We start from the raw sequence: 144,179 nt of genomic DNA on the forward strand, positions 1-144,179 counted from the left end.
CCCGGGGACGGGAGCGCGGGGACACACCCCCCCCAGGACCCACTAGGTGGGCACCTCCGAGAGGCGCACCCACCCCTTTGCTCTTCCAGAAACTGTGAGACCGTGCACTCCGTTCGGTCGTGTCTCCCTCCGTCCGGCCCTCCCTCCCGGGTCCCCCGCTACCTGTCATGTCTGGCCGAATTAAAATACAAATGCTCAGCTCCTCCTGTCATTTATAAATGTGGAAGCCAGTAAACCCTGCCAACCGAAGCCAGGTGAAATGCGTCTTTATTTGTTTAACTCAATAGGCCCAAAATGTGTTTTAAAATCAGTTTTTCAACATGTAATTAGCATAAAGATGTAAATGGAGAACTCTTTCTCCTGTTTTTCATGTTAGTTGAAATCCAGTGTGTTTTCATATCTACATTTGGGATTGGGCACATTTGCGAGTGCTCCAGAGAATGTCTCTGGCTAATGACTTACCAAACAGTGAAACAAGGTCTTCGTGGTTAGGTGCAAATTAGTGGTTTTTGTCAGGCCTGGTGGTACTAAAGCAAATGAAAGAGGAGTGTAAATAATGGAAAAGAGAGAAATAGACTTCTTCTCCCTTAGATGGAACCATCTCCACAAATTCTGATTTTAGTGCGGGGCTTTGTTTTTCTCTTTTTGTCAGAGTCTTTTCAAAAACTTGTTAACCCTTCATTCTTTTTACTGATTAAACCCTAATGTCTTCGGCTAAATCAGTGAGAAAAAAGAAATGTCTTCAGTAAGAACAATCGTGAATGAATCGTGTTGTTAATGTTGGGCAAGATTAAAACAAAATTAAGGTGAGGTGTTGCTTTAACATTTTAACGTCTTTTATTATATAAGGTTGGACAGTTGTGTGTGTGCATGCATGCACATTGGTGCACACCAGTACTAGGACTTGAACTCAAGGTCAGGGTGCTTTCTCTTAGCTTTGTCACTCAAGGTTGTCATTGAGTCTTTCAGACTTTCCTGTTCAGTCTTTGAACTACAAGTCCTCAGATTTCAGCTTTCTGAGTAGCTAGGATTACCAGTATGAGCTATCGAACACTTGAAGACTTTTTGTCTGGACTTCACTATCTAGAAAGACCCCATAAACTATCCTCAAAAATAGTGTGATATCATGAATACCCCACTAAAGTAGCTGTTCCAGTTCTCTCCCAAGTCTTTATTGGTTTCTACTACGCTTTTGTTTTCCCTTAAAAGATTCGTGTGTTTTTCTGGTGAAGGGGATTTCACCCAGGGCCTTAAGCATGTTAAGCACTGTGCTCTACTACTGAGTTCCTCCTCTTAAAACTTTCATGATATATAGCACCTTTTCTAACACTTGGGACTTTCCTTTGTGAAGGTAAAATGATACTGCATTCATTGTTGATGTGTAGGCATCTTTACAGCCTCCTTTTGTTAATCAGGTATCTTTAACCTTCTCCCTTATTTGCTGTCATGTGACTGACTCCCCCCCTGCCATATTTTTTGGACAGAGTCTTCCTGTATAGCTGGGCAATCCTGAAACTTGCCATCATTTTACCTCATCTCAACTTTCTGAGTGCTGAGGTTATAGGTTTATATCACCCTATCTTCCCTGCTTTAGCCCCCTTCTTTTGTATAAAAGGAGGATTTAGGAATAATATGAAAGGATTTAGCATCATGAAAATAATGTTTATGCTTTATTTTTTGCTTGCCACTGTCTCAAGAACTTTGTTTGCCTTTATCTAATATCTACAAAAGGCACCAAAATACAAGAATTCAGATCCATCTGGGAACTGCAGTAGTGCTAACTTGCAGGGGCTGGTATTGCAAAATGGCAAAAAGCCGCTCACACAAACAAAACTGGGCAACATATGGGATTCCTGGGAAAAATTATCGGAAAAGCCCCATCTCCACATTTCCACCTTATTATATGGTGAAAGAAGTGTAAGTGTAAGAGGGGAATGAAATTTAGAGAATTTGGAGAACATGTTGTAATATAAGAAAGGACCTGCTGTGAATTATGGCAAAGATATTGTCTTAAACTAGACCTGAAAAATATTCTCCAGGAAGACTTCTTCAAACTGCCTAATTTTAAATGTTTTCCCTTGTGATGGCTGAATCTTGAAGAACTCTGTCTTGGTATATAACATGTTAGTATTTGGTTGGTTTGCTTGCTTGCTTTTTTTTTTTTTTTTTGTCAGTCATGGGGCTTGAACTCTTGGCCTGGGTGCTGTCCCTCAGCTCTTCAGCTCAAGGCTGGTGCTGTACTACTTGAGCCACAGCGCCACTTTTCTGTGTATGTGGTGCTGAGGAATCAAACCCATGACCTCATGCATGAGGCAAGCACTCTACCACTTTGAGCCACATTCCCAGGCTGCTTGCTTGTTTTTAACTCAGTACTAAGGTTTGAACTTAGGACCTAGCACTTGCTGAGTGAGCAGTTGCTCTATAGCTGAACTAGCTGAGCTATGCTTCCTGTTCTTTGTGTGTGTGTGTGTGTGTGTGTATGTGGTAGTTGTGGTTGTAGTGATCTCACTTCCTGCCCAGGTTTACTTCTGGACTGCAATCTACCTGTTTTAGGGTTTCCATCATAACTGAGATGATGACAGGTGTGCACCACTACACCCAGCTTCTTGGGTTGAAATGGAGTCTCCTGGACTTACTTGCTAAGGCTGGCTTAAAATCTCATTCTTTCAGATCTCAGCCTCCCATATAGTTATTATTGCAGACATGAACTATGAGTGCCTAGCTAGTATTCAGTTTTTATAATGGCTCTTCCACTATTCTGGCTTGAAGGAAGAGAATGTGGGTATAGAGAATGTCTATACCCTGCAATCCGTCCTAATACTACTTTAACAGTAACAGGACTTTGCTTGGTTTGGCAGCCAGACTAGCTTTCAGAAGTTGCTGACTTTAAGTTCATTTTTGGACATTATGGGAATAGACAGTTCAGCCTTTGTAATGCAGCTAATGAGATTTTTTTCATAAATATAGAGGACATGTTTGTAAATCATATCAAACAAAAGTAGGTATCTAGAAGGCTTAAAGAGCTCTTGAGCTGGTGTTGGTCGCTCATGCCTGTAATTCTAGCTACTTAGAAGGCTGAGATCTGAGAATTGCGGTTCAAAGCCAGCCTGGGCAGGAAAGTCTATGAGACTCCCATCTCCCATCTCCATCACCAGAAAACCAGACTTGGCGCTATGGCTCAAGAGAGCGCTCGCTTTGAGCTGAAAAGCTCAGGGACAGCATCCAGGTCCAGAGTTCAAACACCACAACTGACCAAAAAAAAAAAAAAAAGCTCTTAAGACAACTGCAAAAGAACAAGCCAGTTAGATAATGGGGCTGCTACATGAATGGGGTTAAAAAAAAATCAGGTCGAGAATACAGAGTATTTAAACCTAAGAAAAACTTACCCTAAAATAATTAGCCATTAGCCAGGTGCCTGTGGCTCACGCCTGTAATCCTAGCTACTCTGGAGGCTGAGATCTGAGGATCATGGTTCAAGACCAGCCCAGGCAGGAAAGTCCGTGAGATTTTTATCTCCAACAAACCACTAGAAAACTGGAATTGGCACTGTGGCTCAAGTGGTAAAGCATGAGCCTTGAGCTGAAGAGAGCAGTTCAAACCCCACAACCGACAAAAAAAATAATTAAAAATAGCCATTAAATGAAAATTAAAACCCTATTACATTTCACTATCCACTTACCAGGATGGTTTAAAATATTTAACCCAAACAAATATAGGATGTATCAAGGATATATATATATATAAAAAACTAGAAACTGAGTCACTCACACTTTATTGGTAAAAAGGCACAAGGGTAGTCTGGAAAAATGTTTTGATAGTTTGTTCAATACACACATACACACACATATCACAACCACACACACACAACCCAGCAAGTGCATTCCTGGGCATTTCTCCCAGAGAAAGATTTATGTCCACATAAAACCTGAATCTAAATGTTTATAGTGACATTGTTAATAATAGCCTCAAACTGGAAATAATCCAGATGTCCTTCAATGAATGAATGAATGATGGTATATTTATTTATACCACAGACTACAGCTCTGTGAGCAAAAACAACTGATAGAACATTGATATATCTCCAATTATGATGAGCGATAAAAGGGTCAATCTCAAATGATTATTGTGATTCCATTTTTATAGCCTTGAAATAAAAGAGAAAAAAGCTTAGTGGTGGCAGCTCATGTCTGTCATCCTAACTACTCTGGAGGCTGAAGTTTGAATATTAAGGTTCAAAGCCAGCCCAAGCAGGAATGTCTGTGAGACTCATCTCTACTTTAAGAAAAAAAAAAGAAAGGCTGGGAAGGTGGCTCAGTGGTAGAGCGCTTGCCTTGCATGCAGGAGGCCCTGGGTTCGATTCCTCAGCACCACATAAGCAAAAAGAAAAAAGCCAGAAGTGGTGCTGTGGCTCAAGTGGTAGAGCGCTAGCCTTGAGCTGAAGAGCTGAGGGACAGCGCCCAGGCCCAGAGTTCAGGCCCCATGACCTGACCCCCCAAAAAAACAACAACAAAAAATGGACCTGTGACTTATCTGGTAGAAGCTCAGAGTCAGAACCCAAGCTCTGAGTCCAAGCCCCAGACCAAGCCCAGAGTTCGGGCCCCACAACTGGACCCAAAAAAAATAAATAAAAGGATAGGTACTGGGCTGAGAAGGTGGCTCAGTGGTAGAGTGCTTGCCTCACATGTATGAGGCCCTGGGTTTGATTCCTCAGTATCACAAAAGCAGAAAAAGCCGGAAGTGGCACTGTGGCTCAAGTGAGCAGTAGCCTTGAGCTGAAGAGCTCAGGGACAGTGCCCAGGCCCAGAGTTCAGGCCCCAGGACCAACAAAATAAAAGGCTAGGTGCTGCTGGGTGCCAGTGGCTCATGCATGTAATCCTAGCTACTCAGCAAGCTGAGATCTGAGGATCATGGTTCAAAGACACCTAGGCAGGAAAGTCCATGAGACTCTTATCTCCAGTTAACTACCAGAAAACTGGAAGTGGTGGTATGGTTCAAGTGGTAGAGCACTAGCCTTGAGCTGAAGAGGTGAGGGACAGTGTGCAGGCCCAGAGTTCAAGCCCCATGACCATCAGAAAAAAAAAAAAGGCTAGGTACTGTGAACTGTCCTTGTGATAGAACTATTCTATTATGGAATATGGTGCAAGGCACACAGATCTGCACATGTGAAAACATAACATCTCAAATGTGCCCAGAAGTGCGTATACAACAAAGGTATCATTGTGTTACCATTAGGCAAGGTGTTACCACTGGGGGAAGCTGGATAAAGAGCAAAGAAGATTTCTCTATTATTCTTTACAACTTCAAGTATACCTATACCTGTAAGTAGAGGTGGTTATAAATTTATATAAATAAATGTGATTTGAGTATGAAATGTCTCCTACGGGCTCATTTGTGGAAAGCTTGGTCTCTAGCAGATGGTGCTATTTTGGGAGGTTCTGGAAACTTTAAGAAGTGAGGCCTTGCTGAGAGGGTATGTCCTTGGGTGCAACATCTTTTCTGGGCCTCTCCTGTTTTCCCCTCACTGGTTTCTGGCTGCCCTAAAGTGAAGGGCTTCCATCCACCGTGCCCTTCATCCATGCCATGGGCCTAAAACCAGTAGAACCAGCTGATCATAGACCAAAACCTCTATGAGCCAAAGTAAATCTTTCCTCCTCTAAACTATTTCTTTTCTGGCATGTGTCATAGTGATGGAAGGACTAACACAATAAACCTTGTTCTATCTTATTGTATCATTCTCAGTACTTTCTTAGCTAACTCAATTCACTCTTCACCACTCAAATCATCATGGCAACTTAAATGCTATTATGAATGAGTACAGGCATCACTAAGAAAAGAAGAATAATTAGCTGATGTGTTTGTTCTCATGGGTTTCATCTGTCTAAATTATCTTCCTTTCCTGGTCTCTTGGGTCCACTATGAAATGTAAACCCAACCAGTTAGCATTGGAAACTCACATCTGGATCAGGTCCAATCCATCAGTGTCTCAGGTAGCCCAGGATGCTGGCTAACACCACTCCAATATCTAGTGATAGGTATTTAATGCTGAACTCTTAGGTTATTATAACTCCATGAGAATAGGAGCTCATTCATTCACTTGTTTGCTTTTGCAGTAAGTATGACTATGTTATGTGAAATAGTGTTGCAGATTATGAGTATTGAAAATATGCATATGAGTTAATGAGACTGTAAGCCTGGAGACTAGAAGCCTGTTTTGTAGCTATTGGAGAAACTCTGGGGGGAAATATTGTAGTTACTGAGGTCATTGTGGTAGAAGTAGAAAAAAGGACCAAATTCAATCATTGTGGAAGAAGTTGGCAAATTATGTGAGGCATTCATGAGAAGCCAGAGATGAAGAGGACTTTGAGGATGCTGCCTTGGTAAGTAAGCTAAAGTGGGAATACCAAAAGGAAGAAGGTTCAAGGATAGAGGCACGCTATTTCCATTTTGGACATCTAATTTGACAGGTAGCATCAAAATAGAATTGTTCATTGGGCAGTTAAATTTAGGTGATAGAACTCAGAGAGGTGTTTTATGAGTTAAGAGATTGGATGGCTAGACAAAGGAAGAAATGAGATTATTTATTTAAAGCATACAGAGACAGAAAAGAGAAGCATCAAATTTAATGGTTGAGATGATGGAGAAAAATCTATTTTCTCTGTTTACATGGAAAACAGGAGTCTAATGAAAACATATGAGAGTGTCAAAAAGGATTCTCTAGAGTGCATGAAAGTGCACCCTTTCCTGAGGCTGAGCTTTCAGTCCCTATTATTGGATGCTCCTTGCTTGAGGCCATCAACAAATAACTACCCCTGGTAAGCTAGTGCACATTCACTAAGCAATCTTCTCATTGTAATTTTCTTATTTGCTTAAATTTGTATATTAAGAGGAATGATAACAATTTAACAGCTAATATTAAGTAGTTAAGCACTTTATGAAGATTTAATCTTCAAAGCAACTTTATAAGGCAGATACCATTATCCCTCCTTATATACAAATAATACACGAATGCTAAAGTTCAGAGATTTTAATTAACTTGCTTAAGATCACAGTTTTTTAGTTGCAAGTACCAAATCCACAACAGTTTGCCTTCAGAAGAAATGGATCATATTGATGCGAACATTCTATTGCCACTGAGTTACATTCTCACTCTAAAGTAATAATTAGGCATTCCATCAATACTAATATTTGAATAACAGAGATTTTGTGAATAATTTGGTTGCAAACAATTGCCAAAATAGAAAATATAGCTTGTCTACAATGTAGACTGAAGTCAATGGGAGTTATAAATATGGTGCAGATATTGCAGCAGAGGGACAATGCTTTCTGTGCTCAGTTAAAAAGAGCAAATTTCAGGGCTGGGAAGTTGGCTCAGTGGTAAAGCGCTTGCCTTGCATGCCTGAGGCCCTGGGTTCGATTCCTCAGCACCACATAAGCAAAAAGAAAAAAGCCAGAAGTGGTGCTGTGGCTCAAGTGGTAGAGCTCTAGCCTTGAGTTGAAGAGCTGAGGGACAGTGCCCAGGCCCAGAGTTCAGGCCCCGCGACCGGACCCAAAAAAAAAAAAAGAGCAAATTTCTTTGCCAAATGTAGATGGGGGAGTAAAAAGAAGGAACTTTGAGGAACATAGTGAGATGTAAGAGCTGCTCTGGGTGAGGAAGCTGTTATGTAGGAGAAGAGGTCATAGGAGACTGGCTGGTTGGTCCAGAGGCCTAAGGTTGAACACAAACTTTTAGGGACAATCATTTTGGCATACCTTGATGTGGGAACTGAGAAGCCTCTTACTGGGAATATAGTTTCCTCATGAACTTGAGGAAGGGTAAAGACAGGCCCGAGCAACTACTTGGAATGGAACAGGATGCATGGGGGAAGGCAGGTAATAGAGGAGAAGGAAAAAGGAGACTAAGAGGCAGAAATAAGGGAGCTGAAAACAAAATGGAGAAAGACTGAGATATAGGAACAAAAATTTTTGGAGAAAATTCTGGGTGAAGAATCACAACATGCATTATTCTACTAATTACATAATTAAACTAATTGAACTAAGTATTTGCTGTCCAGCAGCCAGGTAGTGTAATAGCTGGATATACTCACTAATCAGATGATGGATAGAATCCAAGACTGGCACTGAAGAGAAAGGAGTGCCATTACTTAATATATAAATATCAAGCAAGAAGTCTTTGCCTCTGGCATGTTCTGTTTCCTTCTTTGGCTTAGTCTCTTCACTGATCTTTTTGCTGGTCTGTGGTCAAATGCCAGGAACTTCCTTCCATTTTACTTTACAGAGTACTGTTCTTTTTTTTTTTTTTTTTTCAGGAAGTTAGACACAAGTAGTGGTGCCAAAATCAGTAGTGTCTTACACAGGCTTAAGCAAGTGCTGTACCACTGAGCCCATATCCCCAGCTCTAATGACCTTTCTCATAAAAGCTGCCAAGTGTGCGTATTGTTAGATATTACTGACTCTTATGAATCTTATCTCATTGCAGCTGTTCGGTTAGCTAATAATAGATTGTACTTTTAAAAAGGAAGTTTGAAATAATAAACTGGACAACTGTTTAATGTGTTATGATGAGAAGACATTAAATTTACCTATTCTCTGACCTGGATTTAACTGGATGCCAGATTTTGGTAATAAATCATCCTTGGAGTGTTTAGTCTACTTTTTTATTTTTTTGCCTTTTAGGCTTTAACATAGATTAAAAAATTTAAATTTACAATAATGAAACTTGCTATCCTTTTTGCTTCTGATATGTTAAGACTCTAAATATTAAATGCTATTTTTAAATGCTATTTATTTTTATTGTTAAAATGCAGAAGGCTTAAATTTTGATATGTATCTTAATTTTGAAATTTGTTTAAAATGAAAACATCCAATAGTAGGACAGTATACAAGAAGAGATTGCATATATGAGAAATGCTATTCTAAAATAAACATTTTGGGGCTGGGAAGAGTGCTTGCCTTGCATGCATGAGGCCCTGGGTTTGATTCCTCAGCACCACATACGCAGAAAAAGCCAGAAGTGGCGCTGTGGCTCAAGTGGTAGAGCACTAGCCTTGAGCTGGAGAGCTCAGGGACAGCGCCCAGTCCCAGAGTTCAAACCCCACAACTGACAAAAAATAAGCACTTGGGGGCCTTAGTCATAGAAGAGCAAAACAGGTAAGGTTCTCACCAATTAATGGAGCATATAAAGTCTTTGCAATGATTTTTATCTAAGAAGGGACTCAAGACTCAGGAACAATTTATGAGCTACTTTTGTTTTTGTTTGTGGGGCTTGAACTCTGGGCCTGGGCACTGTTCCTCAGCTCTTCAGTTCAAAGGAAGTGCTCTACCACTTGCTCCACAGCACCACTTCAGGTTATCTGGTGATTAATTGGAGATAAGAGTCTCACGGACATTTCTGGCCAGCCTGGCTTTGAACCACGATCCTCAGATCTCAGCTTCCTGAGTAGCTAGTATTACAGGTATGAACCACTGGTGCCTAGCCTATATTTTTTTTTAAAAAAGAAATCTTAAGAGCACAGGGACAGCGCCCAAGCCCAGAGTTCAAGCCCCATGACAGACAAAAAAAAAGAAAAAGAAATCTTCATTCAAATCTGGTGCCAATGGCTCATGCTTGTAATCCTAGCTACTCAGGAGCCTGAGATCTTAAGGATCACGGTTCAAAGCCAGCCCTGGGCAGGAATGTCCGTGAGACTCTTATCTCCAATAAACGACCAGAAAACCAGATGTGGCACTGTGGAGCAAGTGGTAGAAGAACACTTGCTTTGAGCTGAAAATCTGAGAGACAGTGCCCAGGCCCAGAGTTCAAGCCCCATAACCACCACCACCAACAACAACAAAAGAGAAATCTTCATTCATTTTTTTTTGAGATTCCTTGTGTGAATAGCATACATAATTAAATGTAGGGGCTTATGATAGGTTACATGTAACAAATGTTTTATTGGAAGCAATGGTAATCAAATTATGGTTGTACAAATGAACAATGAAATCAATTTTCACATGTTTATTATTAAAGTGACAGTATGGCTTACTATTCTTTTTCAGAAGTGAGAAGCAGTTATCTTTAAATTTGCCTTCAGGTGATACAGTCAAGTCAAATTCAATAACACACTGAGCATTAATTTAAGCCAGGGTTTCTCAGCCTTGCCATTTCAGTTTGGATCAATATTGTTGTGAGTGTCTGCCCTATAAAATATGGTATATTTAGGCATTAGAAGCCTGTCCTTTGTAGTTATAGCAATCAAAATGTCACCAAATATTACTTTATTCCTTGGAGTACAAATTTCCCTAGCTCTGTGTGTGTGTGTGTGTGTGTGTGTGTGTGTGTGTGTGTGTGTGTGTGTGTGTTTAGTGGGCTAGGGGACAGTCCTAGGGGCTTGGGCTCTGTACCTATACTTTTATGCTCAAGTCTAGCGCATTACCACTTGAGCCACATCTCCACTTCCAACTTTTTTTTGTTTTTTGTTTTTGGTCAGTCATGGGGCTTGAACTCTGGACCTGGGCACTGTCCCTGCGCTCTTCAGCTCAAGGCAAGCGCTCTTGGAGCCACAGCACCACTTCCGGCTTTTGATTGATTTATTGGAGATAAGAGTCTGGCTCAGTGGTAGAGCGCTTGCCTTGCATGCCTGAGGCCCTGGGTTCGATTCCTCAGCACCACATAAGCAAAAAGAAAAAAGCCGGAAGTGGCGCTGTGGCTCAAGTGGTAGCTCAAGCGCTAGCCTTGAGCTGAAGAGCTGAGGGATCAGAGTTCAGGCCCACGACCAGACCCCCCCACCCCCCCAAAAAAAAAAGTCTCACGGACTTTCCTTCCCTGGCTGGCCTTGTACTACAATCCTCAGATCTCAGCCTCCTGAGTAGCTGGGATTACAGATGTGAGCTACCCGCGCCTGGCCACTTGCAACTTTTTGATAGTTAATGGGACATAAAATCTCCTGGACTTTCTTCCTGAGGCTGGCTTTGAACCATGATCCTCAAAGTTCAGCCCACAGAGATAGTAGAATTACAGGCCTTAGCTGCTGGCACCTAGGGAGCCATTCATTTTTAAGCCCAGAAGAAGAAGCAACCCTAACCCTCTACAAATGTGTTGATTTTATAAAAAGCTTATTGTTATTATTATTATTTTGCAATGTTAAGGAACAATCAAGGGCATGCTCTACTAATATCCACAGCATAATTTACTCCCTTGTCTTTATTTATCTGCCTCACTGTACCTACCCTTTCACTGACCTGTCTCTAAAGCTGCACTTATTCACTATTATTTTAATTTTTTATGGGTCCTAGGCCTTGAACTCGGGGACTGGGCGCTGTCCCTAAGCTCTTTTTGCTCAAGGCTAGAACTCTGTCACTGAGCTACATTACCACTTCAAGCTTTTTCTGTGATTAGCTGGAGAATTTTTTTTTAATGTACTGTGTGTTATTTCTTTTTCCTTTCATTTTTTTCTTTTGTTTTACCCTTGGTTGCCACTTTTTTTTTTGATACCCTGTGTCTTATAATCTATGTTTATCTGATTTGGGGAAGGGAAGGGGAATAACAAAATGATGAGACAAAGGACAAAGGGTGAACCAATGCAACAGCGATACTCACAAGATGCTATGTTGGAAATGAACTTTACCACGGGAGGGGGGGAATAAAGTGAGGGGGGGAAGGAAAGTGGGAGAAAAATGAGGGAGGGGTAACAATGCTCCATAAGAAAGGTACTCATTACCTTACTTATGTAACTAACCTCCCACCTTTACAATAAAATAAAATAAAAATTAAAAAAAAAACCACAGACTTTCCTCCCCTGGCTTCGAATCAAGATCTTCAGATCTCAGCCTCCTGAGTAAGTAGAATTACAGGCTGAGCCACCAGAGCCCAGCTTCACTACTAAAACAGGACACTGAGCTCTTTCCTTTCTGCAAACTCTTCCAGGCCACAGACTTGTTTTACGTTATCCTACTGTGGAGTCCATTTGCTGAATGTTCTTTCATGCTGATTAAACACATAACACGTTTCTCAGAGTAAGGGTTTCTCTGGGGGCCCGTTTCTTGTTTTCCCCCGAGTTATGCAAGGCCGGCTTTGCCTTCTGCCCATTGACTGTTTCAACTAAAGTGGAAAGCAGTAACACTAGCACTTCATGACGTGTCCCTTTGGGTGAGTGAGTGAGCACTGTCTTCTCCATGTGTGGTTCCCTTACTCTCAGCGGGAATACACCTGCAGAATGAGTAACTGAACTGTGCGAAGGAACTAGCAGGTCACCACGGTTTTGCTGAAAACAGCTTGGAGCGGGTCAGGAAAAGTTCACAAGGTCAAGGTCCAGACGCTGGGTGCAGAAGAGGAGCTTCCTCCGGGCTGGCGCGGGTGCAGAAGACACAGACGGGCAGATGTGTGTTCGTTTTCGGGCCTTGCCACCGTTTCTGAGCAATTTAACTCCACCTCCCCAAGCCAGACTGGAAAACAACGCCCCCATTCCCGCCCCTCGCCTCCTCCTCCTCCTCCTCCTCCTCCTCCTCGCCTCCTCCTCCTCCTCCATTCCTCCTCCTCCACTCCTCCTCCTCCGCCTCCCCTGCCTTTGGTCCTCTCCCGTTACCGAAGTTGAGGGTTATTTTCCTAGAGAGCGGGAGGACAGGCCGGCCCCACGGGCGAGCGGGGCTCCACTTCCCGCCCGTCTGCTCCGGTGGGACAGCAGGGCGGGTCTGTAAGTGGCTCACCGGGGCGGGGAGGGGGAGGCCGAAGGAATTGCTGAGAGTCCCTGCGCGCTGCGGGCTCGGGCGCCGGGTTTGATTGACAAGGACGAGGGGAGGCGGCGGGGACGCGCGGGGGCGGGGCCGGGGTCCCGCGGGCCGGGGCTCAGACAAAGACGGGCGGGCTGCCAGCCGGCGGGACCCCCTGTGGCGGCCGGCCTTGGCCGGCACCCAGGGTGGGCGTTCCGTCCGGTCGCCTTCCTCTCCCGAACGGACCCTGGCGGGGGCGCGGAGGGGCCCCGGCCGGAGGGAGGCCTGGGCTGGAGAAGGGGCTGAGGGAAGGGGGGCGCGGGGCCGGGCGGCGCCGCAGCCATCAAGTGGGCGTCGCCGGAGCCACCGGCCTGGGGCTGTTCTTCCGGGTTGGAGGCGCTGGCCGCGGGGAGCCGGGTCTGCCCGCGCGGCGTGGCGCGGCGTGGCGGTGCCCGCGTAGCCCGGGCGCGCAGCCCTCCGCCCAGGTGAGCGTGTGGCGGCGCTGGCGCTGCGGGGCGCGCGGAGGGCGCAGCCGGGCCGAGGGCGCGCGGCCTCGGCTGTCCACGCAGGCTCCTCGGGGCGCAGAGACCTGGCTGAGAGCAGAAGGGGTGTGGGGCCCGCGGGGCCCTGGAAACGGGGTGCACCCGAGCGGGGTCGTTTGTCTCCCCTTTCTTGTGTGCTGCTGGGTCTGTGTGGAAGGCAGTTGGGGGGTGAGAGTGGGGTTGGACTGGGGTCCCTAGCAGAAGGCACAAAATAAGACCGCAGCCGTGCCAGGTGCAGATCTGGGAGCTGGGGTGAGGGGGGCGAAAGTCCTCTGGGATCACTTTGGCCTCCAAGAGGGGAGGGGGTGGAGAAGATCATTAAAGACATTCGGTGGGCAGTGTCCCCAGAGAAATGGCAGCTGGACGCCCTCAAACTGTGTTTGCTCGCAGAGGAAGTTGGAGGAGAGTGCGTTGCGGGTTGGTTGGCGACACAGGGAGACAACTAGCAGAAGTTTTAGATGTACTTCATGGCAGACTGGTGGTGGTGGTGGGTGCCAGCCTCTGAGGCCGGGGGTGGAGTGGGGTTGGGGAGGAGGGCGCAGATCAGTGGGGCCAAGCTGAGGGAGGCCCAGGGCCCTGGCTTGGGCCCAGAGCTGGTCCAAACTTGTCTCGGAATGAGTGCTAGGCAGCCTGGACCAATGCGTTGCCAAGAGAAGTTATAAATAACTTTCTACCACAAGTTCTTGGAGTGGCAGTTTAGTTGTCCAGAGACAACACCTGTGACACTGGCCATGGCACTGGTGGCTTGGGGCTAGGTCACAGCTGCATGCCTTTCCAGGATAGGGCATTGTGTCCTTGTTGGTATATGTAGCTGTTAAAAGCATGACTTGTTTATATATTTACAAGTGTCCTTTATTTGCCCTGGGTGCTGGGCTGCGCTTAAGATAGGCTATCAGGGAGGGTGGAGCTCCCTTGCCTACATATTCTTAGTGAAAATGCTGCCTTCTTTGTTGTTCTTCTTTTATTTACAAAGCATGCCCTTAAAAAAGACTGAAATGATTGTAGTGACAGTTATCCTACTTTCTGCTGGCTTGCTAAGACTGCTTTCTTTTGCTAATAACTATGGGTTTTCCACAGGCTTTTTTTTCTTTTTTGGCCGGTAGTGGGGCTTGAACTCAGAACCTGAGCACTGTCCCTGAGTTCTTTCCTCCAGCCTGCTGCTCCACCACTTTGATCCACATTTCCACTTCCAGTTTTCTAGTGGTTAATTGGAGATTCGAGTCTCAGGGACTTTTATGCCTGGGCTGCTTTCAAACTGCCTCAGATCTCAGTCACCTGAGTATCTAGGAATATAGGCATGAGCCAATAATAGTACCCAGCTCCACAGGTCTTTACAAACATTCCATTTGTCTTTTTAAAGTTTTTGCTGTACTGGAGATTGAACTTTAGTCCTGGAGCAAACAAGCTTCTACCATTTGAGCCATACTCCTAAATCTTTTTGCCTTTACTTTATTTTCAGATAAGGTCTTTAGCTAATTTCGCATTATCTTGGGCTAGCCTCGAATTGCAGTCCTTCTGTCTCCACTTCCTGAATAGTAGCTGGGATTCCAGGCATGGATCACCATGCTTGGTCAAACATGTTATTTTCAAAGGACATTTTCTGAAAATACTTGGAGAATGTTTAATAGGTAACCAAGCTCTAGAATAACCGGTTGATTATCCAGTCCTTCAGTCCAAAAATACTTATTGACGTCTCTTTTTTATACAAAGCTCTGGGCTACAGGTCATTGGAAAGTGAATATAACAGCTAGCCAGATGTCCTGTTCTTTTAATTTTCTCAACAACTCTGGCCAGAGTATTTTGTTTTAAAACCCTCAGGAGAAGCCATTTGTAGTAGATGTCATTATTATTCTCATTTTAAAGATGATAAAATCGGGTACAGAGAAATTAAGTGAGTTGCCAAGGTTACACAGATAGTGGAAGGGCAGAAGGGACTTCCAGCCCAGAGCTCACCCTCTTAAATTCTATCCAGTATTCCTTTGCTAGATTCAGTGCTTACTTCCAAGGATTTTAATGTCTACTAGGGTAGGGCTGAGGATGCAGCTCTGTGGTAGAATGCTTGCCTAGCATGCTTGAGGCTCTGGGTTCCATCTCCAGAACCACACACATGCACACACACACACACACACACACACACACACACACACACACACGCTCATGCATGCACATACACACCACACACACTGTTCTGGAAAGATAGGTGTTCATATAACTTACATTCAACAACCATATGCATGCATACTAAATAAGTAATTTATGTAAATTTTTAGTTGTAAATATTGCCCATATTGTTTCAAAGGCATAAAAACACATGAATGGTCACAAGACACATTTGAAGTAAAGATGCAATGAGGAGATGTGACTGTTGAGATGGAGAAACTGGCCAATGACAAGGTGGTTTAAGATGTTCTTTAGCCAATAAACTACCTCCTGGTCTCTGCCCTGTGTGTTTACAACTTGAAGTGTACTTTTTAAAAAAAGAAATTAATTAGTCTCTGAAAGTCTTGGTTCTCCTGATGTCTGAAACCTCAAGTATGTGTTAAATACCAAGTTACCATTTTCCAGACTTCACGCCATGAAATAGGACTTCAGTTTTCAAACATTGTGAACGTTCATTTGACACGAGGATTTTAAAACCTAAAAGGACCCTAGAAAGTTGTTGTTTTCCTCTGCTACTTTTCTAAATCAGAATGATGTGTGAGAGAATCAGCTCAAACTGTCAGGGTTATCAAACTTGAACAATACTAGGCTTTATTGGAGCCAGCTTCATTCATTTGCTGATGAAGTCTGGGATCGCTTAGTCAGCCCTGTGAGAATTGGAATGACCCAGGAAGAGAAAGACAGCTAAGTAGGGAGGTTGGGATAAGAGTAGGTTGTTTAACTGAGTACTGGTGGCTAAAGTCTGTAATTCTAGCTACTCTGGAGGCTGAGATCTGAGGATCAGGGTTAAAAGCCAGCCCAGGCAGGAAAAATCTGTGGACTCTTATCTCTAGTTAATCACCAGAAAACTGGAAGTGGTGCTGTAGCTCAAAGTGGTAGACACTAGCTTTTAGAAATGGAGCTCAGGGACATCGCTCAGGCCTGGAGTTCAAGCCCCACGGGGGGAAAAAGTTATTTAAGTGATGTCAGGAAAAAAAAATCCCTCCCTCAAAACAAGCACTATCTTTTATTTATAATATATTTATATATGTATTTATATTTATATATATTTATAATACATATATTTGTAATACCTTTATATTGCCCTCAGTTCTTCCTTGGCATAGATTTCAATAAACATTTGGAATATTTGGCTGAACTTTTTTTTTCTTTCAGTATGGGTGTTTGAACTCAGAGCCCTCTGTCCTCAAGTGCTTTACCAAACTGAGCTATACTTCCAGCTCTTTGTGCTTTAGGTTATTGTTCTGACAGGGTCTCAAGTTTTTTGCCCTGACTGACTTTGGACCTTGATCCTCCTATGTATGTCCCCCCATGTAGCTAGGAATCTAGGTATGTACCAGCATGCATACTTGATTGTTGAGATGGAGTCTCACTAACTTTTTGCCTGTGTGGTTTGGAACATCAATTTTCCTGATCTCTGACTTCCAAGTAGGTGGGATTACAGATATGACTCCACTTGGTAACATGTGACTGAATTTTGAGTTTGCTTTCCATTCTTAGCTATGAGTGGACCTACATGTGACCCATGAATGAGTGAGGAGGATATTCCTAGGACTTGTGAATGATTTAGGGCTGAAATGGGAAGACTAAATTTAAGCCATTTATACAAATGTGAAGGATTAATAAGACTCATTTTTATTTATATTTTTTAGTTGGCTATGGGGCTTGAACTCAGGGCTTGGGTGCTATCTCTTAGCTCTTTTGTTCAAGGCTTGCACTCTACTACTATGAGCTACAGGTCTACTTTTGGTTTTCTGGTGGTTAATTGGAGATAAGAGTCTCATGGACTGTCTTACCTGGGCTGGCTTTGAACTGATCCTCAGATCTCAGCCTCCTGAGTAGCTAGGATTACAGATGTCAGCCACCAGCGCCCAGCCTTCAGACTCATTTTTAATTGCATACCTGAAGACAATAGCATTGCATGCGCCCTCTCTTTAGCTTTTGTTTTATTCGGTCTCAAATGCCTTTTCCTTTTGAACTAAAGGATAGATTAAAAAAAAAAAAGATCTCCTCTTTGATCCATCAAAGAACTCTGAACTTGCACCACTTCACTTTGTAATGTTATTGCTTTTCTTATCTCCAAGTGGATGACCCAGTCCAGTTTGATTCTGCAAGTGTTCCTTAGGCTTGCCAAAACCTGTCCCCAGGCACATATTTGTTGAATTAAAGGGTATCTTTTGAGTTAGCACTGCTTGGATTGAGAATTTCCACTACCAGTGTTTCTTTCTGACATTTTAAAGGATGCTTCTTTGGGGAGTTGTGGCAACAGTTCTGAAATTAAAACTGAGCTGCATCCTTCTTCCTGTAGAGTCTGGAGGAATGTTCATGGAGTCCACTGGGTTCTGTGTTTGGCTCTGTGCATGCATATGCTTTTTTCTAGTCTGGAAGGAAAGCTGAGAAAGGTGGGGGAACATCAGGACTTGTGGAGATGGTGGGAGTGCCTTCCATGTGTCCCGAGGAGAGTGCATGGGGTGGATGAAGGAGCCTCAGTAACAGCAAAAGCTAGCCACAGTTCACCTTGTTAAAGTAGGAAACATATATCCACTTTGTGAGAACCACATTCAACAGAGCTCACAGTTTACCACATCTGCAAGCACAAGCCTGTGTGGTAAATATCATGGGAGTCTTGGCATCTAAACATTTTCTTTCTTTCTTCTTAGAGATTTTCCTTCAAGGACATCGGAGTTTGGAAAGTTGGGAATTCATACCATCATGGCAAACCTATTGAAAACAGTGGTGACTGGCTGCTCGTGTCCTTTGCTAAGCAATTTGGGGTCCTGTAAGGTTCTACCTGGGAGGAAGAATTTTGTACGAACATTTCACACACATCAGGAACTGTGGTGTAAATCCCCTGGGAAACCAGGTAATGTCTTATTGCAATGTTTGTTTCAAGTCTTAGGAGCTAATAGCTCTTTTGCTGATAAAGAGCAAGCCGTTCAGTTTTATGACCTTGTGCTTGCTTGCAGGTGATCATTAAAAAAAAAAAGTGCGATCTATCTTATATTTTTCATGTCTAGAACTTCCTGATTGCCATTTCTAATAGAAAGGAAAAAAAATAGAAAAAGGAAAAAGGTAAAGCAGTTGAGCTGTTCTTGGGTGCCTATTACTCATAGTAACTATTTCTAGTAGTAGTCTCCCCTGTTACTAGATACATAAGGGAACTGTACTGTACATAGCTCACTTCGGCTCAGGGATTTGGATTTAAGGCTATCAATTAATCTATATTGTTCCCAATTTAATAAATGGCAAGTTCATTGTCGTTGTTTAGGTGAAACTCCTTGGAGTCCTCCTACATGCTATGAGTAGGTTGAAGCCATCTCTGCCTTGTCTGTGATCTGCCCTCACCTCCTTTTGATACAAACCATTGTCTGCCACTGGACTGCTGTATTAGTCTCTTAAATTGTCTTTTACTTCCTCCCTTTCCTATCCTACAGTCTATTCTGCATAAGACTCTGAGAATAATCTATTTAAAGTTGAAATATCATGTCAGTATTCTCTTCAGAATTCATTATTACTTTCCTAGCCCATACAGAGTAAGAGTGAAATTTTCCAGTGGCTTGCAATGCCTTCCTTGATAGGACCCTTTCATGTTTCTGTTCAGGGATGTAGGCCAGAAAGAGGAGAGGCTAAAGGGGGTCCTTTTAAGCTGAGTCACCTCTCTTCACAGACTTTGCAAAGATCATCCAAGCATTTCTATCTGCCCTTCACTGGTTAGACCTCAGGCATATGGCTGTGTGCGCAGGAGCCTTAGACATTTATACTTTTGTTCCAGAGAGCAATATGTCAAGCTGAAAATGGCATTTGGCTTCATAATGGAGGATAGGATGGATAAGCTTTTCTTTTTAGGCAATACTAGGGAATGGACTTAGGGCCTCTTGCTTGCTAGCCCAGCACTCTATTGCTGAGCCATGTTTTCAGTTCCTTTTTTGTGTTGGTAGGGTCTCATTTTCTACTAGGCCTGGCCAGGGCTATGATCCTGCTATTTGTACTTCCCTGAGTGACTGGGAATGACACGGGTGCCAAACCTTGTTCAGTCATAGTGTTTTCTTTGTAGTTAGGATAGGTGCATGGTACTGCTCAGCCATTAAATCAGATGGAATTTTGTAAATGTTTATGCCCATGTTGGCCTTGAATGGTGAACTCCAGTTTCTGCCTCCCAGATATTGGGTCAGCAAGGTCATTCTTTGAACAGTGAAAACAGAAAGAATGAAAGAGAAAAAGAACAAGTGGAAAAACATGAATGCTGACTGGGATTGCTTGCCATACTTTTCAGTGTGGTCATAACACTTTTCATTTAGAAAAAAAGAATATCTTTTAGAGATTAAAAAATAATATAAATTGATGATCAGAAACCAAACCTAAAAGTCTTGTGTGTGTATGTGTATATATATATATGTATATGTATCTATCTATCTATCTATATATAAAATGGAACATTATTAAAATTGGTGTTCATAAATTTACTCATAAGGACAATCCTCATATCCTCAATACATTTACTTGCTTTTGTTTTTGTCATACTATGACCTGACTTGTCAGAGTTATTTAAAACAAAATATCTGGAGATCAAGTTGGGAACTCTTAGCAAAATATACGCTGCCACTTGTGTCACCTGAGCAGGAGGAAAGAGGCTATGAATTCTATTTTAGGCAGACATAAGAATTCAAAAGCCTGGCAGTTTGGTGAATACATTAATAGTAACACAAACTTAAAAATGAAGGACAGTTGCTTCGGGGCTGAAGATGAGAGGATTGAAGTTCAGTACTGGTCCAAACAATTTTAAGATACTTTTTTTTTTTTTTTGAGAATCAATACAAACTCCTGGATTATAACACTTTGGACATGTTTTATTCCACTTCCAGCATTAATATTCTATTTGATGTTTGAGTTATCCTGTTTGGTTAGTGGAAGCCATTAAATTTATTTATTTATTTATTTATGTATTTATTTTGGGTCCGGTCGTGGGGCCTGAACTCTGGGCCTGGGCGCTGTCCCTCAGTTCTTCAGCTCAAGGCTAGCGCTCTACCACTTGAGCCACAGCACCACTTCCGGCTTTTTTTCTTTTTGCTTATGTGGTGCTGGGGAATCGAACCCAGGGCCTCAGGCATGCAAGGCAAGCGCTCTACCACTCAGCCAGCTTCCCAGCCCAGTGGAAGCCATTTTAGTTGACTCCTAAATATTTCTCATATAACTTTGGTCATCTTTGGTAATGTACTTGATTTTTAGTATGTAGTGTTTTAGATTTGAGGCTGTTAGATAAGTAGACTCCAGATAAGTATATGTGACTTAATTTTCTGCATCCATCTAAATATTTACCTGTTTTTTACTTCTCCAATTCAAGTACTTTTAGGTTGACTTAACCACTCTAAGGGCTCCATAAATTATTCTGTGTTGATAATTTGATTCATCTTTTATTATGTATGTTCACAGTTACCTTATAAGCCCATATTGTAAGATGTTTTGGGCTGCATGAAACTGAATCATATCAAGTTATATTTTGTGATGCAGGTTTGTTTATTTGTATTGTTGGGAAGAATGATAGAGAGCCCATGATACCCGTTAGGTGCTTCCTGAAGAAATGGAATGTTATTCTCAATTTCCTAGCTATGACTCATCTTCTCCCTTTATTTAGTACTGTTGTGCTGTTGAGCTCCCTTTGATTACTTTATAGTTGTGCTTACAGATAATTTCAGTACCACTCAACTCTCCTCTTTTTGTCTCTTTCTTTGAGCCTCTCATTCTAACCTCTCAGAAGATTTGAATGTATTGAGTTTATGAGTTGATTGGTTAGTCACCAATTGAATCATTGAATTTGTGATTGGATGGGTAGGTCACCAGCTAACACAGTGTCCTTGAGCACCATTCCTGCATAAGTCATCTCCTTGGCTGGGATACTGTTTTTCCTTACAGATGATTATCTTTGACCTAGTTGAGGAGGCCTTGTCTAATCTTTTTTTTTTTTTTGGTCCGGTTGTGGGCCTGAACTCTGGGCCTGGGTGCTGTCCCTCAGCTCTTCAGCGCAAGGCTAGCACTTTATACTTGAGCCACAGTGCCACTTCCGGCTTTTTTCTTTTTGCTTATGTGGTGCTGAGGAATAGAACCCAAGGCCTCAGGCATGCAAGGTGAGCGCTCTACCACTGAGCCACCTTCCCAGCCCCTTGTCTAATCATTTTTTGCTAAGAGTATAGATATAACACTTGGAAATCTCTGAGGAATTGCCTATGGCCAGTCATCAGGGAAGGGACTAGGGGTATGTCAGGACCTCAAGTATGTAGTACAGGACTTTTCTTCAAAAGAGTGATTTATTTAAGACCATAATCCAGAGGGATTGAAAGAGTTAATTGAAAAAGTTCCCTTAGCATGCTGTGTGTGATCTTTCATTCTTTTTTTTTGTTGGTTGTGGGGCTTGAACTCTGGACCTGGGCCCTGTCCCTCAGCTCTTCAGCTCAAGGCAAGCGCTCTACTGCTTGAGCCACAGCACCACTTCCAGTGTTCTAGTGGTTTATTGGAGATAAGAGTCTCATAGACTTTCCTGCCCAGGCTGGCTTTGAACTACAATCCTCAGATCTCAGCCTCCTGAGTAGCTAGGATTACAGGCATGAGCCATCGGCACCCGGCTTCATCCTATTTTTTTTCCTCCTAAGAATAAAGTAAGTTTGTCAAGATCCCTTGGATTAAATAAAATATTTAGACCTTTCAGGAGAGGGGGAATAAAAAATTATCATTTACCAAAAAAGGTAGAGGGCTTATGATTATGAATCATCATTTACTTTTTAAAATTTTTATTCATTTTTATCTTTAAATGATTTATAGAAGATTACAAATTAACATTTCCATTTATATGAATTGTGCTACATCTATCCCTACCCACCAGTTACATTGAGTTTTACACTTCTTTTTTCATATATGTACATTGAGTATAATTGTATACATCCACTATTCCCTTTTCCTTTCATCCCTTCCCCCTATATTTCCTATTTAAAACATGTTTCACCTTCATGCTATTCATTTTTAAAAATTGTTTCAAGGGTTTATACCATGGAATTTTACTCCTGTTTGGTCATATATGTATGCATATGTCCCTGTGTATATTTATTTACATGGAGTACGTGGAGGTTATGCTTGAGGCCTAAGATATACATATGAGAAAAAAAGCACTGTTAGGTCATCATTTTAAATAGCAACTTGTATGTAGTAATTTTTTTTTTGTCGGTTGTGGGGCCTGAACTCTGGGCCTGAGCGCTGTCCCTCAGCTCTTTAGCTTAAGGCTAGCACTCTACCACTTGAGCCACAGTGCCACTTCTGGCTTTTTCTGCTTATGTGGTGCTGAGGAATTGAACCCAGGGCCTTATGCATGCAAGGCAAGCACTCTACCCCTGAACCATCTTCCCAGCCCAGTATGTAGTAATTTTTGAAGAAAAGACTGCTTATTTCCATTTCCTGAAATCTGTTGCTAAATATATTTTTTGTTGTTGTTTACCTTGTTTTTGTAGGAATTCCATATAAGCAACTGACTGTTGGTGTTCCCAAGGAGGTCTTCCAAAATGAGAAGCGAGTGGCATTGTCTCCTGCTGGTGTTCAGGCCTTAGTCAAGCAAGGTTTTAATGTTGTTGTGGAATCTGGTGCAGGTGAAGCTTCTAAGTTCTCAGATGATCACTACAGAGCAGCAGGAGCTCAAATCCAAGGGACAAGGGAAGTGCTGGCTTCTGATTTGGTGGTCAAAGTAATTTTTACATTTTATTTTTTTCATTTATTGCATGCTAACTCTTTGAAATCCAATTGTAGAAAATTAACTTTTTCTGGTGTTCAAGGTTTTTCAGTGTCATCTTTCTCCCTTCCCCTTCCCCTTTACCTTTCCCTTCCGCTTTCCTCTTCCTCCTTCCTTTTCTTTTCTTCTCTTCTGTTTTCTTTAGTACAGGGGTTTGAACTCAGGGCCTCATGTTTGCTGAATGGTGTTTTGCCACTTGAAAACACATCACCATTCCTTTTTATTGGTTATTTGAGATCTCATATGTATACATAGGGTTGCCTGGAAAAAGGTCTTCCTACCTACGTTTCATTACCATGCATAGCTTTTAATTGATTAAATGGGGTTTGAGAACTTTCTTTGTGCACTGTCCTTTAACCAAGGTCCTTCTGAGTAGCTAGGAATATAGACAGGAGTCACTCCTACTGATTGTTTAAAAAATTAATGCATAGTAATTGTCTATTTATTATGTAGTGTTATATTTTGATATGTTTATAATGTACAATGCTCAAATCAGGGTAATTAATGTACCCATCACTGTATACATTGGTCATTTCAGCTTTTCCTATTTTTGAATGATGCCCCTTTTCTCAAAGAAATGATTGTCTGTTGTGAATGTTCTTCATGCTTCATAGAATTTTTGTCAAGTAATGTGACCTATGTTTAGTAACTGTGAGAAGGGATAAAGAGATCTTCTTTTTTTTTTTTTTTTGGGTCCAGTCGTGGGGCCTGAACTCTGGGCCTAGGTGCTGTCCCTCAGCTCTTCAGCTCCAGGCTAGAATTCTACCACTGAGCCACCTTCCCAGCCCGAGATCTTCATTTTTATATTTAATCTGTGGAAATATCCTTTTAAAATTGCCTAGGGCAAATACATTGTATATGGTCCTCTATATACCAGATTACCTACAGATGCGTGTTGACTGCCAGAATGGAAGGACTGCCCAGGACTAAATGGACAATATCTGATATGTGAAGGCTCAGTGATTTACATGGACATTCTGTAGTGCTATTTCTGGATAGGGAGAGACTATTCTAAAGGATTCTCAGCATTGGGGCTGGGAAGGTGGCTCAGTGGTAGAGCGCTTGCCTTGCATGCTTGAGGCCCTGGGTTCATTCGATTCCTCAGCACCACATAAGCAAAAAGAAAAAAGCCGGAAGTGGCGCTGTGGCTCAAGTGGTAGTGCGCTAGCCTTGAGCTGAAGAGCTGAGGGATAGCGCCCAGGCCCCGAGTTCAGACCCCACGACCGGACCCCCCCCCCAAAAAAAAAAAAGAATTCTCAGCATTGGGTTGAATGGCAAGTAGTCTTCTTAAAATAAGTTCTTGAGGTAATGTGGTAGAAATCTATATGCTAAAGAACTTTAGAATTAAAAAAAAAAATCAAGTAAGCTGGGTGCTGATGGCTCATGTCTGTAATCCTAGTTACTCAGGAGGCTGAGAAGTGAGGATTGCAGTTCAAAGTAAGCCTGGGCAGGAATGTCTGAGAGACTCTTATCTCCAATTAACCACCAGAAAAACCAGAAGTAGTGCTGTGGCTCAAAGTAGTAGAATGCTAGCCTTGAGCTCAGGGACAGCACCCAGGCCCCACCCCCAAAAAAATCATCTAAATGAGGAGACTGTATCGAGTGTATACTAGATGGAAATTAAAGCTAAGCATTAAACTACATCCTAAATGTCCTACAATCAATGCAGACATCATTACCAGATTAAAACCAGGTTTTCTACTGAAAAATGAGTGGTTTTTCTTTGTCATTTTGCCAGTCCTGGGGCTTGAACTTGGAGCCTGGGCACTGTCCCTGAGCTTCTTTTATTCAAGGCTAGCACTCTACCACTTGAGCTAAAGTGCTACTTCTGGCTTTTTCTGCTTATGTGATACTGAGGAATCAAACCCAGGGCTTCATACATGCTAGGCAAGCAACATTCCCAGCCCAACAAGCAGTTTCATATTAATTTTTACCAGGAATTAATCACATAGTTGTCTCTCCCTTCTCACCCCCCCATTTAACAGTTCTAGAAGATTTTTTTTTGGGAGGTCCTGGGGATTGAGCCCAGTACTGTTAGCATGGTAAAAATGAGCTCCAGCCTCAGCCCCAACAGGATCTTAAATGATGATTTTTGTTTTTGGTAGATGATATGATTATTGCTATAGAAAATTAGTAGTGAAAATTGGGGTTGGGAGGGTGGCTCAGTGGTAGAGCGCTTGCCTTGCATGCATGAGGCCCTGGGTTCGATTCCTCAGCACCCATAAGCAAAAAGAAAAAAAGCTGGAAGTGACGCTGTGGCTCAAGTGGTAGAGCGCTAGCCTTGAGCTGAAGAGCTGAAGGACAGCGCCCAGGCCCCACAACCGGACCCCAAAAAAAAAAAAAAAGAAAATTAGTAGTGAAAATTATGGTATAGAGATAAGTTGTAAATCAGTATTTTAAAGTTTTGGGTTTATCTACTTGGTAATGTCACTTGATATGCAGTAAAGGAATTTAAAGGTAATAGAAAATAGTACAATCCATGCCGATGTATAATTTAGGGAGGCAGATACTTTGCAGTGTCTCTCAAGAAAAGATGATAGGAGTGTATTTTGCAAATACTATTTTCTTTTAGGAGTGCATAATGTATATGAACATGTTAGAGGTGTGTTGATAAATCTGTAATATAAACATTTAGACATCATTATACTATCATTAATACATTATTTGACCTGGGGTGGCTCTCTTTTTTGGTGCTGGTCCTAGGGTTTGAACTCAAGGCCTGGGTGTTGTCCCTAAGCATCTTTTCTCAAGGCTAGCATTCTACCATTTGAACCACAGTGCCATGTCTGACTTTTTCTGAGTAGTTTGCTGGAGAAAAGATTTTCATAGATTTCCCTTCCAGGCTGGTTTTGCACTGTGATCTTCAGATCTCAGCCTGCTGAGTTACTAGGATTACAGGTGTGAACCACTGGTGTCCAGTTTATTCTTCTGTAATCTTATCTCAATGATGTATTATTTAAGTTGTCTTCCTCACCAAAAAATGTGAAGGAATTCATGTTTTTAATGTGTGATTGACCCTACTTTCAGGTTCGAGCCCCCATGGTTAATCCTACCTTAGGTCTTCACGAAGCTGACCTTTTGAAGCCATCAGGAACACTGATAAGTTTTATTTACCCAGCCCAAAATCCAGACCTGCTAAATAAACTTTCCGAAAGAAAAAGTACGGTTTTGGCAATGGACCAGGTTCCGAGAGTTACAATTGCTCAGGGATATGATGCTCTCAGCTCCATGGCCAACATTGCTGGGTAAGTTGATTCTTTTCTATTTCAGTTGAGCAGAAGCACAGTGGCAGTACACAAATATATTGTAGCTCTTCTCTCTGCATGTAATCATGGTTGTAGATTATAGCATTTTTTGAGTGTACTTCCATTATTTTTATGATCCACATTTTAGTTGCAGTGATTACATAGGAAATGGGCTTAATTGTACCCCTCTTTTTTTTTGGTGCCTGTCCTGGGGCTTGAATTCAGGGCCTGAGTGCTGTCCCTAAGCTTTTTTCTTAAAAGTTAGGGCTCTACCAGTTGAGCCACACCTCCACTTCTAGGTTTTTGTTGGTTAATTGATGATAAGAGTCTTTCAGACACATCTACCAGGGCTGGCAAAACATTAGCCACTGGTGTCTGGCTAAATTTATTTTTCATATTTTTTGAGATAGAGTAGCAATGGGGTTTGAACTGTAGGACTCGTGCTTGCTGAGCAGATGCTGTATGCTTGAGCATTCTCAGCTCTGGGGCACCTGTGTTTTGATTATAATCCATCACATAAGATCAGGTGTGGCCTATTCTGGTTATAGTTTCATGCCAGTTTTTGCTGTAGGATTATTATTTATTTATTTTTATTGTAAAGGTGATGTACAGAAGGGTTACGGTTACATAATCATGTAATGAGTATATTTCTTTGAACAGTGTCATCCCTTCTCTCATTTTCTCCCATGTTTTTCCTTCCTGGCTTCCTTCCCCTACAAATTATATAGTTCATTTTCAGCATAGTGTCTAGTGAGTGTGATGTAGGATTTTTGAATTAGAGATGTTTGACATGTATACACAGAATCACGCTTGTGTGTGTGTGTGTTTGCGTGCGCGCACGCGCGCGCGCGCACGACCACACCCACACCCACACCCACCTACCCACCCACACCCACACACACCCACACACACACAAGCTGATTGACCATCTCCTTGCCACTTCCTCTCTCCTTTTCTCCCTTCTTTCCTCCCTTCATTTCTTCCTTCCTTCTACTCTTCTCCACTCCTTTCCCTTTCTCTTTCTCTTCCCTTTTTTTTCTTCCCTTCTTTTATATCCTTCATCCCTTCCCCCACTTTCCCTTCCCTTCCTTTTTTTTGTTCATTCTTTTGTTCTTGAGAAGGATTTTGCTTAAGGCTGGCCTTAAACTAATTCTTCTGCTTCAGCCTCTTTACAGTTGGGATTATAAGCTTCCTAGCAATATATCACTACATATCTAGACTGCTGTCCTAATTGTATAGATAAACTCTTAAAATATTTGTTGAATAGAGAAGTAAAATGTCATACTCAAGGAAGGCTTACTTTTTAAAAATTTTTTTTGGGGGGCAGGGGGAAGATAGGAAGGGATGGGAAGGGGAAACAAAGGAGGAGGCTACAATGCTTGATAAGAAATGTACTCATTATCTTGCCCATGTAATTGTAACCCCTCTGTACAATATTTTCACAATTAAAAAAAAAAAAGACTGAGCAAAACGCTAAGGGAAAGCACCCCCAAAAAATTGTGTTTTTGGTGCCAGTACTGGGACTTGAACTCAGGGCCTGTGTGTTGTCCCTAAGCAATTTTGCTGAAGACTAGTGCTCTACCACTTGACAACAGCTCCACTTCCAGCTTTTTGTGCTTAAGTGGAAGTAAGAGTCTCATGTATTTTTCTTGTCAGCACTACTTTCTAAACCATGATCCTCATATCTCAGCCTCCTGAGTAGCTAGGATTACATGTGTGAACCACTGGTGCCTAGTGGAAGGCTTACATTTATAACTGAGGGCTATGTCTTCTTACTCTGAGATTAGGGTGGCAATGAACTACACTTGCCTGCCAGCACCTTACAGTCCTGTTACTGCCTAGAACGTTAGGTTGAGGAGGATTCTAAGATCTGTTCTACTCGGAGGAAGGTGGCTGTGTAGTCTGCCTGCCATGTTATGAGGGAAAGAAGCAATTACATGATTTTGGTATATTGCTGACTTTGCCTGAGAGGATGGAAAAATGAAAAATAGAATCATGCTTATGAAATCTTCTCTAAGAATCAGATTATATTTTGTGATGAAAACTATTCAAAGTGCATGGAGATAAAAACCAAAACAACAGGCCAATATGAAAAGAAACCTTTTCCAGACTCATGATTTAAAAATTTTCTTTGGTTTTATATTTTGGATGTAGCATATCAAATATGTCATGAGATCTACTTCATGTTTCAGCCATTCCCTTTTGATGTGAATAAGACAACATAAACAAAAATGACAAGTTAAAACATACTTTATTTTCCTTAATGTAATGTGGTAAACACTTTGCTTGAAGATTTTATTTGTGGTACAGATAACACACAAAGCAGAAAATTGCTTTTGTGTTTACTTAGCTTATAAATGACTTATGGGATGTAAGACTAAAAATTTTGTATGGAGGGCTGGGAAGGTGGCTCAGGGTAGAGTGCTTGCCTTGCAAGCCGGAGGCCCTGGGTTCGATTCCTCAGCACCACATAAGCAAAAAGAAAAAAGCCGGAAGTGGCGCTGTGGCTTGAGTGGTAGAGCGCTAGCCTTGAGCTGAAGAGCTGAGGGACAGCGCCCAGGCCCAGAGTTCAAGCCCCACGACCGGACCCCAAAAAAATTTTTTTTGTATGGAAAATATACAATATAAAGTTATAAGGGTATGCTAATTCTGTTACCTGAAATGTACACAAGTGAAAGAATAGCTGTGGATCAGTGGGTTTTTTTTGTTTTTTGTTTTGGGTCCAGTCGTGGGGCCTGAACTCTGGGCCTGGGCGCTGTCCCTCAGCTCTTCAGCTCAAGGCTAGCATTCTACCACTTGAATCACAGCACCACTTCCGGCTTTTTTCTTTTTTGCTTATGTGGTGCTAAGGAATCGAACCCAGGGCCTCATGCATGCAAGGCAAGCGCTCTACCACTGAGCTACCTTCCCAGCCCTGGATTAGTGGTTTTAACTTTAGATTCTTTTGAGCAACGTTAAAAGGCTATGTAAATAAGTCTGATAAGAGCTGACAGCAGTAGTGTCCAGAAACATTCTTTTTTTTTTGTCGGTCATGGGGCTTGAACTCTGGGCCTGGGCGCTGTCCCTCAGCTCTTCCGCTCAAGGCTAGCGCTCTACCACTTGAGCCACAGCACCACTTAAGGTTTTCTGAGTGGTTTATTGGAGATGAGAGTCTCATGGTCTTTCCAGCCCGGGCTGGCTTTGAACTGAGATTCTCAGATCTCAGCCTCCTGAGTAGCTAGGATTACAGATGTGAGCCACCGGTGCTCAGCCCAGAAACATTCTTATTGTCTGTCTACAAATATGGTTTTCCTGCTCCAGTGTGATTAACTTGAAGCCATGATGGTGTCTGTTACATGTTTTTACATCAGTTTTATTAGACATTAGAATATAAGATCTGATCAGGGAGAGGTTTTGTTGCCAGTTACTGGTGATTTTCACATTAAACAGTTGTATTATATGTCTGAGAAATAATAATGTAACCATGTACGAAAGTACCTTTTAAATATAAAATATGAAAATTGATTACTGTAATCTATCTAAAATATCCTATTAAAGAAAAGATGGTACACATGGGTTAGTTTTTACTGCATAACTTGTCATAGCTAAAATAATTAATGTTTGATTGAATATTGATCGAGCGCAGGCAATTCATCATGCTCTCACCTCATGATCTGTGCTTCGGTTTATCATTTAGTCCAGCTCTCAGAGATAAATACCCTTCTTGTCTCTACTTTATAGATGAGGACACCAAGAGTTAAAGACTTTTCCTAAGGGCACAAAGCTATATTCAGTCTCAAAATCTCAAACGATCAACAAAATCCCAAGTCCTTCTTTGTCCCATCCCTTACATTTAAGCCCTCCATAGTTAGTCATAGAAGAAAATTAGGACAACATAAGAAAAGTAAAAGGACAAATCTGAAAGATATAAAGTCTCAGCACCCAAAAAGAGCATCGTTGGCATTTTCATGTCTTTCTTTCCTTTTTCTTCCTCAATGCATCCACTGCAGTATGGGTTAGGAAGAGGTGGAATGGCGTCATAGATAGGAGCATGACTCTGTAAAGCAGGCTGCTGAGTGCTGGCAGTCGGCTAGTCTGCTCATTTCTCTGTTTTATTTTCCTAACTTATCAACTAAAAGTAGTATTTGTAAAAAAAATATGTGGGCTTAAAAGTTTTCATTGTTAGCCGGTCACCCGTGGCTCATGCCTGTAATAATAGCTACCCAGGAGGCTAGGATCTGAGGATCACAGTTCAGAGCCAGCCCAGGCAGGAAGTGGCACTGTAGCTCTAGTGGTAGAGTGTTCGCCTTGAGCTGAAGAGCGCAAGGACAGCACCCAAGCCCAGAATTCAAGCCCCACGACCGACCAAAAAAAAAAAAAAAAAGTTTTCATTGTATGGAATTATCCCCCCTCCTTTTTTTTTAGTTATAAGGCCGTTGTCCTCGCAGCAAATCATTTTGGACGTTTTTTTACTGGTCAGATCACAGCTGCTGGAAAAGTTCCTCCAGCCAAGGTAAGTACATCTTTTAGTGTTTGTTCATAATGCATATTCATGAAAAGCAAGGATATGTGTAGTCTTAAAATAGAGTGATTTACAAGTTTTATTGTGTGTTAGCTCTACTGGATGATTTTTGTGGCACTCACAAATTTATGGTGGAGCTATAATGAACTCCCTTTTCTGGAAGTTCTGGTTCTTTAAATTTTAGTTTACTTCTTATCTTTCTGTTTTTTATTTAGTAACTTGAATTCTTTTTTCTTTTTTTTTTTTTGGGTTCGGTTATGGAGCCTGAACTCTGGGCCTGGGCGCTGTCCCTCAGCTCTTCAGCTCAAGGCTAGCACTCTACTACTTGAGCCACAGCACCACTTCCGGCTTTTTTCTTTTTGCTTATGTGGTGCTGAGGAATCGAACCCAGGGCCTCGAGCATGCAAGGCAAGCGCTCTACCACTGAGCCACCTTCCCAGCCCCTAGTAACTTGAATTCTTAAAGAGATTTTAGTTTGCGGGCATGATTATACCTGTGTAAAAAAACCTCAGGATATATTCACAAATTCTAGGTTTCTCAGTTATTGCAACATTTTAGTTCATAGATTGAACCTTTTAGGTTTCTTCACTTCTGGTCAATTTTTGGGTCAAGAGGACAGAAAAATGGGAAGTGTGTACTTGGAACTTGGCAGAGGAGAAGAGTTCTGCTTCTGAATCCAGATTGGGAGAGGGAAGCAGTTAATGATGGCTAAGCAAAAAAACAGGGGGTTATGTTGTGACTTTCAATAGTAATATAGACCTTGGGTCTAGGCACAGGAAGAAGAACCCTCCATGTTGTTATCTACCTGCCTGCAGCTATAGGCTTCTTGCTTTTAAATGCTTTATTATATAAACCCAGAGTTTTTATACAGTTTTTATACAACAAACACACACCAAATAGCAGCTTTCAGAAATCTAGTCACATATTGTTTGAAAACAGGTCAAGTGAAAGAAAACAACAGGTGATTAAAGTGTAGACCAGAATACTTAGCAAGGAAGTGTGATATGATATGATATTTGAAATAAATCCTTTGTACGATCAAAACCAAACATCTGGCGCAAGGTGGCCAGAAGCCCACTGGCTGATTGCTTTGCAAGGCAAGTGCTCTACCACTGAGCCACCTTCCCAGCCCTGGCTGATTGCTTTGATGCCCAACTCCACTACTTAGTTTTTATTTGAGTCCTTTTAAAACTTGTGGAAGTTGAGAAGAAAACTGTGATATGAGGTTAAAAAGTGTAGCCGAAAACCAAAGGCTTGAAGGAAGAATTTAGTGAGGTCTTAAATGTTTCATCTTTTTTTTTTTTCAAGTTTTATTGTAAAGATGCTGTACTGAGGGGTTAGTTACATGAGTAAGGTAATGAGTACATTTCTTGTTGAACAGTTACCCCCTCCTTTGTTTTTTTCCTACTATCCCTTCCAAAATGTTTCATCTTTCTATTTGTTCTTAATCAATTTCACTAAAGTAAAATTTAAATTCAGTTTAAGAGATTTTAGTTGTATGTCAAATAGTTTCCTGAAATTGAAGAATTAGATACTAATTAGGATCACTATGCATAATTTTTTATTTGGATTTCTTTTAAATATGGAAAGTTTTTACTGGCCTAGATAAAACTAAAATTAGTAGAAGTCTTATGAGTTGCCATGCAAATCATGTTGTAGGAGCAGGGGATATGACCTGAATAACAATATTGTTAGTATTACAGTGTTCTTACCCATATTCTTTCTGCACAAAAGTTCTATTCCAGTGTGTGTGGAGGGGTCAGAGTTAGATGCAAATAAAAAGCAGGATTATATCAGATTAACTTTAGATACAAAGGAGATGACCCAGATAACAATACAGTTTGTAATATGAATGTGTCAGCTACTTAAGTTAGAGTACAAGAAGGCTTCTGTGAGATTTGAGTTGAGATCTGAGGATAGAAGAAAGAAGCCAGGAATTTAAGATGCTAGGGAGAAGGGAATGGCTCATGTCAGAGGTCTGGGATGGGAAAGAGTCTAGTGTGTCCTAGGAAAACAAAGAAGGCCACTGGCCATGGAGCATGGTGAACAGGTACAGGGTGATCTGAGATGGCGTGAGAAGAAAGGCTGAGCTGGATTGTATGGGACCTCTCTTACAGATCGTGCTATGCAGTTCTGGTTGTCTTGTAGGTAAGGGAAATGTACCATTCAAGGTTAAAAAATTGTATCTGGCTGTTCTGGTGGAGAGCAAACAGAAGAATGAAGACAAGGTAGATTAGGAATTGTTATACCTGGGAAAAGGATGGCGAAAGAGATACAGGGAGGTAGATCAATGGTGGCTGGCTATCTTTGGGGGCTAAAACCAGTAGTATTTGTTGATGGCTAGAGCATTTGTGGACAGTTGGTGCCCATTACAAGCTGGGGCTGCTGAGAGGAGGAATTGGGTATGTGACTGAATATCAGCAAGATTCCTACAAGTGTTGCCTTACTCTTGTCTTTTGCACTATATTCTTAAATGTATGTGTGGACTGTTGTCAGTTGGCAGTATGCTTTAGTTAGATTGGATCTCATTGTGTTGCAGATGTTAGGCAATTTGTTCAAGGTAACCCAGAGCTAGTTAGTAAAAGAGCCATCATTTCAGTGTAAGCTCTCTGACAGTCTCTTTTTCTTCAATTCTTGCTGAGGAACAAAAGTGAATTTCTTTTGTAGCTCCTATATTGTTTTACTTGTGCGTAATTCTGCTCTTTAAATTATGAAGTCTTTGCTATTTATTTATTTTTGTTGTTAATTTAAACACATTTTTATATTGGTAGACTGATGGTGTAACAAATATATGGCATTCTATTTTGAAGTATATGTACAATATATATTTACATATATATTACAATTGTTAATCATACCTAATTAACATATGCATTACCTCATGGCAGTTTTGTAGAGAAAGTATATATTGTCCTTTCTATATTTTTTCTAGAATACAATATATCATCCTTAACTGTAGTTACCTTACTAAACAATAGAGGTCTTGAAATTTATTCCTCTTAACTGTAATCATGCATCTTAAAAAAAATTTTTTTTATTGTAAAGATGCTATACAGAGTGGTTATAGTTACATGAGTAATGAGTACATTTCTATTGAACGTGTTACCCCTCTCAGTCTTTCTATATAGCTGAGACTGACCTGGAATTCAGTATTTCAGTATGTAGTCTAGGCTGGCTTCAAACCCATGATGCTTCTGTTGTAGTCTCCTGGGTACTAAGATTTCATGCATTTTTCTTATTTCTTGTTTTAGGATAATTGACCTAGTAATTTTTTTTTTTTTTACTTATTTCATTTTTTTCTTTTTCTTTAGCCGTGTTGGAACTTTTGTGTAGAACTTTTGTGAGACTCTTACCTCCAATTAACCACCAGAAAACCAGAAGTGGAGCTGTGGCTCAAAGTGGTAGAGTTCTAGCCTTGAGCAAAAGAAGCTCAGGAACAGTGCCCTGAGTTCAAGCCCCACAACTGGGGGAAAAAAAGGAAGGAAGGAAGGGAGGGAAGGAGAGAGGGAGGGAAGGAAGGAGGGAGCGGAGGGAAAAAGAGAAAAAAAGGAGAAAGAGGTTAGGGCGAGGAAAACAGGGGAAGGAAGGGACGGGAGGTAAGAGGAGGGGAGGGAAGGGAAGGGGAGAGGAAAAGGAAGGGAAGGGGGGAGGGAAAGGAAGGTGGAGGGAAGGGAACGGGAGGGGAGGGAATCTAGATTAGTCAAAACTGTGTTCCTAGGACCCTGTGGCAGGACTTAGGGCTTCAGAGGTCATGTCAATGAATATTGGTGATGATGGTTTGTATGCAGGAGAAGAAAAATTCATAGGAATAGAGATGAATCTCACAGTCTTTCCTCCCTGGGCTGGCTTTGAACTATGATTCTTAGATCTCAGCCTCCTGAGTAGCTGGGAATACAGGCATGAACCACCAGCACCCAGCTTCTAGATTTCTTTAAAAGGTAGAAGGAGACAGAGATGTGGGCATGATTAGAGGGTGGGTATTTATAAGCTTCACGGTTTCTGTGGGTGGCGGTTTTTTTTTTTTTTTTTCTGTAGAAAGAAGGACTTTCCTTCAATGGCTTCTTTATGAAATATGTAAAAAGACTTTTCTTTCGTCTGGAAGGCCATTCCAGACTGGAAAAACATTGTTCTTCATTTCTTGAAGGAAGGGGAGGCTTTTTTTTTTTTTTTAATATACAGGAATTCTTTGGTTCTCTTAGCTCTGATCCTTCCATGGTTAGGTTTATTAGTTCTATTATTTCATATTTCAGGTATAGTTTATTCAGTTATGAATTCTGGACACTAGCTATGTTATCCAGAAGCATTTGATTTCAAAACAAGAGTTTGGGTAAATGTTTTACCAATTTTGTGACTGTCTTTGAAATATGTTTTGGTAGTTCTCACTCATGGAAAAATCTTAGACTTGGAGAGGGCAGAGGTAGTTAGAAGGACACCCTGGACTGGGCGCCGGTGACTCACGCCTGTAATCCTAGCTACTTAGGAGGCTATCTGAGGGTCGAGGTTCAAAACCAGCCCAGGTAGGAAAGTTCTTGAGACTCTTATCTCCAATAAACCACTAGAGGGTTGGGAAGGTAGCTCAGTGGTAGAGCATTTGCCTTGCATGCACGAGACCCTCGGTTTGATTCCTCAGTACCACATTAGCAGAAAAAGCTCAAAGTGGTGCTATGGCTCAAGTGGTAGAATGCTAGCCTTGAACCGAATTGCTGAGGGACATCGCCTAGGCCCAGAGTTCAAGCCCCACGACTGACAAAAAAAAAGAAGGACACCCTGGGCATTTAGTAGAAGTTGCTTATTTTTATTGTTTTTGTTGGTCGTGGGGCTTGAACTCTGGGCCTGGACACTGTTCCTGAGCTCTTCAGCTCAAGGCAAGTGCTCTACCACTTGAGCCATAGTGCCACTTCCGGTTTTCTGGTGGTTAACTGGAGATAAGAGTCTCATGGACTTTCCTGCCGGGGCTGGCTTTGAACTGCGATCCTCAGCTCTCAGCCTTCTGAGTAGCTAGGATTACAGCCATGAGGCACAGGTACCCAGCTAAAAGTTGCTTTTACACAGTAAAAATAAACCTGTTAATCTGTAACACGTGCGATGCTGATTGTGCTTATATAGCTTTTACTCTGAGGTGCTGATTGTCAGGCTACTTTTAGTGGAGGTTATTGGTCCTTGCCAGCCATTGTTCCTTTGATAAAATATTAAAAGCAATGATGTTCAGCTAAAAAATAGTTTGTTCATCTCATCAAGGTATGGAGGGCTGGTCATTACCAGCACCATGGGCACCACCATTTACTGAATGTTAATTATTTACCAGGTATTGGTAGTTGACAGGTGGTGATCTTTTACTCTCACGGGATATTGAACTTTAATGAAAATATAACTGATTCTTTCTTCTTTCCTAGATTCTGATCGTTGGTGGTGGTGTTGCTGGGCTTGCTTCTGCAGGTGCAGCAAAGTCCATGGGTGCAATTGTGAAAGGATTTGATACAAGGTGAGTGCTTTCTTAGTGATTGATAGTGATCTGAAAATATTTTATTTCAAGTGAGTCCTATCACATTTTCTTTGGAATTTATCAGTTGTAATACCTCATTGACACTGCCAGGTAAGCTCTTTCCATTCGAAAATATTTGAAAGTTTTAAAAGTTAACTCAAGAGTGAAGTTGTATTCCTTATTGGAAAACAAATAGGCAAGAACCTCAGTACAGTAGAAATAAAAGAAAAAAGAAAACTAGTAAATCATCAGTCTTAGATTGCCAAGAGGACTAGAATTATCTGTCTTATATATCTTTTTTTTTTTTTTTTGTCGGTCATGGGGCTTGAACTCGGGGCCTGAGCGCTGTCCTTCAGCTCTTCAGCTCAAGACTAATGCTCTACCACTTGAGCTCTAGCGCCACTTCTGGTTTTCTGGTGGTTTATTGGAGATAAAGATTTTCACTGACTTTCCTGCCCGGGCTAGCTTTGAACCACGATCCGAGCTACCAGGCCCTGGCTTTGTCTTATATATTTTTATTGCTTTGTTATATCCTGTTTCTCTTAGAATGCTTTTAGGTAGGGGCTGGGAAGGTGGCTCAGTGGTAGAGTGCTTGCTTTGCATACCTGAGGCCCTGGGTTCGATTCCTCAGCACCACATAAGCAAAAAGAAAAAAGCCAGAAGTGGTGCTGTAGCTCAAGTGGTAGAGTGCTAGCCTTGAGCTGAAGAGCTGAGGGACAGCGCCCAGGCCCAGAGTTCAGGCCCCACGACTGGACCAAAAAAAAAAAAAAAAAAAAAGAATGCTTTTAGGTACCACATGAACAAAGTTATTTATGAATGAGGAAAGAGAATGAGATAGGAGATATTTTAGCAGATGGGTGGGGAGCATGCCTGCCCTGAATGCAAAGAAAAATCTAGCCCTTTTCATACGAGAGTAGCACGGAAAGAGTTGTTCTGATTGCGTTATTTGGGATAAGGCTTCTGTTTTGAATGTAAAGAGAGGGTTGTTTATCTTCCTCTGATAATTTTAGAGCTCCTTAGTGAAAGTAGTTGGTTACATTCATTCTGTATTTCCCTAAGGCAACTATACAAATACTTCCTAATTTGTCTTTAAAAAGAAGTTTGATTAAAATTTCTCTTTGTTGCTGAAGACACTAGATACTGGTTTTATTAAATGGTTGTTAAGTATTATGATCATGTAGGTGTCCATTCTTGAGGTTGAAACATTAGTTATTACCAACTGAGGGCAACAGGAATAATGCCACTGATATTTATTAACTTGTTTGTTTGATTATTTGTTTTTGGTGCTGGGAATTGAACCTTGTGCATGCTACCTATACCTTTCTGCTGCCGATCTTAAGTATAAAATGATAGAAAAAGATTGCAAGGTGGAAAGAATTTGACTTTTCAAAGTAAACAGTACTCCATAGAATGTGGTCAATGATTCTTACCTAGAGTTTAGAGAGGTGATATATTGATAAAAACTGTCCTAAAATGAGAAAATAAGTTATTTTCAAAGTAAACTGGTCACAACCAAGGGGGCCAAGATTAAATATACAATAGTTTGTCTTTGTTATTTTTTCTAAATTTCATCTGTAAGTAGGTGAACAAAGATGTTTCATGTATATATATATATATATACACACACACATATGTATCATGTATATATATACACGTATGTATTTATATAAATATAAATACAATGAATCTTGATTAGTGCTACTTTTTATTTATGGTACCATTTTTTTTTTTTTTCTTGGTTGTGGGGCTTGAACTCTGGGCCTGGGCGCTGTCCCTCAGCTCTTTAGTTCAAGGCAAGTGCTCTACCACTTGAACCACAGCACCACTTCCAGTTTTCTGGTGGTTAATTGGAGATAAGAGTCTCATGGACTATCCTGCTCAGGCTGGCTTTCAACTGCGATCCTCAGATCTCAGCCTCCTGAGTAGCTAGGATTACAGGCATGAGCTACCGGTACCCATTGGTACCAAGGTTTGAATTCAAGGCACCTTGCATGTTCAGCTGGCGCTTTATTATTTGGGCCATGCCTCCAGACCAGCTTTTTCTGTTTTTTTTTTTTTGAGATGGCGTCTAGAGGACTTTACTGCTTAGACTAGCTTTGAACTATAGTCATCCAAATCTTTGTCTAGGACTCGGGTATGAGCCACTGATGTTTGGCTATCTTTTCATTTATAGTGTTTGCTGATGTGAACATTTTTGTAGACCTTTAGAGAACAGATTGCTTATGTGTTCATTGTAGTAGATGACAATATTAAAATAGGACTGGATATATCTGACCTAGACATGATTTGAAACTTACTGTTAAGTAAGAATAGTATTGTTGCTTAACTCTACTTTTGTTTATAATTTACATTCTTGGAAGTGTCTCATTATTTTCTTGGGACAAATTTCTGTAGTGGCCTTGGATCATTATATAGATACGTGTGTGTGTGTGTGTGTGTGTGTGTGTGTGTGTGTGTGTGTGTGTATGTGTGTATGTATATGTGTGTGTCTAACAATATGTGTACCTATATATAATTTTTGTATTATTCTTATTTTTTGTGTTACTATTATACATTCTTGAAACTTTTTAAAGAACTGTATCCTTGTGGCTGCAAGGGATGGGAAACACCAAATTAAATTGGCTTAAACCACAAAACAATGCATTATCTCTCCTAAGTTCTTTTTGCCTTTCCTCTCTGCTGCCCTCAGATTTGGTATACTCCTAAGACTGATTCCACTTGTGGTTGCAACTTGACCTGCATGGGCATTCTTGGCACCAGAAACTTATTCAAGCCAGCAGAGAGAGCCATCTCTTGCTCAACAATGGATTGCATGTACTAACTCTTTATGCCCACGCCAGAACATGATGGTGGCTAGGGATTTATTGGCTCAGACCTTGGTGTCTCAAATTCTTTGATGGCAAGACTGACTGATGTTCTTTCTAAAAATATAACTTCTGGTCTCTGTACTGGACATTATTATGATTCATTGGTTCTGGGGAAGGGCCTAGGGATTTGAATTTCTAATAAATACTTCCAGGGATTGTTGCCATAGGGAGGTTTGAGATTGAGTATACCCTAGTGGAATGGGTATTGGTGAGTTCCTATACAGAGCTGAAATCTTTGTTGGCTGTGGCTTTCCAGTAAGGATAAGGCAAATGTGTAGCATTTATTTTAATACTGAAAAAATATGTATAATGTACACAAATACTATATATTAAAATATATATATATATATTTTATGTTGGCTTTTCATGTATTTTCAGAAACTTTATGAGGTAACAAAATGACTTGATTAAAATATTTTTAAGTAAGAGTCATTTCTGTGGGAAAACCCCAATGTAAGAACAAACTCTGAGCATTTGCAAATGAAAAAACCCAACTATGTGAATGATAGTAGGTCTTTGCCCTCCCTTCCTCCCTTCCTCCCTCCTTCCTTCTTTTGGCAGAACTCAGGGTCTTGTGCTTGTTAGGCAGGTGATTTATTGCTGAGCCACATCTGCAGCATATTAATACATTAGTGATTTTTTTTTTTTGGTTGGTTGTGGGTCTTGAACTCTGGGCCTGGGCGCTGATCCTCAGCTCTTCAGCTCAAGGATAGCACTCTACCACTTGAGCCACGGCACCACTTCCGGCTTTGTCTGCTTCTGTGGTGCTGAGGAATTGAATCCAGGGCCTCATGCATGCGAGGCAAGCACTGTACCACTGGGCACCTTCCCAGCCCTACATTAGTGATTTTGAGACAGAGTTTCACTCTTTTGCCCGGGTCTGCTCCTGGATTGTAACTAATTTTAGGCCTCTTTCCTTGGCTGGGATGACAGGTTTGTGCCCCACTGCTCAGCTTCTTCTATTGGGATAGAGTTTCTTGAATTAAAAATTTTTTTTTTCCCAGGCTGGCCTCGAATTATATTACTCCTGATCTCAACCCCTGTGTAGCTGGGATGACAAGCCATAGGATATAATGGCCATGGTTGAGAAGTGTCTCATGAACTTTTCTGCCTGGACTGACCTTGAATCTCCTTCTAATCTTAGCTTTTTGAATAGCTAGGATTATAGGCACAGGCCACCACTCCCAGCTGATACTAAGTCATAATGTATATCAGATCATTATTAATATCTGTGTGACAAGGATGGATAGCTTTGTGACAAAATAATTCCTGGAAAAATGTTTATTTCCAATTTAATTAATTCTTTTTGCAATTTAACTGATTTGAAGCTGCATTTCCTTATTTTTTCCAGATAAAATATTATCATCAAAGGATTATCTGCCTCTAGAAAAAAAAAACCCAAAAACAACAACAACAAAAAAGTTATGTGGCTGGGAAGGTGGCTCAGTGGTAGAGTGCTTGCCTTGCATGCATGAGGCCCTGGGTTCGATTCTTCAGAACCACATAAGCAGAAAAAAAGAAGCCAGAAGTGGTGCTATGGCTCAAGTGGTAGCATGCTAGCCTTGAGCTGAAGAGCTGAGGGACAGCGCCCAGGCCCAGAGTTCAGGCCCCACGACCGGACCCTTCCCCCCCCCCAAAAAAAAAAAAGAGTTAAGTCAGAAGCACTATGTGTAGTCTGCTCTTCTTAAAAATGGGAGAGTGAGGGAAGGGGTAACATTATCCAAAATGTTTTATGATTTATGTTTTATGATTTATGTAGCTGTGACTCCTCTGCACATCATCTTTATGATAACAAAAAAAAATTAAAAAAAGTAAGTGAAGATTTTGGTTCTCTTATTAAGTACCTATAATGATTACTTGTTTCTCTCTTAATAATTCAGAGCTGCAGCTTTGGAACAGTTCAAGTCTCTTGGTGCTGAACCCTTGGAAGTTGACTTGAAAGAATCTGGTGAAGGTCAAGGAGGATATGCGAAAGAGATGTCCAAAGAGTTTATTGAAGCTGAAATGAAGCTTTTTGCCCAGCAGTGTAAAGAGGTGGACATTCTTATCAGCACAGCACTCATCCCAGGTACGCTGCTGACTAATCGGTACCTGTAAAGCATTATTGTTACGATTTTCTTTAAAAAATGAGGATTGAATGATTGTTTAACATATGGGTGTCTTGAAGTGAAGATGTCTTTTTTTTGGTACATTATAAAAGGACTAGAAAATGAACAAAGTATGTGACACAAATCGCTTGCTCTAGAGGCAAGTCATTAATACTTTCCTGTTTTCTCCCAATGTGATTTTTACATAACGGTGTTCATGAATTATTCTGTGTGTACACTTCTATTTATAGACAGTTTTTTTGTTTGTACTCTTGATCAGTTATTATTTTCCTGTTCTTGTTGTAAATACCTTCTACTCTTACTTATTGTAGAAACTTTAAACAGTACTGAAAAGTCTAAAGATAAGTGTTACTAATATTTTGTTGATTGTATTTCCATATGCATAAATTATCTATAATATATTATATCATTATATAATATACAGTTATATATTTTATAGGATTAATATATTATACATTATATGACATACACAATTTATAATAAATACTATATATATATAATTTCTTTGTGTGCCTCCTGGAGCTTGAATTCTCAATCCTGTGCTCTCATTCGGCTTTCTTGCTAACAACTGGTGATCTACTATTGAGCCACATCTGTAGTCTAGAATTGTGCTGATTTATTGATGAGAGAGTCTGACAGTCTTTTCTGTCTGAGTTAGCTTTGAACTTGATGTCAGCCTTTTGTGAAGTGTGAGCTGGCATCTGACTTCTAGTATCTTTTTGTTTTTTTCTTTTTATGGTGGTACAAAGGCTTGAACTCTGGACTTCTACTCTTCTTTAGCTTTTTCTTTTTTCTTTTTCTTTAGCTTTTTCTATTCAAGGCTAGAGTTCTTAAGCCACACCTGCACTTCTAGACTTTTACCAGGTAATTGGAGATAAAAGTCTCATAGATGTTTCTGTTTGGGCTGGTTTTGAACCATGATCTTTAGATCTCAGCTCCTCAGTAGTTAGAATTAGGGCCTAGTTTTCCAATTTTAACTTAAGGGTAGGATATTCTGTTTCTTTCTAATGATTTCCTCTGTCACATTCGGTTGTTCTAACCAAATTCTGAGCTCATTGATGGCATGAATTATGTTCTAGATTCTTCATAACATTCTCTAAAGAATACTTGAACTCAATGCATGATATTGAACTAGTAAGAATTTATTAATTGGTAAATAGTAGCTTTATCTGTCAAGATTTTATAGTGAAGAAGTTCTCCCGTACATCTTCACCTGTCATGTCATTCTGTTTTGAACAAGGAGTATAATACTGACTCTTATATTTTTGTTTTCCAAAAGAAAATGGACAGATAATAAGAGTGTAGAGGGGTCATGATTATGTTTAATCCTACTAAGGGGACTTCACTTTCTGTATTAGACTCTGGAGAATTAGAAATTGCCTCATCTTGAGGCCATAGAGGAGTGGGGAAAGTTTTTTCTGACACCCTCCTACTAGAGAAACTCTCATAAGCCTAAGGGCAGGATGTCATTGGTATCAACTCTGTGAGCTTCTGGGTGGTGGAGAGCGGATATGCTCCCCATTTCTTCTTTCTGACTTATGTGAATCCAGGTGATTAATGAGGCGGTCCCTACCATTTAACTCTAGATGAAGCAGACAGGCAGGAGGGTGATATGTGACTCAGCCCATGAAAACATGTGTCTGTAGAAAGGAGGTGGATACAGATGAGGAGCTTCTAGCTCAGGATAGGATTTGTGAAATCTGTCAGCAAGACCAGAAGTCCTGCACAAGTGTATATAGAGAATGGAGTATTATTCAGTCACAGGGAAGCATAAAATGGTGTCATTTACAGGAAAATGGGTGGAGCTGGAGACTTACCAGGTTTAGCAAAAGAAGTTGGGTGGAGAAAGACAAATAGCACATATTTTATCTCATAGGTAGACTCTAGACCCCCCCCCCCCCCCGCAAATGACAGGACCTTAAAACCAGGATGGTTTGGGAGGTGGAAACCATTGGAAGGGTAAAAGGGTTAAAAGGAGAAGAGTGAGTGGAGGTGGTGAATGTGATTGAAGTACTTCATACATCTGTATGAAAATAAGTAATGAAACCCATTAAACTTATTTTTTAAAAAATAGGAGTGGGGGAGATAGAGTGGATGAATTTGATCAAAGTACATTATATGCATGCATAGATCGTCAGAATGAAACCACTTTCTGCAATTCTAATTTTATAAAGTCATTCACACGCTGTAGTCACAGTGAGCTTTGTAAGACTGCCCAGCTGGGGAGGTAGGTGTTAAGAGCTGACTAGTTTCAACAAGTGGCCAGTAGAGGGTGCTAAAACACTTAGTCATGGAGAAAATGGTAAGCCAGGAAGCTAGCTTTAATCAACTCATACTTTTTCTCTTTAAATGTATTTTATTTATTGCTTTACATTAATAGCACATGGAAGTGTCATTGTGACAATTTCATACACATGTAGAGTATACTTTGAACAAGCTCTATCCCTGGTAACTCACATTTTAATAAAGAATTGGGAGTACTTCAGACATAGTATACAGCTTTATTATTGATTATTAAGCTAGGAGTGAGTGATACAATTTAAGACTAATCATACAAACACACACACAGAGTTTTAGGACGTACCTTCATAGTGGCTTTCGTTTATTTTGCTTTGAGACAAGATCAGGCTATATAGACCACCCTGGCCTTCAACTTGTGACCCTTCTGCCTCAGCCTTTCAAGTTCTGGAATTTCAGATGTACATTACCTGGCCAGCCTTTATTTCTTACAAATAGACACACTATGTTTTCGTAGAAGGTCAAATTATAAGATGATCTTGAAGACTAGTTCAAATTTTTTACTAAGCCTTCCGTGTTTTGTGAAATCCTCATCTTCATCTGAAACTTGTATGAAGTCCAGTTTGTCAGTACATTGGCTTAGTTCCTGCTGTCAAAAGCTAGTTCAAAATCACCTTTTTCCTAATTTTATTTGGGGAGGGGGGAAGAGAGAAGAGTTAATTCAAATATGAGGAAAAAGCTAGTTTTTCTAAAATTCTTTTATATGCTAGGAGTACTGATAATTGAAACCATGAACATAAAAAAAAAAAGATTAAGAGTTAAGCTCCTCATGGTGGCTCATGCCTGTAACCCTAGCTTCTCAGGATGCTACAAATGAAACATGTAGAACCCTCACTAGGTTTACCCTGGTAGAAACGACTTTCCTCATTGAAAATCTTTCCTGTTGGAAAAAAATAAATCACTTGATTAAATCAGGACTATTATATGGTTAGGCAATTTTCTGTCCTCCCTTTGTCTACCGCAGATCTTGCCTATATTAATTGAATAAGCCATAGTACAACTGTAAGTCCTGAGGTTTTGTTTAATAATGTTGAATTTGTCCTGGATTACTTGGGGTCCCAGATTCATTAGATGAGGGCATCTACATGGATAGAGGTGGATCTCAGCTTCCCATTCTCCAATCACCTGTGCTGTAGACTACAGTCCTTGCTAAGGTGTTCGTTGCATTTTGTGTTTTAGTTCTAATTTACTTTTGAGATCTCATGCTGTATTTACTGTTTCGGCTGGATTTTAGTCATGGTGATTGCTGTTATCTCCCATTGGAGGAGATAAAAGGATACTTTTATACCTTGCACGTATTATTTCTTCTCTTTGGAATGTCATCCCTGCTCTTGAAATCCTACTCCACACAGTTATTACTTCCTCCATGCTGTCTACTATGTCCTATGCAACGGTAGATGTCCTTTTTCCTGCACTCATGGCACCTTGCCCATGCTTTATGGTTCTGTTTCCTGTGGGTTCAGTGAGAGTGTGCCATCTGTCTCTGTTGAGGCCAGTGCCTGGCATAGCTCTTCATGCACAAGAATGCTTCAGTAAATTTTGCTGAACTCAATTTGTCTCCCTTCCTTAGGTCTTGGTTGGCACAATTCCTTTTATTTTCTTTCTTCCTTTTTTTTTTTTTTTTATTGTGAAAATACCGTACAGAGGGGTTACAATTACATAGGCAAGATAACGAGTACATTTCTTTTTTTTTTTTTTTTTTTGGGTCCGGTCGTGGGGCCTGAACTCTGGGCCTGGGCGCTGTCCCTCAGCTCTTCAGCTCAAGGCTAGCACTCTACCACTTGAGCCACCGCACCACTTCTGGCTTTTTTCTTTTTTGCTTATGTGGTGCTGAGGAATCGAACCCAGGGCCTCAGGCATGCAAGGCAAGTGCTCTACCACTGAGCCACCTTCCCAGCCCCAATGAGTACATTTCTTATCAAGCATTGTAGCCTCCTTTGTTTCCCCTTCCCATCCTTCCCCCCCTGCCCCCCCACCCAATCCTCCCTGCTTCCCCCCCCCTCCCCCCCCCCCCCCCCCCCCCCGCAAAGTTGTAAAGTTCGTTTTGGACATAACGCCTTGTACATTTCATTGCTGCAATGGGTCCACCTGTATCCCTATTTAAACAATTACTTTTTTCCCCTTCCCCTCCACAAATTATACTGACATCAAATACAGTGAAAGCAGGGGTTATACTGTGGGGGAGGGACATACAAAGCAACAAAGAAATCATCTTATAAATGTGTTAGAAACAATCGCATGAAAGAAGAAAATATTTGAATACATATCTTAGGGTTCATTTCCCTAACATCACCTTATCTGACCTTTTCTGCTTGACTCAGACATATTGACTCAGATATTGCAAATAATGGAAAGATGGATAGAGCACTCTGTTGGTATTGGTTCAGTTTTGAATAGGATCAGGGCAGAAACTAATTGAAGATGAGAAACTTGGCTTTCTTTAATTATTCAAAACCTGGGTACATGCCTAGTCTGCAATTTGAGATGGTTAGCTAAATCTCTTGGGAGATTGAATTAGGAAGTAGTGGAAGGTTGGTTCAGGAATTGCAAAGTATCTTGTCATGAAGGAAGATATTGGTTGCTTGTAAGTTATAATACCTAAGGCCAAATGTAATTAGATCTCTTTTTTAGGCACAGTCCATCTTAGGGTATCAGGACTTCTGGTATTTGTATGAATTAAGGTCTGTAAAATACCCATCATGGAGCACTTGTGGTGATTTTCCATGGGTGTTAGGAGGGAGATAGCTCTCCCACTATGCAAGAGCCTTCTACGTCTAAGCCTGAACCTGAGAGATAATGGTCTCCTGGAAAGTTTTCATTGATTCTCCATCTGATACTGCCCATTTCTTTGAATCTGTGTTTCCTATGGAGTAGAATTATAGTGCAAAAGAATGACTTTCTGCAGTGATTTGCAAGCTTGTACTTTTAGGCAACAGAACAATATAATACTGACCAATACTCTCTACGTAATTCCAAAAAGTAAGGGTTTATTTTTCAAATTACCCTTTTTCTTTTTTCCTTCCTTCCTTCCTTCCTTCCTTCCTTCCTTCCTTCCTTCCTTCCTTCCTTCCTTCCTTCCTTCTTTTCGTTCTTTCTTTCTTTTTTTTTTTTTGCTGGTCGTGGAGCTTGAACTCTGGGCCTGGGTACTGTTCTGAGCTCTTCAGCTCAAGGCTAGCACTCTACCACTTGAGCCATAGCACCCACTTCCAACTTTTTCTGTGTATGTGGTGCTGAGGAATTGAACCCAGGGCCTCATGCATGCAAGGCAAGCACTCTACCACTGAGCCACTTTCCCAGCCCCTACCCTTTTTCTTCATATGCATTATGATCTTAGATGTTAAAAGTATAGACTATAGGTTAATGATACCCAACATTTGGGAATTATATCACTTTATTTTACTTTTTATTATCTAGTTCATCTGCTATCCTCACCTCCTTTCAATGTATTTGTTGACTATGGAATTTTGTGATATTACTTACAGAAAGCATTGCTTGCTTTGAGAGGGAGAAATGCTTATATATTGCAACATCAGCAGCTGGTAACCACGGGCTGTCCACACACCTCTTAGTAGCTTTCAACACAGGCAGGACAACTTGTCATCAGGGAGAGGATGCCAGAATTGTGGAGTTTTCCATTGCCATTTGTCAATCCGTTTCCTTAGGGCATGTTTGAACACACTTAGTGAGTGACTAGGCAAAATTTAACAAATGTTCTGGTAGGAAAATTTATAGCACCATGTTGTATTCTGGTTTGGTCTGTTATTTCTCCAAAAGTGTGTTGCAAGATTAAGCATTGTGCACACTTCCTTGACAGCTCTTGAGTTGAGAAGATTTGAGAGGTTGAGGCTGCCTCTGGTGAGCATCACTGATAGTTACCATGAACCTAGTATTCTCCACCATATGCATTTCTGAATCTCCTTCCTTCAAGTTTCCTTCTACTTCTTTGTGCATTAGCATTAAGGTGGAATAGCTATAGATCTGTGACCTTTGCTGTAACATATTAACCCAAGTGAGTTTAACTGTTTAGATATTATAGGCATTTATTTCTCGCTCAGTTAACATTCATAGTCAGTTCCCACATTGGTGGACAGCTCTCTTTCCCATGCTTATCTGGGAGTTTAGGTTTTGGCACGGTGGCTGTCACTGTGTGAAGCCCTGAAGGTCACTCCAGGCACTGTCTGTATTGGAGGATCATGTGTGGGAGGCCTATAAGTGGCACTTGTACCCACTCTTCTTTTTCTGAGACAGTCACTTGGCCCAACCTGGGAAAGAAGCTAGGAATTATAGCCTAGCTGCATGGCCTGGTATAAGAAAACCTTTTATTTACTTGTTAAAGCTGCCATAACAAGATGTTACAGACCTGTAGTTCATGCAGCAGAAGTTGATTTACTCACTGTTTTATAGGCTACAAGTTCAAGTTTAACCTGTTGGCGAGTTGGTTTCTCCTGTGGCTTCTTGGTTTGTGGATGGCCACCTTCTCCTTTTGTCCTCACATGGCTATTCCTCTGAGCACTTGTATCTTTGGTGTCTACTTTAGTATCTTACTTCCTTTTTTTAAATTTAGGACACAGATTAGAGTAGAGCCCATCCTAATGGTCTCAGACAGCTTCAGTGACTTATCACCTCTTTAAAGCCTAGTTTCAAATAAAGTCGTATTTGGAGATCCTGGGGATTCAACCAGGAATGGGGTAATATGCAGTTCAGTCCAAAACATGGGTAGTTTGTTTGTTTGTTTTTGTACAGCTCACAGCCTCTTTCCTCTTTCCCATTTTGTAAGTTTATTGATATTTAATCAATTTATTGAAAATCAGAGGGAAGTTCTTGAATTTAGAGGTGGATTCAAACTCTGGCTCTACAACTTAATAGCTGATTTGTCTTTCTGCTGATCAATATCCTCATCTTTGAAATGGTGATAAAAATATCTGTTTTTTCAGGGGTGTTTGGACGAACAGCTGAAAACAAACAGACTAATAAACTCTAGGATAAGTGCATGTGTACAGAGTGTATACCTCAAGGCATCCAGTTTGTCAAAGTTATTTACTAACTACCTTTGGGCTCCTTATGCAAATAATTATGCAGAGAAATTGTTCTTCTAGTTCCAGTGATAGAGCTCATTTATACTGTACTCTGCTTAACTATTTAGGGTTGGGCTTACGTTTATGAAAAGAGTGGTTGCCTCTTTGTGTGTGTGTGTGTGTGTGTGTGTGTGTGTGTGTGTGCGCGTGCGTGCGCACGCGTGCATGTGTGTGCTTGTGTGTGCACACGTGTGCATCGCACATGTGTGTGCCAGTCCTATGCATTGCCCCTGAGCTTCTTTTTGCTCAAGGTTAGCATTCTACCACTTGAACCACAGCACCACTTAAGAAAGGTGATTTCTTGGGGCGGGAAGGTGGCTCAATGATAGAGCACTTGCCTTGCATGCATGAGGCCCTGGGTTTGATTCCTCAGCTCCACATAAGCAAAAAGAAAAAAGCCGGAAGTGGTGCTGTGGCTCAAGTGGTAGAGCGCTAGCCTTGAGCTGAAGAGCTGAGGGACAGCGCCCAATCCCAGAGTTCAGGCCCTACAACTGGACCCCCCCCCCCAAAAAAAAAAAAAAAAGAAAGGTGATTTCTTAAGTTATATTACCAGAATGCAACCCATTTATACCTGGGGAGAGATGTGTGTGGATCGGAGGCAGTGGGACGCACTCCTGTTTCCTTGAAGCCTGGTTCCCTCTGAGTGGGCTTCATAAAACCTCGTGGAATGTAGGCAACAGCAGCAATGTCAGGTCTCCAGGTTGTTCAACACCACAGCCTGAGGATGGAAGAGACAGGCCATTTCTGGTGGCTCCTTCTTGAAGAGCAAGGAAGCCTATTCAGAAGTTCTTAGAAAACTTTCTCTTGTAGCCCGATTTAGATATGCCTCAGCGTATACTTGGATCTCTGGGATTATTCTCATCAGTCTGGCCAACTTCTGAGGCCATTTCTGCTGCAGTTGAAGGTAATGGAAAGGAAATGAAAATGAGACAAGTGACAAAACGAGGAAATGGATCCTGGGTAGATGCTAACAATACTGTGAATTTGTGTCGTGAAGAAATTTCTTAATACATAAATATTGAAGTTCAGGATACTTTTCTTTACCTGAACATTTTTACATTGAGTATGTATGTATGCATGTTATGCATCTCTTTATCTAGGATCTATGTATGCATCATATATGTATACATGCATGTATATATCTATCAATTTGTCTATACATGCATGTATGTCTCTGTGTATATATGTATATGTCTGTCTATTTATGTCTGCATTATGTTAAAAACTGTCTTCCTAGTATTTTAACACTTATCTATGAGAAATATGTTGTTTTGGTTTGGATATATATATTTTTTATGATTTATATAATCTGTTTGCTAGTATGGAGTTAAATGTCCGTGCCATGTTCATGCTAAAGCAGAGTTTTTCCTTTCTTCATATGATTCTTTGCAGGCCAGGAAGTTAGGAATTTCCTCATGATTGCATGCTATTTGAATAATTCCAGTAAATAATGCCAAGTGCTCTTTGTGGTACCCATTTCATCTTGGTGCTTTTGTTCTTAATATTTTTAGTGGTTTCTTCTTAATTTATTTCTTTTTCTCCCTTTTTGGTGTGATTAAAGTTGTCTATGAAGGCTTGATTCTTTTCCCAGTAGAATAGAATCTGAGAATTTATTGATTTTTAGATGATTGTTTTAGGCCTGATTTATTCAGAGAGGTATCTTACAAAATTTTCCAGTAAATCTTTAGCTTTTGGTATTCAGTTTAAGCTAAATCATTCATTTTGATTTTAGTGTTACAGAGAAGCCAAGGATATATTCTTTCCTAATCTAACAATATATATCGATGAAGCTGTTTTTAGATATTAGTAATTTTCCTAGTAGCTCCTAATTTTAATAGCTCCTAATTTTAATACTTTCTACAGTAAATTGTTCTGTAAATTTATTGGAAAAAACATGATTATGAAAAGATACTACAAACTAACACAATGAATAAATATGAATTATAGCCATCTGTACATATTATTAAAAAATAGTGCATAGGCATGAGGTGTTTATAGAGACTGCAGTCCATTTATTGTGCCCACAGAGATTCAAGGAGTCTTCTACTAACCTAGAATACCCTCCTCATTCTAAGTAATAACCAACCAGTTGGAAAACTCTATAATTTAAAATTTTAGACAAGGGCTTTAAAAACCTGCTACTCTTCTAATGAAACTGTTTACTAAGTTTTTATTGTTTTTTTGTTGGTCGTGGTGCTGTCCTTCAGCTCTTCAGCTCAAGGTGAATGCTCTACCACTTGAACCCCAGCACCACTTCCGGTTTTCTAGTGGTTTATTGGAGATAAGAGTCTCACAGGATTTCCTGCCTGGGCTGGCTTTGAACCATGATCTTCAAATCTCAGCTCCCTGAGTAGCTAGGATTATAGGCGTAAGCTACTGGGGCCCGGCCTGTTTAACTAATTTTTAAATGCAGTATAGTTCAGTTAGCTATAAATCTAATACCTGACTTTTTTTTTTTTTTTTTTTTTGGGGTCCAGTTGTGGGGCCTGAACTCGGGGCCTGGGTGCTGTCCCTCAGCTCTTCAGCTCAAGGCTAGCGCTCTACCACTTGAGCCACAGCGCCACTTCCGGCTTTTTTCTTTTTGCTTATGTGGTGCTGAAGAATCGAACCCAGGGTCTCAGGCATGCAAGGCAAGCGCTCTACCACTAAGCCACCTTCCCAGCCCCACTTTTTTTTTTTTTTTTTGGCTGGTCCTGAAGCTTAAACTTTGGGCCTGGGTGCTGTCCCTGAGCTTCTTTTGCTCAAGGTGAGCACTCTTACCACTTGAGCTACCGCACCACTTCTAGCTTTTTTTTTTTTTTCCAGCAGTTTATTGGAGATAAGAGTCTCACAGAGTTTCCTGCCAAGTATGGCTCCGAACTGTGATCCTCAGACCTCGCAATTTTTCTTTTCCTTTTTTTTTTTTGTCCTAGAACTGAGATTTGAACTCAAGGTGGGGTCTTGCTCAGCCTTTTCTGCTCATAGCTGAAGCTTTACCACTTGAGTCACCCCTGTATTTCTGGCTTTTTGATGACTATTGGAGATAAGGGTGTTTTGGCTGTTTTGAGATCTCAGTCCCCTGTAGCTAGGATTATAGGCATAAGCCAGGAAAATGTTTAATAAATTAAAAAATATTATTGTAAAAATAGATTCCAGAATTATTCTTCCTGATTTAGTGCATACATTGGAAACCACAAATAATTATTAGTTGAGTCAATGAGAATATTTGAATGATGAGTGATGACTGAAGTCCTTCTATTGTCTTGGCTGAAATATAGAAACAACTTCATTGGAAAGAAACTGAGTTACCAGAGGAAACAATGTCCATGAACAAGAAAAGAGCAAGAAATACTTCAGAAAGTTGGATAGCATGTCAAATTTCCACCCACCCAGTTTGTATTGTGCTAGGAAATACTTTAAAATTTTTCTTCCCTAGTTAATTTTTCTGTGGTATTTACCTTTTTATACAAATAGTGTTAGGGAACATTGTTTCCTTTCTTTTCAGACATAGTATAAAATTAACAGAACACTGCTTCAAAATGGGAATGCTCAATGTGCCTTCTAAGAAATGACTTCTTATCTTCATTTTTTTGTTAACTTTTAGTTAATATATTCTAATGGTTTTACAGAATTTTCTTTTTGGCATGTACCTTATTGTATTTAACAATTTCCCGGAAGTTGGCCTTTTCACTGGGTAAAAATGGGGTTACTAACCTGGGTGCTGGTGGCTCAGGCCTGTAATCCTAGCTACTCAAGAGACTGAGATCTAAGGATAGAGGTTCAAAGCCAGCTGGGCTGGAAAGTCCACAACACTCATCTCCAATTAACTACCAGAAAAACCGGAAGTGGTGCTAGTGGTAGAGCACTAGCCATGAGCAAAGAGCTCAAGGACAGCACTCAGGTTCTGAGTTCAAGTCCCTCTGCTGGGAAACAACAACAACAACAACAACAATAAGAACAAAAACAATAAAACTGTGCTACTAGTTTTTGTCAATTAAAACAATTACACTATTCATGACATTTTTCTGCTTTATGCCTATGCCTGAATTTTCATTTATTCCCACAATTCATTAGATTTTTAGAAGTAGAATTACTCAAGAGTAAGTATTAATATTTTGACTTAATATACTGCTTTCATGAAATTTCATCAGTGAGGCTTCATTTCAGTGTTTTTTTTTTTTAAATTTTGGTCGGTTTGAGGCTTGAAATCGGCTTGGCCATTGTCCCTGTACTCTTCAGCTCAAGGTAAATGCTCTACCCTTGAGCCACAGTGCCACTTCTGGTTTTCTGGTGGTTTATTGGAGATAAGAGTCTCACGGACTTTCCTGCCCGGGCTGGCTTTGAACCACGATCCTCAGATCTCAGCCTCCTGAGTAGCTAGGATTACAGGCATGCGCCACCACCACCCGGATAAATATTATTTATTTATTTTTGACTCTTATAGTTTGAGTGGCCAAAGTAAGTTTCTTTCTTTATATATAATATATTTTACTATGATTAAACATTTTTTATTTGTTGTCATTATAACAAGTTAGGCCAATTGTATTTATTGTTCAGTTATTAGGAGTTTAGCATTTGCTTTTATTTAAGATTCTGTGAACTTTTGTTTTTTGTCATCTATGTGTTTTGAGGATTATAATACATATGTTTTCAAATTTAAATCTACTGATGTTTTCCTTTCTAATTTTTCTCCATTGCTTTGTGTTTAGGAAGTGTATTTTAATCCACAGAGTAGAAACATATTAAAGGTTCCTCTTCATTTTTTTGGGTGGGGGTCATCTACTTTGAGTATGAAGTATAATATTAGATTTGAATAAAAAAGTCTCCCCTAAATGTCCAACTAATCAACCTATTCATTTACTCTCCAATTTTGTGCTCTCACACGTAATATAAATTTATCATACTAGGCTATCAGTGTAAGATAGTATTTTGAAATTGTCTTAGACTTTCTCTATCCTGACCTAATCTTTTGAGGATTTGTTCATTTGGAACATTTATTTACTACCCTGCTTCTCTTTTGGCTCTGTTTCTCTCTTTCTGTTTTTAATTTTTATTTCTTCACTTTCCAGAATTAGAGAAAAAAAAATGGATCTACATCTGAGTGCTTGCAGGCAGCTGCACCATGAGATTCAGCTTTGTATTCCCTGTGGCCTTATTAAGATTTCTTAACTGTAGAATTAGAACATGTGAGAGATAAGGAAAAGTACAAGGAAGAAAATAAAGTAGTCTTACCACTCAAATATATTCTGGTATTGTTAAATGCTATAAGGCAAATTTACTTCAGGTTATGTAGTAAATGGAAATAGATAAAATACTCATAAATATGACATAAATAAATATACATATTACTTTGTTAAGTTCTTCTTACTTATAATAATTCCACACTTTTTTCATTTGTTTTTGTGGTACTAGGGAGTGAACTCAAGGCCTTGTATGGATTACTAATTATGAATGTACTGTTATTTCAGAAGTGATTGAATTTCAGAGCAATGATGTGGACAGAATACCTAAGGTGTCTCTAAGATGCAAATGTACATGTGTGTGTTTGTGTGTGCATTTCTTTTTGTAGTATTGGATATTAAACTCAGTGACTTGTGCTTGCTAGGCAAGTGCTCTACTGCTTGAGATACAACTTCCGGTTTTCTGGTGGTTTATTGGAGATAGGAGTCTCACGGTCTCTCCTGCCCAGGCTGGCTTTGAACCTCGATCCTCAGATCTCAGCCTCCTGAGTAGCTAGGATTACAGGCGTGAGCCACCAGCGCCCGGCCGTGTTTCCTATACATTTTATAGTAAAGTCAGAGAGAACAAGTAGAATGTACATTTCATGTTTCTTAGGAAGCCTAGACAGTTTTGGCCACTTGAGTCTTTACACAGTAGTAGCATTGTAGTCTAGGACTGATCCTTAGCTAATGATATCTCCGAAGTAAAAAGGAATCCAGAATTTTGAAGACAAGAAGAATTAGATGCCAAATAAAATTAATGAGATTGGTGGCTATAAAATTGATATAGTCAGAAGTTAGGAGGGAGAGATGTGGTTAAGGCCTGAATCCAAAGAGGGATCCCAGTCCAAAACTAGAGGGAAAATGTGGAACAAACAAGAGATTGGCTAATAGAGAAGAGGCTGTAGATGAGAGGATGGAGGTGGTGATGACAGTCCATACCTAGAGAGAACAGGTAATCACTTTAGATTTTCTCTGCAGCACCATGGTTCATAGCCACTAGTTTCTGGAGAGCTGAGTAGCCTGAGCTTTATTAGGAGAGGAGTCCTTGGTGCACATGGTTTGTATCTTCAAATTCTCATGGCTCAATTAAGTTTAGTTACATGTTCAAGGCGTCTATATGGAGAGGTAAAGGAAAAGAATATTTTTAAGGAATATTGAGACCTTGTAAAACTACCATGACATTAGGATGTGTGTTTTGGGGGATTCTTGGAAACTTGGAAAGAGAAAACTATATTATGCAATAAATCATGGGCAAGTAGTCCGGTGTGTAGAGAGGAGAAGGTCCAGTGGGGGCAGTAATGAGAGGCGGCATGAGAAAGTTCTTCAGCCCAAGTGGAGAGCCTTTAGGATCAATGGCTTTAGCATTTAGACTTTATCACTTCATTTGGAATTAGGAAGACTGTAGCAAAGAGGAAGTTATACATAACCACCTACTTGAATCGTGTGTGTGTGTGTGTGTGTGTGTGTGTGTGTGTGTGTGTGTGTGTGTGTGTGTGTGTGTGTGTTTGTGTGTGTTGATCTTAGCGCTTAAACTATGGGTCTGGGTGCTGTTCGTGTGTGTGTGTGTGTGTGTGTGTGTGTGTGTTGATCTTAGCGCTTAAACTATTTGCCTGGGTGCTGTTCCTGAGTTTTTGTGCTCAAGGCTATCACTCTGTCACTTGAGCCATGGCTCCACTTCTGGATTTTTAACTGAAAATTAGAGTCTCTCAGATTTTCCTGCCTTGACTGTAATTAAACCAAAATCCTCAGATCTTAGCCTTTTGAGTAGTTAGGATTACTAGTGTGAGCCACTGGTGCCTGGCCTACTTGTATCTTTATAGTTTCTTTTTCACATGTACTCAAATAATGTAATGTCTTTAGTTTTGAATTCTATTATGCATGCAGCCAAGTGGTTAAAAAACCAAGTGATTATGATGCAAATTATATTTTGACTTGATTTCCATTTATAAACTTGGCAGTATTATTTTTATTAAAAGTATGTAAATACAGAAGTGAAAACTTTCAATAAAGAAGGTGAAGAGATTATCTGAAGCTCTTATTTTCATCCTACTGACCTCTCAAGTTCATTTCATTTTTCTTTGGTTTAGGTATTTGCATTATTTTATGAATTGTGGGTATGAGACTATACTGACAGGGTGAGTCCCTGCTGACATTTGATATATATTAGTTTGAAAAATCCTAATATTTGGAGCTTTATTCTTCTTGGTTTTTTTTTTTTTGTTGTTGTTGGTCGTGGGGCTTGAACTCTGGGCTTGGGTGCTATCTTTCAGCTCTTCAGCTAAAGGCAAGCGCTCTACCACTTGAGCCACAGCGCCACTTCCATGGGGCTTTATTCTTCTATGTTAGAATTAGTTAACTACTTAAAAACACATTAAGAGGGCTGGGAAGGTGGCTCAGTGGTAGAGCGCTTGCCTTGCATGCCTGAGGCCCTGGGTTCGATTCCTCAGCACCCACATAAGCAAAAAGAAAAAAGCCGGAAGTGGCGCTATGACTCAAGTGGTAGAGCGCTAGCCTTGAGCTGAAGAGCTGAGGGACAGCGCCCAGGCACAGAGTTGAGGCCCATGACTGGACCCCTCTCCCCCCCCAAAAAAACCCCAACAAAACAAAAAAACACATTAAGAATTTATGCCAGTATTAGGGCCTTAATGTTCTTGCTCACAGCTGTTGCAGTATTACTTGAGCCATGCCTCTACTTCTGTGTTTTTGTTTTGGTTAACTGGAGATGATTTTTGTTGTTGTTGTTATTATTGGTTGTGGAGCTTGAACTAAGTAAGGGCCTGGGCACGTCCCCCAGCTTTTCACTCAAGACTAGCTCTCTATCACTTTAAACCACTGCTCCACTTCTGGTTTTCTGGCGGTTAGTTGAAGATGAGTCTCACAGACTTTCCTGCCCAGCCTGGCATGGACTGTGATTCTTAGATCTCTGCTTCATGAGTAGCTAAGATTACGGGCATGAGCCACTGGTGCCAGGCAAGATGATTCTTTTTTTTTTTTTAAAGACAGTGTCACCCCTTAATTCACATTCCCCCAATCTTCCCTTCCGGTCCCTGTCCTCAAGTTGAATAGTAGATTCTTTTCTTTTTCTTTTTTTAAAAGTAAGATTCTTGAGGATTTCTCTGCTTTGGTTGGCTTTGATTCTCAGATCTCAGCCTCCTAAGTTGTTAGGATTATAGGTGTGAGCCAACACTGCCTTGCTCCTCACTGAGAATTTAAAATGTGGACTATCACATGAGGCAAATGTTCATCATGAGAACACATACCCTTCCTGTTCATTTATCCCTGCATTCCCAGCATGAGGCATAGTCAGGGCTTGACCCAGAATAGGAACAAACTCAATAGATGAAATGAAAGTGTGAGTGAGTCCTCAACCTTCGGATTATGCCATTCTCCTGATTTTATTTCATGGTACTTGCTTCTCACTCCTAGAAGTTATCCTCTGTTAAATTAGGAGGTTATTATCACATACTGGAGAATCTGGTGACATTTGTTATGAGTGATTCTATCATCTAACTCATAAATTAGTCCTGAATATATTGTCAACATTTGTGACTGCTAAGAATTGTTCACTTTGGGTGAACATAGTTTCTATAATGACTGCTTATTATGTATTTAAAAGCACCATCTCGCTGGGCGTTGGTGGCTCATGCCTGTAATACTATTTACTCAGGAGGCTGAGATCTAAGGATCACAGTTCAAAGCCAGCCTGGGCATGAGAGTCCGTGAGACTTTTTTTTTTTTATTGTGAAAATACCATACAGAGGGGTTACAATTACATGGGCAAGATAATGAGTACATTCTTTAGCTCCAATAAACCACTCAGAAAACCAGAAGTGGCACTGTGGCTCAAGTGGTAGAGCACTTGCCTTGAATTGGGGAGCTGAGAGGTAGTGCCCAGGCCAAGTTCAAGCCTCATGACCGACCAAACAAAAACAAAAACAACAAAACCCCACCATCTCTCAGTGAATGGTATCAGAATGAAGCCGGCTGGAAAGAGCAGAGCTGAGATTCCCATGCAAGCAGGTGGTGAGGCTCGCTTGTGGCTCCCTGCTACCCTGGGCTCTGTACCCACACATGTAGCTTTTCCCACAGAGGATGGCCAGTCTCACCTGTCTTTTAGTCTTTTAGGGGTATGATGGGATGGGAAGAGCTAACTTTTTACAAATTCTTCAATGCCCGGAGAAAATGGCAACATTTAGAAGAATGTAAGGCTTTATTAACTGCTAAAGTAATTTGTACTGTTTTCTTTCATTTTTATTAGGGAAAAAAGCTCCTGTTTTATTTAGTAAGGAAATGATCGAGTCAATGAAGGAAGGTTCAGTTGTTGTGGATTTAGCAGCCGAGGCTGGTGGAAACTTTGAAACCACTAAGCCAGGAGAACTTTATATTCATAAGGTATAGCAAAAAAATCTTCTAACTATGAATCAATTCTTAAATCTGTAGTGTTTCGTTGAGGGTTCCATTTTCTTTTTCAAGTATTGGGTATTGAATGCAGGGCTTCACGTTTGCTAGGCGGAGGGCTCTACCACCGAGCTCTAGCCTCAGCTGGAGATGTTGAGGCCTGAAACTTCAAAAATTAAAATCAGGCATATTTAAAGATTGTTTTGAAGTAATGTGGGTGTGCATGCATGCATGTGTGCCTTTGTATATATCTATAAAGACGTGATTTCTTAGCTGAGTACTAACAGTGGATGCAAATTGCCTTAGAAAGAATATCCTAGAAAGAAAGTGAGGTTGGGTAGGGTAGAGCATAGGGCAATGGACCACTGTGACTACATGTTTTTTGTTTTTTGATTTAGGGAGTAACTCACATAGGCTACACAGACCTTCCCAGCCGAATGGCCACCCAGGCCAGCACTCTGTATTCCAACAACATCACCAAACTCCTGAAGGCCATCAGTCCTGACAAAGATAATTTTCATTTTGAAGTGAAAGATGACTTTGACTTTGGTACTATGGATCATGTCATTAGAGGAACTGTGGTGATGAAGGTAAAGATGACTTTCTTCCTGTGCCTTTATAATTTATTTAGGTTTTCTTTTCATTGAGGAATTCTGTTATACAGTAGAGATATAGTCTAACAAAGCACTGACATGTTATAGTTGTGCCAGTAATAATTGTTTAAGAATGTAGAGTGACTAGAAGAAAAATATTTCACAGACTTTAGTATATACAACTCACTGAAAACACAGTACTTCTTTTCTTATATGTTGGAGTTGTTAATTGTTTAATGATTGAACTGAAGGAAATTTCTATCATCTTCCTATTGAATGCTTTATTCGATTAACAAGTTAGCTTCTTCCTCTTTTATTTATCTCTCTCCTATTTTATTATTTCCACAACACATAAATAAACACGTTGAATAAAATAAAAATTAAATGTTCTCCTCACTTATATGTTTATTTTAAGGGTTTGATTTATATTATTTTATATCTCCCAGTCATATACAGACTATATAACAAAATATATGCATATTATAAAATTATACATTAGTCATATAAAATTATATTTGAAAGAACAATATTGTTTTCAGCACAAACTGTCCTATATAGGTGGTTTTGAAATGACAATTCAACTTTTTACTTGCTGTGAGGAGCTTGAATTCAGGGCCTTGAGATCTTGCTCACCAATAGTGCTCTACCACCTGAGCCACACCTCCAGTCTGCTAGTGTTTGCCGATTAATTGGCAAACATTTAAAGACATTTCTGTGCAGGCTGGCTTTGAGCTTCTGTCCTCTGGATGTCAACTTCCTGAGTAGCTATGATTATAGGTGTGAACCACTGCTCCCCAACTGACAATTGAACTTTAAAAGAAAAAATTTATTTTCTAATCTCTGTCAGGATGGCAATGTAATTTTCCCAGCTCCCACACCAAAAAATATTCCTCAAGAAGCCCCAGTAAAACCAAAGACTGTGGCTGAGCTGGAAATGGAAAAAGTAGCTGCGGTCACTCCTTTCATGAAGACTATGAGAACGGCTTCTGTGTGTACAGCAGGTGAGCATCCTACTTAACAGACTTGATCTTGATTGTTTGATTTTTGTAGTGTAGCAGAAATGTGGTGCTGTTTTCTTTTTCTTCTATCAGTATTTGGGTCTGATGGACCTGACTCCTCACATTAGTTGATCTACCTCTGAGGGGTGGGAGAGTACATTGATCATCCTGGGCTCATCATAGCCACTGGGCTAGTCTTAGAGTAAAGACGTGAATTAACACACAGTCGGTCAAAACATTTCCTATCCTAGAAGATGTACATATTACTATTGATATTTTCTTTTTTGTTGTTGTTGTTGGTCATAGGGTTTGAACTCTGGGCCTGAGTGTCATCCCTCAGCTCTTTAGCTCAAGGCTAGTGCTCTGCCACTTGAGCCACAGTGCCACATCCTGTTTTCTGGTGGTTTATTTGAGATGAGAGTTTCACAGCCTTTCCTGCTGGCTTTGAAATGTGATCTCAGACCTCAGCCTCCTGAGTAGCTAGGATTACAGGCGTCAGCCACCAGTGCCTGGCTACCATTAATATTATTATCTACATTAAATATATTTAGTAGTGATGAAGGTCAGTTTGTAGTGGTGTTATATGCATATAAGTGTGTGTGCTCTGTAAATACCAGTTTTGATTATCTGTACAACTGTGTAAGACTGGAGACCAGATATATAAAAATATGCTGCAGAGTAAGGTACAACTCTAGAACATTGAACTAACATTTCAAGTTACTCAGTTAAAAAAAAATTAAGACTTTAGTTTTGACCTATTTCTTTGCAATTTGTCCTGAATTCTTGATTTTTAAATGCATCTTCATGAAAACACTAAAGAATCATCATAAAATAGTGAGAAATGTTCAGTCTGGCAATGCCTCATTAGAAACTGAAATCTGTTTAGTTGATTTTAAATTGGTTTCATTCTCCTAGAGCAAATTAAAAATGCTTAGATGTGCTTTGTGCCAAAATAAAAAATAAAAACAAAACAAGAAAGCAAACTATAAAGAACTGAAAGGTCCATTGCAGGCACATAGAATTCTTGTAGCCTCAGCATCCTCCAAATTCCCTTGTGAGTCCAGATGTTAGGAAGCTGAATGTGTAACGCTCGTTGAATAAAGAGCAAGTCTCAGCAAAATGACCCAAAAAGCTTCTGGTTGTGAATGTTGTGATACATGGGACGATGTCCCTATTTGCACCCATTGGTTTAAAAAAAAAAAAAAAGAAAGAAGCAGCTAGATTCTTGTGTTATATGTGGAGTAGTTTCCAAATTAGAGTGTGAATTTCTATTTTTTCTTTGAGATTCATAAGAAAAGATGCCAGGGCAGATATGATGATTTATATTTATGGAGTCAAGATATACAGCTTTGGGGCTGGGAAGGTGGCTCAGTGGTAGAGTGCTTGCCTTGCATGCATGAGGCCCTGGGTTCGATTCCTCAGCACCACATAAGCAAAAAGAAAAAAGCCGGAAGTGGTGCTGTGGCTCAAGTGGTAGAGCACTAGCCTTGAACTGAAGAGCTGAGGGACAGCGCCCAGGCTCAGAGTTCAGGCCCCATGACCGGACCCAAAAAAAAAAAAAAAAATACAGCTTTTTAACAGGTTGTTAAGCAAACTTTCGCATGTGTGATACGATTTGCATCTTTGATGCCCAACTCAAAGGACTGTGGATGATAGAAGTTCCTGCTTCTTGATAGATGGGATCAGAGTAATGGGTAGCATTTAGTGAGTGTACAGCACTCTGCGGAACTTATTTCTTTTTTTTATTTTATTATTTATTTATTTTTTGGTGGTCTGGTGGTGGGGTCTGAGCTCTGGGCCTGGGCACTGTCCCTCAGCTCTTCAGCTCAAGGCTAGCACTCTACCACTTGAGCCACAGTGCCACTTCTGGCTTTTTTTTCTACTTATGTGGTGCTGAGGATTCAAACCCAGGGCCTCATGCATGCAAGGCAAGAGCTCTACCACTGAGCCACCTTCCCAGCTCTGAACTTATTTCTTATAAGAATTAAAGGAAAGGTCATATTCTTCTCCAGATGAAGGCAAGGAGAGCTAATACTTTTGTAGAAGAGGACAGCAAAGCACAAAAAAGTTAAATAACTTATCTGAGATCATACACTAACAAGCAGCTGAATGAGGATTTGAACCAAGGCACATGCTTAACCACAACTCTACTCAGCTTCTCTGATTTTTTTTTTTTTTGGTCGGTCGTGGGGCTTGAACTCTGGGCCTGGGCTCTGTCCCTCAGCTCTTCAGCTCAAGGCGAGTGCTCTACCACTTGAGCTACAGCGCCACTTCCGGTTTTCTGGTGGTTTATTGGAGATAGGAGTCTCATGGTCTCTCCTGCCCGGGCTGGCTTTGAACCTTGATCCTCAGATCTCAGCCTCCTGAGTAGCTAGGATTACAGGCGTGAGCCACCAGCGCCCGGCTGCTTCTCTGATTTTTTAACTGAACATCAAAATGTTTTATTTGACTCTTCCTCTTGATGGTTAATAGACTGTATATTAGAACTTTGGAGATACTGAATGTGTTACTTGAGCCACAGCTCCACGTTAGGCATTTTGGTGGTTAATTGGAAGTAAGGGTCTCTTAGACTCTTCTGTTTGAATTGGCTTTGAATGGAGATCCTCACATCTCAGCCTACTCAGTAACTAGGATTATAGGGGTGAGCCACTGGTGCTTGGCTTGAAAATTTCGGTCGTGCTGAATGATTTAAAGTAAAACTTGATGTCAGTGCATAGGTGTTCTAGCTCTGCCTACCAAGAGAAGAAGTTTCCTATTCAGGAAAATTAAATTTTAGCTCTGCCATGGCCCATTCTCTTTTTGTTTTTACTGACCACTAGGTAACCCTTTCTCCTGTTGCAGAACAGCTGTCCACATGTTTGTCATTAAAGAAGGCGATAATTGAAGATGTATGTTCCGAGCTGACTATTTGTATTCTGCACATTCTTAATTTAATTTGTATTTTTTTTCTTTTCTTTGTAAAATCTTGTTTGCTGACTTGGTGTTGAGGCTGGAGCTGACTGTTTGGCCAGCAGTCCAGCCTAGACTTGGGAGCAATTGCAAAACTTCCGTCTCGGGTGGGTGGAAGCCATATGTTTTGGGGAGGTGCTGGAGTGAATGAAATCCTTCCTACTCTTTTTAAAGTTACTCTTCTTCAGCCAAATCTGAGAGTGACATAAAATTGGCCTCATAAAAGTCCTGTCTTATAAAGGTTACGTCTTGCACAAGTACAAAGTGCTTTGTAGCTCCTCTATTTGCCTATAATTCTGGAATAAAAATGCTTATATAAACACATGTGGCATTGTTAATGAAGTTAAAATAAGGAAGAAGACAAAGCTGTGCAGGGGAGATTGTGCAAATTGTTATTAAGGTGACTCATAAATCTTACTAGGTCTTTACAACTTATCTGGGGAGAAATGGTCAGAAAGTGTCTTGTGTTTCCTACTTTTCAGTTGTCAAAAGGCCATAAGAATCTGCTCATTCCTTGCAGGGGAATCTAGTAATAACATTGACTATTCCATGTGTTTATGTGTGTGAAGGTGTATGTGCTTTTAATCTTACTGAGATTCATTGGAAATCACCTCTTTTTTTTTTCTTTTTCTCTTTCTGTAGGTCTCACTGGGATTCTAGGTTTGGGCATTGCGGCTCCCAATTTAGCCTTTTCTCAGATGGTGACCACTTTTGGCCTGGCTGGCATTGTGGGGTACCACACCGTCTGGGGAGTGACCCCTGCTCTTCACTCACCTCTGATGTCGGTCACTAATGCGATCTCAGGTTTGTTCTTCACTTTTTTGCTTCATCTTAGACTTTCATAGACCTCTGGAGGAGGAATGCTTTCAAAGAGGATTATTAAAGTCAGTGCTTTCTGAAGTTGTTGGGGATAACCCAGAGGCTCCTAGAGGGTGGTTGGCTTGTGAAGCAAGTGGCCATGAAGTGATTCAGTCTCTTGAGCTGCTCCCCTTTCAAGCATGGGGAACCCCTGATATTTCTTTCAATTATGATTACTTGTAAGGACACTTATGAAACTTGAAAACTAATAATACACAGACTCAGTTGCAACATCCCTTAGGATCTCTTCCTTGAATCAATTAAACATGCAGCTTAGCAAGGATATATATCTACAATAAGCTACACATAACATTGGTTCACCATGATGCTTAGGGTGTGGGAAAAAGCTTGCCAAGAGGAGAGCATCAGGCATCTCTTTGGTGTGACTTTGCATAACAGTCCAAGTAGCCGTCCACATGGATGCTTAGAAGCTATTTTTTCTTGGCCCCCAGGGTTGACTTAGATACAAAGCAATGAGACCCATAGTGAACAGGAATCAGGGTAGTTGGTTATCTCTTGTAAACTTAATTTAGTCATAGCTCCTGATTGCTGCAGGGAGCATATCCATTTTTAAGAGGAACTGAACTTAGGAAAGCTCAAAACTATAGCATCCTGATCAGGCAGTTATCATTTCATAATTAGTTCCTTCTGTTCCAGTTGCAAAGTACCCACTTGCAGTCACTTTTCACCACAGGCATCATTGTACTATCAAATTAAAGGTCAGATTCCTCTGCAAGAGGAAGAAAAGTTCGGTTAACCATTTGTGTACAGCAGTACTTCACATCAGAATGGTATTAAGGTATGTTGTCAGCAGGCTTCATCAGGAAAGTTGTTTGTATCATTTTGATGAAGGTGCCAGAAAGCTGCCTTGGATTTTTGATGTGAAAACGTTCCCCTTTCTGAGTTATACCCGAGAGGTCTTTGTGCTGGTCATTTGAAGTGTCACTACAGTCATTCACCACGTTCATGTTTTCTCTCTAGGTTTGACTGCAGTTGGTGGGTTGGCGCTCATGGGAGGACAGATGCTTCCTTCTACAACTTCTCAGGGTCTTGCAGCTCTTGCCACATTTATATCCTCAGTCAACATTGCAGGTACCTCGATGATGAAAGAAACCCGAGGGCCATTCGTGACAGAGACATAGGAAACAAACATAGGTGTAAAGCAGACAATTCTGATTTTAAGCATTATACCTTCAGAAAACCCACTTCACTCAGACCATAAATGTTCTTCATGAAAGAAAACTAAATGTTTCTGCCCATCTGTAATTATTAGAAACTTCTATTGATAAAAGAACAATTCCCCCCTTACTTCTAAGCATGCATGATGATGTCTTATTACAAGTTAACTGGAAAGCTATCAGTTGCATAGTTTTGCATTATGTTGACTTAGCACTATCACCATGACATCTATAAATAAATATAATTTTAGATAAAATTTTGGTCTTTTGCCTTCTTACAGCTAGTGCTTATTCATGAAAACAGCCTAGCACACCATTCATGTATGAGACTCATTTGATGCTATTTTGTAACTAAAAATTCTATCAAGTGTCCAAGAAACCTGGTGCCTGTTAATTTGGTATTTTTTCCCCTTTATCATTTATTCCAGAGTTTGAAAAATGGAATAAAATATTAGAAAAAAATCGACCTTTAGTCTTTTGCATTTTCAAGCTTTTTGAATGGCTATTTGCTTTTAGTCATGCAGAAATATTTGGTTTTGCATTCTGATAGCAAGTTTTCTCCCCCTCCCCTTCTTCCACTCTAATGGGATTGGCTTGACTAGTAGAATTACTTTTATTTTTGAGATTCTAAAATGTTATTAGAGAATATATCCATAGGCGAAAAAGATATGGTTAAAATAGAAGAAGTTGTAGTATAGCATTCTAAAGAAGAAAGAAAACTCATGAAGCTTAAGAGGTAACTGCTTGTGTTTGTATTTCCTTTGCTTTGATAAGGTGGCTTTCTGGTGACTAAGAGAATGCTGGATATGTTCAAGCGTCCCACGGATCCCCCAGAATACAATTACCTATATCTGCTTCCTGCTGGCACCTTTGTGGGTGGATATCTTGCTGCTTTCTACAGTGGTTATAACATTGAAGAAGTAAGAGCCCTTTGGAAAGTCTTCCATTTCTTCCCTCTTAGATTTAACATTATTAAATTTCCATTCCCCAAGAATCAGCACTCTGCACTCTAGACAGACTTGACTGCTAACATGAGCTTACCTGTTTGCTCCCAAGTTTTTCACATGTAAAAGAGTTGAGAAAGTATCAGTACCTTCCTTATGTACTTGACTCTTAGATTCTTGAAAAGATACAATGAAATAATCAGTAATTAATTTGAAAACTTTTAAAACTAAGTACTGTGAGTCCTTTTTCTGCTCTCTTTCTTCCTCTGCCAAGCCCGAACATCATCTCTTATGACCAAATGTTATGCCAATTCACTGAAAAAAAAGTAAGTTGTGTACTATTTGAGAAACAATCAACTTGAACTTTAGAAGTTTCCTGCCAAACTATAATAGAGCTTTAACTTTCATCTGAACTCTACATTTCCCCTTTCTTTCTACTACCTCTGACTGGATTGTAACCTCTCCGAAGGGAGAAAAATTATGTCTCTTGTTTGTTTGTTTGTTTCTGGGTTGGTAACATGCAATATTTACTGAGAAGAGTTGATACAGGCATTTAGAAAAACCTAAATCTAAGTTCTCTATCCCATTTGCTGATCATTTACCTCGAAGAAATTGTTTAATCTCTAAGCTTTTTGATTTTGTAAAAAATGATTTTCTAAAAAAGATCATTCCTCATGTAGATATCATGACACTAAGATAATGAAGACAGGAAGATAATGATGTCAGGAATGAATTGGAGCTTTTGTATTATTTTCAGATTCAACAGTAATGTCATTAAATTTAGGTGCTTCTATGTATGTTACTGTGTATCATTTCAAATCCAGAAGAGACCAATTTATATGAACAGTATACTTGCAAGTATAATTTAAAGTATTTAATATTTAATAAAGTATTCAATATTAAATAATTAAAGTATTTAATATTTAATATTCTTAATGGATAGGAAAATATGTTAAACTCTTAGGAGAACTCAGAACTGTCCTTCTATTATTTCAACTTAACTTTTCTTCAGAGAATCATGTTCTACAAAAGAAGACCTCTCTAAGCTAATAGACTGAAGGCTTTAATAATCTTTGTCTCTCCTTTCTTAAAAGCTCATGTACCTTGGCTCAGGCCTGTGCTGTGTTGGTGCCTTGGCTGGTCTTTCCTCCCAGGGAACAGCTCGTCTTGGAAATGCATTGGGCATGATTGGGGTTGCAGGAGGACTGGCAGCTACTCTTGGAGGCCTAAAACCAGGCCCGGAATTATTAGCTCAGATGTCTGGAGCAATGGCTTTGGGCAGTACCATTGGTAAGCACTTGTCTTTTATGTACCCGAAGGTTCCAGAGATTTGAGTATAGTCATGTATTGCTTAACAATGTGGAGGCATTTTGAAGAATACATCCTTAGGCAGATTATCCTTGTGCAATTTCATCCTTGTACAAACATCAGAGAATTTACTTACCCAAACCTAGATGGCATGGCTTATTAAACATCTGTGCTATATTGGAGATAGCCCATTGTTCCTGCTACTAATCTGCACAGCATGCTTCTGTTCTGAATATAGAATGCACTTACACTTCATTGAGAAGTATTTGTATATCTAAACATAGAAAAGGTGTGGTAAAAATGCCAATCATTAGGAATGTTTCATCTGCATTTATCATATAGGACCACTGCCATACATGCATTCCTTCATTGACCAAAGCATGATTGTACTTTGTTAGGAGACTGTACTTCACCAGGAATAAGACTTTTTACTAGAAATTCAATTTGAGTGTTGAAGCTCAATTGACAGGATTAAATTTCCTTCTATAACTATTGTCCTGTTAATAATTTTCATTCAAATACCATTTTCTAAAGTCTGTCAACCGAGTTGAAAACAGTCACAAACACCTTGTGCTCAGTTCTTATTTCCCTTTATGTAGTGTATCCAGTCAGCTCATAGTAGAGTTGGAGATTAGAATACTTACTTTTATGCCATATAGTAGCTCTTTTTTCTTTCCTGCTAATTACAAATAATATCAGGAGATTCTGCTTTATAACCTGTTCAAAGGTTGAAAAACACAACTAAGCAGAAAAACTACTGTTAAGTGGTGAGCTGGAGCTATTATTAATTTTTTTAGGAATTTTATGAGTGTTTTTAAACACATTGTTAAAAATTAAATTATGTAACTTATTAAATATATTAGAAACAAAAGTAGTAATACTTAAAACATAACTTTCTAATTAATTTACTAGACTTTATTATCCGTGCTCTGGAGGTTATTTATAATTATGTCCCTGTGTAGTAGAAATGTGCCATGTAATAGTGTGATACTGTAATTTTCTCCCAGTTCTGCATTCAGTGATGTCACACTGGCAGACTGTAATTATCTTTGATAGAAGTAGTTATGCCCCATACAAATAAGCTCATGCTGCAAAATGTATTATTTCATCTCTTTTCAGACCTAAGAAACGATGGAAAAATATTAATACTGCAGCTAAAGCTTAAAATATGTCGTGACTATGCTCATTACATTGTGACTAATACAAAAAATTGAGCAAATACTGTTCCTGTATTTTATTTTATTTGAAATTTTATTAACTTGAAGTAGTTGTATAAAGGAGTTGCTGTTTAACAAAGCAGTTTATGAATACAATATATCTTGACCAATGTCACCTCTTTCAACATTCAAATAGTCTGTTATGTTCAAATAAGTTTTGTCTCATTATTACATTATATGGATTACTAGAGCATTACTATACTCTATAGTTAGTTAGTTAGTTCCTGTCCCCTATGGTAATGCATTCATTTGTACTATGGAGTATAATTTAGAATAAGACATATTTCTTATCATTTTCTTGGTTTTATAATCACATCTATGAAAATGTAAAACTGATTAGTATTTTCATGGCAAACATGTTCTAGCCCTACATTTATAAATTTATTCAGACTAGCAATTAAATGAAAATTTTAATAAGCTCTATGTGAATCACGGCTAATTATATATTGTGTCAGCCATGCTATGCAAAATGCCATTCTATGCTTTTTCTCTGTTACTCTGAACAATTGAGAATAAAGTGTGTGTGAATAGCATAACACCTTTTCAGTCTTCAAAAACATCGAAATGTTCCTGTATTTTAGAATTGTCATCAGATTCAGCAAAGAAGTCACTTGTGACTAATAAATGTGGTTACACAAAAACATAACATAACATACAGTGTTTTACCTGCTATCATACTTGTTAAAGTAATGCAAAAAGCTGAGTGTACTCATTCATAAGTTGCAAACAATAGGTTGGCTGTAGATAAAAGAGTTTAGCAGTAGTCAGTAGAAGCATTCTGTATAAGTCAACAATCAACAGAATTTGGAATAAAGAACAATATATTTTGTAATTTGAAAATCATGGGGATGCAGCTTCATATCAAACTACTATCTTATATGTACATGTACAAATTTTGCCCAGGAATGTATTTAACATTGTTAAATACTTTCTAGCACTGTCTATGTCAGCTTTAGGCTTTTTTTTTTTTAAACAGTTTTGGTTTGAGTTGTTTCTTGACAATCCTAGAAAGGCACTTAAAGAAAAATTGTTGTATTGTAGGTTGATTATGGGAAATTCTTTAGACATGGTCTTAGCAAATATTCTGAGATCTATTCTATTCCTTCTATTTACCTTTCCTATAGCTTTGAAACTAAAATTTCCTAATTGGGCATCAATACTGAGTTTTGCATTTGGACTTTGCTTTTGGACTTCGTTTCCTTCTTCCCACCTGAAAACTCCCCCCCCCCCCCCCCCCCCGCCCCATATTCTAGTTGTTTCTTACACATGCAGGAACAAGCACTAGCTTTAGAGAAGAGGGTCTGGAGTATGCATTCAGTGGGGAGAATGTAAGGAGATTAACTGAAGCTTTAAGTAACTCTAGGAAGCTTGTGGTTAGGACATTGAAGTTCATGAGAGAAAGACATATGTATTGATGTTGTATGTTTGTGTTATTTGGCATTGGGCCTTCAGTATGTACTAAATCTATCTCCAGTGACTTTATCTTCTAGATAACCCTTGTCCCAAATATTTAGCCCATGCTAGGAACTAGTTAATATTTATTGATGGAAACCTTGTGTGATTTGTTGTGGCTGCATCTTAAAAGTCTGTCAAATTTTAATTTCTACTTGACCTTTATTTCCCAACAGGATTGACAATTGCCAAACGCATCCAGATTTCTGATTTACCTCAGTTGGTGGCTGCTTTCCATAGTTTAGTGGGTTTGGCAGCTGTGCTTACTTGCATATCTGAGTACATCATAGAGTATCCACATTTTGCTCTGGATGCAACAGCCAGTCTTACCAAGACCATAGCTTACCTTGGCACTTATATTGGTGGAGTCACCTTTAGTGGGTCTCTTGTTGCCTATGGAAAATTGCAAGGTAAGTGAGTCAGTATGATGTAGAGTAGATGCCTGTTGTTTAAGGTGTTCATGGGCCTATTTCAGTTTCAGAAATATCTTCACAACCAACACTATTAAGTAAAGAGTAATTGCATAATCCTCAGGATATGTAAAATACTCAATTTATAAAGATGCTTCTTTTTTTTATTGATCCTTAGGAACATCAAATTTTTGTGGCTATCTCCTCTTCAGATAGTTAATAGAGGAAACCGTGCACAGAAATTTGTGTAAAGATGGGTTGACATTAGATAAGACATGTAAACAAAGTACATATGCATATCTAGGTACAGTAGCTCACACCTGTTATTCTAGGTACTCAAGAGGTGGAGATAGAGAGGATCATGGTCTGAGGCTACCCTGGGCAGAATGTTTTTGTGACCCGCCCCCATCTCTATGAAGTCTATGCAGACTTCACAGAAATGAACTTTATATATTTTTTTAGAATAGAGAGAAGCTTATTGAGTAATTTATGTGATTGGTGAACCATACTCACTTTGAAAGCAAATATGTATTTTAGAGTTCAACCACAGCAACTTTTGCTACTGCTGTCATGACTTAGAATCATGGGATAGGACAAGCCAGAGAGGCTGTCCTCAATGTTTTCACAAACAAATGAATCCCTAGAGAAACTTAAAAATTTGGTCTTGCCTCTCAGTAATAAAATCATTAAATGGGGAAACTTCCATGAAAATTAACAGTTCTAAAAGAACTTCAAACCCATGACATTTTAGTCTTGGGCTTTTTCTTTAGAAATAACTAACAAACAAGGGTTCTTCTCCCTTGGGCTCCGTGGATAAAATCAGAAATGTTAATGTACTAGGACTCTGTATTGAAGTTTTAACTAAATAAAACCACACTTAACAACTTCTGTGTAGGGGAAAAAATCACTTTTTAAGATTCTATGAGTAAAGAAATTATGTGGTCAAAGTTAGGAAAAAACCAGTTAAGTCAAACCATGCTTTTCCCGTTTCCATTCATGTTTGTCCTATATAATAACTTGAATATGATTTTGTTTCATATTTAGTGATACACAGTGACATAGAGTTTGGGTTTAATTACAATGTTGTTATTCTGACATTAAGTTTGAGGAGTTTAGGGTTAAATGACCCACTCTTGAATTTGTGTGTGAGAGGATTTTGTACAGCACATTCTAGGTTTTGAGTACCACATGCTTTGGTCTAGGTATCCTGAAATCTGCTCCTCTCCTCCTACCTGGAAGGCACTTACTCAATGCAGGATTGCTGGCTGCTAGTGTGGGTGGGATGATCCCATTCATGATGGACCCCAGCTTTACCACTGGCATTACCTGTCTGGGCTCAGTGTCGGCTCTCTCTGCTATCATGGTAAGAAGCTGTAGGTGGAAAAGTACATACTGTACTTAGCAAGAAACTGAAAATATTTTGTTAGATTACCATAAAGCCATATTATTTTTTCTGGTTTTTGAATTAGTGTTTAAAAAATGTTTGTATTTATTTTATTAGAATAGACTGGTTGTACCAGGAGCTTTATTGTGTATTTTTACACAAGTAAACAATATATCATATAATTGACTTCATCTCCTTTATTACTCTTCCCCATCTCACTTTTTCTTCTTAAAACAATTTCAACAGATTTTTTTTTTTTGGGTCAGTCATGGGGCTTGAACTTTAGGCCTGGCCGTTGTCTCTGAGCTCCTCAGCTCAAGCCTAGTGCTCTACCATTTGAGCCACAGTGCCACTTTTGGCCTTTTCTGTTTATGTGGTGTGAGGAATCGAACCCAGGGCCTCACGCATGTAAGACAAGCACTGTACTGCTGAGCCACCTTCCCAGCCTCCAGATTTTTATTGTACTATTCTCATACATTCAGATATTCAAATATTTACCCACATCCTTAGCTCTCTCCTCTCCCTCTCCCACTGGTACCTGTCTCCCCTGTTTTTTTTTTTTTTTTTAAAGCATGTATTGATTTTATATCAAGGTTTCACAATGGTATTTCAGACATGCACATATATTATGTTTTGCACATAATAATCCTCTCTATTGCTTTCTCTTCCCACACCCTTCTAACCCACTTCTTTTTAAAAATTTTGTTTTATTGTAAAGATGCTGTACAGAGGGGTTACAATTACATGAGTAAGGCAATAGTACACTTCTTGTCATGCATTGTTCAGTAGCTTTCACTGAAGTTCCTTAGATAGCTGTTTACAAACTTGCACTGTATTTTGAAATTATTCACCCTTTTCATCTTTCTGTTTCTCACCTCCTCCCCTCATAGTCCAAAAGTTAAAATCATGTTCTATGTATTTGTGTGTTTGTAGGTATATGTACATATGAACATGTCCATGAATATGTACATATTCTATGTCTAGCTTCTACATATGAGAAGAAATATATGATAAGATATATAAAGAAAATTACTTTTTTTCAACTGAATTGAGCATTTAAAAGTTGTCACATGACAGCTTTATTGCTTGGAGTCTTCACTACATTAATGTGTTGGCAAATAGGAGTTTAAAAACATCAAGGGTTTCAACTTTATTGAGTAGGTACCTATTGTGTGACAAGTCCTGCAAAATACTGCTTTGGGGTTTATGTAACACGTTTAAGATAGCTCTTGCCCATTAGTTGCTCTCAACTTCATTGGAAGAAGTGACACCAAATCAAACATGTACATTAAATGAATTGCAGTGAAGAAACCTCATAAGCTCAGCTTACGAGTTACACCTTCCGTGATAGGTTTGATACTCGTTTTTTGTTTTTATGTGGTATCTATTAGAGAATTGACCAGATCGAGGATGTGGTCAGTAGCTGAAGTGGAACTTGTTTAAAACTACTAGTCAGGAAACTGGAGTGATTAGGAGGCAAGGCATTAGATGTCAGAGGTTTAGCGTTTCTAATGTTAACTTTGTGTTCTGCTTTGGTTTTCATGCTAGGGTGTGACTTTGACAGCTGCTATAGGGGGTGCTGACATGCCTGTTGTGATCACCGTGCTGAACAGCTACTCAGGCTGGGCACTGTGTGCGGAGGGCTTCCTGCTCAACAACAACCTGCTGACTATCGTGGGTGCCCTCATCGGCTCCTCTGGTGCCATCCTGTCATACATCATGTGTGTGGTAAGAGACGTGTAAAAGGAAGGGAAAGGCATCTCCAGAAACATGGACATGCTAGCCATTTCTTTTCAGTAAGATAAATCTGCTTCATTTATTGCTTTTAATTATTTTCAACAGAAATACCTGAATTTTCTAGGTGAATATATATCTTCTCCTTCCTGCCCTTTAAAAAAAAGATTTTTTATTTACATATGGCATCTAGTAATGGGTATAAATGAAAGTCTTTGTTAGTTGTTCAAAGGAGTTATAACATTGGAATTCTCTTCTGTGAGCTGAGGCCAAGGGATTGGGGGATAGAAGCATAAAGAGAGGAAGGGTGAGAGAATGCAGTCATAATATTTAGTGTATATATGTAAAAATGGGACTAGGAAAATTAAGGGGAAGGGTATGATTGGGGGAGAGGGGAAGAATGATGTAAAGGATGACACTGAGCAAGATGCATTGTACTAACAAACTGACATGTTGAATTGAAACAATTTTATAAAACTACTTAAAGACAATAATAGATGAGTAAGTTTTTAAATATGTCTTGTTGGAAGTATAATATGTCTCTATATACCCTTGTTTTTCTACTGGTACTTTTATTTTTCTATTTAGTATTTTCTATTTTTATTAGCTATTTTTTCTATTTAACTGTGGAGAATTAGAAAAATTGAGTAAAAGCAAAAATCTTTTCTAATGCCTGGCGATAAATACATAAATTTTTTATTACTTTTTTCAATTTTTTTGTATAGTATTTCATATCTGTGTATTTTTGTGCTTGATTTTATGTTTTCATTTTTGTTTTCTGTTTTTTCTTTTTGAGATAGAGTTTCTTTATGTAAACCAGTCTGGCCTGACATGAGTGATCCTCTTCCCTCTGCATCCTTACTGCTGGAATCTAGACAAGAACCAGTATACCTAGCTTTCATTCAATTTTTAATAATCTTACAAAGTTTTTGGCTTCTTAAAGATCAATAAAACGTATTATTTTTAGAGGCTTTATACTAATCAATCAGACTGATATATAAAATTAATTAAAATTTTCCACAGTGCTATACTATTTATATTATTTTATACAATTTTATATTATTTCTGACTTTTGTCTTTAGATAGATTCCTAGAACTGAAAGAGTCTGTTCCTTTTGCAAGCTTTTGTAAACTTATTGCTATGTTTTAGAAAGCTCCTTTCTCATTTATGCTTGCACTGATCATCTATGAGAATACCTACTTTGAACTTTTACGATGGGCTTGATTTAAATAAAAAGGATTCAGAACAAGGAATAGTACCACAAATACTTCCTAGCTGCTTTTTTTTTTTTTTGGTAAATTTGAATTTTCTTTTGAATGGAAGGTTTTCCTTCTAATTCAAAGATATGACTACAAAAATATTAATTTATAGATAGCTTTGGATGACTATTAAAGAATAAATATAAAATTAAGTGAAATAAATATGTCTTTACAATGATAAATAATTGAGATAAAAAAGAGTCCTGCTTCATCCACCTTTGTTGTTTTAGAAAAACAAAGAAGTAAAATCCTGTAGTTTGCAATTCAACATTTTCCTTTTCTTAATCTAAATACCTCATTGTCATTTAATATTGAGGTTATCTCTTTTTATACATTTTTAATTATAAAAATACTGTACAGAGGGGTTACAGTTACATGAACAAGGTAATGAGTACATTTCCTATCAAGCATTGTTACCTCCTCCTTTGTTTTTCCCCTACCATCCCTTTGAGGTTATCTTTTTCTTTTTCTTTTTTTTATTGTGAAAATACCGTAAAAAGGGGTTACAAGTACATGGGCAAGATGATGAGTACATTTCTTATCATGCATTGTTGCCTCCTCCTTTGTTTCACCTTCCCATCCCTTCCCATCTCCCTCCGCCACCACCCCCCTGCCCCCCCCCCAAAGTTGTAAAGTTCGTTTTTCAATAATGATTTGTACATCTCATTGTTGCAATGGGTCCACTTGTATCCCTATTTAAACTATTTGTTTTTTCCCTTCCCCTCCACAAATTATACCAATATCAAATACAGTGAAAACAGGTGTTATACCGTGGGGGCGGGACAAACAAAGCAACTAAGAAATCATCTTATGTTAGAAACAATTGCATGAAAGAAAAAACATTTGAATATTTATCTTGGGGTTCATTTCACCTAAGATCAACTTATCTGACCATTTCTGCTTGTCTCAGACATATACTAGTTATTGCAAATAAGGGAAACCATGGGACCTTATGTTTCTTTGGGCCTGGCTTACTTCACTTAATATAATTTTTTCTAAGTCTTTCTATTTCCTAACAAATGGGACAATGTCATTCTTTCTGATGAGGCATAGAATTCCATTGTGTATATATACCACATTTTCTTGAGAGGTTATCTTTTTCTAATAAAAACATTTTTATTTCTTTGACCACATTATAAAACAAAGGATTTAAATTTGAAACAAGCTGAAAGATTTGTATTTGGAAAGATGAGCTTCATATCCTGTTTGAAAGCTGTCAAGTTTAGTGAGGTTTTAGTGTGTGTGTGTGTATACACACACACACACACACACACATACATATATATACATATATATGTATGTACATTTGCTGGCTCTGAAGCTTGAACTCAGGGCCTAGACACTGTCCCTGAGCTCCTTTTGCTCAAGGCTAGCACTCTACCACTTAAGCCACAGGTCTACCTCCAGATTTTTCTGTTATTTAATAGGAGATTAGAAGACTTTCCTACCCAGGCTGACTTTGAACTGTCACCTTCAGATCGTTGCCTCCTGAGTAGCTAGGATTCCAGGCATGAGCCACCAGTGCCCAGCTATACAAATTATTTTAAAGAAGAAAAAATATATTCAGTTGTTTATAAGTATTAATATCTCTTTAAAAAAAATGAACTTAGAACCATTTAACTTTGTTTCATTTGGAGAATTAAATGACCAGCAGAGGGCAGCAGATTTTCATTATTTATGCTTTGCCAGAAAACTGATTTTAAAATTGAGATTTGAACTTTATCAAAGTCGGTGGCATAGTGAGAATAAAGGGAAAACCTTCTACCAAGTTTTTGAAGGGTCATCATGGTGGCTTCTGCTTTAAAAAAATAAAGTTTATAAGCATACATTTATCATACAAAGGGGTTTAATTGCGGTATTTGTATACAGACACATACTTTGATCTAATTCACCCTGTCTGTATTACTCTTTCCTAACTCCCCTTTCTCCTCCACTTTAACAGTTTTTAGTAAGTTTTATTAGGCTTTCTCATTCCTATTATCTATCTATGTATGTCTATCATCTGTGGGTAGATAAAAATGGATAGCCTACATATAAAACATACTTTGATCACAGTGGCTCACGCCTGAAATCTCAGCTACTGAGGAGGCTGAAATTGTGGTTCAAAGCCATTCCAGGGCAGGAAAGTCTGAGACTTTTTATCAAGAAGCCATAAGTGGAGCTGTGGCTCAAGTGGTAGAACACTAGTCTTGAGTTGATAAAGCACAAGGATAACACCCAGGGCCTGAGTTCAAACCCTAGGACCAGCACACACACACACACACACACACACACTACACACTCTATATGTGTGTGTGTGTGTGTATTCCATCATCTTTTTAGCCCTCTCCTTCCTTATCCCCCCCCAAACAATCTTGCATTTTTAATCATTCCTACTCCCTCCACTTTTTCTTCTAGATTTTGCATACCAGTGAAAATATGTAATGTTTGTCTTTTTAAAAATTTTGATTATCTTTATGTAGTTGTACAAAGGAGTTGCCATTATCAAAGCAGTTTATGAATATAATGAATATTGACAAATGTCACCACTTTCAGCTTTCAACATTCTCACCCACATCTCCCAACCCACCCTTTCCCTCACTTTTATAGGATATACATTGAATTCTTGACTGCATTTCCCCTCTTCTCCTTTTCATTTGTTTACCTTTGTCTCTTGACCCTACCCCATCCCTTGCAATTACCCATTTCCTAGTGTTTATTTTGTTGATCTTTGACTTTACCTTTCAAGGGAATTATACTATTTGACTTATCTCATGAATGTACCATATTTCAGTTAATACATTTGTATACACTTCATACCACCCAATATGTTGATAAGCTAATTCTAGCTTTCACGTATTAAGGAAAACATACAACCTTGTTCAACTGCTCTGGAAAGCAGTATGGAGGTTCCTCAAAAACCTGAGCATAGAACTGACCAATAATCCAGCAATTCCATTCCTAGACATTCATCTAAAAGATTACAAGCCAGGCAGGACACAGTAAAGCCACCAGCACAACCATGTTCACTGCAACACTATTCACCAAGCAACAATATTCACTATAGCCAAGGTACAGAATCAACCAAGATGCTCCTCAATGAATGGATGAATTGATCAAGAAAATGTAGTATAGGGCTGGGATGTAGCTCAGTGGCAAAGCGCTTGCCTCGCAAGTGCAATGTCTTGGGTTCGATCCCCAGTACCAAAAAAGAAAAGACAAAAAAAAAAAAGAAAATGTAGTATATATACAATAAAATTTTATTCATCAATTAGAAAGAAGGATACTGTACCACTTGTAAAGAAGTAGACTTTCAAAAAACTGTTTCTTAATAAGTATTTTATTGTAAAAATACTGTACAGAGGAGTTACAGTTACATGAGCAAGGTGTAATGAGTACATTTCTCATCAAGCATTGTTGCCTCCTCTGTTTTTCCCCTGCCATCCCTTCCCTCCTACCTCCTTAACTACACTCCCACGCTCCCCACCTAAATTGTAAAGTTTGTTTTTCAACACAGTGTCTTGTACATCTCATTGTTGCAATGGGGCAACCTGTGTCCCTATTTAAACACTTTGTTCAAAAAATTATATTAAGGGAGGTAAGTCAGGCCCAGAGAGACAAACAGTTGTCTTTCTTAGTTTAACTTATTTCACTCAACAAGATGATTTACATTTCTGTCCATCTTTGTAAAGACATAATTTCATTCTTTTTATTGATGAATGAATAAGTAGGTATATATACCACTTTTTTTTGGGGGGGGGTCAGTGTTGGGCACCTAGGCTGACTTCATAGCTTGGGTACTGTGAATAGTGCTGCTATACACATGGGTGTTAGATACCTGTTGTATGTGGACTTACATTTCCTTCAAGAGTGGTATAACGGGGTGATAGTGAAGTCCCAGTTTCAGTGTTTTTGATAGTGACTGCACTGGTTTTATATCCATACCACCATGTATAAGGATTTCTTTTTAATTTCTCATCTTAACCAGTGTTTATTGTTTGTTTTCTTGATAACAATTCTTCATGAGTGGGCTGAGATGAAATCTGTCATTTTAATTTGTATTTCCATTATAGCTAGGGATGTTGAACATTTATTTCTTTATACATTTATTGGCTTCTTGTTTCTTAAGTGCCTTTCTTCAGATTTTTAGATTTATCAGCAGTATCTCCTAATTTCTATTGATGTCACTTATTTCTGTCCTTTTCCATCTAGATTTAATGTTTTTTTTTTTTTCTTTTTTCCCGTTGTGGGGACTGAACTCTGGCTCAAGGCTAGCGCTTTCCACTTGAGCCACAGTGCCACTTCCAGCTTTTTCTGCTTATGTGGTGCTGAGGAATCGAACCCAGGGCCTCATGCATGTGAGGCAAGCACTCTACCACTAAGCCACCTTCCTGGCCCTTAGATTTAAGGTGTTAAAATTCTTGTTAGTCCAGTACCTGTAGCAACTTTCACAATAACATTTCTGTATCAGAACCAGAGTAAAGAATTAAGAGATACTTATTGAAAATATTTTCTAATATATTTTATCATCTACATGTTGATATAATACATAGATACATTGTAGTCTATGCAGATTTATGTTACTAGTTGTTTTTACTTTTTTTGGTGCCAAGACTTAGTCTTGGACTCAGTGTCTAGGCTCTGTCCCTGAGCTTTATCTGCTAAGGCTAGCAGTCTACCACTTGGGCCACAGCTCTACTTCTGGCTTTTTTGGTAGTTAATTGGAGATGAGTCTCTAAGACTTCTCTGCCTGCTGGATGTCTTACAAATATTATTTAATGAGAAGATTTTTGAACAGCGGTCCTTGGATTTCAGCCTCCTGAATAGCTAGGATTACAGGCGTGAGCTGCCTATGTCTGGCTTCTTTTTATTTGCTTTTGGTTGTAGTACCTTTTGTGCATCTTCGATTAGTTCCTAAAGTCAGATTTTTATGAGTTTATTTACATGGTCAAAGACCGTGTGACCTGGCACTAGGGCTAGAACTCAGGAACTTATGCTCTCCCTTGGCTCTTTTGTTCAAAGCTGATGTTCTATACAGCTCCATATCTGGCTAATTTTTTTTTTTTTTTGGTGTTGGTTATTTGGAAAAGAGTCACACAGACTCTTATTTGAAGCCCAGCTGGCTTCAAATTGTGATCCTCAGATCTAAGCTTCCTGAGTAGTTGATTATAGGCATGAACCATCAGAGCTTAGTCCTGGGAGTGAGATCTTTTTGTTGCCTATGAATATTGATGAATTAATCTCCACAGAAAGTTCAATAATTATAGCAGTTACTAGGAATGTGGGGTGCTCCTTTACTGTGCACGCTACTCCTAGATATATCACAAAATAGTAAGAAGCCAACACAAAATAAACCTGCCACATTTTAGATTTTGGAGATAGAAAATTTCTTCCTTTCCAAATTTCTATGGTTTTTGATAATTTTCCTTAATCACCACTGATTCTTAGCTTATGCTTCTTTATGCTTTGTTTTATAGCCTGTGCTTCATGATTCATGGTAGTTTAGAATAATAATAAAGTGAACTAGCTCCTCAAATTTGGTCATTAGTACCATATTGCAAGCACCAGGCTGGATATCATACAAATATTTTAATATTTAGTCCCACAAAGCACAAAGATAGGGAATACTATTATTTAATGACAAGAAGTATTTATCTTTGTGTTCATGAAGCCTGACCATTTGGTACATTCAAATGAATATAATATTTTTTAAATGAACACTAGATGGCTATGTTGTTAACCCGTTTCATATTTTGGGATACTCCATGTACTGGTTATGGTAGTGGACAATATTAGAATTAATGTAATACTCTTAGGTTAGCCTTTAAGCTACAGCAGAGTGGTTTATGTGGGAAGAAATGGAACGTTGTGACAATGAATTCCTTTGCTATCCTGTCAGCCCAAATGCTGTGGTTATACAATATCCAATATTATAAAAATTGAAAGATTTTAATAGTGTCTAAATAACAATCTCAAACTGATTTGCTTTATATCCAGGTATTGGGTAGACAGCCATTTTATGATTTTTGTAATCCTTCTGCTGATGTTACAATTGTAATTACCTGGGAAATAGAGCCCTTATATTTTCCAGACAAAAATTTGTTCTTTGTACTTTGTTGCCTGTTTTCAAATGAAGATAGGATGAAGTGAGTCAAAAACTAAAACAAAAATAATTTGTTTTGGCTTTGTGATGGATTAATTAGTACCTACAAAGCAGTGACGTGAAAGAGGCTGGTCAATTCTATATATGTTATTGCTTCAGCTTTTTCTTTTTTATGACCTTGCAGTTATTTTGGACTTATTTTTTTACAGGCATTTGGAAATATATGAATTAAGGATCTCTTTAATATAGAATAAAACTTTTATTATAAGGTTTAGTAGCTTAAAAAGGCCAGCCTTGCCCAGTGTTGCAAAGTTGTCTTGGAAGCTGGGAACTGTTCATTCTGTTGATCAGTGGCCACAGGATAGCTTTATGAATTATTTAAGTAAACAAAAGAAGAAGAAGGAGAGTCTGGGAAGATGGCTCAGTGGTAGAGTGCTTGCCTTGCATGCCTGAGGCCCTGGGTTCGATTCCTCAGCACCAAATAAGCAAAAAGAAAAAAGCCGGAAGTGCCGCTGTGGCTCAAGTGGTAGAGTGCTAGCCTTGAGCTGAAGAGCTGAGGGACAGCGCACAGGCCCTGAGTTCAGGCCCAAGACAGGACCCCCCCCAAAAAAAATTTCCAAGAAGGAGAAGAAGAAAACAAAACAAAGCTGCAAACCTTGTAATATTTATTGAGGACATGATGTTGCAGTGTAAGTTTAGAGATGAAAAATAAAGTAGCTTTTATGAGACCACATGGATTTAACACAGTGGTGATATAATTGTGGATCTATGTTCATCAAGCACACTTCGATTGTTAGACTACTATGGGCTCTCTATTGTTTTTATTTTTCTATCAGAAGTTGCTATCAGAAGTGGGAACACTTTACTTTCATGTCCTTAGACATTCTTTCCTTCTCTTCTACTCTGTTTTATAAATAATGCTTCTTTTCATAAATAATGCTTTAATTTAAAGCATTTTTAGAATAAAGTGATTATACATCTGTGTCTGTGTTATATCATTCTGTGTTCTAAAGGACTTAGTGATAAGATGATTTCTGTGACAGAAATACCTCATTTTCTAAAATAGCTTTGGTTTAGCTGAGTGTGGTGGTTCATGCCTGTAAACCTAACTACTAGGAGATGAGAAGGATCATGATTCAAGGTCATCCTGGGCAAAAAAAAAAAAAAAAAAATAGACCTATTTTCAGCTAAAAAAGCTTAGTTTAGTGGCATGTGCCTGTCACGCCAGCATTGTAGGAGATATAAATAGGAAGATCACAGTCCATCCTCTCCAGGACAAAAATTTGAGAACCTGTTTGAAAAACGATGGAATCAAAAGAGGGCTGAGAGGGTGGAAGGTGGCTTAGCTAGTACAGCACTTGCCTACAAACTGCAGAATTCTGAGTTCAAACCCTAGTACTATTAAAAAAGTTTTGAAAAATATTTATTAAAATTTTATTTTTAATTTAATTTAATTTTATTTGTGAACATACTGTACAGAGGAGTTACAGTTACATGGGCAGGATAATGTGTACATTTCTTACCAAGCATTGCAGCCTCCTCCTTTGTTTACCCTTCACATCCCTTCCCAGCCTCCCCCCTCCCCCCCTAATCCCAATCCTTCTCCTTCCTCCCCCCCAGCCCCCCCCCCCCTCCCCCGCAGCAACGTTGTAAAGTTCGTTTTGGACATGACAACTTGTACTTCTCATTGTTGCAACAGGTCCACCTGTATCCTTAAACAACTGGTTTTTCCCCATCTCCTCCACAAGTTATACTGACATCAAGTATAGCGAAAGCAAGGGTTATACTGTGGGGGAGGGACATACAAAGCAACAAAGAGATAATCTTATAAATGTGTTAGAAACACATTCATGAAAGAAAAAAACATTAAAATACACATCTAAGGGTTCATTTTCCTGACATCACATTATCTGACCTTTTCCGCTTGACTCATACATATACTAGATATTACAAATAAGGGAAACCATGGGACCTACGTTTCTTTGGGCCTGGCTTACTTCACTTAATATAATTTTTTCCAAGCCTTTCCATTTCCTAACAAATGGGGCAATGTCATTCTTTCTGATGGAGGCATAGAATTCCATTGTGTATATATACCACATTTTCTTGATCCATTCATCTACTGAGGGGCATCTGGGTTGGTTCCAGATCTTAGCTATGGTAAATAATGCTGCAATAAACATAGTTGTGCTGGTAGCTTTAGTGTGGTCTTGTTTGTAAACATTAGGGTAAATGCCCAAAAGTGGGATTGCTGGGTCATAGGGGAGCTCTATGTGGAGTCTTTTGAGGAACCTCCATACTGCTTTCCAAAGTGATTGAACAAGTTTACATTCCCACCAACAATGAAGTAAGGTTCCTTTCTGTCCACATCCCCTCCAGCATCTGTTGTTGTTAGAGTTCTTGATTTTTGCTGTTCTAACTGGAGTGAGGTGATATCTCAATGTTGTTTTGATTTGCACTTCTTTTATGGCTAGGGATGTTGAACATTTCTTCATGTGTCTATTGGCCATCCTTCTTTCTTCTTCAGAGAAGTTTCTCTTTAAGTCTTTCGCCCACTTATTTATTGGGCAGTTGTTTCTTTGAGGATTTGTTGTTGGGGGGTTTAATTTTTTGAGTTCCAAGTATATTTTAGATATGAGACCCTTGTCCGTTGTATGGCTAGTAAAGATCTTCTCCCAATCCGTGGGCTTTCTATTGATCTTGCTAGCTATGTCATTTGCCCTGCAGAAGCTCTGCAACTTTATGCAATCCCATTTGTCCAACCTTTCTTTGATTTGTTGTGTTTCCGGGTCTCTATTCAGAAAATTTCGGCCTGAGCCAAGGAGACCCAGGGTTTCTCCTATTCCATCCTGTAATGTTTTCAGAGTGTCTGCTTTGAGTTCAAGGTCTTTGATCCATTTGGAGTTGATTCTGGTGCAGGGTGATATATAAGGATCTAGCTTAAGTTTTCTACATGTAGTTAACCAATTTTGCCAGCACCATTTACTGAAGAGGTTGTCTTTCTTCCATTCTATTGTTTTAGCTCCCTTATCGAAGATTAGATGGCTATAGGTCTGTAGGTTCATTTCTGGGTTTTCAATTCTATTCCATTGGTCCTGAGGTCTGTTCTTATGCCAATACCAAGCTGTTTTGATTACTATGGCTTTATAGTAGAGTTTGAAGTTTGGTATTGATATTCCTCCAGCAGTGTTCTTTCCGTTGAGGAGCGTTTTTGCTATTCGGGGTCTTTTATTGTTCCATATGAATTTTTGGATTGCCTCTTCTATTTCCTTGAAGAATGAGGGTGGAATTTTGATAGATATTGCGTTGAATTTGTAGATAGCCTTGGGAAGTATTGCCATTTTCACGATGTTAATCTTTCCAATCCAGGAGCATGGGAGGTTTTGCCATTTTTTAAGTTCTGTGTTGATTTCCTTTTTCAAGATTTTAAAGTTTTCATCATAGAGGTTATTAAAATTTTTTTTAACGTAGCTTTTTGAATCAACTTGTAAAGGCAAAGGTTTAGTAGAACTTATTTCTTGATAGCTTAATTTGTGATTCAGAAGTGGAAATTTATGAAGTCTCAAGTAGAGTTATTCAGTTTTCATTTAAAAATTTAAAGCTTTATGTCAGTTTGGCATTATTAACTCAATGTATTTATTTATTTATTTATTTTTTGGGTCCGGTCATGGGGCCTGAACTCTGGGCCTGGGCGCTGTCCCTCAGCTCTTCAGCTTAAGGCTAGCGCTCTACCACTTGAGCCACAGTGACACTTCCGGCTTTTTTCTTTTTGCTTATGTGGTGCTGAGGAATTGAACCCAGGGCCTCATGCGTGCAAGGCAAGCCCTCTACCACTGAGCCACCTTCCCAGCCCCCTATTAACTCAATTTAAAGTGTTACTTTAAAATTTTTCTGATGCTTTTATGCATTAGTAATGTATAGAAAGATGTTCTAGGCTTTCTTTGGTAGATAATAACCTTAGGCTAATTTTTTAGACTTTGAGCTCTCAAAAATGAGAATACTGTCTGATAAAAGAGCGTGGGCTGAAAGAATGATGAAAATAAATGCTGATCTATCTTTGAAATTTATGTTTTGTATTTAGGTGTGGCTTTTAATTGTAAGTGTCTTACTAATTTCTTGTGCTAATATATACCTAACCTTATCTATCTACCTCTTTGGAAGTACAAAATATATTAAGATTCTAATAATGAATCTATCTTTACGATAACTTACATGTTGTATTTCCTGAGGCTAGAATAGATTTGGAAGATAAGAGTGTCAGTCTCCATGTTTCCTTTTTTTTCTTTTTTTCCTCTCCTTTTTTTTTAATTGTAAAGATACTGTATAGAGGGGTTACAGTTACCCTCTTTTTTCCCTTGAATACAGAAAGCAGCAGAATTTGAAATTAAATCTATCCTTATATTTTATTTTCTTCTCTTGCCTCTTGGCACCTTGAACCTTGTAGCCAGATTCCCTGGAGGGATCTATTAGCCCACTTTGTAAAGCTTTTTATTCTTCTCATTCTCTTTAGTCCTCTTTCACTTTGGTGAAATACATCAAAATAGAGAGAGAGAAGTTGCTCAATCAGCATTCAGGCAATAATAGTAGATCTGGGTTATTCCATTAGTTTAAATATTTTTATTTTTATTACTAAGGTGTTGTACAGAGGGACTACCATTTCATAAGTCAGGTAATGAGTACATTTTGCTTTTTGGACAATGTCACTCCTTCCTTTACTTTTTGCATTTCCCCTCCCTTCCCTGCCGGCAAGTTACATAGGTCATTTTCCATATAGTGAATACTGAATAGCATGATTGCATTTGTTCACCCTTCCTCTCTCTCCCTTTCTGCTCTTTCCCTCCCTGCATTTGCCTCCCAAGAAGAAAAAGGAAAAAAAATCAAAGAAAAAAGAAACACCATTATCACTATAACCAACAATAACAACAACTCTCTCCCCCTAAACAAACCGTTTCCTTTCTTGAAGTTCATTTCAGTGAATCGTATTGATTTGCAAATGACTTGATATAAAAAGAGTGTGTGGTTTTCAACTGTCTCTGTCATTTCAATTTTTGAAGTATTTTTCAGAAATGCTTGAATTCCCCTGGTTAACATGCTTTACGTGATCAAATAAACTTTAATGGTTGTGAATATCATGTCACAAAATTTGCAGTATTCCCAAAGAGTTTCATGGATAAACTCTCACAGCTGATATTTGCTTTTCAGGCAATGAATCGCTCCCTGGCTAATGTGATTCTTGGAGGCTACGGTACCACTTCAACAGCTGGTGGAAAACCCATGGAAGTTTCTGGCACGCATACAGAAATCAATCTTGATAATGCAGTTGAGATGATTCAAGAGGCTAAGAGCCTTATTATTACTCCAGGTAAAAAAGGGAAAAGCCAAAGCGAAGAAAAACATCTAGTAGTTGTTGAAACTGATTATATTAAAACAGTGTCTTATAATGGGAAAAGTATTAGAATGTATTTATTTTTGAATATATTATGGAAATTTGGTAGCAACTCAATAGTTTCTAAGTGAGAAATTCTGAGAGTTCTTAGTTTAGGTTAATATTTTGGACATTACATAGATGTTCTATCAGTTAATGCCTTGTTCTACTCATGTCTTTCTGTGACATAGTACACACATTAAGTCATTGTTTAGTCTTGATTATTTTTTTCTCATTGGCAAATTTTGGATCTATTATCGGTTAAGTTAGATGTAGTATATGAAATGTTCTGTCCGTGCATTAGATTTTTCAGTCAATGTTAATCTCTTTGCAAAAGTAAATATAAAAAACCCAACAATTACACGGCTTTCATCAGATGAGAACATAGCCTAGATAGAGGTCTGTTAAATAAAAACCCCCTTGTGTCCTTAAGGTTGCCTCTGACAGCCCATGTGACATTGACAAAGTCATTTAACCTCTCTAGATCTTCAGTGTTCTACTGCTTAGCTCAGTTCTTTATGTTAAATCCTATGTTGTTATAAATAATAGGAGTTTTATGTGAAGACAACCTACTGATTTTACAGGTGGATAGTTTACTAGTTGGTTGCACATGAAGATTAAAAATAACAAGCACAGCCAAATTGAATGTTAAGCTTCAAGCTTTCTCACCTTGGGACAGTATTACTTTAAGGGATATTTAAAACATGTGTGTTTGCAGAGTTCAAGCCTTGTGACCACCAAAAAAAGAAAAACACCCCCCCTCCCCCCAAACCCATGTGTTTGTATTTTGGTGATATCATAAAAATGGGTCTGCTATTGCCAATTAGTATATGGAAGCAAATGAACTAAGTATGATGAAAATGAACTAAGTCTAATGTATGGAGCACACCTGCATAGTGAATAGTTTCCATCAAAATGGCAGCTGTTAAGAAACGGTTAGAATGTAAAGATACAAAGATACAGAGGGAGGACCTAGTCTTTTCCTCTAGACATTTTCCAGCTACTGAATAGCTAAGATAGGCAGATCAATAATGCAAGATGGGTTATGATAATGGCTTAATCGAACTATGTAATAAGCAGTTTTTCTCTCATGAAGAACCTTTGGAATTTTGTTTTAGCTTTAGAGAATGGATGGTGTTAGGTGTTAGGGAGGGCCAAGGAATAGCTAAGCCAGATATTGGCATTTGGAAAAGTGGAGATGGGCTGGAAACATGGAGACAGCAGTATCATTGTACAGGAAGAATGGGCAGAATGTAGAAGTTAAAGGGGAAGGAAGATGGCTGGCTTTTGGTTTTATGTGTGTGTGTGTGTGTGTGTGTGTAGAACTTAAAAATTATATTTAGAGGCTGGGAATGTGGTTTAGTGTTAGAGTGCTTGCCTAGCATGCATGAAGCTCTGGGTTCGATTCCTCAGTACCACATAAAGAGAAAAAGCCGGAAGTGGTGATGTGGCTCAAGTGGTAGAATGTTAGCCTTGAGCACAGAGGCTCAGTAATAGTACCCAGGTCCTGAGTTCAAGCTTCAGGACTGGAAAAAAGAAAAAAAAAGTATGTGTGTATGTGTGTGTGTGTGTGTGTGTGTGTGTGTGTGTGTGTGTATTTAGTGTAAGGATTGGATATGGAAGAAGGTTTTTTTTTTGTCATCGGTCATGGGGCTTGAACTCTGGGCCTGAACATTGTCCCTCAGCTCTTCAGCTCAAGGCTAGCGCTCTATCACTTGAGCCACAACACCACTTCCAGTTTTCTAGTGGTTTATCGGAGATAAGAATCTCACTGACTTTCCTGACTCGGCTGGCTTTGTACTGTGATCCTCAGATCTCAGCCTCTTGAGTAGCTAGCATTACAGGCTTGAGCCACAGTGCCTGGCTAGGGAAGAAGGTTTTTAAAGTCTCTCTTTGGAGACATTAAGACTGTATAATCATAATGTTGTACTAGGACTCAGCTCAGGTTGAGCCTGCACAGTTCATGGGTGGTTGTTGAAATCTTGGGAACAAGCAGAAATACATGGAAAGGTGAGGGACAAATTGATGCCTTTGGAGTAAGCTTGGCCATTTAAAGAGAACAAAAGGAGACAAAAGAATCCAAGGGATAGGAGGAAGAATAGTAACCAAATCAGGAAGAGAACCCATGCTTTTATTTGCAAAGCCAAGTACACAGAGAATGTAAAGATCTGTGAGTGAGGGAAAGAATATACACCAAACATGTGCCTGCCCACAGAGCACTGAGGAAGGATCATTTGATTTTGAATATCAAATTAAGATAATTTTTTAGCATTCAAATTACCAATTTGCTTTCATTCTGCTCATGACTTGCCTTCATTGGCATAAAATATGTTTTGAATCAGAGAGAAGTTTAGTTCCTAAGATTGCAAAATAAAATCATGTTTCTCTGTGTTCTTGATGTTCCTTTCAGGATATGGCCTCTGTGCAGCCAAAGCCCAGTACCCCATCGCTGATTTGGTAAAGATGCTCATTGAACAAGGCAAAAAGGTCAGGTATGTGTTTGCATTGGGAGGTTGCAGTACGGAGGAAGATGTAGGTATAAAAGTAAATAAATGAATGACTTCAAAAAGATTGTTTCTTAAAATTTTTTAATTGCTATTATAAAAGTGATGTACAGAGGGTTCAGGTAAAGAGTATGGTTTTTTTTTTTTTTTTGAACAATGTCACTTCTTCTCTCCCATTCCCACCCACAAGTTGTATAGTTCATTTGATGAGTGATCCTTCAAGTGGCATTCACATGTACTTTTTTTTTTTTTTAACTTGTCGGTTGTGGGCCTTGAACTCTGGGCATGCGTGCTGTCCCTGAGCTTTTCGGCTCAAGGAGCACACTCTACCACTTGAGCCATAGCGCCACTTCTGGTTTTCTGGTAGTTCATTGGAGATAAGTCTCATGGACTTCCCTGCTTGGTCTGGCTTTGACCACAATCCTCAGATCTCAGCCTCCTGAGTAGCTAGGATTACAGGCGTGAGTCTCTGGGCCCTGGCTCACATATACTATTAAGTAAAGAAACTTGAGTTGTGAAGAAAAGCCTCTATCCTTCTTACTACTTAGTTTCCCCTGCTTCTGGCTAATAGCATGAAATCTAAATACACATTGATTTATTTTTTTGGCAGCACTGGGCTTGAACTCAGGGCTTTGTTCTTTACTCTTTGAGCCATGCTTCCAATCATAGACTTGTTTTGGAAAGGAAAATTTTATTGTGCCAAATTTATTAGTTGAGAAGAACCAGAAGTCTTGTTTCTGTATGGTTTGATTTGGGAAAGGAGAGCAAGCAGAGCATTTGTATGACATTAAATTGTAGTTTTTGTTTCCAGAATGGTTTTGGAAGAGAAAGTCCCAGAAATAAACCTGTGGGCTGGTTATTCATTGTTTGCTGATTTCACTCTCAAACCCTTGAGGTGGAAAACACTGCTGAAAATGTTCATTTTTAAAATTTCCCCTGTTTTTTTGAATCTTGAATTAGCACTACAGGTATTCCTGCCACTTCTCTTTCAAGTATTGGACCCTACTCTCAGGAGGATATTAGGCAGATCAGAAAAGTGGAGGATCTGTGTGCCTCGATATTCTCATGACCTTAGGTAAAGAGTTTGAGGATCCAAAAAACAGGGTGATTGGAATGAACTTAGTGATGCTGTAGTACTTCATATCTGTTCTGCTCTGCTCTGCGACCCCATCTGGAGCTCTGCTCTTACTCAGAAGTCAGAGAAGACAGTGCCCCAAGTCATCCCCAGAGACACACTGCTGTTCAGTTAGTGGGCAGGCAGGTTCATGAGCAGTTACATAATCGGGGCACCATAAGTCTGAGTGACAAGAGAACTTAGTAAATAGAATGAATAACATCTGTGAACTGAATTGTTAATGGTTATTCATAAAAATTCCTTTTAGGAACTGAGGGTATGGCTTAGTGGTAGAATTCTTACCTAGGATTTGTGGTTTGATTCCCAGTACTGCTCCTCCCCCAAAAAATCCTTGTAAATTTTTGTGTGTGTGTGTATGTCTGTGTCGGGAGTGGATTTAAGGGGAGACTTCTGGGGCTTGAACTCAGGGTCTGGGCGCTGTCCCTGAGCTTTTTCTGCTCAAAACTAGCACTCTATTACTTGAGCTACAGCTCCACTTCTGACTTTTCTTTTCTTTTTTTTTTTTTTTGTTGGTCGTGGGGCCTGAACTCTGAGCCTGAGTGCTGTCCCTCAGCTCTTCAGCTCAAGGATAGCACTCTACCACATGAGCCACAGTGCCACTTCCGGCTTTTTCTGCTTATGTGGTACTGAGGAATCGAACCCAGGGCCTCATGCATACAAGGCAAGCACTCTACCACTGAGCCACCTTCCCAGCCCATTCTGACTTTTCTGATGGTTAATTGGCAATAAGAATTGGGGCTGGTTTCAAACCATGATTCTCAGATCTCAGCCTCCTGAGTAGCTAGGATTACAGGTGTGAGCCACCTGTACCTGGCTCCCTTGTAAAATTTTTGAGGTAAAACCTTACACTTTTGTCTGGAAGCAGATTTAAAAAAACATGCTAAACGGTGTGTCTTAGACTAGCTTGTGGATCTAGCCAGACCGGATATAGAATCCTTTTTGAGCTGAATGGCCCAGCTGTTCATGTTGGAAAGAGATAGATGGCAAAGCCAGGGGATCTGAATTGTCTTAGCATCAGCAGCTATGCCATCTGTATTGTTTCTTCCTTCCTTCCTCCTATTGCTTTCTTTTCTACCAATCTTTTCCCATACTTTCCTGAAATCTATGATTTGTGTTTTTTAAATACATAGAGTCACAATACTACTTTGTGGTAGGAGTTGAATTTCTAAGATGTAGATGATTATCTTGTTTAGTGAAACTCCTAGATTAATAAAAGATGAAAGATGAAAAAGTCATCATTTGGTTTTTATTCTATAAGAAATCTTTTAAAATTATTTACTCCTGGGCTGGGAAGGTGGCTCAGTGGTAGAGCACTTGCCTTGCATGCATGAGGCCCTGGGTTCGATTCCTCAGCACCACATAAGCAAAAAAGAAAAAACTGGAAGTGGCGCTGTGGCTCAAGTGGTAGAGCGCTAGCCTTGAGCTGAAGAGCTGAGGGACAGTGCCTAGGTCCAGAGTTCAGGCCCCATGACCGGACTCCCCCCCCCCCCCCAAAAAAAGAATAAAATTATTTATTCCTATTTTTTATAAGACACTAAATTGTGTTGTTGTTTTTAATCATGGTCTCATAACTTAGAACATTTGCAGACATGTGAGTAAAAAGGATGTGTTATTTTCCAAAAATAAATTATCTTCTTTATCTTTTATCTTCCTTATTTTATTTTTATGTGAAAAAGTCTAATTTATTAGTAATACTCTCCTTTGCCATGCAAATGTTTAGAGCCTATGTGGCAATCACAATACAATATATAGAGAAAGATGGTTTAGTTACCCTTAGGGAAGGGAATTTTTAACATGGCATACTTCTTTTGATATCTACACATGAGTGTAGGCTAACCAGACATCTTTGAAAACCAGCCCAATGTTAGACTGGTAAATACAGATTTGAAGATTATTATAAGACTCTTTGGCAGCTTGAAAAAAATCAGGGCAAGAAGAGAAATGAATAAAAAAGAAAATGTATCTGTAAAAGGTATAGGATACCAGTGGGACCCATCAGCTGTACTGGACATTGACCAAAATGAATTAAGCAACATAATAGCAGCGATGGGAGGGACAGAACAATTGGGAAAGAGGGAACAGCTGATGCTATGCAAAACAAAAGAAATGTACATATCACCCAATGTGGAAGAAATAACTATTGCAAAACTCATAGAACTCATAAATGTTATAGACCATGATAGACAATTTGCTCCATGAAAGTTAGAATGTGTTTGTGACTTTAAGCATCACTATCCCACAATACTGTGAAATTTGGGAAATTATGTAACCACTTAATTACAATAAAAAATTTGGAAAAAAAGGATATAGGATAGGTGAAGTTTTAGATTCAGATCTGATTAAAAGCTTTATTTTATCCACAAGACCACAGATAAACTACTGTTTTAGGATGATTTCTGTCACTCTAAACAGGAAAACTAATATTTGATTTACCATTTATCAGAAAGATTTAATTATACAGACATGAGTGGGTTCTCAGTTATAAACTAGTTTTCCTGAAGTAATTTTGTGAATAGAACAGAAGGCTTTCATGAGTGAGCTTTTCGTTATTTTATATAATTGCTGACATAATTTACTTACATCAAATTTGTTAATAATTTATGATATAGAGTCAGAATAAAATTATTGTTCAGTCTGGTTTTTCTGTGAGTTAGGAGACATTACCAATTTACATTCACCTGCTATTCACATTACAGGTGCAAATATAATTTAATAATATTGCAGTGTTTTGTTTTTTACTGCCACATATTGAATTTGCAGCATAAGCTTTTTAACAGGTTATGCAAAACTTGCATTTGAATCAAGTAAGGAGAGGAGTATTACGGTGAGTATGATGACAGTAGACTATCCTATTTTTTCCCTTCTAGCTTCTCTGTGGAATATATATTTTTTTAGTTGAAAGAGAATCACATAAACTTTGTTGATCTTGCTGTATAAATGTGTGTCATCATCTTTTCATAGGCGAAATGCAAATTTCTGTGACAAAGTTAGGATTGTATGAGCACAAAGATGTGAACTTCGTTTTAAAGACGCAAATGTGTGCTTGAACAAGCAATGGCTGCAGCAGTTACCTCGTATTTTAATGAAATAAATCTGTATTTACAGTTTGCGGTAATTTAGTCCTTTCATCACTCTGGGGAGCTCCCACGGTGTTCATTGAGTGCAGCTGCTGAGCCTCTGGTTTTAGTAGGTCTTTGTACTTCAGGAACCCAGCATGCCTAGCATCCAGATGTAGTGACATACTTGCACACATCCCCTGTGGAAATGCGCCAGTATGGACATACGATTGTCATCAATTAGTTATGCCCAAGTGGTGCCAAGAAAAATTGCATCTGTCATACAGTCTGTCTGGCTTCATGGCTCATGATTGATTTAGAGACACTCCTGTTTTCCTTTACTTTGACCATAGACACAACATGCTCAAAAAGCCTGTGATCTTATTATGAAGCTCATGACATTTCATGACAAGAACTCATCTCAGGACACCCACGTCATGCAAGTTCACTGAGGCTTTGTGTAATGGCCAAGACAAGTGCTTTGCAGTTGCCCAGAATGCCTGTGCACATTTACCTAAGTTATCTTGGAAAGCATTTTATGACAAAAAATATTAGAGTACGAGAGTACAGTTTTTCTTTTTACTTTGCAGTCTTTGATTTATAATGAAACTTTTTCATTATAAAGCAAAGATATCATTCCCAATGAGTAAATAACTATGTGATTTTTTTCTGATGTATTGCATGGTTTTTGACGCATTTTTTAATTTATGGGAAACATCTTTCATCCTTTGATAGACTGATGTCATATATTACTTTATTTGGTGGGTAGTACTGGGGTTTGAACTCAGGGCTTTGTGCTTGCTTGCTCAGCTAGCTCTACTACTAGAGCCATATCATTTGCTTTTTGATGGTTATTTTGGAGATGGAATTTTCTGCCTAGGCAGGCTTCAAACTTTGATCCTCTGGATCTTAGTCTCCTGAATAACTATGATCACAGGGTTGAATAGCTGGTGCCTGACCACATTTGTATTAATATTCAACCAGAGCTCTCTATTAACAATTAATAGAATTTCTTGCTCAAAATTTACTAGTTATGAAGAAAATAAGTTTATCAGTGAACCAGAGTTCCTTTTAATATGCTAGTATGTTAAATAAGACAGGTAGAATAGGGGTAAGGTAGGAATATAAAGGAGAGGAGTTAATAGTAGTAGTTTCAATTTTTTGTACTTTCAATTTTTTGTGTTACTTATACACTTTTCAGATTAAAATGTATGAGTATGTATGTATGTGTATGTGTAGACGTATATACATCTGGGACATTTCAGGCATATATGTGTAGATACAGACACACATGTCTGTTTATGTGTATAATCTGTTGTTCATCACCTGTCAAAATACATCAAGATATCTGTGGTGTTTTTATTGTTTGGTTGTTTTTTTTTTGGGTTTGGTTGTGGGGCCTGAACTCTGGGCCTGGGCGCTGTCCCTCAGCTCTTCAGCTCAAGGCTAGCGCTCTACCACTTGAGCCACAGTGCCACTTCGGCTTTTTTCTTTTTTTGCTTATGTGGTGCTGAGGAATTGAACCCAGGGCCTCATGCATGCAAGGCAAGCGCTCTACCGCTGAGCCACCTTCCCAGCCCCCTCTGTGGTGTTTTTAGTTTAATAGTATTTTATAATTTTGTGTAATATGGCTATAGTCTTAAATAGGCATTATTTTTATGAAGAAATCAGCACTTTGAGGACACTCAAACATGAAAGATTCTGTCCCCCTAAGTGTATTTTTCTTTTTCTTAATGAGTTGTGTCATTCAAATAAACAGAGGTCAGCTATCTAGGATTTGTTGTCTTTTGGAGTGGCAGAAGAATTAAGATGTGAAAATTGTAAAGTAATAAAGGCAGGTGTTTCTGAAAAGAATGGGAATTAGGTCAGGTGAAAGAGCTAGTATTCGAATGAAGAAAGACATTAGCCAGCAGTTTTATGTCAATCTGGTAGTACTTTTTAAAAAAAGACGTGGCTGTTCATGTCCATGACCATGGCAGTTCTTTGTGTCAGGCACTGTTTTGGGTTCTGGGAATGCATCAGTGTGTACTACTAATAATCATTGGGAAGTTAGGTAATAGGTTTCAAGCTATTTTGAATCGGGAACACTGATCATCCCCTCCCCACTTGTTCGGATGCTAGTTAAAAAGAGGAAGAACAGTGGTAGAATAGGTTCTTAGATCAGAGCTTCAGAGTTATAACTGGTACTGTAAGGTGATGAATTAACTGGTGCTTCTGGTTTGCCCAGAAATGTGGTATTGCTTCACATTGAGCTGGACTTCTTGAAAAAACACAATGGAGGAAGGATGGATTGGGTGACTGTTATTTATATAATTGGTCAACTGAATCAAACTTTTGATGTCAGAGAATAAAATTAAAGGAAGTTTATGCATTCACTCACATATATGTCAAACCTATTATAAGATTGCCAGTGATCTCACAGATCCAAGATGTCGGTTAGGTTTTTACAAAGTGATAATTTTCTCCCCAGATAGTTGACTTTGTACTACCCCTGGCACATTGGCATAGTGAATGGGTTAAAAGCCAGAGCTTTAGGTGCCTGGTATAGTCTTTTCCAGCCCTACCATACTAGGGCTCATTCCTTAGCCTCTCCTGTTCCAGGTGTTCTTCATCCCTCACTGGGTGAAGCCAGTGTTGCTGACCAACAGGGTGACTTTTGGCTTTCAAGTATTGTAACAAATGCTTTGAGTTTAGTTTATTCAACAAGGTTCATGTGAACAGAATATAAATAAATAAAACCCTTCCCCTCTTCTCATTTCATCTTCAGATTCCTCTATAACTGGCTTATAATTTTCATGTGATGGTGTTCATTAGCCATTATGTCCCAAGGTCCATGCAATGACCTCATTAGAGTTATTTGGGCAGAATTATGCCAGAGAATAATATTCCAGAATTAATACTGAATTTTTGGTTTTTCTTGTATCACTTATTATTTTGCTTATTATTTTGGAAATAAAAAGAAGTGTTAGTAGTCATGCAGTTTCTATTCTGGGCTTGGTAGCTGGATTGAATTCAATTATAGAAAAGCTAAACTTAACTTAAATACAATCTATAATAAATGTCCTTGTTGTGGAAGATGGAGTGTTATGTGTGGTGCTGTAGAAGACTGTGCTGATGTTTGTGCCTGGTTTTCCATGGACAACTTCTCATCTCTTTGAGTGGCTTCTGTGTCCTGTAGATGGATAGAAAATATGACTACATAGAATAGATAGAAAAATTGTGCTACTGAGATGTTTTTGTAAACTCTTTGACATTCATAGCTTTTTTTTCCTGAAAAAGGGAAGGTATATGTAAAGACCAGATTTTAGAACCCGAGTAGTGATTCAGTCCTTACTTGCCTTTAAATGAAAAAAAAGGAGGAAGCCTCATTTTTTTTGTTGGGGGAGAGAGGGCAGGCTGGCCTCAAATTATGATCCTCTTGATCATGTGGCATTATAGTTATGTGCCAAGGGAACTTTTTACATATCCTGCCCAAAAGAAGTCTTTTTCAATTAATTACCCATGTCTCCTTTTCAGTAGGTAAGCCAATCTGTTAGTCTTGACTTTATGTAGTGTTTTCTTTGTTGGCTTCCTGTTTTAGAAGGCAATTATTACTTCAAAAATAATTGTGTGTGTGTGTGTGTGTGTGTGTGTGTGTGTGTGTGCACTTTAAAAAATAAAGGGATCTCTGGCTGTCAATCAGAAATTTTGATTAGCAATTGATATTAGTTAAAGAAGCCTGCCTTTTAGTTAATATTTCACATTTTTCTAGATGAAGTAAATAATGTATTGACTCTAGTAATGAATTCTTTTAACTCCCCCACAGGTCCTCTTTTAGCATAGATGATTGCAAACTCAGAATATAATGGTCCTTGAGAGGCTCTTTATTGAGTTGGCAGTGGGATTTTTAGCCTGTTTGGTGAGAGAATTCTGTGTGAACATAAATTGGTGTACTTCCCTATAAAGGATGCCTGCTCTGTTGGTAGTAGTTGAACTGGAGGGATTTTGGAGGTCTATTTTCATAGGTAAGGGGGTTGTAATTTCCTCTCATTTGAATTTGATGTATCTCTTAGAAGAGTGACTATCAAGTCTGTCCTTGACCTCAGGGGTTGCAGGGGAGGTCATGAGGTGTGCCTTTCAGGGGACACTTTTATTCTGTAGACCCCGTAATTCTGAAATGCCTGACCTGTGACCAAGTGTGTGCCTCTTTCACAGGGAACTTATTTATACTGGTAAATGTCCTGTTATCTTGTCTGCTTTAGGCCTAATTTATGCGTATCTTGCTGGCCACTTGCTGAGGTTACCCTGGCAATAAAAAAGAGTTACATTTGTGTGTATGGGTCCGGTGAAACACAGAGGAGTTAGCCAAACAAGACACATAACATAATAATCAGTTTTTATTCCTTACTGACCCCTGAGAGAATAGGGATACAGTTGAGGGCCAAAAGGAAGATTGGAGGAAGGATGTCATGTCTGACCAGCAGGATGATTAAGAGAGCGAGAGGACCTATATGTCAAAGCCTTTGTTGGGTTCTGAGGCAGTCTTAGTAGTTTTCCATGGAGAGTTATGATTTGAGTTCAGAGGAAGTGGATAGGAGACCAAGACTTTCCGATGTGACAGTGGCATATGTAGACGGTCCACATGGGGTGTAGTGGTTGGTCTGGGGAAATCAGGAAGAGTACATTCATATGTCCTACAGTGGTTGTTTAAAGAGGTATCTGTTCAAATGTGGGGAAGAGGAAACCAAGAACTAGAAACTGTCCAAGACGACTAAGCTCTGCTGCTTCTATGACACTGTCTACCCTATATTTAAATTGGATGCTGAGACAACATCACATTACAGATTTATTGATTTATAAATATTTATGGTTAACAACCAAGAGGAGCAGGTAAGCTTTCAACAAATGAACCCTCTTTTTTTATTTTCCTTTTGTATCTTTTTCTTAGATAATCTGTCCATTTCTGAAGAGGTTAGAATAGCCTATTTGGAGTTATGCTATTGGGAATTCCAAACTGCCATCAGTATACAGTCCCTCATATACGATTTGATTTTTAAAATATAAAACACAGTGAAGAAAGGAAAGTTGACCTTTTGAATAACCTGAGTATGGAAAAAATTTTGCCCAATGACTCCCAAAACTTGTAATCAAATAGTTGGAGGTTGTACAGAATTTCTGTCCTTTTCTTTTTCTCTGTTATTTTTTTAAGATATGGAGATCCTTTTGAGTATTTAAAATAGGAAGAGACTACACAATGTGAAAACACTGTCAGTATTTGAGGAAGAGGCTCAACTGTCCCCGAAGTTTCTTTGTCTAATTGTTGAATTAGATTGCCCAATTCAATAATGCATTTGTCATGGTTTATTGAACGCTGATCTGGATATTTCCATATGCCCAAAGGAAAATGTAGTTTATTTGGGCATTTGTGGTGAGATCCATGTGGAAATATTGTTTTAGATTCTTTAATAGCTTCACATACCCAAGAACAACAGCTTAATCCACCCTGGTCAGAACACATTGTCTCCATGGCTTGGGCTAATGGAAATTCATGTTGCTGTGCCTTTTTAAAAACATGTGGCATCTGAAATCTTATGTAGGGCTGCACAAAACTGTTAACAGTGGGCTTATATTATCATATGTTATAAAAGAAGCTTTCAAAAAAGGATATGTTGTGACTAGCTCCTTTCCCAAATTTTACTTGTGATTCATGGATAGCCCTTACATGCTCTTAGTTGTTTTCATTCTTCTTTGGTTAATTAGAAGACTCAGAAGATCAATTTTTTTTTAAAATTTAATTTAATTTTATTTGTGAACATACTGTACAGAGGAGTTACAGTTACATGGGCAGGATATCAAATTTTTTTTTAAAATAAGTTTATTATTCCGTTTTTTCAAGCTGTGTCTGGGTTTATTCTGAATTGGTAACTCAGTATTGAACTTTTTTTCATTATATAATATTCTATGAACATTAATCATTCTTCTATTTGAAAGACAAAATGGCGAAAAGTGCTGGTGTTTTTTTTTTAAAGATCATATTTGTTGTATCTATCAAACAAAGTATTACTTGTTTGTCTAATGGTCTGTTGAAAAGGTGAAAGTGGCCATTTGAAGGCAGGTAGAATGCCTGTATTCCTAGATTAGGGAACCAGAGATTGAGAGGATCACAGTTGGAGGCCAATCTGGGGAAAAAAAAATTGTGAGACTCCCAACTCAGCCAATCACTGGGCATAGTGGTGTAGTATATGTCTATCACTGGGCATGGTGGTATAGTATATATCTATCACTGGGCATGGTGGTGTAGTGTATGTCTATCACTGGGCATGGTGGTGTAGTGTATGTCTATCACTGGGCATGGTGGTGTAGTGTATGTCTATCACTGGGCATGGTGGTGTAGTGTATGTCTATCACTGGGCATGGTGGTGTAGTGTATGTCTATCACTGGGCATGGTGGTGTAGTGTATGTCTTTCACTGGGCATGGTGGTGTAGTGTATGTCTATCACTGGGCATGGTGGTGTAGTGTATGTCTATCACTGGGCATGGTGGTGTAGTATATGTCTATCATCCCTGTTGTGTGGGAGGTGGAGAAATTGCAGTTTCAGGCCAGCGCAGGGAAAGAAAGTTCATGAGACCACGTCTCAACAGAAAAAACTAGGCATAGTAGCACGTGTCTGTTATCTCTGCTATAGTGGAAAGTATAAATAGGAGGATTGCAGTTCAGATCAACCAGGGCAAAAAATGAGAACTTAACCTCAAGAAGTATGAGGTCTGGTTCAACTGGTAGAGTGTCTGCCTAGCATGCGTTAAGCCTTGAGTTCAAACACCAACATAAAGAAAAAGGACCTGTTGAAAATTTGACTATCAGCATGAATGTGTATTTGAATATTAGTGATGATCAGGTTCTCCTTGAGTCCAAGTTTCATATACTATCAGTATAGTGTATAGATTTAGTTTATACTAACTATATGTGTTTTCTCTGGTCTTATGTTGTTGCAAGCACAGAGAACAGCTGGCTTTTACTGGTTTAACCTGACACTTACTGATATTTCAAGGTTGAAATTAGAAAAGCAACCTAGAGTGAGTTGATATAAACTAGCATTTGTTTTAATGTAAAACACACACTTCTTTGTATTATGTGGACATTAGAAAATGTATACACTTGAAAAAGTATAGATGAGCATTTGTATTACCAAATATGTTTGAATAGAATATTATAATGGCAGTGTATATTTATTGAAGGCTTGCATCAGTCAGCCAATCGTCTGAAGCACTTGGAATGAAAAGCTCTTTACAAGAACTACTCCAGTGCCATCTCATAGTAATCCGCTAAGGAGATTTTGTTATCAAAATCTGTTTTCTCATGGTACATATGAGGAAAAATAAAGTGCATAGAATTTTTACAATACTTAGTGTCATCTGTTACTCTACCCTGATTTCCCTACTTTTTTTTTTTTTTTTTTAACTAATATTAGAGTTTGAACATAGGAGTACTCTACCACTTTAGATAGGGCCTTTGGACCATGTAGCTGAGGTTACTGGTATGAGCTACTCTATCCATCTTGTTGGTTGGAGTCTTGCTAACTTTTTGTCTGGGTGATCTTCGAACTACCATCTTCCTGATCTCTACTTCCTGAGTAGTTATGATTCAGCTACTGCTCTGTCCTTTTTGTTTGTAGTTTGAAGGCCGGATTCTTGCTAAATAGGCGAAGCTGGCCTTGAACTTTCAGTTTCCTGAGTGCTGGGATTAGAGGCATACAGTGTCATTCTGGGTTTCCCTAAAAAGAGAAAGTTTATGTGTCAGTGTACCTCATTGGGTACACTATATTGTTTCTAACACCTTCTCTTCTTCCCCTTCCCCCCATGAGTACCTGCAATAGAGTGCCAGTTGCTGTGGAAACTGGTTCATAAAACATGAATCCCATACTCAAGGACCTTCCAGTTAGATGAGCATGGTCATGTCTATCAGTTGTAATAGTATGGTAAACTTAGGAGGGGATGTATAAAAAAGAGGTTGGGAGCATAACTGATTATTCTGTAATCTCATTTTAATAGTTATTTTTCTACTGTAAAATGTTATAATGGTCAAGGATAGATGATTATGCTTTTAAAGCATGTATAAAACAAAGAATTATTTTTATTGTTGAAAGGAAAGAACTGAAAGGCTGGTAGGCTTTGCATTTTAGAATTCTGTACTCTGCATGTGGTGATGAAACATTTAATGAACTTTGGCCACCATTTCTTGGAAATCGGTGGTCATGGCCAACCTATGTCTGATATAATTAATCTTAATACATATTTTGGAGATTAGCCAGTTACATGGGCCAGAATTCTTATAAAATCACATTGAGTCATCAGCATGTGTATAGATTGCTACAAATTTGAGAGTGTTCTGTTATTTCTCTCAAAACATTGGCATTCTCTTTTAGAATCTTGTATGTGTTTTCCTCTAAACTTAGATCCTTAAAGTTTAGTGTAATCAATTATGCAAACAGATATAAAATGATCTGTCCTTAAGGCTATTCAGTATAATCTGATGGTTCGCTTAGTGATTATTTGCCCTTCACATCTAGCCAAATAGAACATTGTCTTTATGCATTCTTCTGTTAATCAAGACAGAATAAAAACTATGTATTTAGAGGTTTTTGATTTTTTTTTTTTTTGAGTGAACTCTGGGCCTGGGCGCTGTCTCTCAGCTCTTCAGCTCAAGGCTAGCGCTCTACCACTTGAGCCACAGCGCCACTTCCGCCTTTTTTCCTTTTGCTTATGTGGTGCTGAGGAATTGAACCCAGGGCCTCATGCATGCAAGGCAAACGCTCTACCACTGAGCCACCTTCCCAGTCCCCGAGGACTTTGATTTTTTTTTTTTTTGCCAGTCATGGGGCCTGAACTCTGGGTCTGGGCGCTGTCCCTCAGCTCTTTAGCTCAAGGCTAGCGCTCTACCACTGGAGCCACAGTGCCACTTCCGGCTTTTTCTGTTTATGTGGTGCTGAGGAATCGAACCCAGGGCCTCATGCTTGCAAGGCATGCACTCTACCACTGAGCCATCTTCCCAGCCCGAGGTCTTTGATTTTTAACTGGATTCAAGACACCTCTGTTAAAGCATAAAGATGGTAGCCACATAGATTAATTTAAAAATGATAATGATGGTATCTAAAACAAAAATAATAAAAAAAAACAAAAATAATAAAGTTAAGTGGAAAATACTAGAATCAAGGAGTCATACTAATTGAATAAAAAGAAGTCACATAGTATATATTAGATTATTCAGCTAAAATAGAAGCCTTGATTCACACACTTAAGAGAGTTTTGTGGTCCTAAATCATCCTTCCCCATTAATGTGCACGTCCCAATCCTGAAAACCTTACATGAAATTTTACATGGAAAAAAGAACTATGTAAGAAACTAGGGAGACGGGCTGGGAAGTTGGCTCAGTGGTAGAGTGCTTGCCTTGCATGCCTAAGGCCCTGGGTTCGATTCCTCAGCACCACATAAGAAAAAAGAAAAAAGCCGGAAGTGGCGCTGCGACTCAAGTGGTAGAGCACTAGCCTTGAGCTGAAGAGCTGAGGGACAGTGCCCAGGCCCGGAGTTCAGACCCCACGACCGGACCCAAAAAAAAAAAAAAAAAAAAAAAAAAGAAAGAAACTAGGGAGATTACCCTGGACTTTTTGGATTGGACTCAAGTCTTGATAGGAGAGGGGCAAGAATGTCTGAGAAAAGATAACAGAGGAAGCAGAGGTTGGAATGATATGCCCACAGGAGAACCAAATGGGGTTAGATTCTAGATGGTGGGCCTTGGTCTACATCTCTATCACTTGGCTGCTCAGGTATGGGTGGTCTCTTGGATTTCAGGACACACAGTAAATGTTTTGCTTTGTTCTGAATAGGGCATACCTCAACAGACCTTTTATTATTACTTTTATGCCTATTCAACACTGGAAGTATTTAGTAGTTTTTATTTTATAGTTTGCAGCACTTTTGAAATTCCCAAGGTCTCAATTATTTTCTTAAAAGGACTCAAATGGTTTTTCTTTCTTGCTATTGTTTCTAACATATTTATAAGATGATTTTTTTGTTGCTTTGTATGTCCCTCCCCCACGGTATAACCTCTGTTTTCACTGTATTTGATGTTGGCATAATTTGTGGAGGGGAGGAGAAAAAACAAATTGTTTAAATAGGGGTATAGGTGGATCCATTGCACTAATGAGATGTACAAGACGTTATGTCGAAAAACGAACTTTACAACTTTGGCGGGGGTGGGGGGTGGGGGGGGGGTGGGGTGGGGGGGGGTGGAGTGGGGTGGGGTGGGGGGGTAGGGGGGGATGGGAGGGCAGGGATGGTAAGGGGAAACAAAGGAGGAGGCAATAATGCTTGATAAGAAATGTACTCATTACCTTGCTCATGTAATTATAACCCCTCTGTACAGTATTTTCACAATAAAAGAAACTTAATTAAAAAATTTTTTTTACAAGCTGGGCACTGGTGGCTCACGCCTGTAATCCTAGCTACTCACAAGGCTGAGATCTGAAGACAGCAGTTCAAAGCCAGCCTGGGCAGGAAAAGTCTGTGAGACTCTTAACTCTAATTAACCATCAGAAAACTAGAAGTGGTGCTGTGGCTCAGTGGTAAAGTGTTCACCTTTAGCTGAAGAGCTGAGGGACAGTGCCCAGGCCCAGAGTTCAAGTCCCACCACTGACAAAAAAAAAATTACAGCTAGGCATTGGTGGCTCATTCCTGTAACTAGCTTACTCAGGAGACTGAGATCAGAGGATCACAGTTCAAAGCTAGCCCATGCAAGAAATTCTTATTTCCAATTAACTACCAAGAAAAGCTGAAAGTGGAGCTTTATCCAATCAAGCTCAGGAACAACATCCAGGCCATGAGTTCAAGTCTCAGGACACACCAACACACACAAATAAATTCATGTTTAATAGTTTATTAGTCATATTAAGCTCCTCCTTTGTCCTATCTTTTCTTGTCCCCCCAACCTTAACTCAACAGCTTTTAGTAAGTTTCCTTATACCATCTTTATACATGATAATATTTCATGATGGTTTATCCTCCTTCATTCTCTTTCCTTTGTTCCTTTATTCCCCCCAGACAGTCTCACAGTTAAAATTATGATTTTTATATATGTGTATTTATAACTATATAGTGTATTTATATACATATAAATAATGTATATAAAGTATATATATATGAAGTATATAAAGTGTATTTATAAGTAAATATGCATATAGGTATATCTTTTAGTCAAGTATTTTTAAAGAATATTATAAATTTAGATTCTTGAAATAGAATACCCTTCCTATTATGTATCAACCCATTTACCAGAGATAAATAGATCTTTCTTAAATCTTTTAACATAGAGTTTTCTGTGATCCTTGGTATGATATGGGCTGATAATAACAGGCAATTGCTATTTTGTGAAAACTGAGATAGAGAAAGTAGTTTCCACAAGATCATCTGACTACTTCACCTGTGCTATTAACAAAAGTACTTGTCAAATTTCATGACTATATGAAGTATTTTATTATACTGTTTAAGAGTTTGGATTCTTTTTTTTTTTTACATTTCTTTTTTTTATTTATTTATTTTTATTTTTTTTTGTTTACCCTTCCCGTCCTCCCTCCCTCCCCCCCACCCAATCCTCCCCCCCACCAAGTTGTAAAGTTCTTTTCGACATGACAACTTGTACTTCTCATTGTTGCAACAGGTCCACTTGTATCCTTATTTAAATGACTTGTTTTTCCCCTTCCCCTCCACAGATTATACCAACATCAAATACAGTGAAAGCAGGGGCTATACTGTGGGGGAGGGACATACAAAGCAACAAAGAAAAAAATCTTATAATTGCGTTAGAAACAAATGCATGAAAGAAAAAAACATTTAAAATACATATCTTAGGGTTCATTTTCCTAACATCACCTTATCTGACCTTTTCTGCTTGACTCATACATATACTAGATATTGCAAATAAGGGAAATCATGGGACCTATGTTTCTTTGGGCTTGGCTTACTTCACTTAATATAATTTTGTCCAAGTCTTTCCATTTCCTAACAAATGGGGTAATGTCATTCTTTCTGATGAAGGTATAGAATTCCATTGTGTATGTATACCACATTTTCTTGATCCATTCATCTACTGAGGGACATCTGGGTTGGTTCCAGATCTTAGCTATAGTAAATGCTGCAATAAACATAGTTGTGCTGGTAGCTTTAGTGTGGTCTTGTTTGTAAACATTTGGATAAATGCCCAAAAGTGAGATTGCTGGGTCATAGGGGAGCTCTATGTGGAGTCTTTTGAGGAACCTCCATACTACTTTCCAAAGTGGTTGAACAAGTTTACACTCCCACCAACAATGAAGTAAGGTTAAGAGTTTGGATTCTTGAGAGAAAAGGACTTGAGTTTGTATTGTACCCAAAAATATATACTGTTGCATGTCATTTAAACAAACAAATAAGGCTGGGTGCCGGTAGCTTACGTCTGTAATTCTAGCTAGTCAGGAAGCTGAGATCTGTGGATCCTGGTTCAAAGCCAACCCAGGAAGGAAAGTCCATGCTACTCTTATCTCCAATAAACCACCAGAAAACCAGAAGTGGTACTGTGGCTCAAGTGATAGAGCACTAGCCTTGAGTTGAAGAGCTGGGGGACAGTGCCCAGGCCCAGAATTGAAGTCCCACGATGGACTCACACACACACACACAGAACACAAGACAAACAAAAGAAAGCCACCTGAGTTTGAATCCCATCTTCACTAGTGACTAAAGAGTTCTGCAAGCTACATAGAGCATCTTACACTGAATGCAGTTGGCTGTGGAGGCTCATACATGTACCCATTACTCAAGAGGCTGAATCAGGAGGATCATGAGTTTGAGGTCAGCCTGGGATACATGGTAAGACAAGGTTTCACCTTTCTTTCCCTTAAAAAAACAATATTCCAAACAATATGACACTACTTTCTTTCATATACATTTTCTTTTATGTTTGTAGTAGGAATGTTAGCTCTAAAGCCTCGTTTACATACTCATTTTGAATCAGTGTCTTAAATTTTAGGTCTAGATGGAAATTTTTAAAGAGTATTGGGGGTAGGATGAAATAATGGAAGACAAATCCCTTTATAGACTATTTCAAAATATGAAAGAGGCATAAAGTGTTTTTCATGAAGCATGGAGTATTAAAAATGAAGTTATTTTTTCTACTATAAAACCCTGTGTTCTTACAGAAAATTGGAAATATATGTGATTAGCTTACTTTGCTTCCACCTAAAGATGTTTCATTTCCTTGTAGTGTTAGAGATTCTGTCTTTCTTATAATACAAATAGATTATTTTAGAATATTTAATGATCCTGGGTGGAAGATTCCAGAATAGGAGTTTAATAAAAAGGAATACTGTCACTTAATGTCTTTTTCTTCTGGTTTCAATTCTCCCAATGATTCAGGCACTTCTTTATCAGTTTTAATGATATAGAAAACTATCTCTCACTTAACTAGGCAACATAAACGATCATTTTATAGCTTCCTTTAAGTCTTGATTTTTGGGAAGGAGGGAATACTCATGCTTTTTAAAATCTCTTCACAACAGGTTCTGTGTTAGGAGCCAGGAGACAGGCTTAGCATGAATTAATGTGAAAAGTTAGCTGAGTGCCTTAAGTTGTCCTAACTTTTGTGTGAGTCCAGCAATATGCAGTGGCAGTCAGAAATGCTAATCCAAACTGAGGCTTTACCAAGGACAGAGCTGAGGATGTTTTCTTGCTATGTGTCATGCATCTAGATCATGTTCATCACATTGCATTCACTATTGACAATGTAGTAGCAGGCAACTAGGACAGCAGTGGGTCAGCAAGCCAGTAGTGTTGCTTCATAGGTGTACTAGGAATAGCTGAAAGGAATCTACCTATGAAAGTACAAGTAAACACAACGTGATTCTGAATAACACAAGTATAGATCTTGGAAAACAATAAGAGGTGTCTTCTCTTTCACATCTTTTAAAGGTGTATATGCAAGTACACATGGAAAATTTATTTCTCTTTGGCTTAATATGAATGTTTATATATTAATACAGATATGTGCATATATACATACACATCATACATATGTAGATAATCTAATAACAAAGTGGACTTTAGAAGGGAATATGTTTCTGGCTAATACAAGGAACACATTTCTAGTCATTGTATTGTAAGCTGAAGCTGGATGCATTCCTTCCAAGAGATGCTGTGAGATACTTTTCCTCATTGGATTTCTCTACTCATTTATCCCCACCTCTCCACTACTTATGTGTGTGTGCGTACACATGCGTGTATGCTAGTATTATTGGGGCTTGAATTTAGGGCCTGTCTCAGCTTCTTATTTGGTTGTTTTGCCAGTCCTAGGACTTGAACTCAGGGCCTAGGTGCTGTCTCAGAGCTTATTTTGCTCAAGTCTAGAGCTCTACTATTTGAGCCACAGTGCCACGGCTGTCTTTTTCTGAGTAGTTTACTGCAAATAAGTGTCTCAAGGACTTTTTGGCTTTGAACCTCTATCCTCAGATCTCAGCTTCCTGAGTAGATAGGATTACAGGCCAGCAGTGTCCAGATGTCTCAGCTTTTTTGCTCAAGGCTGTCACTACCAGTTGAACCAGAGCTCCACTTTGTTTTTTTGCTGGTTCATCATTGATAAGAGTTGCACAGACTTTTTTGTGTGGGCTGGCTTTGAACTACAAACCTCAGATCTCAGCCTCCTGAGAAGCTAGAATTGCAGGCATGATCTTCAACATTGGCTTCAATTATTTCTGAGCTATTAGCCTAGTACTGAAAGATAAATATAGTAGGCAAGATATATGATTGACACATTCCAATGAGTATGTGTTTGTGTGTGTGTGTTGGTTGTGGGGCTTGAACTCTGGGCCTGTGTGTGTGTGTGTGTGTGTTGGTTGTGGGGCTTGAACTCTGGGCCTGGGCGCTGTCCTTGTGCTCTTCAGCTCAAGGTGAGTGCTCTACCTCTTGAGCCACAGCGCCACTTCCAATTTTCTAATGGTTTATTGGAGATCATAGTCTCACAGACTTTTCTGCCTGGGCTGGCTTTGAACTATGATCTTCAGATCTCAGCCTCCTGAGTAGCTAGGATTATAGGCATGAGCCACCTGCGCCCGGCTCCAATGTGTTATTATTGTATTTCTTCGGTGAAGGTTAGTATCTGAATGTAGATATCAATATCATGTAGATAGCAATATTTTATTTTCCCATCTTTAACATAAAGGATGAAATAGGGTGAGGAAAAAGCTTTTGATGACAAAATGCTGATTTTTTAATGAAAATATTTAATTCTAGGTTGACTTACTGACTTTTAAGGATTTAGGATTTATCAGAAAGTATCATGAGAGAACACATGCTTTTAAGTGTAAGAAGATTTTAAAAAATATTCTGGAAAGTTTATTTCATTTAGGGCATATATGAAAGAGTCAGAGAAAGAGAAAGCTATTCACTTATTTTTACTGAGGGAAGTTATTATTTGTGTTTGCTAAGACACTGATTCTGACATCAGCATTTGTACCTTGACCATTTATCTGGGTTAATTCTCCTTTTACTTCGAGAGATCAGATAGTACCAGGAGAAAATGGAAGTTCCAAGAACAAAGTGTGCAGATTTGGAGGTGATTCTGGAGTCCCTGTACATTTTGGCCTATCAAGTAAGACCAGCTGTTCATTTGTTTCCTATCCAGGTTTGGAATTCATCCAGTTGCAGGCCGAATGCCTGGTCAGCTTAATGTGCTTCTGGCGGAGGCTGGAGTGCCGTATGATATTGTGCTGGAAATGGATGAGATCAACAGCGATTTCCCAGGTAAGTGATGGGCTCAGTGTTGAAGTTTAAATGCTCTTAGTGTACATAAAGTGATGCCACAAACTTCAAATATAAATTGTGGGATTATTGAAGACTGACTAGTGAGATGAAGAGTGGTCTGCATAAAGTGGATGTATAATAAAACCTAAGTGAAAGGCAGTACTGAATAAGTGCAGTAAGTGCAAAAGTTTGTAAGCTGCATTGGTTACATTTTGTTCCTCCTTCAACAACTGAAGGATGGTTAAAGTCCTGCTGTGTAGAGCACAGAAGAATCTGAGACCTGGGCAGACCATTAAGTATTAATGGTGACCTTGCAATAGATACCATAGGCTCCTCATTATCAACATGCTTCTGTTGACACCTTAAATTCTTGCCAGTGTCTGAGATTTCACTGGTTTTCCGTTATCCAAGGAAGCAGTCCCCTCTGCTCCCCTTCATTCTCTTCGATTCTTCTCTTTTGGTTTTTTTTTCCTGTCTCTTTGTTCTTATAGAAGGACATTAGGAGATAAGGTGCTGTCGTTTGTAACTGTCATTGCGTAGATGTTGAATAGTGGTGCTATTTGGACTAAGATCATGTTTATGAAAATTAGACTTGTTGTCTCTGGCAAGTATCCACTGTAAACTTAAAATGTTATTAGAAAAAAATAATGACATGTGTGTATGTGTAGATGCACATGACATTTTTGGCAATATCCTAAGGCAGTTTAAATGATACTCCTTAAAGAGAAAATTTAGACCATTTTAATTTTATGCCTCTTTTTAAATTTAACTGTGGTTAAATTATGTGTAAAAGCTACAAGTTCCATGAATTATGGACACAGCTTTAATATAGTGCAGCCTTTCAGACCTTTGTCTCTTAGACACAAAATTGAGTCTTAATTGGTCATTTTAAAAGCTGAAAATGTATACAGATTTTATAAAATCATATGAATAGCAAGATAATTTGGGTATAATAAAAGAATTACAAAGTCAGATTAGGTAGAACCATTGGGAGGGGAAAAGTACAGTGAAGCAGGTTCTAGTCTAGATGGTCTGTTTCAAGGCAGAACTTACTTCTGTGTTTTAGGTGTGTGATATTGTCTGAGTTGACCAGCTGTAAATATCCTGGTACAGTGAGCCTCTCATAAATGCTAGCTTTTATAAAGATCACTATAATTTGCCTGAAAAGAAGTGACTCTTTTGCATTTTCTATTTTTGTTAATGTAGACACTGATTTGGTCCTGGTAATTGGAGCTAATGACACTGTTAATTCAGCAGCCCAAGAAGATCCCAACTCTATTATCGCAGGCATGCCAGTCCTTGAGGTTTGGAAATCAAAGCAGGTAAGTTTCAGACTTGCACTTTATTCTGCTGATGGTAAGTTAAGGAAATAATGTCTCCATAAGCTTCTTTGGTCACTGGATAAGAAGTGATTATGCCTTTTAGGAGTCCCAGAATTAAGAAACTAGGCCTAATTTCTGGTGTCCAGCTTCTGTCTGTTCTCTGGCCACCGAATGATTGCCTTGTCATGAGTAGAACCAGATGAGTTTATGTGGATAAATGAACAAAAATCCGTAACCACAGTTGAAAGAAGAGCTGTGAGCTTTTGGAATGACTCTGGATACATACCAGATCAAGTCCAGTACAGCAGATGGCTTTCCTCTGGGACAGTGAGTCAGTATCATCGCCTCCATATACCAAGATGAGCACATTTTTTTCATTAATTTTTTTTGAAAGGGAATTTGTATGTTGTTATGGAGTGTCTAGCAGAAAGGTGTTTTAGAAATCCAAACAATAACATGGAATAAAGAAGGTGGTTTTACTCATACATATTGCTTCTGACAAAAGCTAATTGCTAAATGTTAGAGAACACAAAAGCTTGTGTTCCTCTGCCACAGCAGAGTGTATCTATTTACCGTTTTTGAGTCCTGTGTGTGTTCTTCATTTTGTTTCTTTTTTGTTGTGCATACATGATTTTAAAACTTAGTATTTGAAATGAGTCAGTAGATATGGAATATATGTGTTCATGTACATATGTAATATTACTGCATTAGTAGTCAATATTTGAGAGTACACAGAGAATATTGCTGTATTAATGGTATATAACGTATGAATAAATTTGCAGTGCTTCTATTTTTGAGTAGGTTACATATCCTAGAAGAGCACAAGAAGGCTTTTAGTCTTGTTAAGAGTGACTTGACATTCAGCAGGACAGCAAGATCCATAATGTGTTTCAGTATTTTAGAGTCATTTACCCCTTTCAGTGTACATTTTAGAGTATCCTGTCAGTTTTTTGTTCTGTCCTTGATTACTTTTTGGACTTTTTTCCTAGGACTTCTTTTTATTCTTTATGCCAAAGTGATAGAAAAGACTCAGAATTTCCCTACTCAATCACATTTATTTTAGAAATTGTAAATGGGAGCTTAAGCATTCAATTTGTTCTCTTCACTTATGTGTGGAAAGGTAAATAAACTAAAGGTACTATTTTTTCCTGGTTAGAAAAGTTTATTCATAGTTGCTCTAGAATGAAGCACAAGGAAGAAAATCAATGTAATTTAATTACTTGGAGATAGCCTATTATTAACATGTAATTTTTTTAATGGGTATGAGAGTATGCTCATACTTAAAAAACTAACATTAACACAATCAATGTAAACATACATTTAAAAACATTCCTACTGTATTTTTTTTTTTTTTTTGTCGGCCATGGGGCTTGGACTCTGGGCTTGGCGCTTTCTCTCAGCTCTTCAGCTCAACGCAAGCACTCTACCATTTGAGCCACAACACTACTTCTACTTCCAATATTCTGGTGGTTTATTGGAGATAAGAGTCTCACTGACTTTCCTGCCTGGGGTGGCTTTGAACCGTGATCCTCAGATCTCAGCTGCTAGGATTATAGGCATGAACCATTGGCGCCCAGCATTCCTTGTGTATTTTGTTGCTGGACTGAAGAATTAGAATTGTTAGAGCCTTGTATTCACAGTTAGGGAAGAAGTTGTTGTGTGCTGTTTCATAGTTAGGTATTAGTGCTGGTATTCTACCACTTAAACCATGCTTCCAGACCTGTATGTACTGAATACGTCAAAAAGCTGGAAAGAAGAGCTTGCTTTTTTTTTTTTTTTTTACTCTAAATAAATGATAAATGTTGGAGGAGGTAGGTATGCTTAACCTCATTTGAATATTACACAATGTATGCATGCATTGAAACATCATTTGTAGGCTATAGATATGAAGTTTTTTGTTTTCATATATTCTAAAAGTAAATTTAAAAGAAGTTTATATATGAAAACAACAGTGACAAGCAAAAAAACAAAGCTAGAGAAGGGCAATGTTTATATGACTCACAGATCCTGTGTCTCTCTTAATTTTTGGTTCTTAGGTCATTGTCATGAAGAGGTCTTTGGGTGTTGGTTATGCTGCTGTGGACAATCCGATCTTCTACAAACCCAACACAGCTATGCTTCTAGGTGATGCCAAGAAGACATGTGATGAGCTACAGGCAAAAGTTAGAGAATTCTGTAAGAAGTAAATGCTAAAAAGCCAAGCTGATGTCTGATGAAACAACTTCAGATGTAGGAACAGGCAGAGTGTCAGTGTGCATGGTAGATACACATCTGTAAGTAGCAAAGCTCCTGGGAGAAGATGAAGACTGAAGAGAGCCTAGAAAATTGAGGGAGATTTTTCGAGAGTAGAGATTTCTCTAAAGAAAAAAAAGAAAAAAAAGATGGAAAATTCTTAATGTATGTCTGTGCCATTTTTGTTGTTGTTAAGAAGCAAAAGAATTTTATAAAAGAAGAAAGAAAAGTCTCATTTTAGTTGTAATACAGTTGGATTTTTCAGTTCCTTTACAGGAACAAGAAATATTTTCACAACTTAAGTGTTTAGGATCGCAGTACTTAAATTATGCCCAGATCTGAAAAATATGACATGATTTAAACAAGTACCTACATTTATGTGTTTTCCAACAAATGTCATTAATTTGGAACTTCTACCAACTTTTGACTTGTCCTTTTGTATTTTAATGATAATTTGAACTGATAACAGTTTTTCAAACTATATTTTAGATCCAGATTTCAAAAGTGTATTTTCTTACTTCTATTTTAATCCGTAAAAGGATATGCTGGAAACAAATTATCTGCTTTACAGGTTCAAAGAAATATATAGACTGAAATGAATGCTGGTTGTATTTTTGAAAAACTCCTTTCTAATTCTAATCAATTTATAATGTAACCCTGTATTGAGGACACAAGTATATTCAGACATTTGACTAATAAAATAAGTTTATCATTTTTGCAAGTGATGTGGCAATTTTTTCTGGCGACAAAAAACTAAAACTGAATAGTTCTCCTCACTGCTAACATAATTGCTCACATAGTAATGAGTTTTAGGTCATTCCTGACCTACTACTATGAAATAGACGTCATTAATCTGTCTTAACTGTTTATAAGAGTGGATTTTTTTAAACCACAACATATTTTGAGGTCTTATGTAATTTGATGACATTTGAAAGCAATCATACTTTTTAGGCTACCTCTTTGTTTATCTAAGTGCCAGTAAAGATCTCGTGTTTTTGTAGAAGTGTGGCTTATCTATTTTGCCAAAAGCTCTGACTTTAGGTGAATATGAAGTATATTTGTCAGTTTTCTACTAAATTTCTCAGAAACACTTTACTCATTAAAATACTGTCTCTAAATCAGAAAAATAACAGTAAAAATTTCTTATTCTAATGCTTAGTACTTTTTAGTTTTGTAAATAATTTATGTTTTGTTGTGTCTGAGATTAAGGATCGTGTGTGTGTGTGTGTGTGTGTGTGTGTGTGTGTGTAAGAAGGAAAGATTATTTTTAAAACTTTAAGTTGGAAATGTAATTTGTTAATTGAGCTGAGGTCAGCAGAACCTCATAACTGAAGCTTATCATGAAAATTCAGAAGAATTAGAAGAAAAACAGTATCTCCTCCACTCATATCCTGTCCCTTCTTTTTTTTTTTTTTTTTTTATTGGTTGTGGGGCCTGAACTCTGGGCCTGGGCGCTGTCCTTCAGCTCTTCAGCTCAAGGCAAGCGCTCTACCACTTGAGCTACAGCACCACTTCCGGTTTTCTGGTGGTTTATTGGAGATAGGAGTCTCACAGTCTCTCCTGCCCGGGCTGGCTTTGAACCATGATCCTCAGATCTCAGCCTCCTGAGTAGCTAGGATTACAGGCGTGAGCTACCAGCTCCCGGCTTCCTGTCCCTTCTTTTAACCAAAGGTTGTAGGTATATCTAGGAAGTAGCAATTTGACTTAAAAATAGTTTTTGAATTCAACTTATATATATTTTATATATATATATATATTTTTTTTTTTTTTTTTTGACGGTCATGGGGCTGGAACTCTGGGCCTGAACATTGTCCCTCAGCTCTTCAGCTCAAGGCTAGCACTCTACCACTTGAGCCACTGCACCACTTCCGGTTTCTGAGTGGTTTATTGGCGACAAGAGTCTCACAGACTTTTCTTCCCCGGGCTGGCTTTGAACCTCGATCCTCAGATCACGTAGCTAGGATTACAGGTGTGAGCTATCTGCGCCGTTTCAACTTATATTTAAGTATATTAGAAGAGAGATTTCTGCCTTCCTTCCCCTGGATGCCATTTGATAAGACCTGGAAACATTTTTGGTTGTCTCAGCTGGGAGGAGCTATTGGTAGTGGCTGAACAGAGGTCAGTGTTTCACAATGTGGTAGACAGTACTCAGTCACAAAGAGTGATCAGTAGCACCAAGGTTGAGAAACCTTGGTCTGCTCTATTGTTTTAGTCCATCTTCTTTCTTGGTGGTTTAAATACCACTTACATTGTCTAAAGCATGGATTGTAGCTTCAGGCACACAGTGTGTTTTCATAATCTTTTATAGATCATTTGATTAATCAGATGTTGAAGCAGTATTTTCCCAAAGCCCTGGGAAGTGGGGACAGTCATCACTTTGTTTTCCCTTGAGTCTGTAACGGTTGACCAAAGTCTGTTGGCTTTGAGAGGGGCTGTCAGCAGCAGAGGAAAGGTCTTTGAAAATGACTGTATTAACTCAATGTTTTTTTCAGAGCCACAAATAAGGAAAAATGAAACAGACCTGGGAACAGACCTGGAGTGGCCTTCTGTGCTCTCATTGGCCATTGAGTATCCAGATGAGCCGATGACTTCACGGGGGTGGATGGTTCAGTGAGATCTGGCTTCTTCACCCAGACAAAAGCCCGTACATGAAGGACAAACAAGACCATGTGGTTTGGGGATAATCCTGAAGGCAGTGCCTTCCAGAAATATGCTGAGACCCCTGATTGGGCTCTAGCTGCTGCTCCTGTTTTTAGAATCCCAGTAGAGATAAACAAACGTAAAAACAATAAAACCTGAAGCTGGACATGGTAGTATGCTCCTGTAGTATCAGCACTAAGGAAGCTGAGACAGAAAGATTGGGAGTTCAAGGCCAGCTTGGACTAAGTAGATAGATTCTGTCTCGAAAAATTAAAAATTATACGTATGTATTTTTTCAGTATGATCTACTGGACAATTCTTTTTTTTTTTTAAATAAGTTTTTTATTGTGAAAATACCACCTCCACAACTACATTCCCCTCCTCCCCACCCCCAACTAAATTGTAAAGTTCATTTTTCGACATAACGTCTTGTACATCTCATTGTTGCAATGGCTCCACCTGTATTCCTATTTAAACAATTTGTTTATTCCCTTCCCCTCCCCAAATTATACCAACATCAAATACAGTGAAAACGGGTTATACCATGGGGGAGGGACATACAAAGCAACAAAAAATCACATGGTACTTTATAAATACGTTAGAAACAATAGCAAGCAAGAAAAAAATATTTGTGTCCCTATCTTGGGGTTCATTTCACTTAACATCATCTTTTTTTTTCTTTTTTTTAAAATTATTGTGAAAATACTGTACAGAGGTGTTACAATTACATGGGCAAGGTAATGAGTACATTTCTTATCAAGCATTGTAGCCTCCTCCTTTGTTTCCCCTTCCCATCCCATCCTCCTCCACCCCCACCCAACCCTCCCCCCCCCCCCCAAAGTTGTAAAGTTAGTTTTCAACATAAGGACTTGTATGTCTCATTGTTGCAATGGGTCCACCTGTATCCCTATTTAAACTATTTGTTTTTTCCCTTCCCCTCCACAAATTGTAACAACATCAAATACAGGGAAAGCAGGGGTTATACTGTGAGGGAGGGACATACAAAGCAACAAAGAAATCATCTTATAAATACGTTAGAAATAATCGCATGAAAGCAAAAAACATTTGAATGCATATCTTAGGGTTCATTTCCCTAACATCAACGTATCTGACCTTTTCTGCTTGACTCAGACATATATTGGTTATTGCAAATAAGGGAAACCATGGGACCTATGTTTCTTTGGGCCTGGCTTACTTCACTTAATATAATTTTTTCTAAGTCTCTCCATTTCCTAACAAATGGGGCAATGTCATTCTTTCTGATGGAAGCATAGAATTTCATTGTGTATATATGCCACATTTTCTTGATCCATTCATCTACTGAGGTTGAATCTGGGTTGATTCCATATCTTAGCTATGGTAAATAATGCTGCAATAAACATGGTTGTGCTGATAGCTTTAGTATGGCCTTGTTTGTGATTGGGTAAATGCCCAAAAGTGGGATTGCTGGGTCATAAGGGAGCTCTATGTGGGAGTCTTTTGAGGAACCTCCATCCTACTTTACAAAGTGGTTGAACAAGTTTACACTCCCACCAACAATGCAGTAGGATTCCCTTCTGTCCACATCCTCTCCAGCATCAGTTGTTATTAGAGTTCTTGATTATAGCCATTCTAACTGGGATGAGGTGGAATCTCAATGTTGTTTTGATTTGCATTTCTTTTATGGCTAGGGAGGTTGAGCATTTCTTCATGTGTCTATTGGCCATTCTTATTTCCTCTTCAGAGAAGTTTCTCTTTAAGTCTTTAGCCTACTTATTTATTGGGCAGTTGTCTCTTTTGAGGATTTGTTGTTGGAGGATTTAATGTTTTGAGTTCCAGGTATATTTTAGATATGAATCCCTTGTCCTTTGTATGGCTAGTGAAGATCTCCCAATCCGTGGCTTTCTATTGATCTTGCTAGCTATGTCCTTTGCCATGCAGAAGCTCTGAAGCTTCATGCAATGCATTTGTCCAACCTTTCTTTGATTTGTTGTGTTTCTCGGTCTCCATTAAGAAAATTTTGGCCTGCTCCAAGGAGACCTAGGGTTTCTCCTATCCCCCCCTGTAATGTTTTCAGGGTGTCTGCTTTGACTCCGAGATCTTTGATTCATTTGGAGTTGATTCTGGTGCAGGGTGATATATAAGGATCTAGTTTTCTACAAGTGATTAACCAATTTAGCCAGCACCATTTACTGAAGAGGTTGTCTTTCTTCTATTCTGTTTTTTTTTTTAGCTCCCTTATCGAAGATTAGGTGGCTATAGGTCTGTGGGTTCATTTCTGGGTTTTCAATTCTATTCTATTGGTCCTGAGTTCTGTTCTTTTGCCAGTACCAAGCTGTTTTGATTACTATGGCTTTGTAGAAGAGTTTGAAATTTGGTATTGATATTCCTCCAGCACTGTTCTTTCTGTTAAGGATCGTCTTTGCTATTCGGGGTCTTTTATTGTTCCATATGAATTTTTGTTTTGCCTCTTCTATTTCCTTGAAGAATGAGGTTGGAATATTGATAGGTATTGCATTGAATTTGTAGATAGCCTTTGGAAGTATTGACATTTTCACGATGTTGATCCTTCCAATCCAGAAGCATGGGAAGTTTTCCCACTTTCTAAGTTCTGTTTTGATTTTACTGGACAATTCTTAAACATCTATTTGTATTAACTGAAAATTCATGTTCGAGTTGGTTTTATGTAACTTTGTCAGGATATTTAAGACTTTATAATATATAATGTCTTAGTTTACCACTGTAAAAAGTTGATGACTTTAATGATTAACAATGGCAAAATCTAAAATGAAATTTTTTTTCATACATCCTATTTCCTGGTAAGTCATGTAACTGGTAAATATGATTTATTTTTGTAGTATTTGCTATGTGTTTGGTATTCAGTAACAAAATACTTGAGGCTAGATACTCTATAAAGAAGAGAGGTTATTTGGTTCAGGATTTTGGTGACCAAAAAGTCCAAAAAACATGACCTGACATATGATTGTGTCACATCATGGTTCAAAGAAGCAGGAGACCTTCAGATGTGAAGAAGGAAGGAGAATGGAGTGTGGGGGGTGGGGGTGGGGGGAGGGGCACGGCTTACTCTCCTTTCAGAGGAATTATTCCACCCTTAGGAGATTTACCCTACTTATTGGAGGCAGCAGCAATCCATTCATTAGAGTGAACATAATTTTCTTTTATTATGCCCCACCTCTTCAAAGGCTTTGTGTGGATCTCAACAGTGCCACACTAGGGACCAAGTTTCAAGTTCATGAACTTTTGGGAAACAAGCTACATCCAAATCATACTAACAAACACACACACACACACACACACACACACACACACACACACACACACACACACACACACACACACACACACACACACACACACACACCCCTCCACAGTCGTATGTGAATGTGTAATATTATCTCTGTCTCTCTGTCTGTCTGTATCTACCTGTCTATCTACATCTGTCTGTCTGTCTATAATTCATTGTAGTGTATGATCTGTCTCTCCTTAACAATTACCCTTTGGTAAAGCCCTAATGTAGATTTGTCTTAGACATTATTTTCTCTTGTCTTAAATCAGGGGTTTGTGTTTAAATTATTCACCGAAATCAAAATGCGTGTGTTCCTATACACAATTTTTCATATATCTCTTTATCCATCTGGAGACTTTTCTGGTATATAATCTTTTATCATTTTGCAGACTCCCCTACCTCTGGGATTAGAAGAGAGAGAACGTTCTTTATGAGTGGGCATTAAACCCTTTATTGAGTCAGGGAGTTGTTAGTTAAGTATCTGATAATGAACCTTGAAAGTGGGCCTTAGCCTTTCTGATTCCACCCAAATCATAATGCTAACTTTGAGATTCTGCTGCATTGTTTCATCCAACACAAATATGGAATATATTATGTATCAGTCAGCTTTAGGGTTTAGTTTGATTCATCTAATCCCAGAGCTTTAGTCAGAGTAATTAATAACTTATAACCCATATGTTCACCTAATTTAGAGTCAGATTTTTCTCTAAGTTTCTTTCTAAGGCATAGATCTTCTGTTCTAAAAGCATTTTGTTGCTGGAAAATTGGACAGATCTTTTGCGCAGCTATGGAAAGTAGTGCAGATATCTAGTTTCAGTTCTTGCCAGTTTTTGAGAGCCTTTGCCAGTAGATACTGGGTCAGAATGGTAAGAAAAACAAACCCCCCTCCCCAAAACCCCAAACCCAAATCCTTCACTCCAGTGGCAGCCACTTGCATAATCCAGCTGCTTTTTAGATTCTCAAAGGATAAAGAATTAAGTTAATTAGCAATGAGAAAACAAAATGTTTCTAAATGAAGCTTTTAAAGTGTTGTTTCAGCAAAGCAGCAGAAATGGTCACATACAAATTTCAAAGCACTCAGGATTCCTGTTCTTAAACTTTTATCTTTTAGAAATCACACGCTGGGCTAATGGACTGTTTTCTTTACTATTTAAGTCATTACAGGCATTTAACATGTTGCATATTATAATTCTGAGAGAAAATCTTTTGGATCCTAGCAACAGAGTGATGTGTATTATGAGCCAATGTTTGGAACTCTTTTTTGGCTTATTTCATTTGTGTTTTTCACAAGGTTTTCTTTTCCTTTTTTATTATCTTTAAGTAGTTGTATAAAGGAGTTGCCATTTAACAAAGCAGTTCATAAGTATACTATATCTTGATCAATATCACCTCTTTGAACATTCTCAACCATCCCTGCCCTACCCACCCTTTTCCTCTCTGTTCTTATTCTTGTAGGATATACACTGGATACTTGTTTGCATTTTTACCCTCTTTGCCTATTCATTTGTCTTGGTCGGGTTGTGGGGCCTGAACTCTGGGCCTGGGCGCTGTCCCTCAGCTCTTCAGCTCAAGGCTAGCACTCTACCACTTGAGCCACAGCGCCACTTCCGGCTTTTTTCTTTTTGCTTATGTGGTGCTGAGGAATTGAACCCAGGGCCTCATGCATGCAAGGCAAGCACTCTACCACTGAGCCACCTTCCCAGCCCCTGTCTTACCCTTTTCCACTTGATCCTCTCTCCCCGTTTGAGTATATGCTTCCTGGTGTTTTAGTTTGCTGAGCTTTGATTTTGGCTTTTTACACTAATTGAGTATATACATTTGTATATAATTCATGCCTCCAATTGTTACTTACTTGTAAGTTTACTGGCTAAATCTAACTTCCACATATAAGGGAAAGCATGGCTCTCTTGTCTCTCTGTGCCTGACTTAATTCATTTAACATAATTTTCCCATCTTTCCATTTCTTTACAAATGGTACAGATCCTTCCTTCCTTCTTTCCCTCCTTCCCTCCTTCCCTCCTCCCCTCCTTCCCTCCTTTTCTCCCTCCCTCCCTGCCTTTCTGGCTTCCTGCCTCCCTGCCTTCCTTCCTCCCTCTCTCTATCTCTTGCTCACTCGCTCTCTTTTTTTTTTTTTTTGGGTCTGGTCGTGGGGCCTGAGCTCTGGGCCTGGGCACTGTCCCTCAGCTCTTCAGCTCAAGGCTAGCGCTCTACCACTTGGGCCACAGCGCCACTTCCGGCTTTTTTTTTTCTTTTTGCTTATGTGGTGCTGAGGAATCGAACCCAGGGCCTCAGGCATGCAAGGCAAGCGCTCTACCACTGAGCCACCTTCCCAGCCCCTCGCTCTCTTTTTTGAGGTATATACATTTGGTTGGAAACCTTAAATATGCTTGAGACAGGATGTGTCTTCACTTGACAGTTTGTCTGTATTCACAAAAAATTGTAAATTTTAGAACTGGAGGACAAGGAAAGGGATAGGATGAGTGCTTAGTTTGTCAAGGGGACCCCTCAGGATGCATGCTCTTCAGCCAGCTTATGAGCTGTTACCACAGCTTTTTCAATGGGTCCTACCAGGTAGAAGGCTTGTTGTGGAAGATAACATTTCATTGTGATATATACCACATTTTCTTCTTTTTTTCAAGGCTGATACTTTACTACTTTGAGTCACAGCTCCACTTCCAGACCACATTTTCTTCATCCACATAGGAGTATCTGAGCTGATACGCTTATGATAGTTGTTTAAAAATGGGTAATTGAGAGTACTAAATAAAATGATTAAGCTAGAGATAGAAAAAAAGATCATTAGAAATAATTTATTCTAGGAACTAGTATAGGAGAAAGAAAGCTCAGGTAATGATTCTGAAGAACTTTCAAAATTGGAACTCTTAAGTGGAGGTAAGACATTACATCTGTCTTAATTATCATGGATTATCAACACTTTACTTCATTCCATATAAAGATTATTTTTTGTTCTTTATATCTTGCCAAAGATTACCACCTTGAACTCTGCTTTCTAGCTCTTGCCAAAAACATTCTTGGAAAGAAAAATACTCATGGAAAAATTGCCCTAAAGGACGCTGAGTCTAGTTTGTCGCTGGACGGTTTGTCTTTGGCTCATAGGTCAATCTAGATCTTCAGAGAGGCATGTATTGTGGCTGTATTGTTTTTTGGGTTATAAAAATAAAAGATGTGAAGATGTTGGGATGAATGGAAACAGCAATTCTACTTGTTTAGGGTGGCTGAGATCAGGGCAGATGTACACAGTAGTCTCAGGATGGAGAAGTCAACATGAAGAGAGTTGAGGAGGCCTGGATTTGGGAATGTAAATCACACAGATAGTGGCAAATGGTGTAGATCAGTGGAAAGGCAAGTGAGAATTCAGGGGGTTGAGGATGGTAGAGTTCCCCAAATTTCCCCTGCATACAGTCAGAATATAAAGATTTAATAATCTTTTTCTTGTTCTCCCCGCTGTTGCACTTGAGAAGATGGAAAACACACAGGAGCTACCTGACAAGATATAGGATAAAAAGCTTTATAAACAGATCTTTTAGAGACTGAAACTAGGCCATGTATCTCCTACTTCCTATGTCATTTTTGGCTTACTGTAGAAAAAAAGAGAACTTGGAAATGTCCAAGCAAAGAATGGAGCTGGGTGCAGCTACCAGACTTTTATGTAAACCACGTTCTTTTCTGGAACTGATTTTCCAAAAGTCAGTGAGTTATTACCAGCTAGCCTTGTCTTTTTGTTTTTTCTTTTTCCCAATTAGGGAGTGCACTTTTCATAAGAACACAGAGCCTAATGCTAATACAGCAGGGCCCTTGGCTGGTGAATTCCCTTCAGAGCTTGTGTTTCTAGACCCCTGTGACACAAAGTCAGTTAGAACTGGGAAACAAAAACTCCTTTGTGTGTGTCGGGATGGAGATGGTTTCTTTCCCAGAAGGGTAAAGCAGAATGTCATGGCTTTTCTTTAGAATGTCTTGTACACTAGTCTCTTGAGTTTATTGGAACGCTATGTATCAGAAGTCATTCCTAGAAAGGGCCTTTCAAAGCTTTCAGAGCTTTACTGATTCTTGGAAACTTTTGGGCTTTCAAATTATAGCGAACTCTATGGTTTTGTTCTGCTTCAATAACATGGGCCTGGAAGCCCAGAAATATTTCTGGGTCCTCATTCTTGATTTGGCTTGGGAATGCCTGCTTCGTTAATGTTGGGTATCATGTTAGGAAGTTGGGAACATACTAAAGAAAACACAAAGATATTTTAATATAGATATGTTAACACGTGCATGCACACACACACACACACACACACACACACACACACACACAAACACACTCTATCATGCAGGCCAGAGGGAGGGGCATGTATGTTTCACACTGATTTTTTCTGACTTCTGTCAGGATTCATCTGGAAATTAGTTTTATTTCTGTATTTTTAGATTGTAGGTGGAAAAACCCTTCTCCCTCATTCATTTTCAGATTTATGGGGTAGATAGCAAAGAGTAGCAACTAGTTAATGTTGCTAAGCAACACTGTCCAAAGCCTATGGCTTGCAGTGCACCCTACAAAATAGCAGTGGGACTTCAACCTAGACCTGGCTGGTGGCGAGGTCTGCTTAACTACTCCATGGACTTTTGCTAAAAAATAATGAAGGAAGGTTGGTATTCATAAAAACGAAGGACCATATCCTACTAAAGTATTTAAATGTTGTAAACTCACTGTAAAAATATTTTTAGCAAGGAGATGTCACCTGTGTAGAGGGATGAGAGGAGAAGGTAACCATTTTCTAGAGAAAATAAGTACCTGTGATGTTTTACAGAGCAGGACTAGGAAGGCAGTTGATTATACAGTCATGATCTGTGCGCCTACCCATTCTTCCTTCAAGCAACGACCACCATTTTGTCCCGTGTACAAAGGCCTAATCTCTGAGCATGCTTCCTTTAGCCAAGGTAGACCTCCATCTGTGTTTCCCTTTCATGACCATACTGTTACACATCCATGCTTGAACTGACCTACCTCTAGAATAACTAGGCAAGCAAGGGTTCCTTGCTATGGATTTTTGCTTCTCAAGCCACAAACTCAGATGTGCAAAAAAAGGACCTTTTCAAACCTAATTCCTCTTTTGAGTTTCTATTTTCCCTGTCAATATAAATTTGACTTTTCTTCAGGGTGCTTCTTTGTCTTTGTGCTTCTCCTGAGGACATAGCAGTGGGATGGGAGAGAGGCCAGGGATGCAGTGTCACAGTGAGGGGAGCGGGTGGGTCATGGTCTTCATTTGTCCAGTCTAAGATGTACATTACCCTTCTTCATTATTGGTATCTTTGCACATTGAATTCCTCTAATTATCTGGTCTAAATAGCCAATAAATGTTAATGTTTTCTTTATTGTGAAAATAATGTACAGAGGGGTTACAATTACATGGGCATGATAATGAGTACATAATAAATGTTCATGTTTAAGTTAATATGGATTGAGAAAGGAGAAACGTACCAGGTGAATGTCACGATAATCTCAACAAATTTTGACAAATTTCTTTTATTATTACAACTTACTTTGGGATGAAAAATTTTGAAAGCCTTTCTTTGTAGAACAGAATGTTAGTATTCTTTCTGTAAGATAAAGTAGTAGATAGTCAATTGAAATTTGAAATTGGAATGGAATTCATCCAAATGTTTTAAAAAGAGAAATTTTAAGGAAGTTCATTTAATTCATCTTCTGAGATTAACCGAGTTGCTTAAAAAAATCTATACTTGGAGAAACTTAGTAAAATAATGAGTTGTTTTAAGAAAAATTTCTCCTCCCAACCTATGAGGAATAAAAAAGTGCTCTGTCATCTAATTTCTGTTAGTTTATCAGCAGTGCTTTGGTATCAAATCTATAGCCAAATTTGAGAAGTATCATTAATTCACAGTTGGAACACATCTGAAACCAAGACAGAAAGGTCAAAACACAGCTCTTTTAATAATTATTCTCTTTTTAAGAACACAAGTTAACATTTCCAGGCCATCTATTTTTTTTTTTTACTGATGTATGAGTCATGAAATCATTTTAAAAAAGTGATTCTTGGGTATGTTATTAATTATAATTTTCTCTGGAGAAACTGTAGCACAAACCATCACAAATTTTCCATAATTATCTGGTGGCAGATGGAATGATAAGAATCATATCTTCTGCCAGTTAGCTACTTTTTTCCCCTTAAATTACAAGTACTCATTTCAGTAAATGTCATGATTCTTATTTTTTGCATAAACCTTTTGTTATGCTGGAATAGTACTGTTTTCCTTACAGAAGAAAACAAAGTTGACTAAAACGGGACAAAGATAAGCGTGTTTCTAAGTGTTGTGATAAAATATCCATACCTCTATCTGAGCATAAAATTAAAATAGATGGAAGAGAGGACCTGGAGAAATAACATAATCAGTATTCTGTATGGACTTAGGCCAAGAAGGACGAGAAGGGCTTGACAAGATGGAACATTGGCTGAGGAACGTGAAGCAACTGTTGCTAAGCATGATGGACTTTCATATTCTGTGAGGAATGAAGCAAAAGACTAGTAAGGAAAGAGAATAAAAAGGAGAATTTGTGAGAGGTAGTAAGGTCCCATAGTTCTTTTAGATTCAAATGGAGGTAGGGATGATGTCAAGGAGGAGAAAAAAAAATCCAGTCATAGGTGGCTCACATCTATAATCTCACATCTGAGCGGAAGGATTGTGGTTTAAGGTCAAGCAGAGCAAAGAGTTTGGGAGACTCCTATCCACCAATAGCTGTGCATGGTGGCAACTGCTTGTCATCCCAGCTATGGCAGGAAGTGTAAATAGGACGATTGCTGTTCAGGCTGGCTTAGGCAAAAACTGACACTCTATCTTAAAAATAGTTCAGATCGTGGGAGGGTGCTGGAGGTGTGCCATAGTGATAGAGATAGAGACACCTAGGAAGCCCAAGCATACTATATACCTAGCGAAGAACCATATTTTAAAAAGTCTATTCATTTGTTTGGTAGCTTGGCTGATTCCAATTTGCCTATTGTGAACAGAGCCAAGATAAGAATGGATACATGTGTCTCTCTAGTATATTGACTGGCCTTCTGTCAGATCTATGTCCAGGGTTGGTAGGGTAGGCCATAAGGAAGGCCTATTTTTCCCCCTAATGAATCTCTATACTGATTTCCATCATGCTAGCATTAGTTTATATTTCCAACAACACTACATTAGGGTTCCCCTTTTCCTGCATCCTTACCAGGATTGTTTTTTTTTGGGGGGGGGTCTAGTCGTGGGGCCTGAACTCTGGGCCTGGGCGCTGTCCCTCAGCTCTTCAGCTCAAGGCTAACGCTCTACCACTTGAGCCATAGCGCCACTTCCGGCTTTCTTCTTTTTGCTTATGTGGTGCTGAGGAATCAAACCCAGGGCCTCAGGCATTCCAGGCAAGCGCTCTACCACTGAGCCACCTTCCCAGCCCTAGGATTGTTTTTTGATAATTGCTGTTCTGCCTGGGGTGAGATAGAATTTTGATTTACATTTCCTTTATAGCTAGGATACTGAATATTTCTTCTTGTATTTATTACCCATTTGCAGTTCTTCTGAGAGCTATCTGCTTAATTTGTTTACTCATTTTAATTGGATTATTTGCATTTTGGCTGTTTATTTTTTCCAAGTTCTACATATATCTGTATATTAATCTTTAATCTATTAAATAGATGGTGCAGATATCCTCCAATTCTTGGGTTGATTCTAGTAACTATTTCTGATGTCCCAAAGCTTTTTAAAAACTACTTTTATTATTAAAATATATATTACTGTTATTATAGAGATGATGTACAGAGCGGTTACTGTTACATAAGTCAGGCAATGAGGACATTTCTTTTTGAACCTGTCCGCCCTTCCCTTGCTCCCTCACTTTCCAAAGCTTCTTAACTCAATGAGGTCTTATTCATCTTGCTCTAAGCTATTAGAAACCTATTCTGAAAATAATCACCTATTCATGTATCTTCCAGAGTTTGTCCCTATGCCTTTGTGTAATAATTTTATGATCTCAGGTCTTACATTAATAGTCCTCAGTCACTAGGAGTTGATTTTTTTTCCAGTCCTGGAGCTTGAACTCTGGACTTAGTCACTGTCCCTGAGCTGCTTTTGCTCAAGGCTAATGCTCCATCACTTGAGCCACAGCACCAGTTCTTGTTTTTTTCTGAGTAGTTTATTGGAGTTAAGAGTCTTATGGACTTTACTGCCTGGGCTGGCTTTGAATCAGGATCCTCAGATCTCAGCCTCCTGAGTAGCTACGATTACAGGTGTGAGTTACCAACACCCAGCTGGAGTTGATTTTTTTTTTTTTACAGTGAGGGAGAGAGGGGTCTAGTTCCAATCTTCAGAGTGCAGATAACTAGTTTTCCCTGAACCATTTTTTTTTTTAAAGAGGCTGTTTTTTTTTTTTTTTTTTTCCCAGTGCTTTTGGCTCCTTGTTAAATATCAAATTTTATTTCAGAGTCTTCTATTCTGAGGAATAGGCATTTTTTAAAATGGTATTCAGAAACATGAAAATTTACTGAATCAAGAAATTTCGAAGAGGCTATTTCTCTCCAAATATGTAAGATAAAACAGATTTTAGCTAGTTTCAAATAAAGCTCTAGGCTAGTGTACTGCAACTGATTTTGACATTATTTAGTGAAGGAGGCCTTAAATCATGACTCTTTTGTTACTTTTTTGTTGTTGCCTTTGAGATAGGGTTTGCACTGTGTTGTTCAAGTTTGTCTCAAATTCCTGGCATCAAGTGGGTTTCCTGCCTTAGTTTTCCAAGTAGTTGGGACTGCAGGTGCTTCAATATTAAAAAAAAGAAAAAAGAAAAAACCTTTCCAATAGTCATTTGTCAATTTCAGTATTGACCAATCTTCTTTTTCTTTTGCCATACCAGGCAAAAATAAAATATAGAACACTTAGTACTTTAAAAATTTGATCCTTACCCTGCATTTGGCAGAACATATCTAACATGTTGTGGTTTGGTAATTGGACTGATTCCTATTGTGAACAGAGCTAAGATAAACATGGATACACATGTCTCTCTTGTGTATTGATTGGCCTTCTTTCAGATATATGCCCAAGGTTGGAATGGTAGGTCATAAGGAAGGCCTTTTTGGGGGGGGGGATCCCATCGCTCACTTCTCCCAGATCTCTTTCTTTTCCTTCTTTGCAAAGACTCTTGGGTGGGTATACAGGGAAGGGCAGCAGCCTCCTCAGGTCCTCTGTGTTGCTGGATGGAAGGATGGTAAGAAACCGCCAAGGGTTCCAGTTCCTACCTTCTCACCTCACTTGTCTCGCATCCAGCTAGCAGTCCTATGGTCACTTCGAGCCCACCATCAGAAACTAGAACCGAGTCCTTCGTGGCCTTCTTTATCAATATACACAATTACGTGAAGTCTGTCCCTAGTAAACTCTTCTTCCCTGTCACTTATAGTAATTCTATTTTTCTGGTTAAATTCTTAACTGGTTTAGTCTCCTGATAACACATTACAAATGGTGATCGAATTAAATTCTGGTTATTAATGTGATGGGAAATTGAGGGCAGCATAATGTTATGTGATCAAAAAATCTCATTTAATATTTTCGTTTTTTAAAATAATTTTTTATTGTGAAAATACTGAACAGAGCGGTTACAGTTACATGAGCAAGGTAATGAGTACATTTCTTATCAAGCATTGTTGCCTCCTCCTTTGTTTTTCCCCTACCATCCCTTCCCTCCCACCTCCTCAACTACACTCCCCCCCAACTCTCCCCATCGCCTAAACTGTAACGTTCATTTTTCAACATAGCATCTTGTACATTTCATTGTTGAAATGGGTCAGCTGTATCCCTATTTAAACAATTTGATTTTTCCCTTCCCCTCCCCAAATTATACCAACATCAAATACAGTGAAAACAGAGGTTATACCGTGGGGGGAGGGACATACAAAGCAACAACAACAAAAAAATCACATGGTACCTTATAAATAGCAAGCAAGAAAAATACTACTTGAGTTCATTTCACATATCATTTAACATTTTCTTTTTTTTTTTGGGGGGGGGGTCCGTTAGTGGGGCCTGAACTCTGGGCCTGGGCGCTGTCCCTCAGCTCTTCAGCTCAAGGCTAGCACTCTACCACTTGAGCCACAGCGCCACTTCTGGCTTTTTTCTTTTTGCTTATGTGGTGCTGAGGAATCGAACCCAGGGCCTCATGCATGCAAGGCAAGCGCTCTACCACTGAGCCACCTTCCCAGCCCTCATTTAATATTTTCTAACACCTTTATTTTTATTTTTTTTGGGTCCGGTTGTGGGGCCTGAACTCTGGGCCTGGGTGCTGTCGCTCAGCTCTTCAGCTCAAAGCTCTACCACTTGAGCCACAGCACCACTTCTGGCTTTTTTTCTTTTTGCTTATGTGGTGCTGAAGAATCAAACCCAGGGCCTCAGGCATGCAAGGCAAGCACTCTACTACTGAGCCACCTTCCCAGCCCAAGCACCTTTAACAAACACAAAAATTAGTGACTCATATTTCACTACCTTTTATAAATAGATTGAATAATGAGTACTGTTTATAGTTCTCTAATACAAATGATCATTTTTTCCAAAGAGATCCATTTAATACCATGAGAGTTTCAACTCTTATACAATCTTATCCTTTTCCTAGCAAAGCAGGGGAGAATGTTTACAGATACAAAAAAGGAAGATTAATATTGTTAATGATCTCCTTAAACAAGCTGCCTGAATTTTTCCTTTCTGGCCAAACTCTGTACTATGATAACATATTTGGTATGACTGTCATTGTTTTTAATGTACTATGGGATTTTTTTTGTTTCTTTTGTATGTTCTTCCCCCTAGATTATATCCCCTGTTGTCACCATATTTGATTTTGGTAGCCTGCATCTTGTATATACATTTATCTAATTTGGGGAGGGGAAGGGGAATAACAAAATGCTGAAACAAGGACGTAGGATGACCCACTGCAACAATGATACTCACAAGACACTATGTTGGAAATGAACTTTACAACTTCTGGGGGGGGGGCAGAGGGAGGAGTGGGGCAGGTAGGTGAGGGAAGGGATAGTAGGAGAAAAACAAAGGAGGGGTGACAATGTTCAATAAGAAATGTACTCTTACCTTACTCATGTAACTGTAATTCCCTGTACAGCATCTTTACAATAAAATAAAATTAATAAAATTGTTAATGACACTTTGGTGATGATAAGTACACACCTACTGAGAAAAGGTGATGGAAGGTTTAGAAATGCCAAGAGCGCTTCTTTCTGCCAATGTGAATCAATCGTTTTCTGACTCTGGGCTTGATCACATGACTTATGTTGGCTTTTGGGGCACTGATAAATGACCTGCAAAAACAAGTTTGAATGCTGTGGTGGAACAGGCCTTCAATCTCATCTACTCCACCCCAGGCAGAGAGTTAGTGAGACTCCATGTCTCAACCAACATCCAGTCCTGGTGGTATGCAACTGTAATGCCAGCTATGCAGAAGGCATAGTTAGGATGATTATGGTCTAAGACTGACCTCAGGCTACACCACAAGACTCTACCTGAAAAGCAATGAAAGCAAAAAAGAGCTGGGCTGCTGCTCCAATGATAGAGTACTGGCCTAGCTAGTGTAAGGTCCTGAGTTCAAACCCCCAATACTTAAAACAATAAACAAAAAAAATCCAACCCCCAAATGGCCAAATTAGTACCTGTACATTAAAGCTTGAAATTTGGAAAGTCCCCTCTTGGGCTCCAGATCTATGTTACAGAAGAGCTGGAGCTGAGTCATGCAAGACAATATGGAGAGAGTCGTGGAGCTTGCTTGGGCATACCAGCTGAAGGCAACTAGACAAGCCAGAATCACATGGAAAAGGAGAGCCGCTAGTAGAACCATGTCAGATCCCTGAAAAATGAGAATTCTGAGAAAGAGTAAATTGTCTGGGAATGAATTGTGAGAGACTCAATGATGGTAACGTTTTAACAACAAACTATTCTTCGTTAAAAAAAAAAAAAGCAACAAGAAAAACTCAAGATTATCCATTAATTTTGTGACTGTTCTCCTTTTATCTCTTTATTTTCTTCATTTTATCTACCCTTCCCTTTCCCCATGGGAGGGCGATTCTGGGGGTAGTGTAAATTTGAAGATGCTGATGAGCCCTGCTAACCTTAGATTAGCTTCTATAGCCTATCTAGTGCTGGAAAACTTCAGCATGATGTAAATCTTTTCCTTTGTCTAAGTATTCCCATCTTAAAAAAGGAATATGCAACTTGGACACAAAATAGTATTCTTGGTTATTTGACATTGAGTCAGGATGAGTTTGTCAGTTAGCTTTCCCAGGACACATCCCATACCAGGGTCCTACCTGTACATTGAGCCATACTAGTCTGTATTTTTTTTTTTCTTTTTGGGTCCGGTCGTGGGGCCTGAACTCTGGGACTGGGCGCTGTCCCTCAGCTCTTCAGCTAAAGGCTAGCGCTCTACCACTTGAGCCATAGCGCCACTTCCGGCTTTTTTCTTTTTGCTTATGTGGTGCTGCGGAATTGAACCCAGGGCCTCAGGCATGCAAGGCAAGCGCTCTACCACTGAGCCACCTTCCCAGCCCTGCTAGTTTGTATTTTTAAAAAATATTTTCATTTTCTTTAAGTAGTTGTACAATGGAGTTGCCATTCAACAGAACATTTTATGAATCGAGTGCCTCTTGATCTGTGAGGCCCCTTTTAACATTCTCATCCCCACCTCCTACCCTACACCTTCCCTCACTTTTCTTTATTTTTAGGTTATGTATTGAATTTTTTGCCATTTAACAAAGCAATTTATGTATACAGTGCTTCTTGATCTGTGTCACCCTTCAACACCCTTCACCCCCACTTCAACCCACCTCTTCACTTATATTTCTCAACTCTGTGGTATATACAATAAATTCTTGGCTACATTCCCTCCTCCCCTCCAGCCCCCCAATTCATTCTTCTACTCCTCCTTTTGCCTCCTGTTCCCTTACAAGTACCCATTTCCTAGTACTTATTGGATTCTGACTTTGTCTTTCTAAAGAGTTAATTATTTGTGCTCTCTATAGTGTCTATTACACTTCAGTTGATTCATTCACAATTGCTTAGGTATTGCCCAGTGTATTTACTTGTAGATTTATAAGAACACTCTACCACCCACAAATGAGGGAAACCATTCAACCTGTGTTTTACTGGGTTTGGCTTACTTCACTTAGTATCATTTTTTCCAAGCCTTTCTGTTTCCTTATGAATATTATAATATCATTCTTTCTGATGGATAAATAGCATTTCATTATATATATATACACCAAATTTTCTTGATCTATTCATCCATTGAGGGGGCATCTGGGTTGATTCCATATGTTGGCTGTGGTAAATAAACATGGTAAATAATCTTGGCTGCAGTAAACATGCTGCAGTAAACATGGTTGTGGTGGTGGCTTTAGTATACCATTGTTTGTGTTCTATTGGATAAATGCTTAGGAGTGGAGTTGGTGACTCATAGGGTAGTTCTATGTTTAGTCTTTTGAGGACCCTCCATACTGCTTTCCAGAATGATGAACAAACTTACATTCCTACCAACAGTGTAATCAAGTTTATTTTTGGCCACATCCATGCCAACATTTGTTATTGTTAGTTTTTTTGATAGTGGCCATTCTACTGGAGTGAAGTAGAATCACACTGTTGTTTTGATTTTCATTTCCTTTATGGTCAGAGATGTTGCACATTTTTTCATGTGTCTATTAGCCATGCTTAGTTGTTCTTCTGAGAAGTCTCTTTTAAAATCATTAGCATATTTATTAATTGGGTTATTGTTTCTTTGAGGGTTTATTTTTTAAGAGTTCAATTTCTTAGCGGGCGCTGGTGGCTCACGCCTGTAATCCTAGCTACTCAGGAGGCTGAGATCTGAGGATCACGGTTCAAAGCCAGCCCGGGCAGGAGAGACCGTGAGACTCCTATCTCCAATAAACCACCAGAAAACTGGAAGTGGCGCTGTAGCTCAAGTGGTAGAGTGCTTGCCTTGAGCTGAAGAGCTGAGGGACAGCGCTTAGGCACAGAGTTCAAGCCCCACGACCGACAAAAAAAAAAAAGAGTTCAATTTCTTGAGCCCTAGGTATATTTTGGACATTAGGCCCTTGTCTGATGGATAGCTGGTAAAAATCTTCTTCCATTTTGGGATCTGTTCATTTAGCTTATTAGCTATGTCCTTTGCCGTGTAGAAACTTTTAAGTTTGATGTAATCTCATCTATCATTTCTTTATTTGATTTGCTGTGTTTCTGGATTCTTACTTAGAAAGGTTTGACATGTGTCCAGGAGCCCTAGTGTTTCCCCTACCCTTTCCTTTAAATGCATCATGGTTTCTGGCCTTCCATTGAGTTCTTTGATCCATTTCAAATTGATACTGGTGCAAGGTGATAATAAGGGAAAATAGTTTCAGTTTTCTGCCCATGGATATCCAGTTTTGCCAGGACCATTTGTTGAAGAGGCTATCCTTCTGACAGCCTATATTTTTGGCACTCTTGTTGAATATTAGGTGGCTATAAGTCTGTGGGTTCATTTCTGGGTCTTCTATTCTGTCCCATTGATCCTTAGGCCTGTTTTTGGGCCAGTACTAAACTGTTTTCATTACTAGAATCATGTTAGTTTTATTTTCCTGTTCTTCCCGTTAATTCCTTTCTTTCCTCTGCTCTTTATTTTTTATTAACTTTTTAATGTTTTTTTTATTGTAGAAATACTGTACAGTTACATGATTAAGGTAATAAGTACATTTCCTATCAAGCATTGTTATCTCCTCCTTTGTTTCCCCCCTACCATCCAACTTTTTTTTTTTTTTTTTGAGATGAGGTCAGGCTATTTGAGTTCCTGGGCCCAAACAATCTTCCCACTTTACTATCCTGAGTCGCTGGGACTACAGATGTATACAGCTTCATTAACCCCATGATTCCATTATCACCTAAGGAAACTGTACCTGACCCCCATGGCTTCCTTGACCCTTATGATTAAATCAACTGTCCCATTGTTACTCTTAAAACAGCAAACCATCTTTTCTTCAGAGCACTTACAGTAGCGGTAATTTAACCTTTTATTTCTTTTTTTTTATTGTGAAAATACTGTACAGAGGGGTTACAATTACATGAGTAAGATAATGAGTACATTTCTTATCAAGCATTGTAGCCTCCTCCTTTGTTTCCCCTTCTCATCCCTTCTCATTCCCCCCCTCTCCCCCCGCCCCCCCACCCAAACCTCTCCATCCCCCACCCCACCAAAGTTGTAAAGTTCGTTTTCAACATAACGACTTGTACATCTCATTGTTGCAATGAGTCCACCTGTATCCCTGTTTAAGCGATTTGTTTTTTCCCTTCCCCTCCACAAATTATACCGACATCAAATACAGTGAAAGCAGGGATTATACTGTGGGGGAGGGATATACAAAGCAACAAAGAAATCATCTTATAAATTCGTTAGAAACAATCGCAAGAAAGAAAAAAAAAAACATTTGAATACATATCTTAGGGTTCATTTCCCTAACATCACCTTATCTGACCTTTTCTGCTTGACTCAGTCATACACTAGATATTGCAAATAAGGGAAACCATGGGACCTATGTTTCTTTGGGCCTGCTTACTTCACTTAATATAATTTTTTCCAAGTGTTTCCATTTCCTAACAAATGGGGCAATGTCATTCTTTCTGATGGAGGCATGGAATTCCATTGTGTATATATACCACATTTTCTTGATCCATTCATCTACTGAAGGGCATCTGGGTTGGTTCCATATCTTTTTTTTTTTGGTCCGGTCGTGGGGCCTGAACTCTGGGCCTGGGCGCTGTCCCTCAGCTCTTCAGCTCAAGGCTAGCGCTCTACCACTTGAGCCACAGCGACACTTCCGGCTTTTTGCTTTTTTGCTTATGTGGTGCTGAGGAATCGAACTCAGGGCCTTGAGCATGCAAGGCAAGCGCTCTACCACTGAGCCACCTTCCCAGCCCCCATATCTTAGCTATAGTAAATAATGCTGCAATAAACATAATCGTGCTGGTAGCTTTAGTGTGGTCTTGTTTGTGAACATTTGAGTAAATGCCCCAAAGTGGGATTTCTGGGTCATAGAGGAACTCTATGTGAAGTCTATTGAGGAACCTCCATACTGCTTTCCAAAGTTAACCTTTTATTTTTGTCAGTTGTGGGACTTGAACTCAGGGCCTGAGTGCTGTCCCTGTTGTTCTTTGTGCTCAAGGTTAGTTCTCTATCAGTAATTTAACTTTTTTTTTTTTTTTGGGTCTGGTTGTGGGGCCTGAACTCTGGGCCTGGGCGCTGTCCCTCAGTTCTTCAGCTCAAGGCTAGCGCTCTACCACTTGAGCCACAGTACCACTTCCAGCTTTTTTCTTTTTTCTTATGTGGTGCTGAGGAATCAAACCCAGAGCCTCATGCATGCAAGGCAAGCACTCTACCACGGAGCCACCTTCCCAGCCCAATTTAATCTTTTTATTTGGGCTAAATTATAGTTATATTTCCCTGGGACTTGATCATAAGCTCCAGTGGGGCAGAAGTATTGCCTGTTTTGCTCACTGAAGAAGTCATCTTTTATCTGTAGGGGATACATTCTTTTTTTTTTTTATTGTGAAAATACCGTACAGAGGGGTTACAATTACATGGACAAGGTAATGAGTGCATTTCTTATCAAGCATTGTTGCCTCCTCCTTTGTTTCCCCTTTCCATCCTTTCCCATCCCTTTCCATCTCCCTCTCCTCCCTCTCCCGCCCCGGCCAAAATTGTAAAGTTTGTTTTTCGACATAACGTCTTGTACATCTCATTGTTGCAATGGGTCCACCTGTATCCCTATCTAATCAATTTGTTTTTTCCTTTCCCCTCCACAAATTATACCAACATCAAATATAGTGAAAGCAGGGGTTATACTGTGGGGGAGGGATATACAAAGCAACAAAGAAATCATCTTATAAACATGTTAGAAACAATCGCAAGAAAGAAAAAAAACATTTGATTCCTTATCTTGGGATTCATTTTGCCTAACCCAGAAACACAACAAATCAAAGAAAGGTTGGACAAATGGGACTCCATGAAATTGCAGAGCTTCTGTATGGCAAAGGACATAGCTAGCAAGATCAATAGAAAGCCCAGGGATTGGGAGAAGATCTTCACTAGCCATACAATGGACAAGGGTCTCATATCTAAAATATAACTGGAACTGAAAAAATTAAATCCCCCAACAACAAAACCTCAAAGAAACAACTGCCCAGTAAATAAGTGGGCTAAAGACTTAAAGAGAAACTTCTCTGAAGAGGAAAGAAGGATGGCCAATAGACACATGAAGAAATGCTCAACCTCCTTAGCCATAAAAGAAATGCAAATCAAAACAACATTGAGATACCACCTCACCCAAGTTAGAATGGCTAAAATCAAGAACTCTAATAACAACAGATGCTGGAGGGGATGTGGACAGAAGGGAACCTTACTTCATTGTTGGTGGGAGTATAAACTTGTTCAGCCACTTTGGAAAGCAGCATGGAGGTTCCTCAAAAGACTCCACATAGAGCTCCCCTATGACCCAGCAATCCCACTTTTGGGCATTTACCCAAATGATCACAAACAAGACTACACTAAAGCTACCAGCACGACTATGTTTATTGCAGCATTATTTACCATAGCTAAGATATGGAACCAACCCAGATGCCCCTCAGTAGATGAATGGATCAAGAAAATGTGGTATATATACACAATGGAATTCTATGCCTCCATCAGAAAGAATGACATTGCCCCATTTGTTAAGAAATGGAGAGACTTGGAAAAAATTACATTAAGTGAAGTAAGCCAGGCCCAAAGAAACATAGGTCCCATGGTTTCCCTTATTTGCAATATCTAGTATATGTATGAGTCAAACAGAAAAGGTCAGATAAGTTGTAAGGGATACATTCTAAGACTCCATGAGTACAAAATCCTATGTACATACTACATTTTTTACTCCGTGTACATATGTATGATAAAGTTGAATTTATAAATGAAGCACAAAATTAAAAATAACAATAAAATAAGTTCATTAAACTAGTATACTATAATTATAGCTATGTGAATGACTCTTGAAAGAGTCAAGACAAATATTAATAACATTAGGCTATGATTGGTTGTAACTATGGAAAGAGAAACTAGAGAAACCATTGTATTACCAATACGTAAGCATATACCAGACTGTAAAAGCAGTCAATATTTGTTGAAGGAGAGAATGAACGAATGAATATTCTGAGACACTGAACAATTAAATTCTCTCTCTCTCTCTCTCTTTCTCTATCAGAACCTCTCTGTCTGAACTATTTTTTTTAACTGGGAGCAAGAAAGCAAGCATCTGACATTCTAAAAACTCTGTGATGTTTCAAGAGGAAGAATTAAAGCTGAGAGTACCGTGCTGAAACAATGACTTGTTAGGCCAATGTATTCTTCCTTATAAGACCTCATCCATTTAGATTCTAGCCCTTGAACAAAATCATTCCCAGAGACAGGAAAACTAATGAGAACTAGCATGCATTGTACTAGCATGCACTGTAAAAACATCACGGGGATACCATAAATATTATTCTCGTTTTTCCATGCAGTAATAGTTTAAAAGCTTCCCTTTCTTTTATAATTAAATAATTTCAGATTGGTTAAGGGAGAATGAAAATGCTTTAATACACTTTACAGTTCTGAGATTTATCCTCATTCACATCTGTAACAATTAATTTAGACACAAATTTATTTATAGTGGGTTTTCTAATATGAGCAGAAGAAGGAAGTGATGGGCTTTAGATTTGTATTTTAACATTGCTATTCTGACTTTGAATATGTTGAGCAAGAATGGCTATGGCTTAGCCAATAGTCAACTTATGAATAGCATTTTAATAATTCTCTGAGGAAGGGTGTGAATCAAAAGTTCCACATTTATTTCCCTAGGGATAACTTCTGTTTGTTCTTCAATTCAAAAAATCTGGGAAGTCATTGAAGCATTTCCCAAAGTGACGCTAATGGCAGGTAAAGAACAAATGGGTTCTGTGGGCACAAATTTGGAAAAAGTTGAACAAAATTAATGACACTATTTCTCTTTAAAAAAAATCACATAATTGATAATAATATTCACTGAAAAATCTTCAAAAAGAAAGGATAGATTACACAGCATTTCCCATTGTCATGTGAGAAATAAAGTTTTAAATTTAATTAAGCTTTTTCCCTTTGTAATTTAACTATACTTTGTTAAATATTTTGGGGGATGTAAGCTACAGAAGCTTCCTCTCATGGATATAGGGAGACATATTCATGATCAAATTCTTGAGGCCAGCACTGGTTACTTATACCTGTAATCTTAGCTACTCAGTAGGCTACCATCTGAGGATGGTAGTCTGAAGCCAGCTTAGGTAGACAAGTCTGAGAGACCTTACCTCTAATTAGCAAAAAAGTGAGTAGAGATGTGGTTCAAATGGTAGAGTGCTAGCCTTGAGCTCAGGCCTCAGTACACACACACACACACACACACACACACACACACACATGCACAAACTCTCTCTCTCGTTTTCTCTCTCTGTCTCTCTCTCTGTGTCTCTCTGTCTCTGTCTCTCTCTGTCTCTGTTTCTCTCTGTCCCTGTCTCTGTCTCTGTCTCTCTCTCTCTCACACACACACACACACACTGGTGACCTAGCATTCTTTACTGTTGGTTCCTGTTGCCACAGCCCTATGATCTTCTTGCTCTAGGAGTTATTTTCCATTCTCTTTTTTCCCCATAGGGTGAAGATAACCATAATAGCTAACATTTGTCAAACACTCTCAAGGCACCAGGCATAGTTTTGAAGAGTTGATGCTGTAGCTCATTAATCATAATAGAACTATCCTTGAATAGGTAATGAAAGAGGTGGTGCAATTGGGATTTGAACATGGGCAGTCGGACTGCATTAAAATGGCAACCCTGTGCTGTCCTACAGTTTATTTGCTAACTTTTAGAAAATAACTTCTTAGTAAATTGGGAACTACTTGTAATTTGTGAACTCTTTGGGATATGAAACAAAGAAACAAAGAAGGACAGCCTAATGTACCAATTTGACATTTGCTTAACTTCATGCATGTGTTTGGCAGAGTCAATTTTTCCAAAAGATTTTTTTTTCACCTTTTAGAAATACAGAATCTGTGTTTTTGGTGCTGTGCCATGAACAGGATCATGAGTTTCACTCCTAGGATCTGAACTTGTTTTGAAGTACAGGCTGCTCTTGTGTTTGTGTTTGCTCCCTTGTGCTCTCTCTCTCTCTCTGTCCCTCTCCCTCCCTTTGTCCCTCTCTCTCTTCTCTCCCAATTTTTCTTCCCCTCTTACTCTTTTCCCTTCCCTCCTTCATACTTTTTTTTTATAGAATAACTAGAAGCCTCATGAAGAACATACACACACATATGCACACACACACACACAACAAGCTACAAGTTATTCAACTATAAAACCATTGATGGTTCTGATGCTAACTATTTTTGCTTACTAGAGAAGTATGAAGACTGTAGTCTAGCCTGGTTTGGGCAGTATTTCTGTCCTAGTTCTAATCTTCCTCATTTTATTCTCTGGTTTTTCTTTGCCTCTTCCCCCTTATGCTGGTCTACATCCCTTACAGCTGTTTCTTTACAGCAGAGCTGGTAGACTTTTTGCAGAAAATTATCCTTTGTCTGCTGCTGTTCACAGTCTGTACTACTCTTGTCTTTTATAAAAGCCCAACAATTCTGTGAAGCCATTTTGTAGTTCTTTTATTAAAAACCTCAAAGTTAGTCTTTTTGTTTTGCTTATACATCAAGTAAATACAATTTAAAATAAAAATATTATAGGCAAAGAATAGCTAAAACTGAGTAATAATCTAGAAATATAAGCAGATAGCTCATGAGCTTAATCATAGTTTTTTTTTTTTTTACACAAAATGTTTTTCTTGTCAGGATAACTTAATGTAGGTCAAATATTAGTTTAGCTCCTCTACTTAAAATTTATGTTCTTAAGGCTATACTAAAGCTACCAGCACAACTATGTTTATTGCAGCATTATTTACCATAGCTAAGATATGAAACCAATCCAGATGCCCCTCAGTAGATGAATGGATCAAGAAAATGTGGTATATATACACAATGGAATTCTATGCCTCCATCAGAAAGAATGACATTGCCCCATTTGTTAGGAAATAGAAAGACTTGGAAAAAATTATATTAAGTGAAGTAAGCAAGGTGCAAAGACACATAGGTCCCATGGTTTCCCTTGTTTGCAATAACTAGTGTAAGTTTGGGATAAAAAGAAAAGGTCAAAAGCTATGTACATATGATTATATAAGTGGAATGAACCCCAAGATAGGAACACAAGTGTTTTTTTCTTTCTTGCTATTGTTTTTAACATATTTAAAATGTACTATGTGATTTTTTTGTTTCTTTTGTATGTTCTTCCCCCATGGTATAACCCCTGTTTTCACTGTATTTGATGTTGGTGCCCTGCATCTTGTATATACATTTTTCTAATTTGGGGAGGGGAAGGGAAATAACAAAATGCTTAAATAGGGATACAGGTTGACCCATTGTAACAATGAAATGTATGAGACACTATGTTGAAAAACGAACTTTACAATTTAGGCGAGGGGGGGAGAGGAGGAGTGTAGTTGTGGAGGTGGGAGGGAAGGAAGGGATGGTAGGGGAAACAAAGGAGGAGGCAACAATGCTTGATAGGAAATGTACTCATTACCTTACTCATGTAACTGTAACCCCTCTGTACAGTGTTTTCAACAATAAAAATATATAAAAAAGAGAAAAAATTATGTTCTTTATGAATCAAAATTTTCAGATGGGTGATTTATATTTGCTCATGTTCTTATCATTCCTCAAACACTTTTCTATGGATCTGACCCTAATTATTTAGCTGAAATCACTTTTGAAAGTCAACAATCACACACACATATTTGTATATTATCAAATATGTGTCTCAGAATATGTGTTCTTTGACCTTTTTGTAACCTTTGCCACCAGTGACTAGCCACTACAGACAGCATCTCCTCCCTAGGCGTTACTTCATTAATATACTCTGTAAGTACCTTAACTCTTTTGATACTTATTTTACTCTTATATCGAACTAAAACCTCTATGATTCATTTTTCTCCCATTTATTTATTTATTTTGTGGTCAGAGGCCCATTTTATTTATTTATTTATTATTTTTAATATATTTTTATTGTGAAAATACTGTACAGAGGGGTTACAGTTATGTGGGTAAGATAATGAGCACATTTCTTATCAAGCATTGTAGTCTCCTGCTTTGTTTCCCCTTCCCGGCCCTTCGTATCCTCTCTACCACCCCCCTCCCCCCCATCCTCCCCCACCACTTTAGTTCGTTTTTCGACATAACGATTTGTACAGCTCATTGTTGCAATGGGTTCTCCTGTATCCTTGTTTTTACAATTTGTTTTTTCCCTTCCCTTCCACATATACCAACATCAAATATAGTGAAAACAGGGGTTGTACCATGGGGGAGGGACATACTAGGCAACAAAGACATAATCTTATAAATATGTTAGAAACAATCGCATGAAAGATCTCTCTCTCTCTTTTTTGTCAGTCGTGTCTCCCACTTATTTTTTAAAATGTAAATGACTCATTGAATCTATATTCTGTTTTCTGAGATTAGGGTCCTGAGATTGCTGTCCAATGGAGTTGATTGTTTCTTCTTACTTTGTGGTATCTGCAAGGGTGATACAATTTTCTTACAAGGGTGATACAATTTTCTTGTAGGAGTTAAGACATGTGCCATAGACTATTCTGCATGGCTGATCTCTCTCTCTCTCTCTCTCTCTCTCTCTCTCTCTCTCTCTCTCCCCCTCCCTACCCCCTCACTCTTTTTCTGTTGGTCCTGGGCACTCTCCCTGAGCTCTTTCCCTCAAGGCTAACGCTTTATCACTTTGAGCTACAGCACCACTTCTGCTTTTCTGGTGGTTTTTGGAAATAAGATTATTTCTTTGATGCTTTGTATGTCCCTCCCTCACAGTATAACCCCTGCTTTCACTGTATTTGATGTCGGTATAATTTGTGGAGGGGAAGGGGAAAAACAAATCGTTTAAATAGGGATACAGGGGGACCCATTGCAACAATGAGATGTACAAGTTGTTATGTTGAAAACGAACTTTACAACTTTGGTGGGGGGGGAGGGGGAGCAGGGAGGATTGGGTGGGGGGGGGGCGGGGTGGGGGGAGGATGGGAAGGGATGGGAAGGGGAAACAAAGGAGGAGGCTACAATGCTTGATTAAGAAATGTACTCATTATCTTGCCCATTTAATTGTAACCCCTTTGTACAGTATTTTTACAATAAAAAAATGAAAAAGAAAAAGAGTCTCATGGATTTTCCTGGTGGGCCTGGCTTTGAATCTGTGATCCTCAGATCTCAGCCTCCTGAGTAGCTAGGGTTACAAGCTTGAGTCACTGGCGCCCTGCTGAATTTGATCAACTGGATCTATAAACAGCAATGACAACAATAACTTCACATTTTTCCACTTTTTTGTGACGATAGTATCTTTAGGATATTTATTAGCTAGCTTCTAAAAATACGCAGAAATATGAAATTGTTGAAAACTAAGAATTAGTCCTGGTAAGGCTTGTTTCTCTGTGAACTAATTTTGATTCATTCCCACCATGTCTCCTTTAAAAAGAATCTTGTAGTCTAAGATTTAAATAATTAGTTCTAGAATATACTTAAGGGTGATTATCATTTTTTTCCCAGCCCGGTCTTGGCAGTATCTACTCTTTGCTACTTTTAGCCAGGAATCTATTTGCCCTCCATCAATCTTACAGCATTTATCCAATATTTGTCTTGGTCCCAAAGGCCCTGAAAACATTTCACTAATTTCAAGACATGTCCTGGGCACATTTCTAGGGTCTTAGAAGATCCTTCATGAAGTCCTTTTTTTTTTTTTTTTTAACCTTTTCCAGACCAACTTCACTCTGTTTTGCAATAGAAATAAAATAGGACTAACTTTTCCTTTTCTTATTGTTTTTATGGCATCATCTACTGTAGTACAAAGATTTGCATCTGTCATGATCTCACTCTCTCTAAATACAATTTAAAGAGCCAAGTTTATTCTTATTTTCCACAACTTGAGCTCATTGTGTGCTTTTGCTTTCTTTGACAATATACTTATTTTTGATGTCACTTTAACATAGTATTCTTGGTTAAGAATCTTTTTGTCATTTTTGTTCATGTCGTTGTAAAGTTTGAGATCTTAGAATATTGCATAATGTCTTATTTGAATAAAATATCCCCAACTATCAGCTAGTATTTCCACGTGTTTCTTTCTAAAGTAGAGCTATACTTAAAGAGTCTTCAATTTGTTTACAGATTCTACTCAGATTTTTATGAGTTTTCTCCCATCTTCTATAGTTGTTCCATTTTCATTTTATTTGATGCCAGTTGTTAAATCATACTTTTTGGTTGTTTCATTGTTTACTTAAAGGGTATATTGATTATTGTATAACTACAAGTATAACTGTCTGGAAGTACTTGGAAACAAAACGCAGTTGTTTCTTGTTGATGAGTGGATAGGGACAGAAATCCAAGGCTGTTTTAGAATAGGCTGATAGCTTTGAGCACTCAGGGTGCAGGGACCATTCATGAGTTACTACATTCATGTAATGGGGAACTTCAGTTACTACAGTGAGTTGCCTAAATGGAGTTTAGCTCAGAATTCCTCTCTAAGATACAGAATTGATGAAATCAACTCTACACTTTGTCATCATATCTGTAATAATTTATTTCCCTGAAATCAAAACCAACCAGACTGAGGGATCTTGGATAATAGATACATCTCCCAATATGTAAAAAGGAATACATATATGTTTATATATATATATATATATATACATATATACATATCGTGTGTGTTAAATCATAGTGTAATAAATACAGAAAAGAAGGAAAGAGAAGAATGTGGGCTGATGTAAGATAAAAATGTCAAAACCCAATCTGGGATATTGCCCTTATGCTTCTGAGAGGCCACTATCACTGGCAGTAGAAAGGCCAATAGGGCTGAAAATAAAACCAGGCTACTTCTCACTTTCTTCAAATTCAAAGTAGAAACAAAGTTCAACATACATATTATTTTAACTTTATCCATATGTTCACATTTCACATACTGTTTTAGAAAAATGATAAATGGTTTTGTCCTTTGTTAAAAACATTAAAATTTTAGATTAATTTCCAAGATGTGTCTTGCAGTTGTCGATTTCTTCACTAGATGGTGCTTGTGAGCTAAAAAGAAGAAAAATTGATCGTTTATTCACTTGAGGGCAAATGTGAAATTTGTGAATTAAACAGAACAAGGCAGTGAAAAATTAGAACAATTTAAGACATCCCTTTATAGTTAAGTTAAATGACTTGGAGAAAACCTCATTTTCCTTTCTGGTAAAAATGTTAAACTCTTGGATGAAAAATCTACTCATTAAGACTGGTACCATTATCAGATTCTGAATGTTTTGTGGTCTGTCTAATCCCACTGAATTAAAAGATTCTTTTTACTCTCTTTAAAGTACACCATTAATCTTCAGCTGGAAGCAAAATTAGTTCAGTTGTTACTAGCTTTATTATTTATTTATGAAATGAGTTGTCCATATTTTAAATGTTGTCTGATACGCAATATACTCTTCTGTTTATTTAGGGGCCGAAAAGTGTAGAATTTGAAAGGAAAAGTCATTGGGCTTGTGCTGTTTGCGATCTAAACTTGAGAGCTACTGCTGATGGGCCGAGTAGACTAGCTATTCTGGGTACTCTAATTTTCTAATCTCCTTTTGCTTCTCTTATAAAATGAAGGTATGATTTCTTCTTGATACATAGTTGTTAACCAATACACATAAAAAAAACTTAGCCTATCTCCCCTACCCCGTTGCCTAAAAGACCCTAGACACCCCCTTTCTGCCTTTCTGCCCGGAGTCCAGTTATTCTTCCTCCCCTATAATGTGCTACAGCTGGGGTTAACTTTTCTGGCCTATGGCCAATGTGTGTTCTCCTATGTTATTCATGTTAACTGACCTTGTCATCTTGTCAGCTTTTTGCCTGATCTTTCCAAAAGTCTCTTTCAAC

At 38.9% G+C, this 144,179-nt stretch overlaps 1 protein-coding gene across 3 annotated transcripts; it reads left to right on the forward strand.

The window, feature by feature from the left end:
• Positions 1–12,562: 12,562 nt before the first annotated feature.
• On the forward strand, positions 12,563–112,130 carry Nnt (nicotinamide nucleotide transhydrogenase). Of its 3 annotated transcripts, none has more exons than XM_042690499.1 (22): positions 12,563–12,668; positions 18,047–18,249; positions 22,880–23,109; positions 26,182–26,399; positions 30,804–30,891; positions 36,294–36,382; positions 41,130–41,317; positions 58,190–58,323; positions 58,728–58,919; positions 59,770–59,923; positions 63,512–63,673; positions 64,709–64,819; positions 65,680–65,825; positions 66,944–67,139; positions 70,003–70,236; positions 71,439–71,599; positions 73,169–73,348; positions 85,899–86,058; positions 88,532–88,613; positions 108,494–108,612; positions 109,819–109,934; positions 111,971–112,130. In XM_042690499.1, the coding sequence occupies exons 2-22, from the start codon at positions 18,099–18,101 to the stop codon at positions 112,118–112,120; spliced, it is 3,261 nt and encodes a 1,086-aa protein (XP_042546433.1). In that variant the 5' UTR covers positions 12,563–12,668; positions 18,047–18,098; the 3' UTR covers positions 112,121–112,130. The 3 variants fall into 3 exon arrangements, with proteins under 3 accessions (XP_042546433.1, XP_042546434.1, XP_042546435.1); XM_042690500.1 differs by lacking the exon at positions 12,563–12,668 and adding an exon at positions 13,086–13,169; XM_042690501.1 differs by lacking the exon at positions 12,563–12,668 and adding an exon at positions 16,752–16,830.
• The last annotated feature ends 32,049 nt before the right edge of the window (positions 112,131–144,179 follow it).

Source organism: Dipodomys spectabilis, unplaced genomic scaffold (genome assembly GCF_019054845.1).
Source record: "Dipodomys spectabilis isolate Male_0828 unplaced genomic scaffold, ASM1905484v1 ptg000138l, whole genome shotgun sequence".
NCBI classification, from domain to species: Eukaryota; Metazoa; Chordata; class Mammalia; order Rodentia; family Heteromyidae; genus Dipodomys; species Dipodomys spectabilis.

What these genes read in the sequence shown, in the direction of transcription:
- Nnt (XM_042690499.1), top strand. Translation starts at nt 18,099, where the DNA reads ATGGCAAACCTATTGAAAACAGTGGTGACTGGCTGCTCGTGTCCTTTG. An exon ending in GAGGAACTGTGGTGATGAAG is followed by an intron (nt 58,920 to 59,769) that starts GTAAAGATGACT and finishes AATCTCTGTCAG; the next exon opens with GATGGCAATGTAATTTTCCC. An exon ending in CGGCTCTCTCTGCTATCATG is followed by an intron (nt 71,600 to 73,168) that starts GTAAGAAGCTGT and finishes TTTTCATGCTAG; the next exon opens with GGTGTGACTTTGACAGCTGC.